Source organism: Felis catus, chromosome E1 (genome assembly GCF_018350175.1).
Source record: "Felis catus isolate Fca126 chromosome E1, F.catus_Fca126_mat1.0, whole genome shotgun sequence".
NCBI classification, from domain to species: domain Eukaryota; kingdom Metazoa; phylum Chordata; class Mammalia; order Carnivora; family Felidae; genus Felis; species Felis catus.
In genome coordinates, this window is record NC_058381.1 from 57103201 (window position 1) to 57225096 (window position 121896).

The 121896-nt window shown below is 53.3% G+C and overlaps 1 protein-coding gene, 2 long non-coding RNA genes and 1 other non-coding gene across 9 annotated transcripts; 2 read left to right on the forward strand and 2 right to left on the reverse strand.

The window, feature by feature from the left end:
• Nucleotides 1–11748: 11748 nt before the first annotated feature.
• Nucleotides 11749–17981, reverse strand: LOC109494127. Its single transcript, XR_002148701.3, has 4 exons — nucleotides 17534–17981; nucleotides 17028–17142; nucleotides 13302–13449; nucleotides 11749–11852 (listed from the first exon to the last, which is right to left on the reverse strand). It is a non-coding gene; the product is annotated as an uncharacterized LOC109494127 (long non-coding RNA).
• A 13491-nt stretch (nucleotides 17982–31472) lies between these two features.
• SEC14L1 (SEC14 like lipid binding 1) lies at nucleotides 31473–120811 on the forward strand. Of its 4 annotated transcripts, none has more exons than XM_045045102.1 (18): nucleotides 31473–31522; nucleotides 31896–32015; nucleotides 69174–69278; nucleotides 70369–70461; nucleotides 101081–101230; nucleotides 101341–101472; nucleotides 103626–103754; nucleotides 104540–104774; nucleotides 105374–105483; nucleotides 107901–108090; nucleotides 109520–109608; nucleotides 110701–110771; nucleotides 111676–111847; nucleotides 112181–112315; nucleotides 114170–114304; nucleotides 116403–116654; nucleotides 117909–118087; nucleotides 118274–120811. In XM_045045102.1, the coding sequence occupies exons 4-18, from the start codon at nucleotides 70399–70401 to the stop codon at nucleotides 118377–118379; spliced, it is 2148 nt and encodes a 715-aa protein (XP_044901037.1). In that variant the 5' UTR covers nucleotides 31473–31522; nucleotides 31896–32015; nucleotides 69174–69278; nucleotides 70369–70398; the 3' UTR covers nucleotides 118380–120811. The 4 variants fall into 4 exon arrangements, with proteins under 4 accessions (XP_044901037.1, XP_044901036.1, XP_023099859.1 ...); XM_045045101.1 differs by lacking the exon at nucleotides 31473–31522 and adding an exon at nucleotides 31543–31756; XM_023244091.2 differs by lacking the exons at nucleotides 31473–31522; nucleotides 31896–32015 and adding an exon at nucleotides 67883–68041.
• Nucleotides 32052–32240, forward strand: LOC111557915. The gene has a single exon (XR_002738324.1).
• On the reverse strand, nucleotides 52554–61415 carry LOC109494471. 3 transcript variants are annotated; one of them, XR_006589845.1, is made up of 5 exons: nucleotides 61268–61415; nucleotides 60131–60272; nucleotides 59079–59813; nucleotides 58885–59003; nucleotides 52554–54970 (listed from the first exon to the last, which is right to left on the reverse strand). It is a non-coding gene; the product is annotated as an uncharacterized LOC109494471 (long non-coding RNA). The 3 variants fall into 3 exon arrangements; XR_002149382.3 differs by having other exon boundaries at nucleotides 59079–59519; nucleotides 59635–59813; nucleotides 60131–61411; XR_002149381.3 differs by having other exon boundaries at nucleotides 60131–61412.
• Nucleotides 120812–121896: the final 1085 nt, after the last annotated feature.

Consider the following 121896-nt stretch of genomic DNA (forward strand, 5'->3'; position numbering starts at 1 on the left):
TCTGTGCTGACAGCTCGGAGCCTGGAGCCTGCTTTGGATTCTATGTCTCCTCCTCTCTCTGTCCCTCCCTGCTTGTGCTCTGTCTCTCTCTCTCTCTCAAGAATAAATAAAACACTAAAAAAAAAAAATTAAAAATGGTGTTTCTAAGCAGAAATTGTTATAACGGGAGCAAAGACATCTACTGTAGTCACTGTGTAGCAAGCCTTGTTCTAAGTCTTTTAGATGCATTAACTCATTTAGTCCACCTAATATTTTCAGTATAGAAAATGTGCAAAATACAAAATAGCAACAAAGGGAAGTAAAGCCCGTTGTGTTGCCATCCATTTGCCTGTAGTTCGTCATCTGCGCGCAGGGATTTTTCATCACATAATGATCGCATCGCATATTAGATGCCGGCTTTCTGCCTGTTCTGCTGAGCATAATCTCGTGACCCAGAGACATCGGTCTTGGAAAATCGTCTTAATGGCTACACTGTATTCCGTATTCTGAATGTGCTATCATTTATCTGACATTCTCAGGGAGGAAATTGTTTTTTGCTCAGTGTGGGAGCCTGTGGGACGCCAGTGCGCAGGGTTCATTTATTCCAGTCCCTAAAATGCTTGTGTAACAACTTGGGGGTGTAAGAGCTGGAACATTCTGATATCTCAGAGTGTGTGTGTGTGTGTGTGTGTGTGTGTGTGTGTGTTGACATGCACGCTCAGGCACGCATGTGAGCACGTGTGTGTGCCCGTATGCTTAGACCTACCCTGTAAGAAGTTCCTGGAAATATGTCCTAAAATAAATAATATAAAACATGTCCCAAGAGCTGAAAACACGTATCGAAACAAATACGTAGAAACGAATGTTCAAGCAGTATTATTCGTCATATCCAAAAGGTGGAAACAACGCAAATGTCCATCAACAGGTGAGTGGATAATCAAAATGTACTGTATCCCAACAGACAAACAAAAACCTCCAAAATGTGGTATATCCATACAATGGAATACTATTCAGCTGTAAAAAGGAGGGAGGTACTGATACATAACCTACAGGTGCACCTTGAAAACCTCATTCTAAGCGAAAGCAGGCCTGACACTGAAGGTCACATATCATATGGTCCCACTTGTATGAAATATCCAGGATAGGTAAACCCACAAGGACAGAAGATCGGAGGTTTCTAGGGTGAGGGAGGGAGGGAGAGCGACGGCTTCATGGGTCTGGAGCGTCCTTTTGGGGGGCCTACAATGTTTCGGAACTTGTTAGAGGTGGTGGTTGCACAACATTGTGAACGTACTAAGTGCCACGGAATCGTTCGCTTTTAAATTGGTTATGTGAAGTTATGTGAGGTTTATCTCAATGTTTAAGCAAAAAAAAGCAAAGTCACACTAACTCCAAATGATGGCTAATGACTTCACGCCTGGCTCTCACGCAAATTACCCCTTTCGGGTCAAATTACTTCCTGTCTCACCACCCAATTCCCAGAGCCCCGCAGCAGAGGCTCCGACCTTGTGCGATCCAGGCGCCCGGCCCCATCATCCTACGCCCCTTCCTTCCCTTGCTTTGTTCCAGGACCTGTATTTGTCAGAGGAAGGGCTTCAGTCGAGATGGGGCATCTGAATGCCCTTTGCTGAGGACTTTGAACCTTACTTCTTATTTTCAGACCATGTCCAAAAGAAACAAAAAGCCTAGCAGCCTCGAGGCAGGGTTTGGGCAGTCGCCAAACGCTTTTGAGATTCTCCCGTCCTGCTCACGAACACCCAGAGGAAAGTTGGATCGGCCGCTGCCCCGGCGAGATGCTAATCCAATAACCGAGGGTTTATTTGTCTCCTTAAGCCAAACCCAGGAGCCCAAATCCCCTTTAATTCTCCTCGAAGACTGCAAAGCAGTCTCCCCACGTGAAATTAGGAAGCAGCCCCACCTCCTAGAAGGGCTTGGAGAGCCCCCTTGGCCACCCCCCGTCCCCTCAAATCTCTCGCTAGCCCAGGGCAGCTATTATAAGACAGACTTAAACCTTTGATCTGATTACTTCCTGCTGCAGGTGCACACAGCACTCCTAACACTGGCTGTCAAGTGGTCCCTGTCGTTGTAACCTTGAAACCGGGGCACAAGGAGGATGGTTAGTGTTCTTTCCCACCTCACAGGCCAGCATCCACCTCCCCACATCAGCAGCAGCTCTGTCCGTGAAAATCTTCCGGAAGCACCTAAGCGAGCTGCGCCGGGTACCGGGCGTATCTCCGTTCTAGCACCTGTCACGCCGTTTGGCAATTGCTTATACGTAGGTCAGCTTAGGTGCTTTTGGTTGCGGTAACAGAGGCCCAGAATCAATTTGGTTTTATTAATGAGGGGCCTTGCTGTCTCCACAGCAAGAGCGGTGGGGGAAGGGCAGGGAGCAGGCTACGGTCAGCTGATCAATGATGTCACAAGAGGCAGGTGCCTGGGGGCGCCTGGGTGGCGCAGTCGGTGAAGCGTCCGACTTCAGCCAGGTCACGATCTCGCGGTCCGTGAGTTCGAGCCCCGCGTCGGGCTCTGGGCTGATGCTCAGAGCCTGGAGCCTGTTTCCGATTCTGTGTCTCCCTCTCTCTCTGCCCCTCCCCCGTTCATGCTCTGTCTCTCTCTGTCCCAAAAATAAATAAACGTTGAAAAAAAAAATTAAAAAAAAAAAAAAAGAGGCAGGTGCCTGGGTGGCTCAGTTGGTTAAACATCCTACTTAAGCTCAGGTCTGATCTCACGGTTCGTGGGTTCGAGCCCCGTGTCGGGCTCTGTGCCGACAGCTCAGAGCCTGGAGCCTGCTTCGGATTCTGGGTCTCCCTCTCTCTCTGCCCCTCCCCCACTCGCATTCTGTCTCTCTCTCTCTGTCTCAAAAATACATAAACATTAAAAACAACAACAATGTCACAAGGATTCAGCCTCTTTCTCTCCCAGCTCTGCCTCCCCCAGGGCACTGGCTGTGGCACCAGGCTGGTCTCCCCAGGGCTACTAGATGGCCGAGGTAGCTCCAGACATCAAGTCCAGAGGACAGCATCCGAAGGAAGAAAAGACTCCTGAAAACCTTTCCCAGAAGTGCCTCAGCAGACTCCCTCAGCGCCCCTTGATCAGGATGGAGTCACATGTTCGCTCATGAGCCAATCACTGGCCACGGAAATAGGAGGCTGTGGCTCAAACTGACCGGTGGTTGTCCGAGTGTGGTACCCAGACCCGCACGATCAGTACCGCTGGAGAACTTGTTAGAAATGCAAGATTATTGGGCCCCATCCCAGAACCACTGAATCAGAATCTCTGGGGGTGGGCCTCAGCAGACTGCCTTTTTTTCAGACTATATTTTATTAGCTATAATATAGTTAATATTATAGATTTTATAAACCATGGTTTAACCGCTGTTCGACCCAAGATGAACTTCTAAATTGCCTACGGGATTTCCTAAATACCAGGTCCTAAGGTTGTGTAGAATGAGAAGCATATGATTTTCTTAAAAAAAAAAACAAAACGAAAAACAAAACAAAACATTTTACCTAGGTTAAACTGAAATGCTACTGATTTTTTGTTTCCAGATGGCATTTTAATGGGTTTTCTGGAACATTCTAACGCGTGGTGAAGTCTGAGAATCCCTGCTCGAGACTCACCATTTGGGATGGAGTGTCGTTACCTATTGTGGAACGAACCACCCCAAAACTTAGCATCTTAAACGACAACTATTTTGTTTGCTTGTGACTCCGGGTCAACAGTTCGGGCTTGGTTCCCCTGGCGGGGTCTTCAGTCTCTCCTCTGATGGGATTGTCAGATTTAGAAATTAAAAATGCATGACTCGGGTCTCCTGGGTGGCTCAGTCAGTTAGGCGTCCGACTTCGGCTCAGGTCGTGATCTCACGGTCCGTGGGTTCGAGCCCCGCATCGGGCTCTGTGATGACAGCTCAGAGCCTGGAGCCTGTTTCAGATTCTCTCTCTCTTTCTCTCTGCCCCTGCCCTGTTCATGCTCTGTCTCTCTGTGTCTCAAAAATAAATAAATGTTAAAAAAAATTCTATTTTAAATGCATGATGCCCCATTAAATTTTCATTTCAAAGAAACAACAAATAATTTTTTTAGTCTGCCTCGGGCAATAATTTATGCTAAAAAACTATTCATTGTTTACATACAATTCAAATTTAGCTGAAAATTCCGTATCTTCTTTGGCAACCTAGCCCAGGGCCACTTTCGTGGCTGCGGTCATCTGACAGCCCGACAGAGCCTGGACAGTCTGATGGCCTCGCTCATCCAGTCTGGCTTCGAGGTGGCCTCTCCCTCCAAGTGCTCTCTCGCCCTTAAGGAGGCCAGCCTGGGCTTTCTCACAAGGTGACAGGAAACTTCCAAGAGGGCACAAGTGGAGACCGCAAAGCCTCTTGAGGTCTAGACTCAGAATAACGTCGCCCGGCGATAGGTCTGTCCTCCGCCCTCGGCTACTGGGAAGTCTGCCAGTGTGACTCATGATGGACTTCCGGACATGTCACATCTCTTGCAACCCCCCGAGGAGCTGGTAACTGAAGGTCAGCGTGTGGCGGGGTGAGGTCAAGCTCCAGGGAGACTCTGGACGGCGAGCCTCAGTGAGACTCCCTCGTTGGCAATGCTCTTGTGGGCCGACACACAGCGTAGCCAGGAGGAGGTTACATGGTCCAGGACCCCACAGGACGAATGACCAGAAGCTTCACGTTTGGACCCCTACCTGCCGTTCACCTGTCCTCTGGCTGGTCCTGATTTGTATCCTTTTGCTCTAATAAAACCGTAATGCTAAATATAACCCCTTCTTGAGCTCTGAGTCATTCTGAGTGAGATGTCCAACTTGAGGGGGCTTGTGGGGACCCCCAAATTCATCGCCAACCCCTGAACTCGTGGCTGGTGTCTGAACTGAGGGCAGTCTTGTGGACGACAAACCATGCGGTTTGCTTCAACGCCATCACACGCCGCTTCCGGAACATTCTGTGGGTCAAAGCCACTCGCAAGGTTAGACCAACTCAAGGGGCTGGCCAGTAGACTCACCTCAGAATGGAAGGGTTGGCAAAGTCACCTTGCAAAGGGACACTCGTGCAAGGACGGAAGGAACTCGTGGACAATTTTTTGCAAACCTACTGCAGGTGCAGTACGTGCTGGGGAATAGACACCAGGACGAGTACCCTTCCCTTGGTGGCCTGGACCCACTGGACTTGCCCCACTGGACTTTCACTCTAAGCTCCCAAAGGCTGGGACAAGGGTGTCTTCACCTATTTCCCCGTCGCCTGGGTCACATGAGAACCACCCAAGGAGTTTTTAGACCACCCATTGTTGGATGCACCCGAGAGCCAATAATTCTGAATCTGGGGGCGGGGGGCACCTAATCCAGACCTCAGAAGTTTTAAAAGCCTCCCCGGTGGTCCCACCGTTCAGCTGAGGTTGAGAATCACTGCCCAAAAGAACGGGACATCCAGGAGCTTAAAACCTGCAACATTCAGACACTGAGATCCACGTAGAGGGCACGGAAACCCAGGCACTGTTAAGTCAGGGCACAAAGATACAAGGTATTAAATGGTGCACCAAGAATGCCTGGGAGGGACTGGAGGGAAAGGTAAGTGTCCGTTTCTTGGCCGGATGCCCAGAGGCCCGTCGTCGAGGGCTTATTCTGTTCCTGTCCCTCCCAGGGGCTCTGCTATCTCAGCGGAGAGCATGGCTAAACCCCCCCAATCTTCAGAAGACTGCTCAAGGGCTTGGCTACTGTCCCCACTCCCGGCTTGGAGCCGCTCTGGCTTTCCTTTCTCTCGGATTTGGTCTAAGCACCGGTGCGGTCCTGGGGCCAACTCCTACTTGCTCGCGAGATCGTGAGGTTTTCAGGACTTCGGCACAGCGGTTGTCAAACACGGCCATTACTAAAAAGAATAAATGATGCAAATGTACAGCGACAGGGATTCTATAAAAAGATAATGAAAACCCAAACGCATCGCTTCCTGATTACTACGTCTTCCTGTTCTCTGTGCTCCTGAGGCCGCTTACGTCCACGTAAGTGTTCACAGGGTGAAAATACCAGATGAACGGTATCGAGTAGCTCTGTGTTCACGCTGATAGATCGAAATCAACCACAGCGGGAGTGTTGACGCCACAGAAAGTGGTAAATACTGTAAATCATGGCTTTTTTTTTTTATACTTTTTGTCCAAAGAGTCAGTCATTAAAATTTACCAATGCACCCCTAGATCTAAAAGTTAAAAAAAGAAAGTGGAATGGGATGCCTGGGAGGCTCAGTGGGTTAAGCGTCCGACTTCGGCTCTGGTCATGATCTCGCGGTCCGGGAGTTCGAGCCCCGCGTCGGGCTCTGTGCTGACAGCTCGGAGCCTGGAGCCCGCTTCGGATTCTCTGTCTCCGTCTGTCTCTGCCCTCTTCTGCCCACCCATCCTTTAGGGTTGATGGTGGGAAGGGTCCTCCCCAGGTCTGCCCCTGGGGTCCAGCGCTCCCCTAGGCATACACCCTGCAGCCTTGACCGAGACCTTCCCAGCAGCCACACACCAAGCTGGTCAAGACCCTCCTCAGCTCTGGCCGGAGCCCAGGTCCCTGCCGCCTTCACCCGGTTAGAATCGGTGCTCAAAGGAGCTGCAGGCGGGGCCACCAGAACTCTGTGCCCCCACATACCCCCTCCCGAGGACACAGCTCCCCCCCAGGCCAGCGGGCATAACCAGGTCTAACTCAACTTTCGGTCTCTGCAGGGGTCACCCAAGACTATAACACCAGTGCTTGAAAGGAAGTGTTTTCTCAACACCAGGGGAACCTTCTGAGGACTAAACACCCTCCTCACAGCCTCTCTTGCACACAAATAGCAGCTGGGGGGGTGGAGGGGTGCCCCTAACCCACCTGACAGGCTCCTCGGGGGGGTCCTGGGCTCCAGCCCTGCTTTGGGCAGCCCTAAACCATGTACCAGAATTTCCCATCCTTTCTCAGCCCATGACACACCGATGAACTTCCCATCCAGTCAGGACCCACGGGGGACAGAGCAGCAGAAACAGACCATCTGTCACTCGCCCTTGGACCCCAGAGCCAGTCCTGCCCATTGAGGTGTGTGTTATTTGCACGTTGGAGAGAAATGTGTTTTCTTTATGTGTAAGCTGAGGCACCTCTCTCTGAATGACAGAGGCTTGTTCACAAGACTCAGCTATTTTTTTCTAAGCCATTATTCTAATTTTTTTTCTAATTTCTAATCCAAGTAGAATTTACATGCATTGAAATGTATGTATCTTAAGTATACAACTGGATAAGTTTTGACAAATACATATCCCAGTGTATTCCACACTATTACCAAAATACAGAATATTTCTCTCACCTAGAAAGTTCCTCATGCTATTTGCCAATCAGTCTCCACCCCTCCTCCCAACACCCCCACCCCCAATAACCGTACCCCCCATACCCCCTCCCAACACCCCAGCCCCAACATCCCCCACCCCCACCCCAACACCTCTGTTCCCAACACCCCCACACCCAATACTCCACCCCCAATATCCCCTCCCAACACCCCACCCCCAACATGCCCAACACCCCCAGCCCAACACCTCTGTCCCCAACACCTCCACCCCCAATACCCCACCCCCAACATCCCCAACACCCCCACCCCCAGTACTCCCACTCCCCAAACCCCCACCCTACCACCCCTACCCCCAATACCCCCCTCCCAACACCCCCACCCCTAATATCCCCACACCCCCACCCTCAACACCCCACTCCCGACACCCCCACCCCGAATACCCCACCTCCAACATCTCCAACACCCACACCCCCAACACCCCACCCCAAGGCAACCACTGTTCTGATTTCTGTCACCAAAGATTAGTTGTGCCTATTCCAGAACCTCACAGAAATGGAATCACACAGAATGAGCTCTTTTGTGTCTGGCTTCTTTAACTCTGCATAAAGCCAGATAATTATATTTAAGCAACTCTAATTCTCTATGCAGTCTGTGCGCTGGAGAAGGCTTCTAGATTTGGAATCTTTGTGTTGGGGTCCAAAATAGCTTTTGTTGGGCCAAGCACATCTTTCCTGCCTCCCCGCCTCTCCCCCAGCCTCTGAAGACCCTATTTTATGCAGAGAACTTCAAAAGGACCTCTGAGCTCTGGTCCTCAGACTTCACCCCTGGAGCCAGGGCAGAGCGTGACAGCCTCTCTCCGGATGGGACATTGCTGCGGGAGGGCCAGAGATCATGCGGTCTGGTTCAGAAAGCAGGAAGGGGAAAGATCCATGTCCGATGAGTGTATTAATTTCCTACCGCTGCCGTGAGAAATTGCCACACAGTTAGTAGCTTAAAACAGCAGAGATCTGTCAGGTCACAGGTGAGATATCCAGGCTCCAACTGGTTTCTCTGCTCCAGGTTCTACAAGGGCAAAATCAAGGTATCAGCCAGCCTGGGCTCTGATCAGGAAGTTCTGGGAAGAATCATTTCCAAGGTCGCCCGGGTAATTGCCAAGTTCAGTTCTGTGAGGTTGGAGGACTGAGGTTCCCCCTTCCTTGCTGGCTGTCAGCGGGGGCCGATCTTTGCTCCTGGAGGATGCTGACATTCCTTCTCTTGTGTCCCTCCAACAATGGCAGGCTGGCTTCCTGTCATCCGTGAAATCTCTCTGCTTCCTCTTCTGACCTCAGCTGGAAAAAAGTTTCTCTGCTCTGAGGGGCTCGTGCTATGAGATGCCCCACCCCTCACCAATAACGCAAACTAACCTCCCTGTTTCAAGATGTCTAACTTTAACTATACCCGCAGAGTCCCGGCGGCCACGTACAGAGTTTGGGAGTCAACAAGACCACCTTCTGGTTTGATAACTCACTAGGAAGGCTCATCGAGCTCAGAAACAAAAAATGCTCATGGTTAGGGTTGATCACAATGAGAGGGCACCGATGAAAATCAGCAATGGGAAGAGGCTCGGGGGACAGGGTCTGGGAGAAGCCAGGCGCAAGCTTCCAGGCAGGGCCGTGCGGATGGCCCTTCATTCTCCCAGCAAAGATGGGTGACCGCACACATGGGGCACTGCCAGCCAGGGCCACTCACCCTGGAAACCCCGGTATCCAGAGTTTTCGGCGGGTCTAAGTCCTGTAACTACAGCTGATTGTTGGCCATGCTGACCTCAGTCCGCAGCCCCCCCGGAGGTCGAGCTGGGACCCTGGGGCCCAAGGCCCCAACCCTAGAACTCATTGTTATCATAGACTGGCTGGCTGGCCCAAGGTCCCCAGAGACACAAAGACACTCTTACCAGACAGGACCTTCCAAGGGCTCAGAGGTAACTTCCCAGGAGCTGAGGACAAAGACCAAATCCCTCTTTGGTCAAGGTCAGTCTCTGAACACCATGACACTAACATTTCCACCGGCTACAGGATCGAGAGCGGCTCCAGGATCGAGAGCACGTCCTTGGGGAGTCATTGTTCTGCTAATCACAGCTTCAGTCTCCCGGAGTCCAAGGGAGCAGCGTTTCCCAAAGTGCGTCCTTTGGAACCCAAACCCCTCCAGCCGTTCCCAGGAAGGGGCTGTGGTCAAACAGCTTTTGCGACCGTCATCCCCCCGTACCCTCCTTTCTCAGAGATCCACTTGGGCTTCAACGGAAGCCCAGGGAAATCCTGCCATAAAGACCCCTACTGCAGTGCACTTAATCCACATTGCCCAAACTGTCTTCTCTGGGGAGCCATCTTGCTCCCTCAGGCCATCTCTTGTAGGGTTCTACCAGAGATACCTGGGGAAGGTGGGACTGTGCCAGAAACCATGTTTGCAACCTGGAGCCTTGCCACCAACCCCTTCCTCAAGACAGTTTGAACGCCTCACCTCTCATCCTGACACATTTTTGCACACATGGTGAGCGCCTTTCTTGTACAGAGCGGGTTCAACAGAGCCCAGGCTTGCTTTGAACTCCGGCTCCAGGGCTTTCTGACTCGTGACACTGCCTCGTAGGTCTCTGAGCCTCTCTGAACCTCAGTTTCTTCATCAGAGTTATTGTTTTGCTCCCTCTCTGAGAGGGTCATTGTGAATTAAATTAGGCGGCATACACAAAGTGCTTAGCTCATCGTATACTCCTGACAGATGCTAGCTTTTATGCTATTTATTTATTTACTTTTAAATGTTATTTATTTATTTTTGAGAGAGAGACAGAGACCGAGGGGGGGGGGGCAGAAAAAGAGGGAGAGAGAGGATCCCAAGCAGGTCCCGCACTGTCAGCACAGAGCCCGATGTGGGGCTCGAACTCCCAAACCATGAGATCATGACCTGAGTCGGAACCAAGAGTCGGGCGCTTAACCAACTGAGCCATCCAGGCACCCCAGTATTTATTTATTTTAAATGTTTACTTATTTGCTTTGAGGGAGGCAGCACAAGTTGGGGAGGGGCAGAGAGAGAGGGAGAGAGAATCCCAAGCAGGCTCCACGCTGTCAGCACAAAGCCTGACGCGGGGCTCAATCTTACAAATTGTCAGATCAATGACCTGACCCAAAATCAAGAGTCAGACACTTAACCGACGGAGCCACCCAGGGGTCCCTATAATATTTATTTTCTAAGAATAAAATGTCTTGGGGCGTCTGGGTGGCTCCGTGGGTTAAGTGTCCAACTTCGGCTCAGGTCATGATCTCACAGCTCATGAGTTCAAGTCCCGTGTTGGGCTCTGTGCTGACAGCTCAGAGCCTGGAGCCTGCTTCGGATTCTGTGTCTCCCTCTCTCTTTCTCTCTGCCCCTCCCCTGCTCTCTCTCTCTTTCTCAAAAGAAGTAAACATTAAACAAAAAGAAAAGAAAAGAACTAACCTCCCCTGCTGCCTTGTCATCACTGCCAACACCAGGTCCAAAGACCCCAGGAAGCATCTTGTAGGATGGTCCTGATTTTGGCCCAGGGGAACCGAACGTGGCCAGGCATTCTGGCAAACGTAAGTGGTACTTCTCTCGAGGATCCCAAGGATCTGACGAGCTAACTAACCCAGAAGGATCCTATCTAACGAGTGTGTGGTGAATGAAGGGCACCCCGTTCAAGGTGACCAGGAGGCCTCACGCTCTTACTTGCTGGCACTTTGTCAGTATTTATTGAAAGCGATCGCTCTGTGTGGAGCTGCTCCTGGAAGGGACACACGGGCCTCTGACCTAACCCCCAAGCCTCCCCCATGTCCAGAACCAAGCAATACTCTCCCTTAGGCCCGCACGCCGCTGCTCGGCCTTGTCAATCAGCCATCCAAACAAGCTGCAGAATGACCGTCAAGGCCGCCACACGGCCCGTGTTTTCTCTTTGGGGTCTGTCCCCAAAGCTGGGTGGCCCTCCGGGTTCCAAGTCCTCCTAGACCTTCTGCCCGGCCTCATCTTTTCCCACACGGTGGCTCCCACTCTCAACCCAGCCCTGAGGCCGATGTCCGGCTTGGGGATTGTTCTCTTGGCTTTGACCTTGGGGCCCCTTCAGGACACAACTCCTGTATCACTTTCCATCATCACAGATAAAGGCAGGTGGAGCCCCCCGCCTGATGCCCCCGCACGTTGGGCCCTCCTTGACTTTCAGGGAGGGAGCCTGCGTACATCTACGGGCAAAGCTGAGCCCTCCATGGGAAGGGACAACTTGGAAAGCATCTTGGAAGAGGCCGGGTGGATCGCACTACAATCCAAAGCTGGGCATCCTGCGTTCAGAGTGTGCAGCGAAACAGAGTCAGATTTGGTTTGCTTTGCTTTTTTTTTTTTTTCACATCTGACTCATCTTCTTTATTTATTTTTATTATTTTATTACTTTCATTTCAAGAGAGAGTGGGGGGGGGCAAAGGGAGAGAGAGAGAGAGAATCTTTTTTTTTTTTCTTTTTTGAACGGTGGTGGTATTTATTCGGGCAGCCCTTGTCTTCTGTGTCCCATTAGCCCTGGGTCCTGGCATCTTGTGTCTTCAGGATTCAGCATATTGAGCCCTGAAAGGGGAATGTTAGAGGGTCAGAATAGGTAGGTCGTGCTCAAGGAAATGAAGCTGGAGATATTTGTAGAACCATTTTTCTTCTCTTTTTATTATTATTTATTTATTTACTATAATTCATTGTCCAGTTAGCTAACCTACAGTGTATACAGTGTGCCGTTGGCTTCGGGAGTAGATTCCCATGATTCATCACTTACATACAACACCCAGGGCTCATCCCAACAAGCTCCCTCCTCTTCAATGCATCACCCATTTTCCCCAAGAGAGAGAACCTTAATTTTTGAAAAATGTCTTATTTATAGTTGAGACAGAGAGAGACACGGCATGAGCGGGGGAGGAGCAGAGAGAGAGGGAGACACAGAATCCGAAGCAGGCTCCAGGCTCCGAGCCGTCAGCACAGAGCCCGACGCGGGGCTCGAACTCACAGACCGCGGGATCATGCCCTGAGCCGAAGTTGGATGTTTAACCACCTGAGCCGCCCAGACACCCCTCCCCAAGAGAGAGAATCTTGATCAGCTTCCATGCTCAGCGTGGAGCCCGACCCAGGGGCTTGATCCCGCGACCCTGGGACCATGACCTGAGCCGAAATCAAGAGTCAGATGCCCAACAAGGTACCCCTACACCTGACTCCTCTTCTAAGATAACCCTATGCTATCAAGAATAACATGGGGGCACCTGGGTGGCTCAGTCAGGGGCTCATCTCTGGGGTCGTGAGTTCGAGCCCCACGTTGGGTGAAGAGATTACTAAAAATAAATAAACAACAACTTAAAAAAAAACCCCAGAAGAACAAGCATGATGGAATTGGTGATTCTGCTAACAGCACGGGCTCGGGGCTGAATTGGGTACCCGGTCCTGTGCGTCTTTTCCTTCCACTCTCTCATGTAACCCCGCCATGGTTACCCCATTGCCTGTCATCACCCCAATTTACAGGTGAGGAAGGGGTAAGTCACCTGTTTGGGGTCACTAGCTGGTAGGCTTGTCCTCCAGGCCCACGTGCCTCAGTACCCCTAGCTCTGCCTTGCTGTGGCCACCCCCCCCCCACTGCCGCCATCTCCCTGGGTCTCCTTGGCCTGACACACAGATGTGCACCATCTGGCGAGCAGCCTTGGGCCCTGTGATCCCTGAGAAAAATGCCTGGGGCTTTGGAAAGTCACCTGTTTCAAAATGAAGGAACCAGGTGGACTCTCCGACCGACTTCCTTCCAAGAGGCTCCTGTGCGTCCAATCGTCAGGCTCCCAGCCCAGCCTCACTGCACGTTGATCCTTCCGTCCCCTTTCCTGGGTCCCTCACGGACAGCGGTGGCTCGAGTGCCCTCGAGTGCCCTCTCTTTTCCCGCAATGGGTTTTCTGGGTCTCCCCCCCTCCCACCCCCTGCCTGGTCCAGCCCCTGGCCGTGACACTGGTCCAGCCTCGGTCTTTACTGCCATCTAGTGGCTCCCGGACTTACCGCAAGGAGGAGTGTTCCAAAACAGAGACCAGAAATTCCAGGCGCCTTTGAAATGCTGTAGTTGAGCTTGTTTCGTCTCCACGTCTCCACGGGGCAAACCCAGGCCCGGCCCTCTGACAGCAACAGGCTTGGTGTGGCCCTGGGGGACCTGCTTGAGGGGGAACGGATGCAGCTGTTCATCCTGCGGAGGACCCCACCCGTGGGCGCTTGCCCCCTGTCTGCGGGAGGGTTTCCAACTTCAGATGGAGAGCTCAGCTTCCCCCTGGCATCCAGGCCTCCACGTCTCTGCCCACCGGAGGCCAGGGGGTGTGGAGGGCAGGGTGGCCAAAGTCCAAGAGGGATGCAGAAAGCAGAAGTTGGCCCCGTGTGCAGGGGCGGGTGGGGGGGGGGGGGCGAGGGCAGAAGCCTTCCAGAGGCAGAGACGCGGGAGTGGGTTTGTGTCCGGGCAGGAGACGAGAGGCGCAGAGCTATCTCTGCCCCGGGCTGGCCCTCTGAGGAATCAGGTGGCCAGGGTTCCCATCCTGACCCTGCCGCTCACTCGGAACATCTTGGAAAAGGAGTCACCGTCCACCTCTGGGCTGTTGTCAGAATCCGACGGAGAGGGATATGAAGCCTCGGCCCACAGCAGGCCCTCGTGTGAGTTTCCTGCCGCTCTCCCGTCACAAATGGCCACAAGGGGGTCACTTAAAGCATCAGGAAGTACTCTCTCCTAGTTCTGGAGGCCACACGTCCAAAACCGAGGAGTCCGCGGGCTTGGTTCCTTCTGGCGGCCCTAACACAGACTGGTCCATGCCTGCTCGCTCCTGGCTTCTGGGAGCTGTGGGCAATCCGCACGGCCTCGTCCCTGTGGGCATGTGTGTGTGTGCGTGTGCGTGTGTGTGCGTGTGTGTGTGTGTCTTCTCTTCTTGTAAGGACACCAGTCATACTGGATTAGAGCCCCAACCCACACTAATCAAGTATACCTTCAACTTGGCTCGATTCCATCTGCAATGACCCTGTTTCCAAATAAGGTCACGTTCACAGGAGGTTAGGGCTTGAGTACGTCTTTTGAGGAGGGGACACTATTGTCCACGGCAACCCTCAGACGGATCATGCATCATCGGGCTCCCATCTTCCCTCGGGGTCAAGAGCAAAGTCCACTTGTGTCTGATGTCCCGTGGGCCCTCCACGCCGGGTTTGCCCGCTCTGACCTCAAAATGTCCGTCACATCTGGCTCGCTCACCTCCCACACTCAGCTCCATTACTCCCCTGTCTTTAAAAGGCTACAGAGATGTCCCTACCCCCGGGAGTGGCCCCAGATCAGTCCCCAGGCCCCACCCTGTCTCACCGTCCCCCAAGGCCCTCACGGGTGTCAGGCACCTGCTGCATTTATGGGGGCGGCTGTATGGAGCATGTTTTAGGGTCAACACCACCAAGCAGACGCCCCTCAGCGGAGCAGAAACCCCTCAAAATCGGCAGAACTCAGAAGATGCCCTCACTGCCCGATTCATCCCGGCAGGCCTCTGAAGGACAGGGGTCCAAACAATTGTTCTGAGTGTAAAGGAATGTTCTAGAAAGGCAGGCTTTTGTGGGTCAAGTGGTCCGCTTTTTAGTATGTTAAAGAAATATTTTGCCCAAGAGCCTGGGGGGTGGGGGGGGAGATAAAAGCCTGGCGGCCAGGGATGTACTGACCGGGGAAAGATGTTTGAGACGCCCAGCCCCCGTCAGACGGCCTGGAGGGGCAGGCGTGGAGCCAGCCGAGCGGGCCAGCAGACCGCCCTCACCCCTACCCAGTCTCCTGGACCCGCGGCCTCACTCCCTGTGCAATCATACAAGGCCCTAACGAGACGCTGGTCTAAAAGGGCCTGATCTGCAGGAATGTTCGAGGCAAATGAAACACACAGCATCCGAGAAGCCAAGTGGCTTAGGAAAACGCATTCACGGCACAACAAAAGACAGAACAGTTGGACGAGCAAGCGAGACACAGCCCTAATCGGCGGCCACATTTTGTTTGCGCCCCACAGTCGCCTACTGTAGAGAAAAAAAAAATTGTAAAGAAGAAGAAGAAAAAAAAAGAAGGCGTTGAAGCCTTGAAATTAAACACTTAAAAAAAAAATAGGCCAATGTTCTCAGAGACCGTGTTTCAAAAGACAGCTTTTGTTCCACACTCTGGGCTCTCTCAGTCGGCAGCAAATGCCGTCTCCACCTGACGGGCACCGCAGAGATAAGCCGGAAGCACCGTCTTAAACAGCGCGGGGGCAATTTTCGCCTCTACCTTATCACCACCTTCAAGACGCGTTATTTTCATCTGAAGTGCAGTCCCGGTTTTGCAGGGGGGAGGGGGTGGGGGAAGGGGGAGAAAAAAGCTTTTCATCTCTCCCATCCTCGTGTGTTTCCTCTCTCTCTCCCGAGGGAAGCTTGGGGGAAGAACATTCGTCTGCTTGCCATGGTTTGGGAATCCCATAAAACACTCGGGAGGGTGGAGTGTTTCACACTGATAAATAAACGCCCCTCCCGGCCCAGCAGGTGGCTCCCGGACACGAAGTCTCGGCCACCGCGCAGACCTGGTGCTGGGGACCGACGTGGTCGGGCAAAGGGACGGCCACCCTGTCCCCACGCCTCCCACCTCTGAAAGCGGGGGTGGGGGGGAGGGGGGGATGTTGGAAGGCCCCAAGTGCCCTTTATCTATGCTCCCCCCTGCGTTTACCCCACTCCCTCTCAGGCACCACGGGCTTTCTCCAGGCCAAGGGCGGCTTTTGCGTGTTCATTTACCCATAACCAACGCAATTGCAAGCCAGCCTCCCAGTGGGCTGGAGAAGTGACTTTTCCCTTAAACCTGTTAAGCAAACCAAGGGCCTGGAGGCTAAATCTTCCCTGTCCTTTGTCATCTCTGCCACCGAAAAACAAAATAAAGGAGAGTTCCACAACAACTGGACGAGCGATGAGGAGGCAGGCAGCCTCAGGACGGTCTGAGCCCTGGGGACCTCAGAGACCACCCAGGCCATTCGGGCAGAGGGAGGCAAAGGACCCAAACAGGGCCGCGGTCCGTGGAGATGTGGCTCTCAGACCCCGGCACCTTGCCTTCGGGAGCGTCCACTGTCCTCCTTGCTCATTCCTTTCTTCGGCCATTCCCGAAATATCCCCGGTACCACTCTGTGCCCTGCTCTAATTACTGAGGACATAATAATTTCACAAAAACCTTCCCCGCATTCACGGAACCCAAGCTCTATGGTGAGGACAGACAGCAGACAAAAAAGATTTACGCTGATGACGCTTGGTGACCCATTAGCAAGGCATCGCCGGTGGATCAGAAGCGTGCCCGGTCGCTGCCGAGTCATGGCAGCACGAGCCATCTCTGGGGACGACGTCTGGCTCCCTCTGACTCCAGCTAGGTCATACCTCCCTCCAACCGTGTCCCACGACTGTCCAGCATCTCTGCTCTAGGGACCCTCGGTTAGAGCCAGAATACCAGCGCAACAAAGGCTGACAGCCCCCCGGAGGGCTTGCCATAGCCTACCCTGGAAAGGACCCCCATGCACCTCCTTAACACCCCCGGCGCTGGGCACTTATGCGGAGAGAGCCCCTGTGCGCAGAGGGACATCCGTCTGATGAACACACGTCTGTCCCGCAGGGGCATCCCCAGCAGGTAGGAGAGAGATATGGCAGGCGCCAGGGCGTGGGTCTAAACACTCTGCTCCCCTTCTACCATGACCGAAGGACCGCGAGCGGCAGGAACCCGGTCCCTACACATGGGTGGCATGTGACCGTCCTCAGGCTGTGGCTGCAGGACTACGGAGCACTGTGTTTGCACGTGAGCGCTGACATCTGCTGACATCCGTAGCGGCTTCAGCGACGAGCACCCCTAGAGGGACAAAAATTGGGCTTCATTTTATCATCTTGAGCGTCCTTCCTTAGGGCACGTGCGCACCCTCCCCCCTCCCCCTTCATCGGTCATCTCTCTCTTCCTCCCTCCCTCTCTGTTTCTCTAAATTTTTTTTTTCAACGTTTATTTATTTTGGGGACAGAGAGAGACAGAGCATGAACAGGGGAGGGGCAGAGAGAGAGGGAGACACAGAATCGGAAACAGGCTCCAGGCTCTGAGCCATCAGCCCAGAGCCTGACGCGGGGCTCGAACTCACCGACCGCGAGATCGTGACCTGGCTGAAGTCGGACGCTCAACCGACTGCGCCACCCAGGCGCCCCCCTCTCTGTTTCTCTCTAACGCAACCAGAAAACATGGAAGGAGAGGGCACCTTATGTCCGTGTCGCATTCCAAGATGATTCCAAGACCTGACTCTCAGACAGACACCAATGGGCTATTTGTGTCTCCGCTCAGTGATTCATCCTTTCCTGCGAGCGCCCCCCTCTGGAGAGCTGGAGAGGTGCTCCCGCAACCTTTACAAATGGGCTTTGCCCGTTCGTCTATTTTACACCCAGGAGATGGGTCCACGTGGGAATTGTTTTGCTCCAAGCAGCTGGTGCCAGATTGGCTTCCTAAGTCCCCACGGTCCTGGGGGCAGAGCTTCGGACCCCATGATCCTTCCCTCGATGCAGACAGACACCCACAGGCTACAGGTACCCCGGGGAAGGGCCGTGCAGGTGCTGCTGGGGCTCCGTTCCCCTCCAGGGTGGGTGCCATAGAGAAACCCTGCTTTCTAACACCCACACCCAACAATCTTGCCGAACATCTCTGGCCCCAAGAGCAACCCACCCAGAATGCCTTGCAACCTTTTTACCCGAAGAAACAATGTATCCTTGGCTTCCCAGCCTTAGCTTCCCTCCGGTGAAATGCAAAGGAAAAGGGAGGGAAGAGAAATGAACTAACATATTAGGCTCTCCCCGCACAGGGCACCGTCCAGGGAGCTTACTGAATGTTCAGCTAATCCTCAGCAACCCCAGGGTCGAGCATTGTTTCTAGTTTACAAAGCAGGAAATGAAGGCTTTTGCAGAAAGGTAGTTAGGTTTCTCAGCTAGACTAAGCCCGAGGCAGGATGTCAGACCCCCAAAGCCCACCCCTTGCTGTCCCGGAAATGCCCATCCCAGCTGCAGCAGAAACAGCTCCAGCCAGGCTGCCCGGCACTCGGGCAGACTCTGCCGTTACACTAACCTTCTCAATTCTCCCCACTGCTCTCCAATTGGGCTGTCCCCTTGAGGGCTCTCCTTCCTGTTTCTGCTTCCTAGGTCTGGCAGTGTCTCCAGGTTCAGGGCTTTACACCTGCTTTTCTCTGTCTGCTACTCGCCTCGGAGAACGCCGCTGTCCTGCCCGACTCCGCCGTCTCTGTGCTTGGCCTGCACCTGCTTGGCCCTTGCACGGGCTCCCAGGGGCGTCCCAGCCGTGCGAACGGTACCTGTCAGGTGTGACGCAAGAGCTGCCGCGTTACGTGACTCCGGGGAGCACAGATTTGTCTCGACATCTTGCCTCTTGCCTCTATCCTTATACCCAACTTAATTCCAGCTGGCTTCTAGATATCGATGTGGAAAAAAAGGAATCATCGAAGTACTAGAAGAAAATCTACACGGATGTTTTGAGGTTCTGGAAGCTGGGAAAGCCTTCCAAGTGTGGTGGGCATAAGACCAAGTCAACGAATTTAGGAATACGAGAACATGTTTTTTAATCTGGGGACTGAATTTGCCCATCAAGCAGGTTGGGGAAGCCTCATGTTCTTAGCTAGGAGTTGTGCCTCCATGCCTCGGTCTGAAACCACTCGGGGAGAAGAGGTAGTTAAAACTGGGTCTTGGATATGCATGGGAATTTTTTTTTAAGTTTATGTATTTATTGAGAGAAAGAGAGAGAGAGAGAGAGAGGAAGCAGGGGAGGGGCAGAGAAAGAGAAGGAGACACAGAATCGGAAGCAGGCTCCAGGCTCCGAGCTGTCAGCATAGAACCCAATGCGGGGCTCGAACTCACAAACCGGGAGATCATGACCTGAGCCGAAGTTGGATGCTTAATCCACTGAGCCACCCAGGCGCCCCATGCATGGGAAGTTTTAAGGGGAAGAGCAGGGAAGGGACCCAGAAAGAAAGCATGCGTTTGGTTCATTTGAGCTCAGTAGCATAAACTGTCCTTTTAGCTGTGTTTCCATGTTTTTATAACCCATGTAGGTCATAGCCTAACAGACAGTGTCTGTCTCTCTCCCTCTCCCTTTCCTTCCCTCCTCCAGCAAGAGGCTGAAACATTTCCCCACTGGCGGGGAGCGGGGAGATGGGGTGCAGGGAAACCATGAGGATTATAATCGAATGTTTACCTGGCTTCCGGAGCGGCCTCAGGCTCGAGGGTATAAACATAAGAACATAAGATGCTTTTATGTGTTGTCTAATCAATGCCATCAGCCACACTCTGTCATCTCCTGCTGACATCTGAGGCAGGTCCCACCGCCTTCTGGTCACTCTCTGTGATTAGAATTCATTCCCTGGGGCGCCTGGGTAGCTCAGCCGGTTAAATGGTCAACCATCTGACTTCGGCTCAGGTCACGATCTCGTGGTGCGTGAGTTCGAGCCACGCGTCGGGCTCTGTGCTGACAGCTCGGAGCCTGGAGCCTGCTTTGGATTCTGTGTCTCCCTCTCTCTCTCTGCCCCTCCCCTGCTCACACTATCTCTCTCTGTCTCTCTCAAAAATAAAAAAAAAAATAAAGAAAGAATCAATTCCCTCTAGTTTCCTCTCAGTCCAGCTCTGAGCCCTCGGGTCTCTGTCCCTGCCGCAGCCTGAGACAGGTGTGGGCAGGGCTCCCGCCCCATCTGTCTCTGACTTGGTCTCGTTCCATTGGTCCAGGGGAGTTGCTGCCCTCCAGGTGGTCTCCATGGAGATGGCAGTTCCCTCCCCCTCCGAGTTTCTTGGGATGATGTTCAGACTCTGGGCATCTCCATGGCTGAGGACGCCCTCTGAAAAGACGCCCATGTCCGCCCAGGCCGTGCCAATGGTCTGGGCCCTTAGCCCTCTGTGGAGTGTCTCCGGGCAGTTCACGACTGCTGCCTATCCTCGATGTCATGGTCATGTGCACGGAACCCCAGGAATCAGTGAGGCGCTCTCCAATGACTCCTAAGAACTAGGAAGAAATGGGTAGGAGACCCCCTGTCCTCTCTTCCCGGTACCTGCACCCCAGAATGTTCCAGGTGGCAAGGGTTTGTCAGTTCCTATGTCTGCATGCGCACCATACCCAGAGGCCCAAGCCTGGCTCTCCCAGGGATGCCTTCTCCACTCCTGAGAGCAGGACAGGGAAAACTGGAGCCCCGGAGGCACCCAGCTGGGGGCCGGCCCCCCCACGGCCTCGCCCCACAGACCCTGTCAATGGCTGAGAGTTATCCCCTGGAGCCCCACTGTGGGGAGGGAAACACTGCCTCACTTGGCACCCTCCCCCTGCCCTCACCGGAACATAAAATAAAATCACAACAGATTACACACTCATAATCCAAGCAATTTGTATGCACTATTTCATTTACCCTGAGAGGAATATTCTAGTTTTGCCTCCAAAAAGTTGAGGTTTAGAGACGGTGTTTTGTCCAAGATTGCATGATCAGAACAGTGGATTCATCTGTCTTACTGTGTAACAAAGAAGTGTTACCAATGTCAGTGACTTACCAGGGCGGGGGGAGGGGGCCAACGATAACCAGGGAGCCAAGTCTAGCCCAACACCTGTTAACCTAAGGCTCACAGGCGAAGGGTGGTTTTTCCCTTTTTTTTTTTTTAACATTAATTTATTTTTGAGAGACAGAGAGACACAGAGCATGCATGGGGGAGGAAGAGAGAGAGAAGGAGACACGCATCTGAAGCAGGCTCCAAGCTCTGAGCTGTCAGCAGAGAGCCCGGACGGGGACTCGAACCCACGAACCACGAGATCACGCCCTGAGCCGGAGTTGGACCCGCTTAGCCGACTGAGCCACCCAGGCGCCCCTGCTTTTTCCATTTTTAAATGGTCAGAAAGAAAAACAATCTGAAAGAGGACTATTCTGTGACAGGAGAGATTTATGTATGATTCAAATGTCAATGTCCATAAATACAATGTTATTGGACCCGGCCGCACTCATTTGTTTATGAACCGTCTGTGGCTGCCTAGCCCTACACGGCTGGAGTTAAGGAGTTGCGACAGAGACCATCTGGCCTTCACAGTCTAAAATAATTAGTAGCCGGTCTTGTGAAGAAAAAGTTAGCCAAATCCTGCTGACATTTCTTTTTCTCCCCCACCCCAGTCGTCTGGACCGGCTAGGACGGCTCCCGGGCTGCAGGGTGGGATCAGGCAGGCTCCATCTGTATTCGTCGGGGGCCAGCAGTCACGGGGACACGGTCCTTCTCATGGTGGATAGAGGACATACGGCAGAAATGCCCTGGGGCCACACGGTCCCTTCCGCCCCCACAGCCACAGGCCCTGCCCGATGGCAGGAGGGACTCGAGACTCACACCCAGACGCACACGCCAAAGGGCAGCAGTGTCTCGTTCTGACCCAGGTGGGGAGTGGAGAGTTGGGAGCAAAGGTCTCATCGACCACAGGCGGGGCCCCAGGATTTGAACTCGGGGCCGTCTGACCCAAGAGTCTGTGCGCATTCCCCTGCCTCACGGGTTTGCATCCCGGGCAAACCGTCACAGATGCCATAAAGCAAAAAGAATGGGAAAACCTGGGGGGAAAAGAACGAACAAAGGTTTTTCCCATCGCCCTCCACCCATTCCTGGGCACCGCTGGGCACCATCCGGCACCCCCGCCTCTCGAGTGGCCGAGGAAGCAGCGAGTGTGGACAAAATCAGGCCAGAGCTGGCAAGAGCACTCTATTCTGCAGGAATGCCATTGTGGGTAACTGAATAGCGCGCTGACAGGGCAAACAGAAAAATTCCAAAGACCATCCTTCAATTACCCAGCAGGCATCCTCAGAACAAGCCTCTTTCAGAGTCAGAATATAAATAAGTCTTGTGTGTCTGGAAGCCCTCACAGACGAGAGGGAAAAGAAAGGAGAAGGGACTTTACGATCCACACCCCCCCCCACCTGCCAGTTTTTCACCGGAGCAGGAAGGAGCAGACCCTCTGCAGAGCCTGCTGGTTGTCAAATATGAAGCCCGGTGGCGGAAGTCGGGAGCCATCGAGTGTCTGATGTGCTGAACATCGGGGCCGGCAGCCGCGCGGGAGAGGGTGACGAGTGGGCGCCCAGGCTTTCCGGCGGCTCGGCGAGCACCCCCCCGCGGCCCGCAGTTGATTCTCCGTGTCATAATGGGATCGGACGCTTGCCAAGCAATCGACAGGAGAGAGAAAGGATTTATAAAACACGTACAAGCTCCTCACTCTGGTAGCTGCCGCTTTGAAAGAAAGACGGCGGGGAGAAAGGAAATGTAGCAGATAATAGAGCGACACTGACACGTTGTGGGACGCGGGGAGATGGAGGAGATTTTCTTGTCAAGCTCCGCAGAAAATCAAAGGGGCTGAGAAGCAGTGGACGTACAGGATAACCACGAATAACCACATGTCAGAAATATTGTACTTGACGGGCTGTCTCCTGGGCTCCAATCCCGACAGATAGTGTCCTCCTGAATCGTGGCCCGGATGAAATCAACTACTCTGGGGCAAGTGCTTTACCTACGTAGGTAGAGGAATAAAAACGGCCCCTTATTGAGCACTTACGTGTGCCAGGCACAACACGTTTTGCAGACACGGTGCCGGTTAACCTTTCCTGTGGGGGGAGGCGTAACGATGCCCACACTGCACGCGAGGAAACGCACTGAAGCAAAGTTTCGGCGACTTGCCTGACACTTCACCTCCAAGTGGACGCGATTGAGACGATTCGCGTCGCTGCGACATCGTTTGGCGAGATTCGAAGCCTGTCCTCTCGGTCATGAGCTCCGCGCAGCCCTGACTCACCTGCTCGTCACACCCTCAAGATGAGAAGCAGCCAAATCAATCCCCAGTCTGTCCTGCTCCGTGGATCACTATTGTCCGGAAGAATGCTTACGTCCAGATTATTTCAAGTCCCCCCACGCCCTCGAGGCGTCAAGAACCCCCTTTCCCTCTTTTGGTGGCGCATGTGACTCTCGATCTCAGGGTTGTGGGTTCGAGCCCCACATTGGGTGCAGAGATTACTTTTATTTTTTTAATTTTTTTTAAGTTTATTTATTTTTGAGACAGAGAGAGACAGAGCATGAACGGGGGAGGGTCAGAGAGAGAGGGAGACACAGAATCTGAAACAGGCTCCAGGCTCTGAGCCATCAGCTCAGAGCCCGACGCGGGGCTTGAACTCACAGACCGCGAGATCATGACCTGAGCTGAAGTCGGACGCTTAACCAACTGAGCCACCCAGGCGCCCCCAGAGATTACTTTAAAAAAAAAATAAAATAAATAAAAGGATATTGCTGTCACGGTGCGCCCCGAAATAATTGAGCATGGCTTTCGTTCACTAGAGCTATACATTTATTTGCATTTTTTTTTCTTTTGGGGCAAAGTAAAGCACAAAGAAATGTCCAGATCTTCAGCGTATATCTGCCGAGTTTTGACAGATTCCTATACTGGGTGTCGCAAACCTCTATCACTATACCCGGCATCGCTATCATCCCAGAAAGTTCCCTCCCGTCCCAATCAGTTCCCACTCCTAAGTCCCAGAGGCAGAGGAGATGTGATAATGTGCACTTGACCGTGAGATCCATTGACCTTACCATGTAAATAGTCCATCATCTGGAAACATCTGGACTGAGAGAACAGTAGAATGGCTCACTAAAGGCTCGTCAAAGGCACCTGACCAGGGTAACGTCCTGCCGTGTAGCCGAACCATCCTCTAGGATAGAGTGGATGTGCTAGATGGATGGCCAACAGGTGATGCTATGTCTCCAAGTGCTAGAACACAATAGGACTACACAGGGCTGAGAATCCCAGGAGCAAGCGTCCCTGGGGGCCACCTTGGAGCTGCCTATGAACCTCTGAACAACCCAGAAGCACCAGTGAGTTAATGCCTGGGAAGTCAACTGGGACCCATGAGGGACAGGAGTCAATGGAAAAGTCCTTCCCCTCTGCCCTCTCAGGCAGATGGTTCTGAGATGCGTTTCATAAGGCTCCCGAGAAGGTCCCGGTGAAGTCAAGCACCAGTCACCGGTGGCGGTATATTAATGACACATTCTGGTTGATATTGGTGTTCCCTCCTCCCCTGTCTTGTCCCCCAGCTCCTCACTCCTTGAACAGGATTATTTCCTAAATAAACAAGCCTTAGTCGCTGGCTCTGGTCTTTGGGTGTGTGTGTGTGTGTGTGTGTGTGTGTGTGTGTGTGTGTATTACGGGGAGGGGTGCTAAGACCCAGATAGGCGCGTGGTATTTGTGGTTGTTGGTTACTTACCGAGATACAATTCTATACAGTAAGATGCACAGCTGTTAAGTGCACACTTTGATGGGTTTTGACAAATGCACATACGCCTATGTGACCAACACCCTCACACAACACGTAGAATCTTGCCAGGACCCCAGACAATTCCCCTGTGCTGTTTTCAGTCTATCCCCACCCCCAGACGCAACCACCATTCGGATACTTATTCTGCAGATGCGTCGGGTCTGTTTCTGCACTTGATGGAAGTCGAATAGACGTGCAGTATTTTCGTGGTGGACGCGAGGTGGCTGAGTTGGCCACACGACAGGATCTGGCTTGGGTCGACACAGGGCTGTTGGAAGCGATGCTGTGATTTCCAAGGCTGTGACGGAAGACGTCTACGACCTCCGCGTTCCCGACTTGGACGCTGGGTCTGGGCCCAGGACGAGCAGTCGTGACCGCAGTGGCCGCAGCGGGAGGAGGAGCACGGCCCCGAGACTCCGCCGGAGGGCAGGAGAGTTGTCCCACTTGTCCTGGTCCTGTGTGATACTAAAACACATGAGATACAGCTAACCTGCTGTTTAGAGGTCAGTGAAACCCCTGAGTGTGCGTATCAAAAATAAGAAAGACTAGGGGAACTGGGTGGCTCGGTCAGTTAAGCATCCGGCTCTTGATTTCAGCTCGGGTCATGATCTCGCGGTCCGTGAGTTCGAGCCCCACGTCAGGCTCTGTGCTGACAGCTCGGGGCCTGGAGCCTGCTTCGGATTCTGCGTCTCCCTCTTTCTGCCCCTGCCCCACTCACGCTGTCTCTCTCTGCCTCTCAAAAAATGAACGAACGTTAAAATTTTTTTTTTAATTTAAAAAAGTGAATACGTATAAATAATTTTTCCAACCTGCTAATTAATGAGGAAACTGACAAGATGACCGGTTGAAAAGAGAATGTGCAAATCAGCCATGAATCCGGGCAATCAGGAATGCCAGAATGGGGTTTGCTGATCGATGCCACTCTCTCGTGTCCCCGGGAGACAAAAGCCATTTGTGATGTTATAGACAAAAGTTATTTCAGTTTTAATGACTTAACTTCTCTTTCCTCCTTCCCCGCCCCGCCAAGAGGTGTAAAATTGCCCAGTCAATAGACGCCTCCAAAACCAGGCGAGCTCTGGGGTGGGCGCTGCGGCCGCGCCCCGTCGAAAGCGCTCATATCTTTTTCTCCATTTTCAGGTGGACAATCTCTCTGGACAGGGGACTAACTCAGTCCTCTCACACCTGCAAGACTGTCTTAGAGCACCTCAATCCAGCTCAGTAGAATGGGCCGGAAGCCTTGAAACATCCTGATTCCCAGGCCACACCCCAGACCCATAAAATCAGTATTTCAGGGCGGGTGGGGGTGATGCCTGGCCTCAGGGTCTTTAAAGCTCCTAGATGATTCTGAGGTGCCACCCAAGTTGAGAAGCACTGCTCTGTCTTTTTTTTTTTTTATGTTTTTATTTATTTTTTTTTAATTTTTTTTGCAACATTTTTATTTATTTTTGGGACAGAGAGAGACAGAGCATGAACGGGAGAGGGGCAGAGAGAGAGGGAGACACAGAATCGGAAACAGGCTCCAGGCTCCGAGCATCAGCCCAGAGCCTGACGCGGGGCTCGAACTCACGGACCGCGAGATCGTGACCTGGCTGAAGTCGGACGCTTAACCGACTGCGCCACCCAGGCGCCCCTGTTTTTATTTATTTTTGAGAGAGAGACAGACAGACAGACGGGGGGTGGGGAGGGGTGGAGAGAGAGAGAGGGAGACACAGAATCTGAAGCAGGCTCCAAGCTGTCAGCACAGATGCGGTGCTCGAACCCAAGAACCGTGAGATCATGACCTGAGCCAAAGTCGGACGCTCCACGGACTGAGCCACCCAGGCGCCCCAGAGAAGCACTGCTATGAAGACATCCAAGCAGGAGCTCTCCTCCCCTCCCCTCCCCTCCCTACCCTCCTCCCCCCACCCTCCCTCCTCTTCCTCTCCCCTGCCCCACCTGCCTCCCCTTGTGCCTCTCAGGTCCTGAAATGTGCCTACTTTTGTGCAGAAGGCACCAAGCTGGGGCAGCCCAGGACAAGCCCCCTCCAACTCCCAGCCTGGCGGGGAGAGGGTCGTTCCCGAAGATGGCATCTTTCGAAAATATTTTCCTTCCGGGACTCAGAAGGAGCCCACAGCTTGAGAGCAGCAAATGAGAAGAGATCTAGGAAATCGGTTCTGGCAGTCCCGCAGAGTGACAGTAACCCGAAGTCCTTTGAGCACCCGGCTAAATAAATGGGTTTAAAACGAATGCACCAACTGCTGCAGGAAAGTGCGTGACCACAAGATGGGTGGGCTGCAGGGCAAGGGCATAAATCCAGACACATGGTGGGGGCCCCAGCTCCCCCCCCCCCGGCTCCTTTCACAGAAGGCAGAACGGAGCATGTCTGCTCTCAGCCTCCAGAACTCGTTTTTAGTCGAGGGAGAGCTGTCGTGTTTGGCTTCCCAGGCCCCCCGCGCTACCCTGGAGGGCGGCCTGGGGAGGTGGTCTGGGAGGACGGGGCAGCCAAAACCCTGAGCCAGCTGACCAGCCTGGCTGGTCATCACAGATTCCGGCAGATCATGGGGGCGGTCAGCTGTTGGGAGTTGGCGACCAGGGAATTTTGAGTGACCTCAGGCAAGTCGGAGCCTCCAAAACAATAACAATAATCCAGGGGCGCCTCGGTGGCGCAGTCGGTTAAGCGTCCGACTTCAGCCAGGTCACGATCTCGCGGTCCGGGAGTTCGAGCCCCGCGTCCGGCTCTGGGCTGATGGCTCAGAGCCTGGAGCCTGTTTCCGATTCTGTGTCTCCCTCTCTCTCTGCCCCTCCCCCGTTCATGCTCTGTCTCTCTCTGTCCCAAAAATAAAAAAAAAATAAAAAACGTTGAAAAAAAAATTAAAAAAAAAATAACAATAATCCCTAGTTCCTAAGCTTTCTCTGAAGGTGAAATCACACTGTGTACAGAAAAGCAATTACCACAAAGCCACGCACCCAGGCAGCCATGGGGGTGGGGTTACCTTCCCTCCCTCCTCGTCTATCCCGAAGCATCCGGGCTTGGCCAGCCTCCAGGTGCTAGCACTTTCCAGGCCACCACAAGCCCCACGTGACTCCTGGGCACTTGAAACAGGGCTTGTGCAAACCCCAATGAGCCGTGAGTTTAAAATACACACCAGATTTCAAAGACTAGGTTAAAAAAATAAAAAGCAAAATCCCTCATTAATAAATTCTGGGGGTGCCTGGGTGGCTCAGTCAGAGTTAGGCCTCTGACTTCGGCTCAGGTCACGATCTCACGGTTTGTGGGTTCAAGCCCCGCGTCGGGCTCTGTGCTGATAGCTCGGAGACTGGAGCCTGCTTTGGATTCTGTGTCTCCCTTTCTCTCCCCCTTCCCCGCTCATGCTCTGTCTCTCAAAGATGAATAAACGTTAAAAAAAAAAAAAAAAAACAACAGGCCCCTGGGTGGCTCAATCAGTTGAGCGTCCAACTTCAGCTCAGGTCATGATCTCACAGTCCGTGAGTTCGAGCCCCACGTTGGGCTCTGTGCTAACAGCAGGGAGCCTGGAGCCCGCTTCGGATTCTGTGTCTCCCTCTCTGTCTCTGCCCCTCCTCCGCTCATGCTCTGTCTCTGTCTCTGTTTCTCTCTCAAAAATAAACATAAAAAAAATTTTTTTCCCCATTAAAAAAAATTATGTGTTGTTTATCTGAAATTCGTACTTAATTGTGCAACCTGTTTGTTTTGCTTTGCTAAATCCAGCAGCCCTGCTTGGAATACTTTGTGGGGGGGACTTCAGATTTGGGGCGTAGTGTAGGGTTGAGAGCACCCACTCTGGGTTCAAATTCTGCCTCCATCACCTGGCAGCTCTGTGTCCCTAACCCCCGGGTCTCAGTTTTTCTCCTCCTCACAATACCTGCTTCGTGTGACTGTCGTGGGGATAAGGCAGTGCACTTAAAACCCCTGGCACGTTGGAAGGGCTCCCCGACACTGATGAGAAAGAGGGGAAGGAAGGCCGGGGGGACAGGGGGCCAGTTCTGCAAAGCCAGGGCAGGACACCCACCGCCCCAGAAAGGGGGTGTGCCGGATGTCAGGTTCAAAGGCGCACAATATCCTGGCATTTGAACCCCAGGACTTGCTGGCCCCCAACAGGAAGTCTCCTAAGGTGGGTCCAGAACACAGCCCCTGTCTGCTGAATCGTGGCTTGCCCCAGCCCCCTGGCTTCTGGGCGAGGACACCCAGAGTCACTCGGAGAGGTGACAGGGCTTAGCCGGGTCCTCCTGGGCCTCTCCGAGCCACTAGACTGAAGGGGATAAAGAGTCCTCATTAAGCTGAGCCGGCAACACTCCGCTCACCACTGGGCATCACTCCAAACCTGGGCATTAGTTCCTCCTCTCCACTGTGACTCTTGTATGATGAAGAGGTTGTTACGCCAAAGTAACGGGTCCGCAAATCACTTAATCACTGCCCATCCGGAGAGTTCCTGTTACAGGTATAAATGCGCTCGGCGTTCAGAGGAGACATTTTTGAAAACAAAGACACAGAGCCGCACATCAGCCGCTTCCGAGCACCAGCTGTCGCCTGGCCCTTTCACTGCTGGGCCTCCAAACACCCTGCAGGGCCCTGGAAGAGACCAGAGTCACCCCCCAATAGCCCCTGTCCCTCCGGCAGCAGGAGTACCCAGTTAAAAGGCTATACTTTCTAAACTCCCTGGTGGCCAAATGTGATAAATCAAGCTGACTGCGATGTGGGAAACAAAGGCAGAAGGAAATGGCAGATGAAATTAAATTTCCTTAGAACCGGCAGCCCGCTGGCAAATCCTTGAGGCCGGCAGAGCAAAACGTTTCCCCAGGAACCCCCCACTTGTTACCGCTGGTGCTTTGCTAAAGGGAAAGACAACCTTAGCCTGACGATAGCTAGGCCTCCAGGATCCTGTGAGTCTAATTTAGCATATGAAAATCTCATTGGAAACTTCCCCTGGACTTGACCTCCCCCAAACTCCCAAGTACATAACCAGTCTCTCCCCATGGTCCTGGGGCAGCTAGCTCTTCCTGCCCACGGGTCCTGTCCCTATGCTTTAATAAAATCACACTTATGCACCAAAGACGTCTCAAGAATTATTTCTTGGCCGTCGGCTCCGGACTCCACGAAGCCCCCCCGCCCCCCCCCCCCCATCGCCCCCCAAAACCTCATCATCTGCAGGGCTGGTTCTTTCTGGAGGCTCCAGGGGAGAAGCCTTTCCTTGCTTCTTTCCAGCTTCTAGTGGCTGCTGCATTCCAAGTTCATGGCCCCCTCCCCCCACCCTCAAGTGCAGCAGCTTCTGTTGTCACATCTCCGGACTCTCCTGCTTCCCACTCGGGGAGGCCCCTTGTGATGACATTGGGCCCACCTGGAGCACTCAGGACCATCTCCCACCCCGGGCCTCCTAACCTCATCACACCTGCAAAGTCCCTTCTGCACTGTGAGGTGACATGCACAGGGTCCAGGGACCGGGGCACGAACAGCAACTTTGCCTCCCAGACCCGCTATACCGCTGTCCCTCCGGCCTCACATGTTCCGGAGCTGTCCACTCTGGGCCCCGCCTCACCCTCACCCTCCCTCCACCACCTGGAGAGGAGAGGAGGGAGGGCAGCCAGAGGTCCAGAGGCCTGACCGCATCCCGTGACGGGGTTCTTGAACTTCTGCAGCTCCTCCCCCCACCCCCGCCCCCGGACACATCAGTTCCACCCACGAGTAAGTCTGCTTTCTAATATAAGTTGAGTTGGCTTTCTGTCACATGACTCAGTCTCATGACTGACGTTTTATTAAATGGCAATAAATGCTATTTTTCTAGCAACAGCTAGCCCCTCAAGGTCCTGGAAACCTTGCTTCCAAAATTCCTTACAGACTTACTCTACCCCTGACCCTGTCCCAACCTGAGGGTATACAGTGAGTGACCCATCAGGACCCCAGTGCAGCTCTTCCTGCCCATGGGTCCTGTCCCCATGCTTTCTGCACCAAAGACGTCTTCAAGAATTCCTTTTTGGCCGTCGGCTCTGAACCCCATGGACACACACACCCCCGTCACCCCAAAACTTCATCAGTGGGAACCCAGAGGGGAGAGAACAGGCGGGGGGGGGGGAATCCTGGAGCCTGGAGCTTCCCCCTGTGTGTGGCACGGTTCAGGGCGAGCCGCCCACAGCCCTTGGGCAGTCAGAGGTGGCTCTGCGTTAAGAAGGCCACCACTAAGCACTGAGGACCTGAGGACAGAGCAGCCTGGGGTGGGGGGTTGGGGGTGAGGCCACAGCTCTGCCCAGGAGATTCAGGGGACATACAGTCCCTGTGCTGGCTGCTCGGCCCATCTCCGCTGGAGAGGCCAGAAAGAAAGCAGAGGACAGGCAGTGTGAGCCTTTGTGTCCTCTCGAGCAAGTCACCATTGGCCCCACGTGGGGCATTTGGCACCTCCACGCTCCTCTTGATGTGGGCATAACCTTCAAAGTCCTGCCTATTGGGGCGCCTGGGTGACTCAGTGGGTTCGGGTCATGATCTCTCCGTTTGTAAGTTCTAGCCCCGCATTGGGCTCACTGCTGTCGGTACCGAGCCTGCTTCAGATCCTCTGTCCCCCTGTCTGCCCCTCTCCTGCGGCTCAAAAAGAAACATAAAAAAAAAAAAAAAAATTCTTGCCTATTAGAGTGGAACGTCATTTGGCCATAAACAAGAATAAAGCACTCATACATGCTATAGCTTGGATGAGCCTCGACAACACGGGTCCCTTCCGCTTCCCTGGCGCTAGGGCTCTCCCACCACCTGCCGCGGCGCACATCCCCCTGGAACCCGCATCCCCGGCTTCGGCCCCTTTAAGACGGCCATGGAGGACCCAGTTTCAAAGCCCAGGGAGACCCTCTGGCTGCCGCCTCTATGGTGAGACGTCACTTCCGGCCGGAAGTCGGTGCGTCCCGCGGCTTTGGCGCGAGGTGGGGGTGGGCAGCGAGGGCGGAAGCGTGCTTCCTAGTGTTGGGAGGAAAGGACCCCCCCCCCCCCCACTTTTGTCCCCCGCACTTGGCTTCGGGCTGATCGCGGGGGCGGTGATGACGACTCACGGCGGGGCGCGGGCCTCGGGAGCGCTCCCCCCAGGCCCCGGACGGGGAGGCAGAGGGGGCTTGGGCCGAACGCGGGCTCCGAAGCCGGGGCGGGGCGGGCAGTAGTAGGTGCGGCTGCTGGCCGATGAGTCTTGGAGGCCCCGCCGGGGCTGGGCGGGGTGGGGGGGGGGTCAAGGCGGCTTCTGGGGAGCGTGTAGATAGCGGATGAGACACCCTCCTAGAGCACGTTGTGTTACTCTTTCCCCAGGGTCTCCTCGGAAAACGAGAACTTTCCCGTCCCCAGGCGATTAGATACAGGCAGGCACCGATTGGCCGCTTTGTCCTCGTCGGTCACAGCACCCAGAGCACCCTCCCTATGGGGATCCAGGTATGCCAGTCACGGGGACGGAGAGTCTTGAGGCCGATGGTCTGGGGAGAGGCTCCTGTGTTGCTGAACCTGCCGGCTTGCGGGTGCAGCCTTGTAACCAGACAGCCCGACCCTGACCTAAAGTAAATTCCCGGGAGCAAGTTTTTCCTGGGGTTTGAATTTGCAGTAACAGGTGTGAACATTCTAGCAGCAGTTTGATGATCATGTATGATACTGCAAACAGGACCTACGCTGAAAGAAGGAAAAAACCCTTACAGTTAGTATCCGAGAACGGTGGTTCCCAAACATTTGTAAACAGAGCGTGGAGACTTTTAATAAATATTGATAATTTTGGCCAGGCACCGTGCTAAACGTTAAGGGTACAGAGATGAACAAGACAGCCCAGGCCCTGGTTCTCAGGGAGCTACAGCCCCCGTCGGGGGAGAAGAGATTAAATGATTGCACTAAAGAGGGTGTAATTCAGAGCCCAGCCTTGTTAGCAGGCGAATTACAGAGTGATGGAGGCTTTCCTAAGGATGGGATCCTTGAGCTGGACTCTGGAGGATATGTGGGGGTTCCATGGAAGGCCACGGGGCAGCACGTGCAAAGGCCCGGTGGCCTAGCAAATTGTGGCTAGTGGAGGAGCCGAAAGAAGGCCATTATAACCCAAAAAGCAAGAGAATGGGGTGGAATGAAGCTGAAAAGGTGGGGAAGGGCCAGACCACACAGGGCCTGTGGCTCACGTGAGCATTTTGATCTTTCCTAAGAATGTGGGGCATCGTGGGTTTTAAGTAAGAGGATGAGGTGCTAACATCTAATTTCAAGAGAACGCTGTGTACAGAACTGTGCTGTCCGATAGAACATGCCGCGGTGACGAAGTGGTCTACACCTGCCTTGTCCAGTTGAGCAGCCACAAGCCACAGGTGGCAGTGAGCACTTGGCAGCGTGGCTGGTGCTCCTGGGGAACAAGATTTGTCATGTTAATTTCAGCATAAACAGTCACACGTAGCTGGTGGCTGCCACATCGGGCACGCGTGTAGCGCGTTTTGAAGGGCACGGGAGCACCTTTTTTGGGATCAGGCCACACGCACCCTCTCGTGTCTCCTGCACCGCATCCCGTCCCGGGTCAAGGCTGAGAGGGATCCTGCTTTTTGAGAACCCTCCCACTGTCTCCCGAGGAGCTCGCACACCGCAGTGCCTCCTGGTGGAACTTGGGACTTTGGGCTCTTGGCCAGAGGTCCTCCTGCCCCTCCTGCTTCCTCGGCCTGGTGGGCTGTCCCCATGCAGAGGGAGCAGTGCCTGCAGGGGTCACCGCGTCACGTCTGTGCCTCGGAGGGGATGTGAGGAAAAGTGGTCCTGGGTGTTGAGGGGCTTAGCATCCGGAGAGGTGAACGTCATATGCTATGGAGCCACAGGAAGGGACATTTCCAATAGGACTTCTTGGAATGGGACCCCTGTGAGGACATAACGGCTGTTTCCAGCTGCTGAAGTGTGGCAAAAAGCAGGAAGCCTGAAAATGCTGGGGGATGTGAGCAGCTCACACGTTGGGGCCAGACTGGGGAACTAAATGGCCGGAATCGGGATCGGGCAGGATGGGAGGAAGGCGTGGGTGAGCGTGGGGTGTAGAGGCTCGGTCAGAGTTCAGGTTTGCCGTGGCTCCTGTGCAGGCAGGTTTCTGAGGAAGGCCCCAGGCGGTATGCGGATTACAGCCCAGGGGGAGGTGGGTTGGGAAATCACTGTGGGTGCCTTGAGGTGGAAGGTGATGAGCCCTCGGCGGGAGCCCGCAGGCTTGGGAGGGAGGAGGGGCTGGTGGACGCAGGGTCACTGCCTCCCACCTTGTGTCCCGGGGCCGCTTGCTCGATTCTGGAGGGTGTCTTACGGTGCTAACAGACTTGCCCAGGTAGAATAAAAACTGACGTGCACTTTCTCTGCAGGTGAGTTGATGGGAAGATCTGTGTGCAGGCTGAACGTGTGCCAGTTCCTTTTCTGCCTGGTTCCGTGTGCCTGAAATAGAATTGTTGGGGCCTGGAACTTTCCAGATTCCTTTGGTTTCATTCCCTCAACCATGTCACTTTGGAACGCGGGCCCTGTTCGTGCTTAAGACCCTGTTTTGTACGGACCTAAATAAAAGGGGACAGTCCCCAAGGAGCATTTCACGCACTTTGTGGTTTTCGTTCCCGGCGACCTTGTGCGTGACGGGTCGCTTCTGCTTCTGAGAAACATCGATGGCAGCAGTGTTCCCAGCTGGGGAGTGACTTAGGGAGCCAGCCACGGGTCTCTAGGAAGTGTGAGCGCTGGGGACGCGTGGAGGGAAGTGACTGTTGTCTCCGTGACCTGAGGGGGCAGGGGGAAGGCTGGTGTAGCTCAAGGTGGCGGTCACCTTGTTGAGACGTCACTTGGGGTAGAATTTCCAAAGACGGCTGTGACCTTGGCACTGATCGCTGCCAGGCACTGCCCATCCCTGCTCCCTCCCCGATGTCTCCAGCCCCGTCTCTCCCAGGCCTTCCTGTCTTCTGACTGTTCACCACCTACTGATGTGAGAAAAGGAAAACCCAGCCCGCCTGTGTTTGTAGCTGTCGCGTTAGTGACGGTTGTACCCGTAGGGCGAACCTCGGACTGTTTTCGTGCTCTCTTCTTGTTACGGTTGGGGTATAACGTCCTTTTTTTTTTTAAGTTTGTTTATTTTGAGAGAGAACGTGAGAAGGGGAGAGGCAGAGGGAGACAATCCCTCTGTGCTGTCACCATCAACGCCGGACATGGGGCTTGAACCCACGAACCTGTGAGATCATGACATGAACGGAAGTGAAGAGTCGGATGCTTAACTGAGCTACCCAGGCGCCCCCATACTGGATGGGTGTCTTGGCATCCTCTCCCCCGCCCCTCCTCTTGTCCAGCTCAAGTGCCGGGAGGGTCGGGCCCACGGGTGCCTGCGAGGCCGAGAATGTAACTTCAAACCTGCAAGGCGAACTGTCAGCGGGCTTTATAACGGACCGACAGTCCGAGACTACAGATGTGGGGGTGGGGGACGTGGCCCCCAAGGGAAATGTCCATTCAGAGGCCCCAGAAAGCGCTTCCGCACCGAAGGGCAGGCGTTCCCACGTTCCGCACAACCTGGACAGTTAGCGCGGGGTCTCCCATCCCAGCTGCGCCCTGGCCTGCACTGCGACCTCAGGCCCCTTCCCTGTTTCTTAGTAAAATGGGGGACTCTGATGACAGGGACGCCCACGGGCGGGTGCCTGGGAGGAGTCTGTGAGCGAGTCAGGAGCACTTGAGATCAGCCTTGGCTGATGGACATTCTCGGACTTTCGGAGCCTTTCACGGTGCTTCTGGCTGTGAGCCTCTCTAGGCTGTTGCTGCGCAGGCGGGCCCCGGGAGGGCGACAGGAAGGTCCTCCTTGCTGCCAAGCGTGGGAGCTGAGGCGGGTTTGCTACAGGCTCCTGGCTTTCTGAGCCCGTTGGTGTCCACGTTTGGGGCGCTCACACCAGCACGTGACTCTCGGTGTGGTCACCCGCCCTCTACACGCTCGTCTTCGGCGGAAGTATCAGTTGCCCAGACTGACCTTGTGTTAAGACGTGTGTACTGGGGAACACAGCGTGTGTTGTTGGCATTTCTGGAATAATAAGCAGTTTCGACGCCCGCTTCCTGCTTTGCTCTCCTGCGGTGTTTCTCTTGAGGGCAAACGGCCACTGTGGCCGTGGGCAGGGCCCGGTCTGGCCTCAGTGGCGTCCAGCGGAGCAGCCGTGGGCTCTGTCTGCAGACTGGCGCAGTGAGTTACCGCAGCCTCTGCTTTGGTAGGTTCACCGGGGGCCTCAGATCGTTCTGGGCCCCCCTGAGCAGGAACATGGTGTTTCCGGGGCGTGAAAGGCAAAACCGGATGTGCTTCTGCTGGGCAGTCATCTGTGATGTGCCCGTGCCGTCTTCCGTTCCCGTTTGACATCGATGTTGGCGGGGGCGGGTGCTTGAGTGTCGTCCCCGGTGGGTCTGCGTGGCTTGGTCTGAGACCTGGGGCAGAAGAGCCTGCCCGGGACAGGGGAAGGGATGCTCTGATGCGGGGTGGTGTGGGCTGAGACCACGCGGTCCTCCTTGGCAGTCCCGCGGCCCTCAGGATGCCTGCTTGTCTTCTCAGTCTGCTGGAGCGCTCCCCTGATGGGGCTGCTTGACTCTGAACCTGCCCCCCGCCTTTGCGACTGCACCTCGGTGCACGAACGCGGTGTGCTGGGCGCTGTCGGCCAGGGGAGGGCAGCCCCGAACCCACGGGAGGGGACTCGGGAGGACGTTTCGTGTGGCTGATGCCAGCGGTCTCCCGCTCCTTCGGTCGCAGCTCCTTCAATGCCTGCCTGGGCGCGGCGACGGTGTTTTCCCCAAAGAACACGTAATTTGGAATAGGCTGCGGTAGGACGTCCTTGGGCTTCAGCATCTCTGGCTTTTGTTCCTCTGGATTGTGTGAGAGAGGGTTGAAGTAGGGGCAGGAGCCCAGGCTGCCAAAGACTTTTCAGCGTAGCAGTAGATCACAAAACGCGTGGTCCGCGAGAAGTGATTTTTAATGTCAGCAACAGCCGTGGAACACAAAAGGCCTGTAGCAGGAAAGGGATGAAAACAACCGCAGAAGAGTTACAGCGAGTCATGGTTTTGAAGCTCCCTCTCTGGCCACTAGGGGATGCTATCCCACACCACCCTGCTCTCTCTGGCAGCTTGGCCCAGTTCTAGGTTTTTAATGCGGCCGAGCCCTTATTTCACCAGAAAGTTATGCGGAAGGTTAATCTGCAGGGCTGGGCTCTTTGTTAGGAATCTGCCAGGGTGTCCCAGTTGCACACGGTGTCTGGGAGGTGTTGATCATGTCGTGGACGAGCTGAACCAAACCCCGGGCACGGGACACTGGCGCTTGGGGAGAAGAGGGTGTCCTGATGCGACGTTCCATCCGGATTCACTCCGGATTCCCCACCCGACAACAGGTGGCTTTACTCCGTGTGAGCAGATTTTCTTTGGTAAGGACCCCAGTGCAATACACAAACCGGTATTTGAGGTGCCAGACCGTGTGTGAAGGGTTTAGAGGCATCTCTCGAGAGAACGCTGCTCATAGTTGTGGTTGAAAGGTACAGACCAAAGCTGAACAAGATCTATGCCGAGCTGGTGAGGTCTGGATTGCTGGTTGTCGTCCACTTGGAAAGTGCTGCTGAATCGGGGGAACGAGTTGCGATCCCGAAGCCTAATTTTAGGCAGAGTACTAAATGTTCTCTGGTTTGTGACCCTGGTTGACTGCTTTCTGATGAATTGAACAAACGGTAGGTTGGGCGCCTCCTGCTGGCCACAGGAGGCCGGGACGGGAGCCAGTCATAGGAAACTCCCTGCCCCCGGAGCGCTTCCATTCTGGAGCAGGGGGGACCAGAACCCAGTCCTTGAAGAAGTGGAGAAGCAGGCTGTGTGCTCTGCCGGAAAGGAAAACGGGGCCAGAGTGGAGGGGTGGGTGGATGGGGGGGGGGGGTCAGTTTCAGATGGGGTCGTCAGGAAAGGGCCCAAATCCTAAGGGAGGAGAAGAAGTCACGTGACAATCTGGAAGCGCGGGGGCGGGGCAGAGGGAAAAGCCAGTGCAAAGGCAGCCGGTCCAGCCCCGCACGATGGTGAGTGAACAGGGCTTTTCTGAGCCGGGTTGGAGCGGCCGGGGGCGTGGGGTCTTGCGGGGCCTTGTAGGAAAGTCTGGCCTTTACTCCCCAAGTGGGTGTCACTAGCTCACATGTCTTCTCTCATCTTTTAGAGACCATCCCCCCCCCCAACAGAGTAGTTTGCATTCGAAGCATTTCCTGTTCCTGTGTCAGCAGGTTTGCCCCCTGAGAGGATCCAAGATCTGCACAGTGTGTCCCTCCCCTTGGCAGCTGTGGGAGGCTCCCACTCGGCCCTGCTGAGCCGTGACTGTGGTGTCCCCAGGATGACTGACCCGGGAAGAGACATTTGGGTGTAAGCTCCTGGGACAGCCGACCTGGTGCCTTTCACCTCGCGGATGAAGCCGGAGTCGGGCCACACGTCTCGTCTCAGAGCAGCAGGGCCCCGGGCACGCGGGACTCCGTCCTAGGACTCACCCGCTGTTTTTTTTTTTTTTCTCGCCTGTTGCCCCCTCGCAGGAGCCGTGTCCCTCCTTGCTTTCTCCACGAACAGTAGATGTGTTTTCATTTAAATTACCGCCAAGAAGGCTACAGAAAGCGCATTCTCCTCGAACCTTTACGAGGCCGAGGCTTGTCCCGGTTTCACGTGGCCATCCATAACAAATGTGGCTAAAACAGCTATTCGTTCTGGTATTTGTGCAGATCAGTAATGCAGCCACAGCAGAAAACTCGTTCTTTTATTGCAGACTTAGTTAAATACGGAGCCGAGTGAGTCATTGGAAGGTCACATGTGTCCGGGCCGGCAGCCGTGGGGTTGTGGGATGGTCACCCAGCACCGCTCCAGAATGCAGCGGCCGTCAGCACAGCGCCCAGATTACCGGGTGGAATTAGAATAAGACTTGGCCTTTCTTCGGATGACAAATTCTTTGTGAAAACCAGACTTGGGTTTTTACCCTGACCTCCACTAGAGGCTCTGTGAGCCGTGTGTGTTCCGTCTTTGTGGTGGTGCTCCCCCCCCCCCACCGCCCTCTCCCTCCCTCCGCCCGTGGGATACGGTTCTTAAAGCCCAACTTCTGACATACGTGCCCCTTTGGGAATTTTCCTCGGTTGTCCTCTAGCGGGGTGAGCTCTGGGCGGAGTCCCCTTCACCCACGTGCCTTCTTTGTTCCAGATCGCTGCACCCCTTTGAAAGTCAACGGAGGAGATAGGAGAGAGGAAGGAGTCGAAGTAAAAGAAAGGTGTTCCTTCTCCGGTCATTGTAGATACGTGGGAGCCCTGCTGGGTGTTTGCCTTTAGTTTTTTCCCCCCACAGTAACGACGCACAAGTTGCAAAGCGCAGAGGATTAAAAGGCTGGCGCTGAACAGCAGCTCCCGGCGCCCGGCTTCCCGGGGGCCTGGCCTCGGCGCCCGCTTCGTGCGGCTCTGTCTTCCAAGCGTGCGGGTCTCCTGTTTCTGAGTAACATCCGTGCGCTGCACCTTTTGACCCATCTTCTTGAGCCTTGCCCGCTGACTTCCTTTCTGGCGGATTCAGGCTGAGCACTCACGGACCCCCTCTGCTTCCCCTTCCCCGTCCTCCAGTACAGTCATCCTGCGCGATTTCTGTTCAGCTAGCGTTCACGGTTGTCGTGCGGACACAACAGTCGCCCGCCTCTTGGACTCGTCTGGCCAGACCCTCTGCGTCTCCTTCCTGTTCCCCGCCTAGTTGTTGTCTCGCGGTTTCCGTGGCCGAACTTTCCTTGGTGGCCAACTCTCATTCCTGCAGGGCCCGGAGCCTCTCTGCCTAACTTTGCACAAGGTCAACCACATCTCCTGATCTGTCCGTTCGGTCTGTTGCTTAGATGTGTGAAAGACTTTGCAGACAATTCAGCTGTGGTGGGAACGTTATTACGGTTTTGTTACAATCTTGGGTGCAAGGGGAGAGGCCCCAGGAGGCCAGTCCCCAAGCTGATCTCAGTTAGGAATTTTGTATTTTGCAGGGAAGTTTGGATTCTTTTGCAGGGGAGGTTGGATTATTGTTAGAGTAAATACAAAAAGAGTCCCAGCTAAAGGTCATCTGGGTGGGTAGGTTTCCTAGGAAATTCCTTGCAAATTATATCAGGGAGGCCAATCTTCCCAGAAGGAGGCTATGAATTTTATCATCTGTCAAAAATCAGAGCCGGATTAAAGTGGTAGGAACAGATTTTTTTCAAAAAAAGGCTCCGTCCCAAGCCAGGTTTAGACTAATTTGGGGGGGGGGGGGTAAGATTTTATTTTTAAGTAATCTCTACCCCCGAGTGAGGCTCAAACTCACGACCCCAAGACCAAGAGTTGCGTGCTCCGACTGAGCCCCTAGACCAATCTTCATACCCTCTTTTTGACCTAGACCTCGCCCCTGACTTGCTCAGGAACGCATCTTGCTGCATTTCGGTTCTAAGAACATGAACGAAAAGTGTTGCCCGGGTCAGCACTTCCCAAACAACCTGTGCACAACCACCGTCCCCCACCAGGGGTCTGTCAAATGCAGATTCTGGCGCAGCAGGGCTGCGGTGGGGCCTGGAACTCTGCATTTCTCATGAGCTCCCGAGGGATGCTGGTCTGGGGGGCCACCCTTTGAGGAGTGACGGAGGGCATTTTTGGGTGCTAGGTACGTCTCCCATTGATGATAGGCTTGGGTGTGGGTTTCGTTTGTGTGGCACATACCCAGTTGTAGTTACCAGCAGGATCTACACACACACACACACACACACACACACACGAGCCAGTTTCCTATATTAGGGAAGGCCTTACCTGCGCAGCATGGAGTGGTAATTTCTTACAGTCTGTGCACCTGGGCCTAGAATCTGACCCTGAACTCCCTCCTTATATACACTGGGTTCTGTGAGGCCTCTTCTACAGCTAGCTACAGCAAGAGGCAATGATAAACATCTCCTTACCGTTTGCCTCATAAAACCAAGGTCACATGAAATATAATATAAAAAAAAAAAAACCACAAAAAACCTCCCAGCTGTCAAAAATCAGCGCCTGGATTAAAGTGGTAAAAACAGGTTTTATCCAGAAAGATTGCAATAAAGGAAAAGAGACATCAGTATAGGACGGGGTTCAATTCCAAATGTAGCGGGACAGGTGGGGGTTTACGGTGAGGGAGCAGGAGGAGGGCAGCGGGTGGAAAATCGCTACGAGGACAATACATCACGGGGCTTCTGGCTGATCCGACCCAGCAGGATTCTGGCCGGAGGCAGGCCGGGGGGTCAGGCGTCACCCAGGGGCCGGTGGAGGATGGGGAACCCAGTCAGGTATCTGGGAAGCGGAGGGTGGTTCTGTGAAACTGACTCAGCAGGGTTCTTGCTAAAACTGGATTTGACAAGGAAGTTCGCGGATGGGGCTTCCAGAAGGTTCAGGAGCCTGACAAAGAATCTTTGTCCCAACCTCCCCCTCATTAATCCTTTTGAGGTTGATTTGAACGCTTTCCAGAATTGGAGAGAAAAGGAAATATTCTATAATGGAGACAGAACGGGAAGCAAAATTTCTTACGGGTCTGGTAGGTTCCCAGTAATTTGCAAATGTTCCCTCCTCAAACTTCTTGTCTCCTGTGGGGGGAGGAGGCTCAGCAAGGACAGGTGACTGCTGGGGTCAGAGGCCAGTGTCCACTTGCTCATTCACAAATGTGGGTGACACACGCAGAGACTGTGCTAGGCCCCGGGGATACAGGGGGAACGAGCGTCACCACGGCTGGGGAAAGGTCCCTGCTCTGCTCTTGGGTGCCGCTGGGGCTCCCGCTTGGCTTGGAGGAGAGGGAAGTCCTCCCTGCTGGTGTCTGCACGGAAAGCTGAATCACAGGAAGCCATGGGCCAGGAATGAAGAGGGAAGGGCATTCCAGGTGGCAGGAACAGCATGTGCAAAGGCCGCACAACAGGTCACCACTAGCGGGGTGGCCCTGGGACCTGAACCCTGTGCTTCCCGACCCCAAAGTGCACGGTCTCCCCACCAAGGCCTCTGCTGTTGTGCTGCCCCGTGTCAAAAAACAAATCCCGACTTAGGAAACAGAGACTGTCTTGTTAAGGATGATTGTGGCGGTGATTCTCTCCCACCAGGGAAAATGCTCTGACCAGGGATCTGCCACGGAAGAGTTCAGCAAAAAGGACACTGCCTTTGTGGGAGGAGTGGGGTGGGGGAGGGGGAGCAGGTGTGGGGGAGGGATGAGGTCACCCCGTGAGGCTGCAGGGGTGGAAGAAGTTTCCTTCTGCCCTTTACTGTTCTTTGGCTGGGCTGATAATTAAATTGACACGAGGTAGATTACCAGGAGAAAAACAAAAGTTTAGGGGCGCCTGGGTGGCCCAGTCGGTTAAGCATCCGACTTCGGCTCAGGTCACGATCTCACGGTCCGTGAGTTCGAGCCCCGCGTCGGGCTCTGTGCTGACGGCTCAGAGCCCGGAGCCTGCTTCGGATTCTGTGTCTCCCTCTCTCCCTGCCCCTCCCCTGTTCATGCTCCGTCTCTCTCTGTCTCAAAAATAAATAAATGTTAAAAAAAAAATTAAAAAAAAAAAAGAAAAACAAAAGTTTAATCAAATGCATACCTCCTGTGAACATGGCAGAAAAAAACGGAGTCACTCCCCCAAATGGCCAAAGCCATCACCTTAAATACCACCTCCGCTAAAGACCTAGGAGATGTCGGGGTGGGGGATCAGTTGTGGGAGGGGGCCAGGAAAAGCACCACCAACAAGGCGAGGGTGTGGTGTGCATATAAGTCTACACCGCCTCCGCTGATGAGTTTCTAGAGATCTCCGGAGACCCCCGCATCCGTGGAGATTTCTCTTAGAATGAAATGTCTCTCTCTTACCAAAGGGTATGTCTCCCCTACGTTCAGAGCTTTTGTGCCTACATTTCTTAAAAATAACCAATTTAAGATAATATGCCAAAGAGGCATATCGAGGGGGTCTGTTCTCCCCTTCAGTCAACATGTTCTCGGAGCAGAGGCTGGGCCCACGGGACCGTGCCTGCGGACTGGAGTTTCCTTCCGGGGGAAATGCTTAAAGTTGTGGCTCAGGCAGCAAACACAGCCTGATGCTTTCCCGAGCGCCCCACGCCCCTCGGTCGGCTCGGTAAGGGCAGGAGGTAGATGCAGAGCCCAGCAGACTCTCCAGGTCAGCAGCTTGTTCAAGGCCTCCCACCTGGTTCTGGGAGCAAACCCCCAAGATTTGACCTTTGTGCATAAGTTTGCGGAGTCCGTCACAGTCTGCTAGAAATTTAACGTATGTAGACGGGCCTGGTCCACAACCTGTTCCTGGCAGCGATCGGGCCGTGCCGCGATGCCTTGGAAAGTCCTTTCCCAGCTAAGGAACTACGTGCATAGCATCAGTGACTTGTCCTCCTTCCTACCAGGAAATGATTGGATGTGTCTAATCCAGCGCTGACGCCAGAACTGTCACATTGAGGAACTCTACTTCCCACGGGAAAGCACGGGCCCGGTGTGGAAGCCTAACAAGTAGTTCCGGCATTTCTGGGAGGTCAGGCACACCGCTGTCGAGGTCTGGGGACCTCGGGAAAAGAGGGGCGGCCCCACGCCCAGCCGGTGTTGGTGGCCCTTGTTCCCTGGTCTCTGAGAACACGGGGATTTAAAAGCAGTTGGGAAGGGCGCCTGGGTGGCTCCGTCGGTTAAGCGTCCGACTTCAGCTCAGGTCATGATCTCTCGGTCCGGGAGTTCGAGCCCCGCGTCGGGCTCTGTGCTGACCGCTCAGATTCTGTGTCTCCTTCTCTCTCTGCTCTTCTCCCGCTCATGCTGTCTTACTGTCTCCTTCAAAATTAAATAAACATTAAAAAAAATTTTTTTTTTTTGAAGGATCTGAAACCCTGTAAAAATAAGGCATTGTTGAAAAGTAAAGGAACAAAGAAAAAATTAATTAAAAAAAAAAAAAAAGGAAGGCAGAGGAACAAGGGAAGAGCCTCCCCCACCCCTACTCCCTATATTCCCAGCCTCTCTCTCTCTCTGCCCTGCTAATCTGTTTGTGGCTGAATCAGTCTCAGGCGGCTCCCAACTCAGGAATGTCTTCCCTGGGCCCAGAGAGCCTTCTCTTTGAGATGTGAGGAGGCTAATGCCCTCTGTGTCCCGGGAGGGGACGGCCAGACTCCACCGGCCCCACATTAATTGCAAACCTACGTGAGGACTGAACGCAAAGAGCACGTTTTCTCTGTGTTTGTGGTCCCTTCAGTGGGTGGCCTGGGGGTGGTCCTCACGTTGTGGTTTAACGCTTATTATGTGGTTTAACGCTTATAGCACTGTTCTCTTCTACCTTGGTGGAGAGGTCTGTTATCCAGGGCTCTTGGACCAAACTTCAGTCAGGCGCCTGGACCTTCTCGTCGGCCCATCCATGCACTTCCTCGCCAAATGCAGCGTTAGCAAGAGTCGAACCCCATCTCTCTCCCCCACGGTACGTCCCCGCCGTCCCATCTCCATCTCGAAGGTCCTGAATGGAGTCGACCTCACCTCACCGTCCTTAACAAGTGTCACTGCACGCGTTTTCCTTACCGGTAGTAGTAACGAGATGTGAACCCTTCTACCCTCCCACGTTCTTTGGAGGCCTGCAGGTGAAACGGACAAAGACAGTTTAGCAAGAGAAAGGCCGATTTGTATTCATGCTGGCAGCGGGAGTTTGCAGAAAAAGGTCTCTGGAGGCTAGAAGTGAGGGCTCCTGGGGAGAGGAGGGGAGGACACTTGCAGGAAAGCAAGACTTCTAGAAAAGATAATGAGCCTTTTGAATAGGTGACAGGCGTGATGGTTTCGCACAGTGCCGCCGATGAAGTTTTGGGGTGATGGTGGGGTTCATGGAGTCCGGAGCCGACAGCCGAAAAAGAATTCTTGAGACGTCTTGGGTGCCAAAAGGCGATTTTGTTAAAGCACGGGGACAGGGGGATGGGACCCGTGGGCAGGAAGCACTGCGCTGGGGTCGTGATGGGTGACGGGTTGTATCCCCTCAGGTGGGGAGGGGGGCAGGGACAGCGTAAGTCTCTAAGGAATCTTGGACGCAAGGTTTCCGGGACCTTGAGGGGCTAGCTGTTGCTGGGAAAACTCAATTTATTACCATTTAATAAAACCTCCGTCCTGAGACCCTTCAGATGTGTATCGGGGGCCATGAGCTTGGAGTGGGATTGCCAGCATATAGCTTGGGGCCGTCGAGATGAAGGAAGTGGACTTACAGGGTCCCCGAGGTTGGGATCACGTTAAGCCGAGATTCCCTTGTGCCCCCCGCAAAGTGTCACCATTGAGGCAGCCGAGCTCCTAGAGGAAGGTCATCCTGCTGGTTTCCAGGACTCGTCAGCGGGCTGTAGGCAGTAAGGGAATTTAGTTTCTCCTCTGCCTTAGTTTCCCACGGCACCACGGCAAGGACTTTGACCCCATTCCTTATCCTACCTGGGGCGGGGGGGGGGGGGGGGGGGGGGGGAGTGCTAGCTTATGCTCTGCCCCTCAGCCTGAGAAGGGCACTTGCGACCCTTGGATCCTCTCCGGAGGCTCTGCGTTCGGGCAGATAAAGAGAGCTCGGAAAATCAAACAGCTCCAAAAACCCCTCTCGCTCTGGACCCGTTCACTGGCTTCCTTCTTATCTGACTTTGCTGGGAGTCCAGGACATCCTGTACTTCCCTCCTCCCAAGTAAGGGGAAGTTGAAATCACTCAGGCCCTTTCCAGAGTCAGGCAAGAAGCAGGCTGGGGCCTCCAGGCCCCGGCATCCACCCCCCCACCACCTCCCGCCGTGACCTGGCCTCACCCCACAGCTGACTTCCCTTGAGTCCTGCCCGCACAGCCCACCGGGCCCCACGAGCAGGGCCTGGCGTGTCCACCTACAAGCCCTCGTTTACCCCCGCGGGGCTGTGATTTGCTGGGAAGGAGTCGCTTCTGTCCTGCAGAAAGCCAGAGGCTCACCGCGCAGCCCCCGTGACCTGAGATTCCGGAGTAGCAATGAAGGGTCTCATTCATTCGGCCGCCCGCGCCGTCCACCCACAGGGGGAGGGCGCGGGCGGAGAACTGCTTTTCCACCCAAGGACCCCTCACCGCCCTGGGTGCCGGGCCTGGCTCACTGCCTTCATCTCGTCCACTGCTCCTCCGGACAGATTTCTGAGGCCCCATTGTCCCCCACCCTGCAGATGAGGGCGTGGGGGCCGGAGGGACAGCCGCTGCCAGGGCCCCGCAGCCAGCGAGCGTCGGGGTTTGGACGCGGGCCGTGCCTGACCCACCCAGCGACAGGCAGTGACAAGAGTCTCGTTCGTCTGCGTCGAAGCTCACAAAACGTAAACGAGTCAAAGTAGTGCAAATACAAAATGTCTCGGACGGGTTTCCGTTCTCTGTCGGAGGCAGTTCACGAAGACGTCGAAAGGGGGCGCGGTGAGAGGCGCTTCTCTTGACTTTCTTGCCCGCAACGGCACACGGGCTCATTTGACAGAGGTTCTAGAAGTTCTTTTTTTTTTTTTTAAATGTTTTTTATTTTTTTTATTTATTTTTGAGACAGAGAGAGACAGAGCATGAGCAGGGGAGGGGCAGAGAGAGGGGGAGACACAGAATCCGAAGCAGGCTCCGGGCTCCGAGCTGGCAGCACAGAGCCCAACGCGGGACTCGAACTCACGGACTGTGAGATCATGACCTGAGTCGAAGTCAGATGCTTAACCGACTGAGCCACCCAGGCGCCCCAGGTTCTAGAAGTTCTAAAGGTCCCACACGAGCGGACAGTTGAGTGCTTTTGGAGCTTTCTTGTGCTAGAGCGTCAGCAGCCCCCAAAGGTCCCTGTGACGAAGGGCCTTTGCCGATGGGTACCATTCCGCAGTCTGCGAAGGGGACACTTTGGGGCTGGGATTTGTGTCCTTGTTTTCAGCCCCGCCAGCCTGTCGGGTAAGCACACACCACGTGTTCGGTAGCATCTGATGGTGGTGCCGCCAGGCCCGGCCCGGCTCTTCCCGCACCTTCATCCCGCGTCCCCAGGTGCTGAGTTGACCTGTCATCCCAACCCGAGGCCTGCAGCCTGCGGCCCTGGTGTGTGTCGGGGACAGGCGCAGAGGGTGGCCTGGCTCCGGGAGGGCTCTCGCTCTTTCCCACGGGACCTGAGGCGGGGCCAGAGGGAGGGGACCCCAGTGTTACAAGTTATCGTGGGCGCGCGCAGCGTCTCCCACCCCAAATGTGCCTTCATCTCAGGTCCGTGAGAACTGTGGCCGTCCCAAGACAAAAGTCCCGTGACACAGTAGCAAAGCGTGTTTCATCAGGCGTTTTAAGTGCTTCTCTCTGAAGGAGGAATGGCTGAAACTAGGTGTTCAAAGCTGTGCTTTCTATGTGCTTTCGGCAGTGTTTACATTATACGTCTGGGGGCGCCTGGGCGGCTCGGTCGGTTGAGCGTCCGACTTCAGCTCAGGTCACGACCTCGCAGTCCGTGAGTTCGAGCCCCGCGTTGGACCCTGTGCTGACAGCTCGGAGCCTGGAGCCTGCTTCAGATTCTGTGTCTCCCTCTCCCTTTGCACCTCCCTCACTCGCACTTTGTGTGTCTCTCTCTCTCTCTCTCTCTCTCTCAAAAATAAATAAAAAAAAAAAAGCTAACACCCTACTATGCACATTTTTTGAAAGTGAGGTCATATCTTATCATCATTTGTCAGCTTGCAAACATTTTCCTTGGAATACGCCGGGCTCCCCTGTGCTTCCGAATCCTGCACTTTTGGGGCAAACACAATAGTTGGGACCAACCACAGGCCAACGGCACTGGTGTCAACCCCGGTCACATTCCCCAGAAGGGAGGCGTGGGCGCGTTTACTTGGTTTGCGTTGAGGAACTTTCTTTGTCTTCCAAAGAATACATGAGAAAAGTTCCTGTCTTGGAACACGAAGCTCTCGGCCGTGACTTGCCGGCCGGGGTAATCAGACGCCGGTTGACAGAGCTCAGAGAGGAAATACCCTCTTGGTTGCCAGGTCGCGAGGAGAGGCAGCGGCCTGGACCCTGGGACTGTCAGGAAACCACTGTTTCTGAGCGTGGGGGGTGGACAGTCTCCTTTCCATCAGTTCCGGACGTGGCTGGAACCAAGCGTGAGGACCAGGCCGCGGATCTGTACCCCTGGCCTCTGTGAGCCGGAGAAGCCTGGGGTGTCTCAGATGTTTTATTCTCAACATCAACCGAACACCGGAAGCAGCCCGAGACAGAAAGGGGCAGTCGAGCGAACGAGGCAGGGCACGGCCGCGCGGTGGGAAGGGCTCATGGCATGTCGACGGGCGAGGACGAAGGTCTCCGCACCCTGTAGGGTGCCGTTTACACAGAGTCCCAAATCGGACACAAGTCATTCTGTGGTGGCAGAGGTCAGAAAACTAGTTATTTGGGGAGGACGGGGGACCGGCCAGCAGTGGGGAGGGAGCTTTGGGGACCTGGTCCTGAGACTCACCTTATCGGGGCAGCTAATCCGTGTCTGCGAATGTGAAGACACGCCTAGATTTTGTGCTCTTTGCTGTGTGTGAATTACGGCTCCGTGAAAAGGCCAGCCCGCCGTGTACCGACGGTGTGACTTTGTCTGGGAAGGTCACGGACAGGAGCACTAGGCCGTGGTGTCGAAGAATTATAGTGGGCTCACTCCCTCTGGGGAGTGGGTGACCGGGAGTAGGGTGAGGGGTTTCTGGGGGAGGGGAGCCGGTCAAGGAAGAGATCTTGACCTGGGGCTGTGGTCACACAGGTGTGCCTCTCCCTGATCTCCACCTGTTTGCTGAGGATCTGGGATTTTGTTTGAACGCTGTGCCTCAATAAAACGTCATTAAAGGGGCGCCTGGGGGGCTCAGTCGGCTGAGCGTCCCAACTTCGGTTCAGGTCACGATCTCGCGGTTTGTGGGTCCGAGCCCCGCGTGGGGCTCTGTGCTGATGGCTCAGAGCCTGGCGCCTGCTTCCGATTCTGTGTCTTCCTCTCTTTCTGCCCCTCCCCGGCTCGCGCTCTGTCTCTCTCTCTCTTAAAAATAAATAAACATTAAAAAAAAAAGATCATTAAAAAATAGCATGTACAGCATGGTCCCTTTTTTTGGTGGAAAATATATATGCAAAGAAGACCTTGGCGGGGGGGGGGGCATCGTGTTTCTTTCCTGCAGCTGCTGTAACAAATTCCCACAAACTCAGTGGCCTGAAACAACACAAATGTGTTTTCGTTATAGTTCTGGGAGTCTGAAGGTCTCAGCGGCTCAGGTCTCACTGAGCTGAAATCAAGGACCCTACAGAAAGACCGTTGTGATTCCGTTGGGCTACCTGGAGAATCCCGGCTGATCTCTCTGTTTTGTTTGGATTTATTTATTTTTTGAAGAGTTTATTACTTTTTATTTAAAAAAATTTGCTTAGCGTTAATTTATTTTTTTAATAATTTTTTTTAACGTTTATTTATTTTTGAGACAGAGAGAGACAGAGCATGAACAGGGGAGGGGCAGAGAGAGAGAGGGAGACACAGAATGGGAAGCAGGCTCCAGGCTCTGAGCCATCAGCCCAGAGCCCGACGCGGGGCTCGAACTCACGGACCGCAAGATCGTGACCTGAGCTGAAGCTGGACGCTTAACCGACTGAGCCACCCAGGCGCCCCTAGCGTTGATTTATTTTTGAGAGAGAGAGAGAGAGAGAGAGAGACAGAGCATGAGCAGGGGAGGGGCAGAGAGAGAGGGAGACACAGAATCCGAAACGGGCCCTGGGCTCTGAGCTGTCAGCGCAGAGCCCGACTTGGGGCTCCAATTTGGGAATGGCGAGATCACGACCTAGACCAAAGTCAGACGCTTGACCGACTGAGCCACCCAGGCGCCCCATTGAAGATTTTACTTTCAAGTGATCTCTGCCCCCGACATGGGGCCCTAACTCACAACCCCGAGTTCAAGAGTCACGTGCACTACCCAGTGAGCCGGCCAGGCGCCCCTGATCTCCATATTTTAAGGTCAGCTGATTAGCACCCTTAATTCCATCGGCTTCATCGTGTGGCCCCTTATCCCCTGTGTGACCTAACATATCACAGGTTCCAGGCTTCGGATGTGGACACTGGGCGACATCCTTCTGCCGACCACGGGCATACCCGAAAAAGTTGAGAAGGCTGGTCTTCCGCCCACGCCCCGCCCCTTTTTTCCCTCGTCTGTATTTTCAGAAGTTTTCCTGGGAACGCATGTCCCGCTTTTGCAGTGAGGCAATTTCAATCTCACGGCTCTCGCCGAGGCGAGAGCATCCCAGTGTGGTGCTGAGCACCTGATCGCGTGCCTGAGCCTCTGACGTTCAGAGAGATGAACCCAAAGCGCTGAAGCCTCGAGCAGACCGCCACGCGTTGTCACCGCCCTTGGAGCCTCGCGTGCTCCTGGACAGGCGAGAGCCATCTTCTTAGCCAGAAGAACCGCTCTTCTGCTTAAAACTCCGATCAGGCTTTCAGGTTTAACTTTTGAAACAAAAGGGTGCTCCACACGGGAGTTTTTTGTAAACAGGTGAAACAAACACATGACGATACTCCGATGTTCCTTGTCCCCCGCAAGGTCGCCCGCTCACCTCCCCCCCGTGTCCCAGACGGGGCAGTGCTACCTCTGACCACGGGAGCGTCCGCACGGTTGCTTCCCGGCCAGCCCCACCCCCCACTCTTGGGCACCTTCTGGATCACGGGCCAAATGCACCCGAAAATGTAGCTGCGGCCACACAGCAGGTGAAGGACCAGCTAAGAACAGATGCCAGCCTGGGGGAATCTCTGTCGGCGCGTCCTTCCCGGAAACACTGCCGGGCCGAGCGGACCACTGTCTTTGGGACAAACAGCAGTTCAAAAGTGAAGATCTCCGAGGCCTCCGTGCTTCCCGCGAGTGCGACACAGTTAAACACGAACTATCCCTTCTTTTTGTTTCCACATTAGGCCATAGTTGCTCCTGATGTGCTGTAAACACAACCTCTTATCCTAACTCATAGACCTAAAATACTCCCCAGGGTGGGAAGGAGAGGCCACTATCTGTGCTATCCCTGCTTAAGTGAGACCTTTGTATTTATTATTTTATTTTATTTTATTTTATTTTATTTTATTTTATTTTATTTTATTTTATTTTATTTTTTATTTATGATTGTTATTTTTAAAAACTTTTAATGTTTATTGATATTTGAGAGAGAGACAGAGACAGTGCATGAACAGGGGAGGGGCAGAGAGAGATGGAGACAGAATCCCACAAGGGTCAGAGAGAGAGAAGTGGAGCTCACCCAAAGCAAAGTGGGACTCAGACTCACCAACTATAAGATCGTGACCTGGGCCAAGGTCAGATGCTTAACCGACTGAGCCACCCAGGTGCCCTAAGTGAGACCTTTCGAACAATACCGTGTGGACCCCCTGGAGATCTGTGATAAATGCCATTAGCGTAGAGGTCCTAGGAGCCTCTCCTTTCCCTCCACCCCACCTCCTGATGCAGGAGTCAGGCACAAACGTCAAACCATTAAGTCCCCGTGGGCTCGCATTTTCTGGAGGCCCACCGCCATGAGCTGCTGGAACAAAGGTCCCCTCAGGTCCTACTTTCAGATCTGTTTTCTTGTTTTGCCTTGAATCATTCACTCCAGAAAACTTCCCCCTTCCAGCTCTTTCCTGGGTCTGACGTCCACCGGTTACAGATAGACCGCAGAATGCAAATGTGGGTTTTTCTCCCGGGGACTGTCAGGCAGAGAGTTTCTGTGGTTGTATCATCTGCTCAATGCTCCAGGCCCTTGGCCTTTGGCAGCTAAGTTTGGTCGTGGGAGAGGTTTTCCAAGTACCTGGGAGTACTTGGCAGAATAAAGCAGGAACACTTACATTTAAAAGCCTCTCTGTCAAGCCCCGTTTTGAAGTCCGTTCATTGTGCCGTAAAGAAAATTGAAAGGAAGAAATAAAAGAGCTTTGACTCGTATGTCTTTGTAAACCCTACAAAAATTCACAAGGCTGTGAAGATGCGAACGAGCCCATTTTGGGGTGTTCTCGCTCCTGGAGGGAGTTGGTGTGTCTGTGGAGTGGCTAAATCAGGCAGAATCTTTTATTTTGTTAATGTTTTCATTTGTTTTTTAGAATGGGAGAGCACGAACCGGGGGAGGGGCAGAGAGAGAGGGAGACACAGAATCCCAAGCAGGCTCCAGGCTCTGAGCTGTCAGCACAGAGCCCGACGCGGGGCTCGAACTCACGGACCGCGAGATCGTGACCTGAGCTGAAGTCGGACGCTCAGCCGACGGAGCCACCCAGGCGCCCCATTATGAGAGCATTAATGACAGTGTGAGCAAAACCCCCGACCCTGAGTCCAGAGGAAAGAGGAATTAATTCTGACCTTAGCATCTGGGTGTTACACGGACGAACGGAACCGTGAGGGGTGGAGTGGGATTTCTTAGAGCAGATACTGGGACAAAAGCCCTCCTAGGTGGGAGAGGCTCAAAGTTCCAGAAAGGGAGAGAGGCGTGTGCTTCCCGGAACCGCAAGCCCTTGAGCCCCAGCACGATGGACTTGGCTCTTGGGGCAAAGTTGAATTCAAGTCAACTATTCTGGGGACGCCTGGGAGGCTCAGCCTGTTGAGTGTCTGATTCTCGATTTCGGCTCAGGTCATGATCTCAGGGTTCGTGGGATCCAGCCCCACGTCGGGCTCCACACCATCAGCGTGGAGCCTGCTTGGGATTCTCTCTCTCCCTCTCTCTCTGCCCCTCCCCCTCCAAAATAAATGAACATAAAAAAAAAAAAGAAAGAAACCCAGTATTTTTAAAAAAAATTTTTTTTTTCAACGTTTTTTATTTATTTTTGGGACAGAGAGAGACAGAGCATGAACGGGGGAGGGGCAGAGAGAGAGGGAGACACAGAATCGGAAACAGGCTCCAGGCTCTGAGCCATCAGCCCAGAGCCTGACGCGGGGCTCAAACTCCCGGACCGCGAGATCGTGACCTGGCTGAAGTCGGACGCTTAACCGACTGCGCCACCCAGGCGCCCCAAAACCCAGTATTTTTATTGCTGTTTTTGTATTGTCTTTACAAGTCTGAGCACTAACACAAACACACAAGGTCAGGATTTTTGATTTGAAATTCAGAGAGGCACTTTTGCCAGCGACAGCGTGTTCGAACAACCGTGGAGGTCCACAGACTTTTCCGCAACCTCTGCCCATTCCTCCAAGAAGCTACCAGGCAAGATACTCGCCCACCGACTGTAGAATTGACCCTTCTTCGTGGACTGTGGATGAGAGTGGGGGCCAGGCCTCGGGCTGGGGGAGATATTGGACCGTGACTTACAGGCCAACACCCCATGTTTACAAAATTAAACGTTCAGCATCCTTTTGATGCCATAGGTGTTGCTCTCTGGGTCCGCTGAGCCCCCACGGTCTCCAGCCTCTCTCTCTCCTTCGCAGGAAACGCTAGCGAACTACCTGTGTGCAGAGGCACTTTCTGGGTGCACGCAGAGACGCAGAGACCCGACCAACATCTTCGCAAACGACTGGTATTTTTAAAAACTCTAATAAGCTATTCTTGCCGGCTGAGTGGATGTTTTGACAGCCTAATGGTGATCGATGTGTTCCACAGCTTCTAGACGGAGCTGATGAATTATAGAGTAACTTCACGGATCAAGCCCTAGAGGAGAATTTGCTCCACGGAGTTGGTCTGTCCCTAGCGATGGCTCAGGAAAACCCATCCCCCTGTTGGCCTTGGCCGTCTCCTGCAGGAAGAAACATTCTCAGGGCTGAGGGATTAGGTGTGCCTTCGTTACCGCGGAGCTGGAGGCAAAAGGTTAAGTTTGGGGGGGGGTGTCAGATCTTTGAGGCTCCCTGAAGACCCCTGCCCGGCCCTCCCTCGTATTCCCGTCTCTCTAGCTGCGGATCTATGTTGATGGCAGAATGGGCCGTGATGGGACCCGGCATGGTCAGAAGACCCTAAAAACAAGAGCTCCTGCGCCAGCCTGGCACCCATGTGCCCTTGAACCTGCGACCGGAAGGCCTGAGACTTGGGGGCCCAGCAGCAAGACTGGCCTTTCGTCTTGGGCGGCTGCCGGGTCAGCTGGCTGGCAGGAATAGCGTGATTTTCTGATCACACCCAGAAGGCCAACAGGTCCACCTGGCTTAGCTTGGTCACCCCAGTGGCTCACGAGCTGGGGGGGGGGTGTGGCTGCTCAGAGCCACGAAGGGTGGGCATCGCAGAGGGCTCTTTGGAAGGGCTTGGAAAAAGTGCTGCTTTCTTCAACCTAACGTCTCTTATCCAGGCAGGCTCTCAAGGGGGTCCGTCTCCACAGAGAGGCCTTGTCTCCCTCTTCTCGACCACTACAAACCGACGATCTTAAAATGTGTCGTCCAACCAGGTCACTTCTGAGAGCGACAGGAGGGCATTGTGAATAATTAGTCTGAGTCCACAGGCATACCCGGAGACTGCCTTGGGCCAACCGGGACACCTGTCACCCTAAATAGAAAGGACAAAGTAGGGAAGGAATGCGAATGAGGCCCCTTTGTCCCCTCCACCCGTGTCAGACTGTCCTTTGAGCCCTACACTTTCCAAGTGGCAACGGACACTTTTCTCTTCTGTAACGCAATCTCGGGCGCCACTGAGTCCAAAGGTAACAAAGGACAGAGTATTTCCAGCTGCCGGTCCAGGAATGGCATTTAACCCAGGGAGAGCCCTGGCCGTGGCCAGAGAAGGTCATCTTTCCTGAGTCAAGGTTACATTTCCGCAGCACGGGAGCCTCTGTCACGTAACTGTTCTCACACGCGTGCGGGTAGGACACAGACCCGCTGGCGTCTCTGGTAACATCAGCGTCACCTCTGTAAGCGCGTTCCTGTCTTTTTACGCAGGGAGCGCAGGCTTTGGCTGGCAAGGTGATCCCAGGGGGTCCGGAACAGGAAAGAAGGAACTAGCACCTTCCAGTAGCCTCGCCGCCCTCTTCGACGGGATGGAGGCAGCGGCTGGCTTGGCTGTCTTCCCGAGCAGGGTCCCAAGAGCTAGATTAACAGCCAGGAAAATGGGCCTCCGCGCGCAGCGATGGGGGAAGGAAAAGAAGTCTTCAGCAGATCACTTGGCCACCCACCCTCCTTAGGGGTTGTGGGTCATTTCCAGGCCCCCAGCCACGCAAGAAACACCCGACTCTCTCAGGAGTTGAGACACCGAGGCTCAAATCACCGTAGTCGCTGGAGGAAAGGCTCACAAACGGCCCGTACCCGGTGGGAGAGGAGACCGGGTTGTCGTGAAGGCATCCAGCTCTCTGGCAGGACAGGAAGCAGGGTTTCTTTTAGCCGCCTGCAGGACGGGGGGTGTATGTGATGAACATCACTTAGGCTGAGTGAGTGCAAACTAGCACGTCCGAGGGCACGTAATGAGTAGTATCTTCATCCCTGAGGAGAGGGCCAGTCTGGCCGAGAGATCGTCAACTGGGGGCAAAAGCGGACAAGCACAGGGAGGAAGAATGTTTCCTGGACTTTCGTAAGGTCCCCGGCGAGGTCTGAAAATTAAACCGACAACGACGTTAGCGGAGAAAAACACCCAACGGTTATGGAGTAGAAGTTGTTTGTGACACCGGGAGTTGTCACGAGGAAATGAACATGTGGGGAAACGGTTAAACCTGAGTATTTTTGTGCTGGGTTTGAGGCCGAGTGGAGGGTCGTGGAGGAATGTGACAGGTCAAAAATTAGAGGTAAGGGTGGTGAGCGGGGGCACGCTCGGAAGGGCCGTTTGTTGGGATTCTTCCTGGCGTCCCCCTGGCGTCGGAGATGCCCCCTTTGCCCTGGGTGGAGGGAGGGCACCTCTCACATCAGGATTTTTTTTTTTTTTTAATGTTTATTTATCTCTGAGAAAGAGAGAGAGAGAGAGAGACAGAGCACAAACAGGGGAGGCGTAGAGAGAGAGACACACACAGAATCCGAAGCAGGCTCCAGGCTCTGAGCTGTCAGCACAGAGCCCGTCGTGAGGCTCGAACCCACGAACCGTGAGATCATGACCTGAGCTGAAGTTGGACGCTTAACCAACTGAGCCACTCAGGTGCCCCAGGATCGATTTCTTCCTTCCTTCCTTCCTTCCTTCCTTCCTTCCTTCCTTCCTTCCTTCCGTCTTTCTTTTCTTTTCCTTCCTTCCTTCCTTCCTCCCTCCCTCTTTCTTCCTTCCCTTCTTTTCCCTTCCCCTTCATTTCTTTCTTTCTTTCTTTCTCTTTCTTTCTTTCTTTCTTTCTTTCTTTCTCCCTCCCTTCCTTCCTTCCTTCCTTCCTTTCCTCTCTCTCTTTTCTTTCTCTCTCTCCCTTTCTTCCTTCCTCCCTCCTTCCCTTCTTCCTTCCTCTCTTTCCCTTTCTTTCTTTCTTTTCTTTCTTTCTTTCTTTCTTTCTTTCTTTCTTTCTTTACTTCCTTCTTTCCTCCCTCCCTCCCTGCCTTCTTCCTTCCTTCCTTCCTCCCTTCCTCTCTCGCTCTCTTCCTTCCTTTTTCTTTCTTCTCTCTCTCTCTCTCTCTCTCTTTTCTTTCCTTTCTAAGCTTCACGCCCAGCATGGAGCCCAATGTGGGGCCTGAACTCACGACCTTGAGATCAACACCTGAGCTGAGATCAAGAGTCAGACGCTCAACCAGCTGAGCCCCCCAGGTGCCTCTCATGTCAGGATTTTATGACCTATGTCAGGGAAAAGTGGAGGAAGGTCCGCCTGAACTTCCTGCTTCTGTTGTCTTCTCAGATTCCTTTAGCTTGCAATATTTAACGTGCCAAGATGCCAAATTTGGGGGTACCATGTCCTGAACCCCACCCAAGCATGTTCTTAAAAGTACAAAATGTGCAGGACCCATCAACCATGTACCCTCAGAAATGGCCTGTTCGGTCTCCTGGCCTCGCCTCTCACGTCTGAGCTCAGCTGGGGTCACGCCGGAGCCCGTCACCGAGTCTCCTCCGATGGACGGGGAAGCAGGTGCGTGACTCCCAAGCATGTGTCCTTGATCTTCTCCCCACCACGGTCTGAGGCTGCCCCAGAGGTTTTGTACCTCTCTCTACACGTGGATTGTGCTCAGATTTCCAGATTGGAGGTGTCCCCTTTCCAACGCGGAAACGTAAGACCCGCTGGCGCTCAGATGTGCGATTTAGATTCAACTAATCGCCTGCTCCGCGGGAGACTTGACTCAGCACTCACGCCGCAGGCAGGGGTAGGGGACAGGGCACGGTGTTGGTGGCATCTACTGTGGCAGAGCCAGCCCGGTTCTGGAGACGGGAGCCAAGGTAGCAACATCCTGACTTGGCAGCTTCCCGATCCGGGTGCAGCCCCGTCGGTGAGCCGGTTCTCCGGTTGTTCCTGGAAGCCTGCCCGGTGGCGGCATCTCTAACCCCGTGAGCTCCCTGCCCCCCCACCCCCCTTCAGAAACCCCTTTGGCTTGAACCAGCCACAGCGGACTCCGTTGTCCGCGACCAAGAACCCCGCGGTGGACACAGATAGAGCGAGGACAGCAGAGAGCAGGGAAAAGGGGGTTCAGGATACGGCAGAAGAGTCTAGAAAAAGATACGGGAAACTGACAAGGATTTTGAACAGTGGCCCCGCCGCGTGCGTTCGCTCCAACCCTTACAACAGCTCTAGGCGTGGTTCTTCCCGTGTTACAGACGAGCAACTCGTCCCAGAACGGTGAAGGGTCCTGCCCAAGGCCACACCGCCTGCCACTGTGACCCGGGGATGGGAGCCCGGGATCTCTCCACCTTATCACTCCGCCCAGGCCAGCCCCGCTTACGGAAGGGAGTAGGAGCGCCCCTCCCGTTGCGTCTCCCTTCTCTGACCCCGATCTTGAAAGTGCAGTTTAGGGGCGCCTGGGTGGCTCGGTCGGTTAAGCGTCCGACTTCGGCTCAGGTCATGATCTCACGGTCCGTGAGTTCGAGCCCCGCATCAGGCTCTGTGCTGACAGCTCAGAGCTTGGAGCCTGTTTCAGATTCTGTGTCTCCCTCTCTTTCTGCTCCTCCCCTGTTCATGCTCTGTCTCTCTCTCTGTGTCTCAAAAATAAATAAACATTAAAAAAAAAATTTAAAAAAAAAGTGCAGTTTACCCGCGGGCTCAACAGACCATGTGGGTCTTCATGAGTCAGGGACAGGCAGCTTAGGCCTCGGAAAACACCGCAGAGGGTCCGCCACCGAGAGGGAGGGGTCACGGCAGCTCGGCGCTTTCTGCATTCGGCCACCGCTCCGTTGGCATTTTTTCTCCAGGCAGCGAGCGTCGCCCTTAGGCAACGACGCGTCGAAATGGGCACCACCAAAGGGCGACGGGAAGTCACCAAAACCTACGTGGTGGTTATGACGGCCCGGTGGCGTTGCAGGTGATTTTTCTTTTCTTCTGTATGTGCGTCCGCCTTTAAACACGTTTCTAAGTTGAGCCTGCGCTCGGGTGGCTTTTCGCTACGAGGAACGGAACACGCGGCGTGAAACTGGGCCCCCGGTGAGGACGCCGATGGGTTCACGGGACTGGATGTCTGGCAGAAGGAGGGCCCCACGCGTGGCAAGGACACATCACCAGAGACTCCCTCTGCTTCTTCCACCTCCTCCCCGAGGCCCCAGCATCCTCCCCACCAAACGTGGCTCCTCTTATGCACATGGCCCAACGGTAGCAGCCTCAGGGACCCGAGCGGGCACAACAGGGCCAGGCACAGACATAGGGGACTTCTGTTTCCGTGTCTCCCTTTTCAGAGTGCGGGAACCCTTCCGGCACCCCCTGGCAGACTTCCCTGCAGGTCTCATTGGCCACAACTGGGTGACACGCTCACTCCCAAATCTGTCCGTGGGAGGGGCGCCCGGGGGGCTCAGTCGGTTGAGCCTCCGACTTCGGCTCAGGTCACGCTCCCGCGGTTCACAAGTTCGAGCCCCGCGTCGGGCTCTGTGCCGATGGCTCGGAGCCTGGAGCCTGCTTCAGATTCTGCGTCTCCCCCTCTCTCTGCCCCTCCCCCACTCTCACTTTGTCTCTCAAAAAAAAATAAATAAATGTAAAAATAAAATTAAAAAAAAATCTGTCTGTGGGAGAAGGGATGCCTTAGACTCACCTGGTCCACCTGCCGGAGGTGGCCCTGGGGCCCGGTAACGTGGACGGGGGCAAATGCCTGAACAAAGTCGGGGCGTTGAGGAGTGAAGACGTGGGATGGGTGCCTTGTAGACAGTCTACTATGGCAGATGGTATTTTTTAACTTAAACAATGGCAGGGGCACCTGGGTGGCTCGGTCGGTCGAGCGTCCGCCTCTTGACATCGGCTGGGGTCAGGGCCCCGCGTCGGGCTCTGCTCTGGGCGTGGAGCCTGCTTAAGACCCTCTCTCCCTTTTTCTCTCTCTCCCTCCCCCGCTCACACATGCGCGCACGCGCTCTCTAAAATGAAACATAATAAAATAAATAAATAATTGCGCTAGTTTTTTAAAAGCTTAAAATTACCGTCGTGTGGTCGGCCCGGCCATGGAGGGCTTTGGCGGAAGTGTGTTGCTGGGTCCGCTCGCGTGCCGCTCTTGATCTCGGGGTTGTGAGTTCGAGCCCCACGCCGGGGGCAGAGATTACTACCAAAAAAAAAAAAAAAAAGTAAAGAAAGGGAAAGAAAATTCTTCCTATTATTCTCGCCGAGTGCAGGGTACCTTTAACTCCGCTGAGCCTGCTGAAACTTGAACTTCCTCCCTGGCTGGCAAAGCTGTGGAGCGTTTCTTCCCTCCGTTACGTCATGTGCTCGGCACTCAGGAGCGCCGCGATTCTAGATCCCCGAACCACAGACGCTTGGAAGAATAAATGGAACATTAAAAAGTCGTGCAGGTTATTGCCACTTGTTAGTTAAAGGATTTGTAAGTCGGGGCAGTTCAGACTGCTACTCAGGGCCCATATGGAAATGGCTTAAGGCCAGAGAGACGTTCTTGGCTCAGCCGCGCTCGGCAGAATGTCTGAGGACGCACGGGCACCTCCGTCCATCGGGCGCTCACGCACCGCCAGGTGGACGCCGCCTGGCATTTCACATGCCTTCTGTGCTGATGGGTGATGGGCTTTCCACCACGACACCTGGGCACACAAATCTGGAAGCTGGTGAGCTGGAAGAAAGAACAAAATGCAAAACAGGGAGAAGCTGATGCAACGTGAAAACCCCCCTCCGTGAGCGTTGGAGTCGGTGTTGGGCTCAGAGTCTCTGCCCTGGAAGTCGCTTACCCTGTGTGTGCCTTGGTGCCCCCATCTGTAAAATGGGCCTCTCCCGAGGATCAGTGAGGATGGGTGTGAAATGCCTAGCACCGGCCCAATGCGGTTGGTAGGTGGCCGAGGGAGCTGTTTTGGTCTCAGCTGGAGCTCTTAATTCAACTAAATTAAAGAGGGCGCCGTCTTCGGATGGCCTATGGGAAGAGAGGCATGGTCAGCCGGCTCCCGAGTTCTGAATTCTCTGCAGGGTTTAAATTTTTTTTTTTTTTTTTAGCATTTATTTATTTTTGAGACAGAGAGAGACAGAGCATGAACGGGGGAGGGGCAGAGAGAGAGGGAGACACAGAATCCGAAACAGGCTCCAGGCTCTGAGCCGTCAGCCCAGAGCCCGACGCGGGGCTCGAACTCACGGACCGCGAGATCGTGACCTGAGCCGAAGTCGGCCGCTCGACCGACTGAGCCACCCAGGCGCCCCTCTCTGCGGGGTTTAAACAACCAGGCCTCCCCGTACCTTGGTTTCCTGGAGTGTGGGATGAACTCAGGTCGTCAGCACGGGAGAAAGACTCTCTGCGCCGCTAAGAAGCCGGTCCCCAGAGAAGTCCTTCGCGTCCCTGCCTGTGATGCCAGCTCTTCTCCAGGTGCGCGTCCTGAACCTTTCAACAAGGCCAGCCCGGACACAGAGGTCAGCCTTGGTCACCAAGGACAGAGATGTCTTTGTCCTCTGGCTTTGGGTGCTTCCTCAGCCTGCTGGTGGTAAAAAGTCTCCTTTCCCTGGTGTGTGAAGTTCAAAGGTGTACCTCTTGTCCCCGGGGGGGGGTGGAGGAAGGTCGCCTTAGCACTTCAGAGCGGAATGAGCTCTCCGAACATGGAGGGTGACCGGTGACTGGGGCTGCCGTGCCCAGCTCAGCAAGGTGACCGCCTCTGCCTGCATTTCCCCGACACCTTCAAGTCCTATCTAGCTTATAATTATCGAAAGCGCTTTACCAAGAAAGCGGGCAGGTCTGTGTCTCCAGCCGTTCAGGCAAAGACTGGTCTTTTGATCAGCACTCTGTGTTTGTTATTTTTGGGTTTGGGGGGAGATTTCAGATGGAGAAGGGCTTATCTAAATAAACAGAGGATGGTTCTAGCGACCAACCAGAGGCGTAGGCAGGGTCATAATAATCCCTGGTTACAGAACGTTCCCGAGGCAGAGCTATAAGATGTCTGGCTGGGGGAAGCCTTTGCATACAGCCTCACCGCTTACAAAGGGTTTTCGCAAACGTTTTCTTATCTAAGCTTGAAAACCCTGTGAGAAACGTTTTCTGACACCAAATCCCATCAACATCCAATTAAACAAAAAAATTTCTTTTCCCCCCCTTTGGAAGAGCACGGCCTCCGAAGCTGCTCTGGGCTACAGCCATGGTTCCATCAGGCGCTGCCATGGTAGGAAGGGCTGAGAGGTGGGATTTTCAGCGAGGTGTGAAATGAACAGATGCGTGGTTCTCCGCGGGAGGCCACAGAACATTCTGGAGGCAGAGCTGTCGGACGGCTGGCTGTGGGCGGCGCCCCACATAAGGAATTGAGCGGAAATACTCCCCCCCCCCCCACCATGTTCAAAAGCCTTTGGGGAGACAGGAGATTTTGGGGTCTGAGGCAGGCCCTCTTTTACCTGTGTCACAGAGAAAGCGGGGGACCTCTGGGCCACAGACTGAAAGGGCTGCCGTCCACAGTTAGCCTTGGGATAGATGCTTCATTGATCAGATTTAGAGGGCTCAAGCTTCTTCTTCTTTTTTTTTTTATGTCTATTTATTTTTGAGAGAGAGAGAGAGAGACAGAGTGTGAGCAGGGGAGGGGAAGAGAGAGAGGGAGACACAGAATCCGAAGCAGGCTCCAGGCTTCAGGCTCCGAGCTGTCGGCACAGAGCCCGACGCGGGGCTCGAACCCATGAACCGCGCGATCACGACCTGAACTGAAGTCTGACGCTCAACTGACTGAGCCACCCGGGCGCCCCGAGGGATCGGCTTCTCATTCCTCGCTCAGGGTCCCCTTGTTGTGTGACCTTTGGTCGGTCCCTTGTTAGCACTCCGTGGGTCCTGCCAGGCCAACCCCACCCCCAGCTTGTGTCACCAGCAGAGCAGCCTGGGGACCCACTGCTGGCTTGCTAACCTAAGTCCCCCCCTCTAGCCTACAAGAAAAGTGCCACACAGCTGCATGGGGCGGAGAAGCCAGGACTATATTTTGCGAAACAAACAAACAAACCAAAAAGAAGTATGATTGGGTTGGCTATTTTTATTTCTCTGAGCCGGAAGCTGAAAGGCCTCAGGCCATCCTTTGTTGTCCCAAATCTCACTGGAGGAGTGCTGTGCTTCTCAGGGCACAGGCAACAATTTGCCTCCTAAGCCAGGCTGCTTCCCCAGGCTCTAGATGTCCTAGCCTGGTGACACAGAGGACAGACCGGGGTGGGGAGACCACCGCCCTCAAGGATGCTTCAGCTCAGTCCATGGGATGGAGAGATGTGTTTAATGCACTCAGAATAAAGGCTAGGGGGTGGGGGGTGGGGGGTGGGGGGGGTGTGCCCGGGTGGCTCATTCGGTTGGTCGGCCGACCTTGGCTCAGGTCATGATCTCACGGTTCACGGGTTCGAGCCCTGCATCGGGCTCTGTTGCTACAACCCAGAGCCTGGAACCTGCTTGGGATTCTGTGTCTCCCTCTCTCTCTGCCCCTGCCCTGCTGCCTCTCTGTCTCTGGCTCTCTGGCTCTCTGTCTCTCTGTCTCTCAAAAATACATTAAACGTTCAAAACATTTAAAAAAGAAAAGAATAAAGGCCGAATGTAAGGCTCATGACTTCAACCCAACCAATATGTAATAGGGCTCTGGAAAAACGCCAGGTGCCGTGATAGGTGGGAGAAAGTGAGCGCGTATGGTCCTAGGACCCAAGCAACTTCCAATTTGATGGGACACAGACCTGGTTCTTCTGTTCAAGTTTATTTTAAGAGAGGGAGAGAGAGAGAGAGAGAGCACGTGAGCGGGGAGGGGAGGGGCGGAGAGAGAAGGAGAGAGAGAATCCCAAGCAGGCTCCACGCTGTCAGCACAGAGCCCGACGCCAAGGGGCTCGAAGCCGCGAACCGGTACGATCGTGACCTGAGTCGAGGTCAAGAGTCGGATGCTTAACCGACCGAGCCACCCAGGCGCCCCGACCCGATTCTTTTATAATCTCGCTGAAGACGGCTTGCCTTCAACGAAGTGCCAAGCACAGAAGCGTCTAGAGAGAGAGCCGGTGACAAGGAAGGCTTCGGGGAGGGCTGTGGAACTCAGCAGCCGCATCTTCGCCGTTTCCACGTCTGTCCTGTGCCGTAGGCTGAGCACCTGGAGGGAAAATCTGCTTCTATATAGTGTATCTTGCCACACTCCCGCGCTCGATATGGTGTCTGAATAAATTAAGGAGCCGGATAAGTGTTCGCCTAGTTAACAAAGGCACGGATCAGGGAACAGACAGCGGGGGGATGGAAAGAAAATCATTCTGGACAGAAGAAAGCCGGGGACCAGATTTATGGAAGACCTCGGATGGCAGGCTTTGATGCTTACATTGATTTCTGTCGTCAGTGCAGGTGTCGAGTGAAGGGGTGAGTTTGCGTTGGTGGTTTCGAGAGAGAATATTCTGCCGGCAGCCTTAAGGGTGCCCTGGAAGAGGGAAGACTTCGGCGGCCAAGCCAATTAAGAAAGCGGGAGCTCTGCCCTCTCCGGATTGAAGGGAAATGTTTCAGAGATGGGTAAGGTCGGATGGTAACTTTTGCAAATCTGGCTTCCTGGCCTCAAGTTTTCCCAGGTTGGAAACGGGGCAATGGTATTCGCTCAAGGCCACTGGCTGACCGCCAGAGCGCAATTAGGAAGTTGTGCCTGTGGGGGAATCTACCTCCCCCAACCCCCAGACTTCTCCAGGCTGGAAACTTCGCCAGATGGCCCGCGTCAGGAGAATCTGTCATGTTTTGCAAGGCTGTCTTTTGCCACCAAAGGAGAAAGTAATCTCTTCCAGACGTGGAAGAGGGCTGACATGTCCCTGTGACTGACCAATGTGTAAAGGACCAACGCGGGGGTGGGGGGGGAGGGCCACCGGCCTATAAGTGCCATTGGGCCTGTCACACAGCCTGGATACTTAATTGACCCTGACTCTCAGTCACATTCAAAGGGATCATTCAGACCTTATTTCCCGTTTCTTTGGCTGCTGTGGGGAAGAGGTTGGGCTCCAGAGGCTGGAATTTGAGCTGAGACTGTCACCTGGCTCCCAGCGTCTCCCCCGAATGACCCTCCCCTTAAAACATATCCCCAAACCTCTCGGTGTCACCACCTTCCCATGCTTCCCTCGGAATGACTCCTGAAAGGGCACCAAGAGCGATGGAGAAGATGTGGCTGCAGGGACAGTGACAGTGTCCCCAGCTCAGGTTACTTCTATTGGGGAAGACGCTAACAGCCACAGGGTCTGTGCCCAGGCCCAGGTGTGAGCGGCCCAGGGATCCACATCCATCCACGTCCTGACACATCAGCCACACGGAGGTGGCCACACGGAACAGGAGCTTTAGATTCGGGCTCCTAGTGGACACTCAGCTGAGACCCGAAGGAACCAGAGGGTCTCTTTATGGATGCCAGAACTTGGGACTCTTCGGTTTCCGTCCCAGGGTCCCCATCAAGGCTTCCGTCTACCCAACGAGAGGTGACAGCAGGTGAGCAACTTATTAGGAAGAAGGCTCATGGAGCTGGGTGATCACTCCAGGTGTCTCAGAATTCTCTCGTAGTACAACTTGCGAGTCTGAGGAAGAGAGCCAGGGGTGCTGCGGCAGATGAGCGGGGCCACGTCACGTCACCTCCACCGGTGCTCCGCCGTCCCACCGGCCGTCCTGCCCTTTGCCTTGTCACGCACGAACTACTGTGCGCGCACACGCGTCACATCCACAAAGCGCCGTCGAGGAGGGGTTAGATCCTCACCTTCACTCTCCTCCTCCTTGCTGGCTGGGGGTGCAGGAAACATTGAGATAAGACAAGGCAGCAAGACAGAAGGACCCCATGGCCCCGCCGATGAGAGGCGAGACCGCCCGCGTCCACACAGCCTGACTATCGGGACTCCGGTGTCAACACGACTCGCTGTGTGTCTGGAAGATTCCTGGCCGGGGAAGATAAGACCATAAACCAATGAACGGCTTCACCGTTTGCTTCGGGAAACTCATGAAAAAATAATGCCTTCTAACGAAAGATGGCTCATCTTGGCAAACAGCTTGCTTATCGGACGGCCGTGTACTCGTCGAGGGCTCAAATCTTCAAGACTCGCTCCTTGCTGTACCCGTCAGGTCTAAACAACTACGTCACCGAACGGACCTAGTCCTTCTTGGTCCCGGTTTTGAGACAGCTGCCTCGAACGCTTAAGCCCAGACTCACATCCCCTGAAATGTGCCCCCGACCTCCCCCCGCTGACCCACCAAGAGTGTCTCCAGGCTGACTCTGGTTAAGGTGGAGCTCTCCCCTGCTGGACTTGACTTAATCACCGTAGCCTTGGGTCATCAGGGTGGTCCTTTGGGGGAATCGGCAATTGATAGCGATGATGAGACACCATACCAGCCTTGGACGCCATTCACGTGTGAGGGACATAAACTTCTGTTCCGTCATGACACTTTTGCTTGGGGGTCCTGGTCGCCGGCAGCCAGACCTGACCCCCGCACTTCTCCGTTTCCCCTTCCACACGGTACTCATCTTTTTAATATGTTTTTTTAATGTTTACTTATTTTTGAGAGAGACAGAAACAGAATGTGAGTGGCTTAGGGGCAGAGAGAGAGAGGGAGACACAGAATTGGAAGCAGGCTCCAGGCTCCGAGCTGTCAGCCCAGAGCCCAAAGCGGGGCTCGAACTCACGAGCTGTGAGATCATGACCTGAGCTGAAGTCGGACGCTCAACGGACTGAGCCACCCAGGCGTCCCTTATGGCTTATTTTATAAATTGTATATATATATATTTTTTTAAATGTTTATTTATTTTTGAGACAGAGACAGAGCGTGAACAGGGGAGGGGCAGAGACAGAGGGAGACACAGGATCCGAAACAGGCTCCAGGCTCTGAGCTGTCAGCACAGAGCCCGATGTGGGGCTCGAACCCATGAACTGTGAGATCATGACCTGAGCCGAAGTCAGCATTGGTCATTTCCAAGTGTACAAATGACATTGGTCATTTCCAAGTGTACAAAAGCAGACAGAATCATACAATGAACAATTATCAACCTAGGACCAATCTTATTTCGTCTTAGCCGTTACTCCTCCCTCTCCCCACCTAGATTATTTTGAAAGTAATTTCCAACACCGCATCATTTCACTGCAAAATATTTCCGGGTACATCCTTATAAGATAGGGCTTCTTTGAAAAATGTTAGCTATAATACCATTATCTCACCTAAAAAAATTAATTTTTTTAGTATCGTAACATGTTCAAAGTGTTTAAACTCCCCGGTTTCATAACAATGTATTTCACTGGTGAGAATCAAGACAGAAATAAGGTTCATGGTCAATGTCTTAGTTCTGTTTTTTTTTTCCTCTGAAAAGTTTTTTTTTTTTAAAGGGTTGAGAGAGAGCGTGTGGGCATGCGTGTGAGTGAGGGAGGGGCAGAGAAAGAGAGAGAGAAAGAAAGAGAGAGAGAGAGAGAGACTGAATTTCAATTCTGTGCTGGCAGCAGGAGTCTGACTTGGGGCTCGATCCCACGAACCGTGAGATCATGACCTGAGCCGAAATCAAGCGTTGGTCCCTTAACTGACCGACAGAGCCACCCAGGTGCCCCTTTTGGAAAAGTTCTAACTGAAGTATACTATATATACACAAAAGCCTACAAACCATAAATGTATGGCTCAATGATCTCCCAATCTCTTTTAGGTCCTCCCCCCCCCCTTTTTCCTTTAGAATTGATTCGATAAATAATATGTTTGTCATGCAGTGTTTCCCACAGTTGAAACGTGGGCGATTCTTTTCCCCTGAAATCATTTGGCACGTTTCTCTGTTCTCTATTTCCAGTAAATTGGTGGTTACACCTAGAGCTTATCAGATCAGGTCAATTTTTGACAAGACCATTTCATGGGTGCCGCTGTTTACTCCTACCGGGAGGTTCATCATTCCCGGGATGTTTCTTTCCGAAAGCATCTTTTGAAGGTGGATGCAATTTTTACAAACTGGCCGAAGCCCGTCGGAGCTGAGTCTAGTGAGCAGTGTGGCTGCTCAAGTTGGAAAATGAGGGTCAGAGAAAAATAGGGTGTGATCAAGTTATAAATGGTGCTCTTGGGTGCCTGCTAAACTGACCCTGAAGGAAATTCCAAAGCAGTTCCGGAAATGTTCTGTGCAGGGGCAGCATCTGAAGTGCAGCCACCCAGGGTGACTAATGCAAAGGGCGCAGCAGTGACACGGCCGGAGAAATTGTGTGTTGGCGGTAAGGCCAGCCTTGTGGTGTGTGGGGGGAGGGAGGTGTGTGGGGGGACGTGCGCCGTGCCCCCCTCCAGCCCTCGCTCCCCGTAAGGCGCCGGGTCTCAAGGTGCATCACCCTCGCGCTCTGACGCTACAGCTGGAAGTGCGGCCGTCCCGCTGGAATGCAGCCCTCCTGGTCCCCAGGGGCTGACCTGGCCCCGCGTTCCTTCCATCGCGCGGCCTGGACGTGTTGACAAGACGATGCTCGGTTCCACCCAGCCCCTCCCAAGCCCTGGCACTCGCCTCCGCTGCATTACTCGGCGAGAATGCGGTCAGGGCGCTGCAGGGGGAGGCCTGCCGCCCCCGAGCAGTCCATAAAAAATGAGGAGGCACCGGACCTCCGGCGCCGGCCAGGCCTCGCAGCAGCGGCCTGGCCCCGGCCCCGAGCTGACTCTGACCTGGCAGGAACCGGCTGGCTCCAACTCCGCGCAACTCCAGGCCCAGCTTGCCCGCCCTCCGGTGTCTCGCCCCGCCTCCCGCCACCCCCACCGCGGCCCGCGAGCCCCGCCCCTCAGCCTAGCCACGCCCTGCGACGAAAACAGGGCGGGGCCAGCGGCCTCTTGCGAGACCAGCCTTGCGTCAGGGCCGGCGCCAGCTCCGAGCTCCTCCCACGCCCGCCGGCCGCCGAGATGGCGCTTGCGCAGCGCGGCTCGGCCCGGGTCGTCCCCCTCCTCCCCTTCCCCTAGCAACGGTCGTAGCGCCCGCCTCCGTCCTTCGGCCGCGCTCGCGCACGCGCGCCCCTTCCGGCCGCCCGGCCCCGCCCTCCCCGTCACCCGTAACAACCACTGGAGCCTCGCCGCGCCCCTCCCTTGCCCGCCCCCCTTCCCCCCCTCCGGTCCACTCCCCGGAACCGGCGGCGGAGCTGCGATCGCAGGCAGTGGAACGGCGACGGCACCCCGGAGCCGCCGGCATGAGCTCCCCCCGCCGCCCCGCGTTCCGGGCCCGGCCTTTCTGACAAGAGGTAGGCGCGCGTCGCCGCGGCGGGCTCCGAGCGCGCCCCCGGCCCGGCCCGGCCCGGCCCCTCCTGGCGTCGCGGGGCCCTTCGCGGCCCCCCGGCTTCCTCCGCCCCGGCGGGAGCGCCCCCCCACCCCGCTCCCGCACTCCCCCCTCCCCCCTCCGCTTTCCCACTCCTGGACCCCTCCCTGCGGGAGACAGAATTTGGGGTCTGATCCCGTCCCCGGCTCCCCTCCCCCGGGCCGGTCGGGGCTGGGGGCCCGCGGGGGCCGCCGCGCTGGAGCCCCCGTACCGGCCCGAGGGCCCGGCTGCCCTCAGCCTGCGGGCGGTGGACTCCCTGGGTCTGGCCATTGGCTGATTTTTAAGCACCAATTGTCATGCAATAGAGGCTGCCCGGGTCCGGGGTGCCACTTGGCCGTCGTAACTCCGGATTCCCACGGAGGAGGTTTCTCTGGACCCGAGCATCCGAAGCTGGGAACTGGCAGGAGTTCAGAAGTTCGTGAATTAGCAGGTTCCCCAGCGTGGTCACTTTGGGTTCTGCCGGGCAGTGGAATCGTGAATGGATGTTAGAGTATCTCAGCCGAGCACTGCTTTTTGAGTCTCCCAGCCCCCCCGCATCCCTTTGTATACCCCGTAATCGCCCTCCCCTTCTCTGGGAGATCCTCGGAAATCCGTTTTCCCAGTTTTCAAATTGTGCTCCAGCATCGCCAGGGTTGCAAAACGGAATAGATCGTGGTCCCAGCGCATCAGGACCTGCCAGTCCCAGAGTGAGGATTAATGCGGGGCTTCCAGGGGAGGTGGAGAGTTCCGGAGTTGGGGCTCTGCGTGTCATGATTTTAGAGCTGGAAGTCTTTCAAGGTTATCGCACTCCAAACCTCGTTGTACAGAGGTGAAACTGAGTCCACGGGAAGTCAAGGGACGTGCTTGAGGTCACCGAGAGTAATTGTGTGGCAGTTTTCAGACTGTCAGCGCTGTTTTCCAACGTAACCTGTTCCTTCAGAGAGATAAGCTACACAAACATGCCGGAGAGAGTTCCAGACCTGTTTAAATGTAATAACGTAGATAGGAATCTTCTGAAATAAAATATATTTCCGTAATCCTTTTCTTTTCTTTTTTCTTTTTTTTTTTTTTTTTTACAGCTAGACTTTGGACTTCTTGAGTATTTTCCATTTTGTACTTTGGAATAGCCCCTCACCGTATCCAGCATGAAGTAACCTTCTTAATGATTATCCTCAGCAGGACAGGTAGGTTCTTTGGATTTCTTTTTCTTCCTCATTTTTATTTTTTTATTTTATTATTTTTTCTTTTAATTTTTTTTCTTCAACGTTTATTTATTTTTGGGACAGAGGGAGACAGAGCATGAACGGGGGAGGGGCAGAGAGAGAGGGAGACACAGAATCGGAAACAGGCTCCAGGCTCTGAGCCATCAGCCCAGAGCCCGACGTGGGGCTCGAACTCACGGACCGTGAGATCGTGACCTGGCTGAAGCTGGACGCTTAACCGACTGCGCCACCCAGGCGCCCCACTCTTCCTCATTTTTAAATAGGGAAGTAGGGTCTCGCGGAGGACTCCCCCCCCCCCCAAAAAGAGTGTGTTTTTTCACGACAGTGCACGGCGGCTGGCACCACCGGGGCAGGAATACGTACCTCGGGGAAGGTGCCAGGGGGTACCTCGGGGAAGTAGGCTCCAGCACTTGAACTGATTGCCGACAGATACCACAGCTATTTGAGGCTTGGAAGTTTCAGGGGAGCCTCTAGCCAGAGTGCTTGGTGTTGCTGCCCCGTGAACACAAGTCTCTGAAATTGTGGTCACCGCAGTTAGAAAACAGGGATGGACCGTTAGACTTCGAAGCTCGCTTTTGAGGAGTTTTCTATCATTTGAGATACGGTAGTATTTTCTTCCACTTTTGTGCCTGTGTGTCTCCAGACTTCGTATCCCGAAGTACCATCATTTTGGCTTGGCTTGTTGTAAAAGTTGTGGAAGAGAAAATGATTCGGGAACTAATCCTCGGATCGTAACATCTCCGTGCCGGAAAGGACTGGGATCTTGTATCCCCGTACATCCCCTGGAGAGGCCCCGGGAGGCCGACCAGAGGGGATTCCCTCATTACACTTGAACTTCCATCACCGACTCTTAAAACTGTCTCATTACCTTCTCCTTCCTCGTGTAATCAAAGTAGCATCTTTTGATTTTTGCGTGTAGAGAATGATGCGACCTATTGAGGTCCCTTTCTACACTCGGGCTGTGGTTTGCTGAGTAAACACGGATTTAAATTTTCCCCGTATCACGGGTTTTTTTTTTTTTTTTTAATCGCAATGCATTTGTGTCTTGCAGGTGTGAGAGGTTTGGTGTCGTGTTACAATCATGGTGCAGAAATACCAGTCACCAGTGAGGGTGTACAAACACCCCTTTGAGTTAATTATGGCTGTAAGTACTTTATATTTTGATTTACTCTTTGGCCTGTTTTAAGTATTCAGATATGACCGTAGCTGGATGTATTCAGATTTGATCTGTAGCCGGATGTTTATCATTTGTCTCCATTCTCCCATTTTTACTTGTTCTGTTTTTATGCTGACGAGCCACGGCTAGAGTTTGTGAAGTGTCTTCAAACCGTCAGTCTCTGAAAATCAAAACCTGCCTGTTTGTTTTTTGAAAACTGCACCTCAGGTTGCTACACGGATTTGAGTTGAGGCGCCTGGGTGGCTCAGTTGATTAAGTGTCCATTTCTTGATTTCAGCTCAGGTCGTGATCTCAGGGTCGTGGGATCGAGTCCCGCGCCGGGACCTGCACTGAGCTTGGAGCCTGCCTAAGATTTCTCTCTCTCTCCCTCCCCCTTTGCCCCTCAGAAGCAGGAATCTGATGAAATACTTTTTCCTCTGGATTTTGTTCTTTTTGTTTGTTAAAGTAGAAGAGGGGTGTGGAGAGGGGTTTTTTTTTTCCCCCGAGTCCCACTCCCCACCTCCCTCCCACCTCAAAGTTGGCCGCCGCTCTCACTTTGAACACCATTGATGAGTGTTGGCTGTTTCGTTTCTGTATTTAACTAGAAACTCAGGTGTTTTTGCATCTGGTTGTTTCTGCTCAGCCTTGGTTGTGAGATTTATCCAGGTCAATGTAGTTTTGAAAAATAGCCCCCAAAACTGAAGTCCTCTCAAGGAAACAATTTAGATTTAGGGAGTTTGTTTTTGTAAATTGAGGTATAATTTACATACAGTGAAATGGTCACATACTCAGTGTCCGTTTTGATCGGTTTTGAAGGAAGAGTGACCAACACGTCACTTGTAGAGCCTTTCCCATTACCTCAGAAAGTTGCCTTGTGCCTCTCCTCAGTCAGTGTGAGGTTTTGGGGGTTTTGCTTTTGGCGTGGGGGTGGTGTTTCTAGTTCTGTGTTTCCTTTTTTTTTTTCTTTTTCAAGATTTTATTTTAAGTCCTTTTTACCCCCAACGTGGGGCTCAAACTCACAACCCCAAGATCAAGAGTGTTGTGCTCTACTGATGGAGCCAGCCAGGCGCCCCTGTATTTCCCTTAAATACTGGGACTGTTGAGTATGTTTTGTGAATGGTTTATCAAGAAAGGCTTGTTTCCTGTTTGCATGTTATACGTGCTGTTTTGGCTTTTGGTTGTGTGCAGCACAGACCCACTCCAGAGAGCTTGAGAAGGGGCATTGTTCGCGGGAGCACATGTGGGGTGATGTGAATTGCACAGAAATGCAGGAATGCAAGCTGGATGGGCTGAGCTCCAAGGACCTGGCATTGGAGGGTGGTTCCTGGCAGCTCTGGGGAACGTCTGTCCGCAGCAGTTGTCCCTGGAACTTTACCCCGTGGGACTCTGCCTTGCTCCGTACGCGGGAGCCCCCCTCTCCTACCAGCTGGCTGCTTTGCTCGCTCCTGGTCTTCCCTCCCTTGTGGCTTCAGCTCACGTGCTCTTTGAGCTATTCAAAATCCTGCAGGCCCCAGTTTGTGGCATTTCTTGTCATATTCTTTCAGTTTCTAAGTGACCGATTCTGGTCTTGTTTCCTAGTTCAGATTCTGGAGAGACTTGATCCGGTCATCTCTCCCCTGGAGCTAGGATGTAGGTTATTGGCCAGCCTGTGGATTATCTGCCCAGGGTTGGCAGCCTGACCCTTTTCAGTTGGTAGAGGCTGGTGGAACTGGGGGAGAGGGGTGAGGGAGCAACAGAGCCCAGGGGCACCGTGTGGGGCAGAGGACTGCCCCGAGGACTGGGCCAGGCCTGGTGGGGCAGGGGGACAGGAGCCATTCTGTTTTCTGAAACATGAAGTACTATCTTAAAAGCTCCGTGCAACCCTGATTCTGTGTGGCAAAGGTATTTTGGTCTCTTCTGCAGACACTAGCTTAATAAAGAGGAGTTTTGACTGTGTAGTGATCAACTTCCCTATTTTCCTTACTTTGTTATTTTCAAAATGGTAAAGTTTGTCCTGCCCATTTTTATGCATGGATTTACAGGAGACTGAAATTCAAATTCTGAACCACCTCCCAGTCTTTTAAAATTAATGCATTTTTAAGTTGCTTTTATTTTGAAGCAAGAAATCATTTCCTTTTGAGTTGTGAGAAAATATATATTTTCTAAGTTTATTTATTTTGAGAGAAAGAGAGAGAGAGTGTGCTTGCACGCGCACGAGCAGGGAAGGGGCAGAGAGGGAGAGAGAGAATCCCAACCGGTCTCCTCCTCCCTGTCAGCACAGAGCCCGATGCAGGGCTCGATCCCACTGGGAGATCATGACCTGAGCTGAAGTCGGATGCTCAACCGACTGAGCCACCCAAGGTGCCCCGAAGATATTTTTTAATGTGAAAACGAAATGTGTTTTCCTTCGGGAATTAGAAGCTAGACCGTTTTAAGTCTTTAGTGATTTTTTGGTGTAGTGTCTTTTGCCACTTTTTCAAGCTGAAGTTGTACATCATAAAATCCTCATTTACCTTGCCCTATCACCGTTTTTTTTCCTTGAGCTTAAGCAGGAGTATAACAGACTTCCTGTAGAAATAGTCTTTGCGGCTCATTCAGAGTGAGGAGAGAGATGGCCAGTTAAAGCGAGAACGGAACTATGGCTTCAAGGGAAACGTTTTTGAGAGCGAGCCTCAGAAAGTGTGTGGCGCTAGTCACAGCACGTGGCGGTGACAGCGGCGTTGGGCAGGTGGTCGGCCTGTGGGATCTGGGGGTGGATCCAAGCCCTGCTTTACGGGGGTCCCGTGGGGAGGAGACTGTCGGGGAAGATGCCACTCCGTGAACGTGAACGGATGCCCTTGTCTGTTACTGTAACTTAGTATGGCCTGAAAATGGCTTAGGGGAACAGCGACTAGTGTAAGTTGCTCGTAAGTTGCTGGGGGTGGGGTGGGGGGGTGGGGGGGTGTATCAAGTATGTTAATTGCATTTGATCGATTCAGTGTAGCGTTTGTTTTGGGATCAGTGTACCCGTAGCCTTAGGAGATCATGTGAGCGTTCTCACTAACCCATTTGAATTAAATGGCACACCAGCAAAACAGAGGTGGAGTTTCTGCAGAAACCAGCAAAACGGTTGTGGCGTTTTAAGGGCCCGCTCTCATGCCATCTTTGCCCAGAAACGGAACGGGAGAGCCTCAGTGAGTTGAGAAATCACCCGAGACCACCTGAGGCACCTCGGAGGGTGAGGACCCTGAGACACACCTCGTGGCAGAGGTCTGCTGCCCGCGTTCGGTTCTCTTTATCCTGCCGGGCCTCCGGCGCCCCGCGTGTGCCCGCTGTGTTTTCCGAAGGTTCTTGTTCGCGAGGGCACCTTGGGCTTGTCCAGTCTCAGCCGAGCACGTTTCCCGGGGCTCCCCTGCCTGGGTCGTGGGGAGGGGGACTGAAGGGGCTCTGGATGGGCAGGAAGGTTCTGGCATGCTGGCTCGAGAGGGCTGCGCCTGGAAATTTCTGAGCCAAAACATAATTTTAAAACTTAGACGTGTTCAGTGACAGCTTTCCCCCCGCTGACCGTTAAGGGCCCCTTCCTACGTGACCCAGAGGTAGGGCGAAGTTGCTGGAGAGCAAATGGAGGGACACGCGGGAGGCCAGGGCCCCGAGGGGGAGGAAAGCCCGCCGCCCAGACGGCTCTCTGCCAGCATTCGCCGGCGAGGCGCCCCCTTGCCAATGATCCCTTTTCACCTGAGGACAGCCGTCGTTTTGACCAGTTGGAGCGCGTGATGGGAGAGGCTCTGCCACGTGCCCTGCCACCCCGCGGACCGCCACCTTGTCCGGCCATCAGCGCCAGCCACGTGGTGCCCTCCCCTCCTGCCCTGCTCTGGCCAGCTTCCCTCCTTTCAGAAGCCCCGTCCTTCTTCCAGAGCGCCCCCCTGTCTGCGTCCCAGCACACCTGTCCTCTGGTCGTGCCTTCGGGTCACGCGCTTCCTGTCCCCTTCTCTCCCTGCACCACCTGAGTTATTTGTTCTGTCCTTACGTCTTTTACGCGGACAGGTCGCCCTGCGTTCGGCTGCCATACGCTGTGTCTGCCCGGCAGTCGCCTGTTTGACCTCTTACCTGTCCCACCGCTCTAAACTCCTTTGCTCTCTCGCAAGGCCCTTCCTGTCCTCCCCTCTCTGTTTCACCTTACTTCACGAACATGGACGTTTCAGTCTGCTCTGTGCTGTCCTGGCTTGCCACACAGTGTTTTTCCGGCCCTCACACCCCTTTGACCCTTCCTTCCTTCCCTTCGCTGCTTGCTTCTCCCGTCCGTCCTCTGAATCTCCGTCCCGCTGACCCAGCTGACTTTCCCAGGCCTCCGAGCACCGCTGCTAGGGTCTGTCTCCCCTTCCTCGATCCCTTATCAGGGTCATCCGTGGTAGCTACTCCCCCTTGTAATTAGCGTTTCTTTCATTCTCAGGGTTCCATGCAGCTATTTCGAATGTTCCTCGGGGGGCAGTGACCTCATGTATTATTTTCCTTGTTCCCTCGAGTGTCAGCGCTAAATGCATAGTAGTCTCTCAGATTGCACTTGATCAGCCGACACGTGTGCACTTGAGCTTTGAGTACGAGGCCTCGGGAGGTGGGTTTGACGGAAACTCAGCTCTGAAATGTCGCCCTGTGGTCCGTTTTCGGACACGAGATCTACGTGTTCCCCACGGAACACTTTGATCCTTCAGTGAGCTAATACCTCCCTTAGGAGCAGAGCCCTTTTGGTGGGGAATGTGGCGAATTCTTTTTTTGTTTTTACATCTTCCTAAATCCTACAAAGTCCTGTTGACAAACCCCTTATTAGGAGTTTGGACGATGTATTTCTGTAGGTTGAATAAACAGAGAAGCTATTTGCCGGGGTGCCGCTGTTGATTAAATGGCCCACGACCACAAGACTGACTTTTTGTTCTTCTCTCTCGCGTGTCATTTTTGTTTGTTTCATCCCATTTTTTTGGTTTTTGTTTGTTTTTGTTTCTAGTCCCTTTTTCCTTAGGTGCCTCCTGGCTTCCTGCTAAGACCAGATGACGAGGGCAGGAGGGAGAGATTGGCTGTGGGCTCGGTCCCCACCGGCCCTGCCGCAAACCCGCTCGGGGACGGGTCAGTTTCCTAGTGTCAGGCTGTGGTGAGGAGGTGCTGGAATTAGCCCGCAGAGAGGAGGGTGGGGGAGGGCAGGGCCTAGCGAGACCCACACATCCTCCCCTCTTCCTTGCTCGAAGCCAGCCCTGTGCCTGTCTCCACGTACGAAGTGAAGTGCATCAGTAAGTTAATGACGTCTCTGAACGTGTGTGTTTTCTTTTCTTTTTTGTCTTTTATGTCTTTTGCATTAAGCGGGCATTTGTATTTTTATTTAGGCTTTATTGCATCCATTCGGATTTCCTTTGTCAAAACAGCTAGGGAGACCTGCGGGGGCCCCAGGCGCCTTGCATGTGTGACCGCAGTGTGAGGAGAGCCCCGAGCCTGGTCTTCTGGGGGGGCGAGCGCGAGGTGTGCAGAAATCTGGCAGGTGGAGCGCTTCCTGAGGAGGTGGCCTGGCGCACAAGCCAACCCCGCGGGCAGCCGCTTCCAGGTTGTTCTTTGGGTTGGCTGGGATAGAGGGGCATGGGTCCTGCTGGAGCGCATTCCTGTTTTGTCCTTTCTCGCTCCGTGTGGCAGCCGGCCGCCTCCCGAAGCCCCGTCCGCTCTCCCGAAGACATTTTGAGCCACCTGTCCCGTTTCCTCTGGCTTTTTCCTCTGACCCGAGTGCCGTGCACGTTGGGTTTTGAGCAGGATTTTAGTCTGAGGTGTTGTCGTGCCATCTGTCGTCCTTCTTCTCGAAGCACGGCTTCTTCCTCTCACCCTAGATTTCAGCCCTGGGCCTTTTCGCGTCCCCGACTCCGGTTTCCCAGTTTCTCGAGGTGACACTGAGATGCCTCCTTTTCGTTAACGGAAGTGTTGTGAGGTCTGCCAGCGGCCTGGTGGGCGGGAGCGGTTGTTCTGCTCAGAGGTGAACAAGCCGTGCTCGTGTGTCTCGGGGGCTGCCTTTCAACAGTTTTACTCCTTCTGGGAGTGGAGGGAAAGGACCCAGTCCCTCTGATGGTATATTAGGATCCTGGTCAGTTTTCCAGTGCGGGGAGATGGTAGACTTCTTATTTATAAGGTTCTCGAGTGCCAGGGTGTGAATCCTACCGCATTTAATACAAATCGGGGTGTAATTAGTCAGACTTACTTGGTTTTGGAAACAGACAGTTATAGTACCTTCTCAGTACGCGCTACTCTGTATAGAACTAGGCATCTTCCCTTCTCTTACACCCACTCTCCAACACATCATGCATCCTGAATTATTTTTAATGTGCTAGGGTGGAGACAGTTGTGGTTCTGAAGGAAAAATAAAGCAGGATCTGACTCAGCTCTTTGCCTCTTTGGTTTACCTGTTTTTGCAAAAACACGCAAAAAAACCAAGACAAAACCCCCCCGAACACTGATAACGGACATTTTTCAGGCCTCTCCAAGTTGAGAGAATGAAGGGTCCAGGCAGTGCCAGGGGCCCGTCACCCTCCTCTGGCGGCGGGGGCAGTGCTTTGCCGCTATTGTTACATCTATTTTCCCCATTTTTTTCCCCCTGGCGTATTTAAAGTTGTTTGTTTGTTTTTTTTTTTTTTACATTTATTTATTTTTGAGAGACAGAGACAGAGCACAAGTCGGGGAGGGGCAGAGAGAGGAGACACAGAATCCGAAGCAGGTTCCAGGCTCCGAGCTGTCAGCACAGAGCCCGCCGCGGGGCTGGAACTCACGAACTGTGAGATCGTGACCTGAGCCGAAGTCGGACGCTTCACCGTCTGAGCCGCCCAGGCGCCCCTCCCCTGGTGTATTTAAAGCAGGTTTTGGGCATCCTGTGAGCTCACCCATAACTACTTCAGCAGGGTCTGTAGCCAGTAAGGACCTTTTATTCTTTCAACATAATCGCCATGTACGTCATTGTCATACTTAACAAAAATACTGGGTTCACGTGCAGACTTTCTCGATCGCCTAAAACAGTGTCTTTGGTTCCCCCTCCAGATCAGCTGTCGCTCGTGGTGCTTGTCTTCAGTCTCCCTGCTTCTCCCACCTCCTCCCTTCCCTTCGTTTCCTTTCGTGCCCTCGCTTTGTGAGAGAAACTGCCACCGTCCTCTCCTGTCACCCTAACCCTCAGCCGCCGTCACTGTTCCGGGGAGCCTATGGGAGCACATGCGGCCTCGATCGGTTCGGCCTCCCCATCCGTCCCTGTGGCCGTCCTCCGGAAAGCCGAAGCACAAATAAGAGGCAGAATATTCTTTTCCCAAATTAAACCGGGTCTTTCTATGACGGGTCCCTGTGGTTCCTACAGAAAGCAGGGAAGGAGTGCATCTGATGGCAGGGCCGACCGGGAGGGTTTCGGGGTAGCGTGAGCAGTGGGGTGCCTGGGGGAATCTGGTGGAGGGGGGGTCGGGGTGGCGGTGCCGCTTGGAGAAGTGCCCGCAGGCAGGTTCACTGAAGAGAGGACTTTGGTCGCCGTTGTCATTACTGATTCTTCTTTCTTTTTTAACCTGCACGAGAGGGAACCAGCTTTGTGTATTTCTAGGGGAGTGACTTCCCGTGTTGAAACGGAGCATAGACTGCATTCTGATTCCCTGGCGAGGCACGGTTTGAGGTTAGGAGAACGAGTCTTTTTGTCGAACGAACAAAAGCTTTATGCTTTGTGTGTCTTGATGTGTACCGGGTCCCTTCTCCATTCAGAAATTTGCCGTGTGTTCCCTGGCTCCCCTGCACGTTTTCGCACTAGAGTATTCAGCGTGCACTTTGAGTTATTGATGAGCAGCCAGTGTGTGAGTGTCCTGCATATTTGATCGAGGCTGCATATGGAAGTCTCTGGCCTGCCCCTCTGACCGATCTTGCCTCTCTCTCCCACCTCCGTGCCTTCTCGGGGACAGATGGACCCCTCCTCTGATGACACTTGGTTTGCCGTTTTGGGACCGCCGGTTGTATATATCGTGTTTTCTGGCCATCGTAAACATCGTGCTGTTTTAATTGGTAGTTCGTGCTGTTTTAGAAGAATCCGGTTCTCTCTCACCTGACATCTCTTCCTGGGCAGCCTCTGAAACCCATGGCTTCAGCTGTCACTTTATAAACAGAAGATCCCAGAGTTTATCTTCAGCCTAGACTCCCACTCAGGAACTTCCAGATTCCTAGCCAGCTGCCTGCTAGGACGTCTCCATTTGACGCTGTACAAATTTAGCGTTTCTGAAACAGAATCCACTGCCTCCTCCTGCCCGCACAAAGAACACAGCCCAGCAGAACACACACACGCACACGCACACACACACACCCAATAAAATGCCCCTCAGGAGCTCTGCCTTTTCCTGTGAACTCCTGCTCCTGACGAGTGCCATCACCACGTGCCCTGTTCCCAGACCGGAAGCCTCTGCGTTCCTGGCCGCCTTCCCTCCCCACCCCTCAGGCTCTGTGATGACCAGAACCTTCCCTGATGTCTCCCGGACCGTGTCTGAATCTGCCCGTCTCTGATCGTGTTGGCTCCTCTCCGATGACAGCGCCTGATGTCCCGTTTGGGCCCCTGGATGCCGCCTCCCCGCTGCCCCTCACCCACCTGCCCTCGCTCGGGGCTGCCGCCGGGGGCTCCGACTGAAACTCTGAACACGCTTCGTGTTGAGAGTTCTTTAAGTGGCCGCCCCACACCTTCAAGGTGAGGCTCAACTTCTTCGGCCTGGTACCCAGAGCCAGTGAGAATTTTGACAAAAGGGCACGTTGGAGCGTCTTCTTTCGGTCGGAGGTATTTGCTCCTTAGACTTAAATTGTGGCTCTTTAAAAACTTTTTTTGGTATTTTTAAACAAATTTAAATCTAAGTTAGTTAACGTATAGTGTGACGATAACTTCAGGAGTAGAATTTAGCGATTCATCACTTACGTGTAACACCCAGTGCTCATCCCAAAAGTGTCCTCCTTGATTCCCCTTACCCCTTCGACTCATGTTTTGAAGGAATCTGACTCACACCATGTTCTGTGGGTAGAATAGTGTTTATAGTCCGTGAACTGAAGCTTATAATCCGTGTAGTTGAGTAAAAAACGTGTCCTGCTTTATGGATTATTTGGTGTTTGGAGTGGCTTTTCTCCCGTAGTGACGAATACCAAGTGTAAGAGAATGTCATTTCTGGGGTTCTCCTATAGAACATAAAATTCATTTAAAAATTATTGATTCAGATAGTATGGTAGTCTGATTTTTTTTTTTTTTAAAGATTTCTTCAGGTTTAAACCTGAAGGGTTGGTTATTATATGTCTCTTTTTTTCTTAATGAATGTTATCCTGTAACATGAGGTAGGTCTAATTTTAAGGGATATGTTTCTCTTGTTTTTTCTAGCCTAATCCCCGTGTCTGTCTTAAAAATCAAGTCCAGAGCTAAAAGCTGCAAGGTACAGGTTTTAAGAAGAAATTCATCTAAGAGATCATTGATTATATTGCAGGATTTATACTATTAATATTTAGAAAACTTTTCTCCAAACACCTCTTATCTTTGTTTTACTTTTAACACAGAGTTGGCTTAGGATGAGAATTCTGACAATAATAAGTTCTGACTCTCTACCGAATCGGGAATTCTGAGCGTGGGTTCAGCAGCCCGGTGTCCCAGCCCCGCAGGCGGTTCGGATACCTGCTCGGGTTTGAGAAACACTGGTTTAGGTCTCCTCAAGTTGAATTTATAGCACATGGAACGGGAGGAAGGGAAGCTGGTTTCAGTTATAACTTTTTAATTTAAAATTTTTGAAAGGAATAGACTCTCTAACAGGCTGTGGCCTGTTCTCACATCATATTTTCTTTCGAAGGATTTAACATGCCAACGGGGAGACTACTGGCTTTATATGCTTCTCCAGACTGTTCCTGTGTTTACTTAGTGATACAGAGTTATAACGTGTGCTTCTTTGAACTTGTCTTAGTTATTTGTATGACTCTGCAAATTTTCAGGTGGAGAAGATCTGTGCGGTGTTTTATTGTGGTAAATACACAATGCTATACAATCTGCCGTTGTGAGCATTTTTAGCGGACAAGTCAGTGTGTTGGGCGTATTCGCCTTGTTGTGCCTCCATCCCCCAGCACTTCTGTTTTTCGCCTTCCCAAATAGAACCGTTGTCCCCGTTAAACCCCAGCTCCCCATCCCCCGGCTCCGGCAAACCCTCTGCCCCTTTTTCTACCTTCTGTTTTGAGTGGCGCTATGACTGTTCCTACTAGAAGTGGAATCAGGCAGTGTTTGTACTTTAGTGATTTGCTTGTTTGACTCAGCGACCTGTCTTCACAGGCCATCCACATCGTAGCACGTGTCAGAGCTTCTTTCGTCATTTATTTATTTATTTAGAGCGAGAGCGTGCATATGAGCGGGGGGTGGGGGGGCACAGATAGAGGGAGAGAGAATCCCAAGTAGGCTCTGTGCCGTCTACGTGGAGCCTGATGCGGGGCTCAATCCCACCAACCGTGAGATCATGACCTGAGCCGAAATCAAGAGTCGGACACTTAACCAACTGAGCCACCCAGGCACCCCAGAACTTGTTTTCTTCTAAAAGGCTGAATATTTTTTTAAAAACATTTTTAATGTTTTATTTAATTTTGAGAGAGAGACAGAGCATGTGGGGGGGAGGGGCAGAGAGAGAGAGAGAGAGAGAGAGAGAGAGAGAGAGAGAAAGACATAGCATCTGAAACAGGCTCCACGCTCCGAGCTGTCAGCACAGAGCCCGACGCGGGGCTCGGACTCGGGAACAAGATCATGACCTAGGCTGAAGTCGGACGCTTAACCAACTCAGCCACCCAGGCGCCCCAAGGCTGAACATTTTTAAGATCTAGTTTTTGATGCTAATATCAACCAAAAAATTGCATATCTAAGTTCATTTCTTTTTTGTCTTTTATATTAATAGATTCTAGATCCAAAAGGCAAGTTCCTTGAAGAATTCTACCACTGTATTTTGTTCCATATATTTAAAGTATATATATATTTTTTAAGCAAGTTTTTTTTTTTAAGTTTGTTTATTTTGAGAGAGAGAGCCCGAGCGAGCCTGCTTGTGCGAGTGGGGGAGGGGCAGAGAGAGAGAGAAGGAGAGAGAGAATCCCAAGCAGGCTCCATGCTGTCAGCCACAGAGCCCAACCTGGGGCTTGATCTCACAAACTGTGAGATCATGACCTGGGCCGAAATCAAGAGAGGGACACTCAACCCAGCAAGCCACCTAGGCGCCCCTCAGAGTATATCTTTATAATGTGCATTTTGTGGTTGCTGGTGTTCCTGGTTTCTTAAGAAGGAAGCAGGGGTAGGGCCACCGAAGTAAAACGCTGGGCTCCTGCCATAAGGGAAGAGAAGTCGAAGAGACAATAGAGACTCAGACGCTTCGGGTGTGTGAGGTGCGACGGGTCTGATAGGCCTTTAATAAATAGTACGTGATAGCTATTTTCCTGGTGGATTAAAACAGCTCCTAGTTTCAGTCCGCTAATGACGGAGTTTTTATTCTGGTTCATGAAACCGGATAATATTTCCATAGCTCATTACGTTCTTTTATGTGGGCAAACACATGGCATCTTTCAAAGTTGACAGCTGCAATTCCCCAGAACACCAAATGCTTTTTCTCAAGTCCTTGGGTTTATTTTTTTACACTCTGGAAAGTAAAGCCGTACTCTGCCAAATCCAACTTGATTCGAGCAGGAATATGCAGAACCGCTATTTTCGTTGTCACCCACACTCTGTTTGCTCTTTATTAGACAAAAAAAATGTACGGACTAGGAGTGGTTTTGGTAAATCACGGGGTGTCTTGGATCCCACTGGATCACGCATGGGTCCGTCACGTGACTGCACGCGAAAACCCCCGAGAGACCTGTCACGGCGCTCCAGGCGTTCGTGTTTGCCTGGGGCCTGAATAATTGTCACCTGTGAGACCTTTGACCTTCAAAATGTATTGACGTATAGCTTACGTATAAAGATCTACCTAAAAGATGTGTATACCTCCGTTTTTTCCAACTGTAGTTGGCCTTGAACACAGATTAGCGTCACAGACACCCCCCCAGCCCCGCATGCGGTCAAAAATCTGCATATATAACCTTTGATTCTCCAGCAACTTCGCTAATAGCCCACTGTTGACCGAAGCCTTCCCGATCGCACAAGCAGTCGATCAGCACGTATCTGGCACGTGCCTTATGTCCCGTATTCCTCCAACCAAATAAGGTAAAGAAAAAAATGTTAAAATCATAAGGATACATTTCAACTCTTGTCACCTGACAATGGAAAGGTCGAGGCGGGAAGTCTTTACGTTTGTGATTCTTACAGTCATGTATCTTTTTCACGAGAGGAATTTTAGAGTGTTTTGCACATGGTCCTCAAGTACAACTATATCATGTTTTCAACTTTACAAGTGTAAAACTCGGGGCGCCTGGGTGGCTCGGTCGGTTAAGCGTCCGACTTCAGCTCAGGTCACGATCTCGCGGTCCGTGGGTTCGAGCCCCGCGTCGAGCTCTGGGCTGACGGCTCAGAGCCTGGAGCCTGCTTCCGATTCTGTGTCTCCCTCTCTCTCTCTGCCCCTCCCCCGTTCATGCTCTGTCTCTCTCTGTCCCAAAAATAAATAAACGTTCAAAAAAAAAAAGCGTAAAACTCTTGGGGCACCTGGCTGGGCCAGTGGAGTGTGTGACTCTTGATCTCAGGGTTTTGAGTTGGAGCCCCGTCTTGGGTACAGAGATTACATAACTAACTAATTAAAAAAAGAAAGTTTAAGACCTTCAAAGCAGTTTAGTTTGAGAATGGTAGTCATGTGCCCAGGAGGTTACAGTAGGGCTGGATGCCACAGGGAGATGGGAAGGGGTTCTAACAGGTCCTGCCTTCAGAGGCCGGTCTCCTGGAGGAGGTTGACAGGGGATCAGCTAGGCCTTGAGCCTGTAGAGCGACCGAGCCATCTTCTTGGGCTCTGCTCTCAGCGAGCTTATAGTCCAATGAGAAGACTCAGTTGTCCGGGCCCTGGGGGCAAACAGGGACCCTCCTGCTGAATTTGAACCAACGTTTCTCCCTTTAAGTGTTTGAGAAATACTTAAAGAACATATAAAAGGTCTAAGGATAATGGTGAGCATTTATGGGGTACGTAAGTATTTTGTCATTCGTGTGACGAAACGTTAGGGGCGCATGGCTGGCTCAGTTAGTGGAGCACATGACTCTGCATCTCAGGGTTGTAAGTTCAAGCCCCACAGTGGGTGTAAGAGATTACCTAAAGATAAAATCTTTAAAAGAGATGTACACGCTGTGTTAATTTCCACAGATCTAAATCAGACCCGGAAGAAGTTGAGGACCCTACCAGTAGTATCTTTTTGATTGCTTACACTTACTTTGTAGGTAGGGCCCCACCAGCTTTATTTGGATATAATCGACATTTAACATTGTATTAGTTTAAGGTGTATACCGATGTTTTGAGATACGTACAAATTTGTGAAACGACCATCACAGTAAGTTTATTTAACATCTGTCGCCTCACATAGTTACATATTTTTTTCCTCGTGATGATAATTTTTAAGATACCCTCTTTTAGGGGCGCCCGGGTGGCTCTGTTGGCTAAGCATCTGACTTCAGCTCAGGTCACGATCTTGTGGTTTGTGAGTTTGAGCCCCACGTCGGGCTCTGTGCTGACAGCTCGGAGCCTGGAGCCTGCTTCGGATTCTGTGTCTCCCTCTCTACTCCTCACCCACTCATACTCCGTCTCTCTCTCTCTCTCTCTCTCTCTCTCTCTCTCTCTCTCTCTCAAAAATAAGCAAATGTTAAAAAGAAATGTCCTTTTTAGCAGCTTTCAAACATGCAGTGCAGTATTAATTATAATCACTGTGCCGTGCATTACATCACCAGGACTTTTTTTTTTTTTTTTTAAGTAAGCTCCACACCCAACGTGGAGCTTGAACTCATGACCCTGAGATCAGGAGTCACACGTTCTGTCGACTGAGTCCGCCGGGCGCCCCTGGACTTAACCTGTCTTCCAACTGGGAGTGTGTACTCTGGAGTAGGTCTGTGGGCTTTGCTTTAAAATTCCTCTCCCTTTCTCCTCCTCGTTCTCCCTCTGATCTGCCTGTGCCCGACTGGGTTGCCTGCCGGACGATAACACTTTTCCCCTTCGTGCCCTGTCTTTGGTGGCTCACAGCTGTCTTCTTCATCGAAGGCTGTTGCTTACGGCTGGTACCCGTGGCATTCAAATCAAGGCCCGTCGACACCAGAGCCCAAGCTGTCCATTGGCCCTGTCGTGCGGCTCCATGGTTTGTGTCTCAGGCCCAAGGTGACAGTGCTACAGGAGCAGAGGGAAAGGACACTGGTGACTAGCCGAGTCACACAGCTGGTAACTGGGGGGGTGGATAGGAAGTTGCCAGCACCCTGCGCTCCAAGGAGTCCGTTGGAGGCCGTGAGGGCTGGTGCGGCATCACATCTCCGGTCAAGATCCGGTGGGAGATCCGGAGAAGGCTTTGTCCTTGGAGCAGGAGAGGACTCTCCCAGGACTGTGGGGAACAGCAGTCTAATGTTTACATTTATTCAGGCCGCGATGGGAGCCTAGCGATTAGTTTCCTGACGTGAGTTCTTTCCCTTCCAGGGTATTGTGTTTCCTCATTCTGTGGAAAATGTTAACACCAGTAGCCTGAGGCCTGATTCGGGGCTCCCTGGAACGGAAACCTTTTCAGAGAACGTCCTCTCGTTCAGCACCCTCCTTCCACCCCCTGCATTTTGTGAAAGGTCTCTTTCCAGCCCTGGTCGTGTTTATCTTCAGGGCCCTGTCTTCTGATTCCCACAACTGAGTATATTATATTTAGCTAATAATCAGTTTTTTAGCTAAATCTATTTCTTGTATTTATTTCATCTTTCAGAGGGAATATTTTATCCATAATACCTACACCGAAGTAAAGATGATTTCTGTCTGTATCTTCGGTTTGCCTTTTCTCTATAGGAAGAAGGAGACCTACGTGATACTATTTACACTCAGTATTTGTTTTTGTTTTTGTTTTAACTTGGCTGTTTAGAAGCTTCACATAGTGGGTTTTCACCAAAGCCTCATGAGATTTGCATCGTGTGTTTTTAGGGCCGTCGGGAATATGATTACCATTTTAGTCTGGTGAACAGAGGGGTTTTTGGGGGGTGAGTTTTCAAAGCATGGTAGAAAAGATAAACGTCAAGAAAGATTTTAGTTTTTAAAGCCGATTGCGTTGGAAAGGCTTCCTTCCCCATTTTGAGCCTAGACAATTTGGTTCCTTGGAACCGTTGGGCTGCCGCGTCTTTACTTAATGCGCACTCACTTTCTTCCTCTTTGGGAAGTTCAGCACAGGACAGGAGCCACATTTTTTGACTGTTGTACTTATTCTGTGTCAGGGCCCGCTAACCAGTTCCTTTTTGAATCTTCCACGATTCTGTACGTTCAAGAAAATGCAGAAGCTGGGACTCTGCAAAATTCGGGAATCTCCCGGGGCTCTCTGCCGACTGCTGTTCGGAGCTGAGATTTGAAGGCGGGGCTTTTATCCCAAGGTCTGTACGAGGGGGCGCGGACCCGGGTTCAAATCCCCGGGACATTGGCTTCTCTCGGCCTCTATTTCCTCATTTCTAAGTAGAGAGAAACTCATTTCATAGAAAGATTCTGCCTAGTAAGTGCATTAGTCTTTGTGAAGCCAATTACGGTGCATACGCAGCGGTCAGTAAGTAGGCGATGCTTGGGGTAGAGTGTTGTCAGCCTCATTTCCCGTGCTGACAAGGTCCTTGTCCTGTGTCCCTGCCTCCTCAGCGCCCGCCGTGGGGAAGGGAGTGAATGTTTGTTGAGTAATTTCTCCAGGTTCTTCTGAAAAGAAGTTTGTCTTTTGTTTTCTTATAGCACACTTGATAGATTTTTGTTCTTTTATCATATTTCATAGGTCTTACTTTCTAGAATAGTTTGTTTAGGTTTGCAGAAGATTGAGGAGACCACACAGAGGGTTTCCAGATACCCCTGTCGTTAAAGCCTGTGTGCTGTGTTTGTTTCAGCTGATAAGCCAGTATTAATACATGATCTTTTTTTTTTTTTTTTTAATGTTTTATTTACTTTTGGGAGCGAGAGAGACAGGGTGTGAGCAGGGGAGGGGCAGAAGGAGAGGGAGACACAGAATCCGAAGCAGGCTCCAGGCTCTGAGCTGTCAGCACAGAGCCCCACGCGGGGCTCGAACTCACAAAAACCGTGAGATCATGACCTGAGCCGATGTCTAATGCTTAACCGACTGAGCCACCCAGGTGCCCCAATACGTGATTATTCATTAGCATCCCCCATTAGGATTCACTCTTGGTGTTGGACATCCTGTGGGCTTGGACAGATGCAGAACATCACGTGTCCACGTTAAGGTATCACACGGAGCAGTTTCGTGGCCCAGGAAACCCTCTGTGCTCCGCCTGTCTGTCCCACCCCCCTCTCCTCCAGTACCTGGGAGCCGCTCATCTTTCGGCTGGTTCTGTCACTTTCCGTTCCCAGAATGCCATGTGGCGGGCATCCTGTGACATGTGGCCTTTTCACACAGGCTTCTTTCGTTAAACAGTAGTCATCGAAGTTTCTCCCATGTATTTTTGGGGGTTGATGGCTGATTGCTCTTTGTTGCTGGGTAATGCTCCACCGTATGGACGTGCCCCAGTCTACCAATCCATCCCTCTTTCGGAGGACACCTTGGTTGCTTCCGGTCTTGGACAGTGAGGGACAGAGCCTTTCACCCTGCGTCCCTTTTCACATACCCTTGCCGCTTCCCTGCTCTGGTGGATCAAGTTCCTTTGTCAGTCAGACTGGTCACTGCTGCAGATGTTAGGAATTCCTGACTTGGCTGCCAGTTGAAACTCGATGAATTTGTTGCTGTTGTTGTTGTTTGGCTTTACTGAGGTATAAATGAGGAATAATAAACCGTACATACATTTATTTATTTATTTATCTATTTATCTATTTATTTATTTATTTATTTATTTAAAATCTACGTCCAAATTAGCTAGCATACAGCGCAACAATGATTTCAGTAGATTCCTTAGTGCCCCTCCCCCATTTAGCCCATCCCCCTCCCACCACCCCCTCCAGTAACCCTCTGTTTGTTCTCCATATTTAAGAGTCTCTTAGGAAGAAACTGTACATTTTAAAGCTACGTAGTCGGGTAAGTTTTGCCATGTGTTCTTACCTTTGAAACCGTCGCTGTGATTAAGATCATTAACGTAGGCATCGCCCCAAAAGTTCTTTATGTCCCGTTGTAATTTCTCCTTTTTTCCTAACGCCAGGGAGCCGCTGATTTGCTTTCGGTTACTGTAAATTAGTTTGTACTTCCTAGAATTTTACAGAACCACACGTACTTTTTTTTTTTTTTTGCCTGTTTTCTTTGATTCAGCGTAATTACTTTGATTCATTCATGTATGCACGGATGAATCGTTCATCACATTGTATTGCTGAAGAGGGTCTCCTTGGGTGGGTTTATTTATATATACTGCAGCAGAAGACATTGGGGTTTAAAAAAAATAACACTTAAGCATTTTTTTTAACTTTCTTAAAATTTATTTTTTAGAGAGAAAGAGAGCGTGTGGGTATACGAGTGGGGAAGGGGCAGAGAGAGGGGGAGGGAGAGAATCCCAAGCAGGCATCTTGCAGAGTCCGCGAATCGTGAGATCGTGACCTGGGCTGAAATCAAGAGTTGGATGCTTCACCGACTGAGCCACCCAGGCGCCCCGAAAAGAGAACGCTTTCTGATTTCGTAGCACCTTTCTAAGATTTTGGGTCTGTTAGAATCAAGATGGAAACCTGTGATTTATTGTTATTATTTTTTATTGCTCCTGTAATTTATTTTCAAATCTGGATTAATACTTGCAGGCTGGAAAACAGAGGGCTACTTTTCAGGCTGTCAGCAAAAAGGAAGATGAAAAGTAGTTGCTAAAGTTCTATTCTAGGCAGAAAAGGCAACTGGATCTGGGACTCAGACCACGAGAGGCGTGGGGAGGGTGGAGCAGGAAGGTGGGGGCGCCGAGAGGAGGGGGGCCTCCTCAGTCCTGGAAGGAATGAACTGTTTGTTGTTCACCCGAAGTCACCTTTGTGATTGGTGTGTGCGGTCAGAAGCTGCCTGTTCTCTAAAAAATTGCCTCCAATGCCAGAAATTTAAAAAAAAAAAAATTTTTTTTTAATGTTTATTTATTTTTGAGAGAGAGAGGGAGAGAGACCGAGTGCCAGCGAGGGAGGGACAGAGAGAGAGGGGGGAGACACAGAATCCGAAGCAGGCTCTAGGCTCCGAGCTGTCAGCACAGAGCCCGACGCGGGGCTCGAACCCACGGACCGCGAGATCGTGACCTGAGCTGAAGTCAGACGCTCAACCGACTGAGCCACCCAGGCGCCCCCAGAAATTTTTAAATAGGTGATTTGGCCTCCTATTCTGCATCTGGACAAAAGGCTTTAAATAACAAGACCCAGTTAATAAAACAGATTTGAAACTCAGACTAGTATAATTAGCTTATCAAGAAGTACGAATGACTCTCTGGGTCTCGAGGAGAGAAGACATTTATCGTTAGACTTATTATTTAGGGCTCACCGCAGTCCCCACAGACGTTCTAGGGACACGAACTAGGACAAAGGTGTGTAGTTGTCAGGTCAAAATGTTCCTTGTCAATCAGCCAAGAATATCAGCAACTTCTTGAACTTGAAATGTGGCCAGTGAGGCTGAGGAACTCAATTTTAAAGTTACTTACCTTTTAACTAGCCACATGTGGTTAGTGGCTGCTGGTTTCGATGACAGAGTTCCAGAGTCGTCTGTTCATTGCGTGGAATGGTGGGTGTTTTCCTAATCCTTCAAATGCATTCTCTCCTTTCCCCTCCTCCCCACTCCTTTTTTGGGTGAAATGTACATAGTCAGATTTGCGGATGTCAGTTAGATGTGTATTTGTTGGAATCCTGCCTTCTCATGGAGGACGGTTCAGGTAAATAAACATAAAACGTATGAAGTGACCATCCATGGCTTCACAGTTCTTTCTATTTTGGGTAAAGTTTTTTTGTCCACAGTTTTGACTGATTGGCATTTTCTTTTTTTTTTTTTTCAATATGTGAAGTTTATTGTCAAATTGGTTTCCATACAACCCCCAGTGCTCATCCCAAAAGGTGCCCTCCTCAATACCCATCACCCACCCTCTGATTGGCATTTTCAAGAACTCTGGAATTTTTGTGAGAAAATAATTAAATGGAACCTGTTAGAGTTCATCTCTTAGATCAGGGGTGGGCAGACTGTGCCCTGTTGCCTGTCTTTGCAAACAGCTCTTAGTTTTTATATATAGATCATATAGATGATATATAAAAATATGTATAAATTATATATATGTATATATATATTTAGTTTTTATATATATATTTTTTAACGTTTATTTATTTTTGAGACAGAGAGAGAGCATGAATGGGGGAGGGTCAGAGAAAGGGAGACACAGAATCTGAAGCAGGCTTCAGGCTCTGAGCTGTCAGCCCAGAGCCCGACGCGGGGCTCGAACTCACGGACCGCGAGATCGTGACCTGAGCCGAAGTCGGCCGCTTAACCGACTGAGCCACCCAGGCGCCCCATGGTTTTTATATTTTTTAATGGTTAGGAAAAATTCCAAAGAATAATATTTCATGACATGTGAAAAGTATATGAAGTTCAGTTTTTGGTGTCTGTAAATACAGTTTTAAGGGAACACGGCCGCACTCATCTGTTCGCGTATTACCTGTGGCTGTTTTTGTCCTATAAAAGCAGAGTTGGGTATTTGCGACAGAGACTACCTGGCCCGTGAAGCTGAAAGTCTTTGTTTTTTGGCCCTTCACTTACTACAGAAGCTTTGCTCACCCATCTCTTTGCTTTTCCAGGATCTCTGTGCAGAATTTGGAAACTTACCAGAACACTGGACCCTTTGTTTTTGATAGAAAGTTTGATGGTAGAGAATGATCCATTGTATTGAAGCTCATTTGTTCGGGTTTTGAATACTGCCTCTCTATGCAGGCAGAACTTATGAACAAATGAGTAACATTTAAAGCACTTGCTTGGCGGCGCCTGGGTGGCTCAGTCGGTTGAACGTCCGACTTCGGCTCAGGTCACGATCTCGCGGTCTGTGAGTTCGAGCCCCGCTTCGGGCTCTGTGCTGACAGCTCGGAGCCTGGAGCCCGCTTCCGATTCTGTGTCTCCCTCTCTCTCTGCCCCTCCCCTTGGGCTCTGTCTGTGTCTCTCAAAAAATAAACAAACATGTAAAAAAAATAAAGCACCTGCAGCCGCAGTTCCCGCACTGTGCCGAGGCACCCCAGGGCACCACAGTGCTGTCGGGTGTTTTTTACATTTTGAGAAAACACGCTTGGTAGTCAGCATTTCTTGGACGTCGTGCAAACTCCTAAGATGTCAAGGGTGCTGTGAAGGGGCATTTAGAATCCTCTGACGTAGGGCACCATGTGGTGGTGCCCGAGGACAAACGTTCCCAGAGAAGCCAGTCAGAAATGTCCTCATCGCTTATCTGCAAGACTGTAAACAAACTGAAGTCACCCCCAGGCTAGTGTCTGAGCTGTCGATCTCCAGCTCTTCCGGAAACATAATACCGTGGAACACGTGAGGGCCTTAGCTTTCTACTCTAGGCTAAAAAGCAGAAGGTCTGGTTTGTCGAGCATCCTAGACGGTTCTTGGAATTTCATTTGAAAGCTCAAGAACTCTGTGTCGGTCTATTAAATTGTGTTCACAGAAGTTTCCACGTAGTCTTGCCCGGAAATTCTCGAGAAGGAATACATGACAAGTACCGTAAGGTAGAGTATTCTAGAAGACCTTACTGAATCAGGAGTGTAGCCGTACAGCTGCTTGCACACGCAAGGAGAGAAGGAATGGTTTCACGTTTGTCTTTAACCAGAAACAACTAGAAGCTATTGTGCCTGGTAGCTTTGCTGGAGCCAGATAAGCTCTGTGCCCGGCGTGGGACTTGAACTCACGTCCTTGAGGTCGAGAGTCGCTTGGTCTACCCACTGAGCCTCCCAGGCGCTGCCGCCCCTCCCCGAACATATGCGAATTTTGAAATAGATTCGGATGATTGATTATTTTTCTTCTAAGGACAGTTCTGTGTTTTCTTGCTCGTTTGGTTCTTACAGCAGCGGTTCAAACATTGAGGAGTCCCGGGACTCTGCTGGCCCTTGTCAGATAGCGACTTCGCGATTCTCTGCCGGGAGCCGGGAGCAGTGTGCTCGGGCCACGTGCTGCCGTGGGTGCAGGTTGACGTCCTGCTGTCGTGGTTGTGGGGGTGGGGGGGGAGGGGGCAGCACTGGCAGGGGCACGGTCACGGGCGCCATCACATTCTGCTGCGGTCCGCCCGCTGCACCTGCACCTGCTCCTTGGCTCAGTGTTCTGTTGTTGTCAAGGACTCGCGGTTACTTGGGCTGGGACCCTCACGGTCGAAACGTTTGTGGTAGGACATCCTAAACTAGATAGAAGTTCATGGAGGGCCAGTTCCCGCTACTCTCGCGGAGAGACCTTTGCCAGGCATCTGGGTTTGGGGGGCTCCCGTCCCACCTCGCGCTCAGGGGTGTGGGACCCTGCCCTTTGGAGCGGAGTCAGGCACGGTTTGGGTCTCACTCACCCGAGTTGTCGAAGAGGCCGGCAAAAACCCTCCTGCTGTGTGATTTGGGGCCCTCTTTACAAATATCGTAGTATGGATAAGGAAGGGTAGCGACCTCGCTGGAACTGAAACTCCTCGCACGTGAAGTCCTTTGATCTTGTGGGTAATTTCCAGCAGGCTCTTTCTGCTTGTGCCGCTGTCGGCACTGCTGGTCGTCTGCAGGCCGGTGACAGGGCAGGGGACACAGGTGGCCGCCGTGCACGGTCCCCTCTGCTTGAGGGAGGCCCGCCGCCCCCAGTGGCACCATGTCCCGCGTCCGTGTGCTGTGGTCCCACCGAAAATAGGTGGATTGGGGAAGAAACTGCGAAGTTTTTCCGTCCTTTAACACAGCCGTTCCGTGTTGAGAACCGTCCAGAGCAGGGGCACAGGTGTGTGAACGAGGGACACGGGGCCTGACCTGCTCTCTTCCCAGTGCCTCCCGGTACCCGCCTGTCTCCCCCGGGGGTGTGGGGGAGCGCACCGAGCCGGCTCCTTGGTCGCCAGGAAACACGGCCGGTGTCTCCCGCGGTGTGGTGGCTGTGAGGGCGGCCGTGGGACCGAGGGACGGTCAGAAGAATGTGCGTGCAGTCGGGACACTGTGGCGCAAGGTGTGGGAGCCGCACGTCCGCCATCTGCGCTTCGGCTGCGCTCCTGTCTTCGCTCATCGTGGCCCTGCTCCACGGAGAAGGTCCTAGAAGAGGGTCCAGCCTCTTGTACTGGATCCCGTTGGCGTCGGTCATGATGCCCTGTCCTTAGAGCTCCCGGCCCCGTGGGCCCGACTCACGCCCTCTCCACACTAAATGTCACCCAGAGAGAGTGTGTCCTCAGAACCCTGGAATTGAGGTTGTCTGAGACGAAATCCCTCATTTACACTTCAGATGTGTTTGATCCCAGAGGGAGACGGCTTGGCACCTGTCAGATGTTTGCGAATTTTTTTTTAGCTGCCGTAGAATCTTTGTGTGTTCTTGTGTGACCTTCCCAGGGCTAGTCCAGTCTGTTGTGACTTGATTTGTGGGTCCCACTGAAGGCCGGTGACTGAGGATGGGGACTTTGGTGTTAACTCAGTTGTCTGTACCCTGTTACCCCAGTTAGTCCGCTCATGGTCTTGAACTCGTTTGAAAATCGCTAATCTGACTGGGTTGGTCATGAAGACTTTGGATGAATGGAAGTGTATCACAACTGATTGGATTATAACTTTTCTTGGAAAGGACTCAAATTTTCAAAAATTTAAGTTTTTATAAGTACTTTGTTTTATATTTATAAAAATATATTTTTATATATATATAAAAAATATGTATATATATAGCGACACCTGAGTGGGCCTGAGCGGCTCAGTCGGTTGAGCGTCTGTCTGACTCTTGGTTTTGGCTCACTCAGTTTCGTGGGTTCGAGCCCCGCGTTGGGTTCCACGCTGATGGTGCAGAGCCTGCCTGGGATTCTCTCTCTCTCTCTCTCTCTCTCTCTCTCTCTCTCTCTCTCTCTCTCTCCCCCCCCCCCGTCTGCCCCTCCCCCACCCTCTCCCTCTCTCTCTCTCTCTCTCTCTCTCTCTCTCTCTCAAAAATCAATAAACTTAAAAAAAGTAAAAAAAGAATGAACACATTTATTCACAAGTAAGCACGTGATTTGGAACCTCGCCTTACTAGTGGACTAAATAGAAGTCCGCCTGTCTTGTAATAGCGGAGGCGGAATTCAAGAGCCCATCAAGGACTTGAGTTGCGACCACATGCAGTGTCGGGGGGGGGGGGGGGGGGCCAGGTTCCTCGGGCTGTTGACACTCTTCACGCCTTCACTTAGCCGAGCTGTTTGTGTGCTTTGGAGTCTCAGCAACAGACCAGGTGCCCGAAGCTCTTCCCAGCACGACTCCTGTGCCTGAGCCGCTTCTGAGGCAGGTGACGCGGTGTCCGCGGGTCTGAACGGCTGCTCCGGAGCGTGTCCACGGAGTGTTTCCTCCCTTGGGCTGTCGCTCCCGTGGCCCCCATCGGGAACGTTCCCTTCCGCACACACGCTCTCGCCACCCATCCTGGAGCCATGTCCCCCCCCCCCCCCCCCCCCACTGTCTGAAGCAGTTTTTTATTGTCAGCACGGTGCATTGCTGTCCGTGACCTCCTCCCTGTCTTTTCTTCGCTGTGGACGGTACGTGTGTCTGTGTCTTGCTTCTGAAGAAGCCCCGTCCCTGTGTCTTCCACAGTCACGTTGTCTAGATCTCAACGCGGTGGCTCGTACGGCAGGCCCTCTGTATGTGGCTGTCATGTCTGCCAAGTCGGCGACTTACGGAGAGCCGACTCTGAGGGGCTTCGGTCGGTTTCCCACGTCTCCCCGATGCGTTTTATATTTGCCTCTTCGAGCACTGGCAACTCCTGAGAGACTCCCGCCGTATTTAGGGTTTTTCCACTTCTGGAGTCTTTCCGGGGTAAAACCAGCTCTGCGTCTAAGTGCGTTTGAGGGTCACGTCCAGTGCCGTAGGATCTCCAAGTCGTACGGGAAGCGGCTGGCTTAGTTCGCTGGCTAAGTTGTGTATGAACCTAGTTCAATCTGAAGGTAGATTCTTTAACTGGAATTTCTTTTAAATGGGTGCTCCTGGCAGAATGCGCTGTTAAGCTCCTTACTTCTCAAGTTGCAATGTCTTCACTAAAATATGGTTTTATTTAGCACAGTACAAGCTTTTAATGTCTCAAAATTACATTCAAAGTTTGGTTAAAGACTGAAAGTGCTGTTGCCAAGCTCCCGAATTACAGGCTCAGAGATCCCTTTTGAAAGAGGAAGAGCGGGCGTAGGAAGGTGGGAGGAAGCCGAGTTACCCAGCAGGCAGCTTCCCTCCCTGGGGCAAATGGGTTAAGGCCCTGCTTTTGTTTTTATCAGTGAAACAATGGCTGTGTGAAACGAAACGAGTGAGCCAATGATTATGATAGTCAACGTCTCTTGGTCTCTGGAGAAAGAAGCTTTTCCTTTTAAGAGAGGACATCGAAGAACATTTCTCTCGCGCTGGAAAAATGCCTTCTGGGAAATTTAATTCTGTTCAGGCCTTTCTTGATTTTTGTGGTGGATACATGCCGAGTGTGATTAGGAAGTGACATAATAATACTGCGGATAGTTCCTGAAAACTAAGACGGAGGGAAATTCCTGTGGCTCTCCCGAGGCGGTGATTTGAACCCGGAGAGAACTGAAGCCTGGGTTCCTGCCCAGTTCTGGAGAGAGAGGTGCAGGGAGGAGACTCGAAGGCCTGCGGACGTGGGCCCGTGGGCACGAACTAAGCCTTCAGAATGGGGAAGCGGCACACAGAAATCCAGACTGCTGCCTTCTCGTGAAGAGCCGGCAGCTGGAGCTCTCTGGGCCCGCGTCCCCTCAGAGCCACGGTGGCCGGGCCGGGCCGGAGGCCCCCGTGCCGAGGCGCAGGGCCCCGGGGGACCTCTCACCTGGCCTTCCACCTCGGGCTGGAGCTGGGCCAAACCTCACGCTGGGTAAGATGTGACAAGGTCGTACTCAGTTCCGTGCAAAAGCACTGTTGGTCTCCATATTGCCCTTCCCCCCCGAAGTGACCTTCCCCTGTTGCTAGTGTCCCCAGTTTTTTACTTTGAGAAATTTCCATTATTAAAGAAGTTGATGAAGTGTATCAAATACACGTCTAATACATTCTCTTTATCTCTTACACACACACACACACGCGCGCGCGCGCATGCACACACTCACAGCCTGAGTCTTGCAGAACCGTTTGAAAGAAGCTGTATCATTACACTTGCCCTAAGTACTAAAGCATTATTGCCTCAGAATAGAAACACTGCTTAACGGTCATCGTTATCACACCGGCGAAATTTCACACGGACAGAATGGTAGTATTTAGTGTGTGATGCATGGGCACATGTCCTTAAATGTTCTCTAGAGCTATTTTTATTCCAAAGAGCCAATGCAGCATAGCCTTTGGTAGTCCTGTCTCTTTAATTGCCTTCATGCTAGATAGTTCTTGGCTTTTTCTGTGCATCTTTCAAGACAGTGGCCTTTCTCATTTTTTAAGGGTCCAGGCCGGTGCTTTTGTGCAGTGCCCCGTAACTTGGACTTGTCTTGATTATTTCCTCCCTTTCTGTTGTGAGGTCTGCAGAGGTCGTGCGTGCTTCCGTTGTGTCACAGCAGCTCGGCACGTTGTCCCGTGCTTGGTCCTGAGTTAAATCCTTGGCCGGAGCTGGCATCTGCTAGATAGATCTTTCCATTACAAAGGGACAGCTTTCCATCATCTGTCCCTTTGTAACTGACAACCTGCAGGGTGATCTTGGAGACCGTGCTGTCTCTTCCAGCCTTTCAGCAGGTGCCCTGTGTCGATCCTTGCCCGAACCAGTTATAAATCGGTGGTTGCAGAATTGTGGTTTTCTGATTGTGTTGTTTGCTCCTGTGGTTATTAGGTGGCATTTGTCTGTAAGATTTCCTCCCCCGCCCATTTCTCTTGAGTATCACTATCTTTTCTCTTTCTGGTGCTCAAGTGATCTCAGAACAGGGGGGAGTGGAACCCCTTCAGGCTGGTTCCTGTGTCCTTTTGACATGCCCCCGCTCCGTCACTGAGCACATCCTTATTTCTGGTAAGTACTTCAGATTCACCTTGACCTTTCCCTTCAGACCTGTAATCAGTCATTTCTTGACAGTGCATGCCTTCTTCTCTAGTCCTGAGTGGTATTTAGAAACCGAGCTCTAGATGCCAAGTTTCTTGTTGCTGCTGAGGTGTCATTGCTTCTAGGCCCTTCCTGTGGGCAAAACTAGAATGTGCATAAATGTTTCTAATAAGATTGGAATGCTTCTGTTTTTCAGAGGCTGCAGCAAGTTTGTAGATTGTAGTTTGTGCTGAAAAACTGGGGTCTGGTGTCCGTAAGCAGTTTCAGAGACTAAAGTTTTGTCACCGTTTTGTGATCTTCCTTTTCTATAACCCTCTAGAAAGTTAGGCTTTTCTGTGCCAATGGTACGCAGAATTCCTGAGCCTTATATATCTCTGAAAGATTGGCCCAGGTAAGTGAGCACAGAGACAAAGAGCTGGGTTTGTTGCTTTATCTAGTAAGGTTTTTTTTTTTTTTTTTTAATGTTTATTTTTGAGAGAGAGAGAGCCCGAGCACACACGAACAGGGGAGGGGCCGAGAGAGAGAGGGAGACGGAGGATCTGAAATCAGCTCTGCACAGAGCCCGACGCGGGGCTTGAACTCACGAAACCTGAGATCATGACCTGTGCCGAGTCGGACACGTGGACCGACTGAGCCACCCAGGCGCCCCTATCTAGCAAGGTTTTATTCCATAATTCAAAAAATGTTTATTGAACACTGACTTTGTTTTAGGCGATGCGAAGACACATGGACTGGCCCCTGCCCAGTGGCTGAGTGGTGCGCCTGGGGACAGGGGGCAGGTGGTGACCGGGGCGCGCAGGGAAGCAGGGAGAAGCTTGCTAGGAACCTTCCGCACAGACAGCTTTGCAGAGTGTACCGATTCCCCGGGTGGGTCGTGCATTAGCACTGTCACGCCTAAGGCCATCTGGCCAAAGTAAAAGCGAGTCTCAGTGAAAACAGGCGTCTACACGGATGGGTGATTTTACAGGGAATGGAGAGTTTGTATTGTGTCTTAAATTGAAGACTGGGCTGTGTGGGTAGTGCCCTGTGCTGACCACTCTGTTGCAAGAATTTAGAGGATGTTGTGGGCATTTTGAAAATGATCTAATAGGTCCTTTGATAGGAGAGATCCCGGCTTCGGGTATTTCTTGGCGAGTGCCTACTCTACCCCGTATGTAACTTAAAAAGAATCTTTTTGTTTGAATCCTTGTATTTCAATTTTTTGATATGTCATAGCGCTGGAGTATACAAAGCCAGGGTGTTTTTTTTTTTTTGTAATGTATTAAAATTTAAAACTCAGTTTAGATGGTTTTCAGTGTCTGTAAAACAAATGATAGCAAATTTTTTTTTCTAGAGTTGTTCCCGTGTGCAATATTCAATACAGGCATATTTTAGGGCCTCCCAGAGACTTCGGTGTGGTATGGTCTGAGCAGTTCGATAAACTCCTTCCATGTTGTTGATTTCAAATGCATTAAGAGACGAATGCTGTGTGATTTGTCAAGATTATAGCAGTTAATGGGATGCAGAATATATTTGAGAGGAGGGGGGGGGAGTAGGTAAATAGGAAGGATATGTTTTCAACCCCCAAAGTAAAGACTTTTAAAAAGCAGTTATAACTGGCCACCATGTAAGTTTTGCCTCCCTTCCAGACCGCCCTGTGCATGACTGTCCTTGATTTTCTGAAAGGGCGACTCTGGTCACAAGGTAGACTTCCCTCCTTCTCCATCGCCCCGTGAGGTAGGTCAACTCCAGGAGAGCCAGGCCTTCCGTTGGGTTTGGTGTGGCCACGTGGGCTGTGCTCAGCAGGGACAGGCCTTGTCACAAGTGTCACTGCAGGCCACCGTTCCCTCCTCCACTGGCTTTCGGTCCCCGCTCGCCCTGCGGCATTCCCTTGAGGCCACGCTCCTGGGTTCTCTTTCCTAGAAATCTCTCCCCTCCTCGATGACTATAAACAGTCGTGTGCCTTGAGGCCCAGTGTAAATGCCCCCTCTTCCACGAAGCCTTCCTACACCACCCCTCTCTCCAGAGCTCAGGGTGCTCTCTTTCTCCTGACACCTCTGTGGCACTTGCTTATTCTTAGGACACACTCGTGTATGACCCTGACTCCCTTTCCTGAACTGTCTGCTTCATTTTCCACTGCCTCCCCTATTGCCTCGCGTGGTATCTTACATAGACAGCAGGAGCACAGCCGGAAATTTGCAGACTGGTGTAGCCCTGTAATGTTACGGAGAGGAGAGGAGATATGTACCAGGTTATTGAGGATGCTTAGAGCGAGATTAGTGAAACCGGGTGGAGGGATCAATAGGTCGCTCTGGTAGGGGCGTCCCGACTTCGGTTCAGGTCATGGGTCTCAGGGGCCGTGAGTTCAGGCCCCGCATCGGGCTCGCTGATGTCAGCACAGGGTCCGCTTCGGATCCTCTGTCCCCCTCTCTCTCTGCTCCTCCCTCCCTCTCTCTCTAAAAAACAAATACAAAAAAATTGTAAATACAAAAAATAAGAAATAGGTTGCTCTGGTGCTTTATGGGGGGGTTCAGTGCAGCTGCTGCGACCTGAGTATTACTTCTGTTCAGACGTCAGGTCTGTCCACGGGCAGCTTCAGGAAACTGCTCCCCGGAAGGCAGCGTGTTAGTCTGGCCGTGCGCCGGAACGCCTCGCCCCTTGTCGGAGGTCACATCGCAGCGGTCGCTGCCACTTTGAGGTTGTCATTCATCTTGTCAACAGCATACATTTCTCCTCAAATCTGTGTGTGGTTGTGATTAACTTAAGGCGGGAAGTCAGCCCCCCCCCCCATTTTTAGGACAGCTGGCGGAGGGGCATTTGTCACTTTAATAGGAACATCACGTCACCGAGGTGCTGGGCCCAGCCCCGGGCTGCTTTTTCATGCTTCTTCTTAGAGCCCAGACACTTGTCATCCGGCCGCCTCGGTTTCCTGTTCCTGCAGCCCCGCGAGCCGCCGGGTGGCTTCAGTTTTAGCGTAAATTCAATAGGTCGTCAGCGAAGCTGTCTTCACAGATCACCACACACTCGCTACGCCGTAAACTAAATCGGGCGCCTGAGTGCATTGTCGAAAAGTTTGGATGAATTATACAGGGAGTGAAGCTTTTTTTCATGCTTTAAGTTTCGTAGTTTGCGATAATTGAAGAGTCACGATATGTTAATACCGCTATTCACCAGGAATGACACCGGGGGTTCCCCTGTGTTCCTTACCCGTTCCTCCCCGCCCCCCGTAACATTTAGGGAGACTGTGGTCCGTCGTCACAACCGGAATATCGCCGTGGATGCAGCGAAGCTACTGAACATTCTCCGAGTGCCTTGACGGCTGCACCCACTCCCCCCCCACCGCCCCTGGCAACCGCCAATCCGTTCTGCGTTTCTGCAGTTGTCATTTCAAGCAGGTTACAAACACGTTTGAGTCCATGGTCCGTTTTGAGCTAATTTGTACATACGGTGTGGGGTTGAGGTTGAGGTCCTTTTTTTTAGTTCCTTCCTGTTGGTGTGCAAGGCCTCCAGTCAGATTTGCTGGACAGAAAGGCCGTCCTTCTTCCGTTGAATTGCTCCTGCCCCTCTGTCGAAAATCACTTGGGCGTATTTGTGTGGGTCGATGTACGGCTGTCTGCCCTGTGACTTCTGTGTCCCTTCCACCGCCAGCCGCGCAGGCCTGGGTCACCGTGGCTGCGCAGTAGGCACCGATCCCACACCACTTGGAGTTATTCCTCCCAGTTTAGTCTTTTTTTGTTGAGAATTGTTTTAGCCGGTTTAGTTCTCCTGCCTTTCCGTATAAACTTTTATTTTTTTTTTAGTTTATTTATTTTGAGAGTGCAAGCTGGGGAGGGGCAGGGTGAGAGGGAGAGAGAGACTCTCGAGCAGGCTCCGCACTGTCAGCAGAGAGCCGGACGCAGGGCTCTAACTCATGAACCGTGAGATCGTGACCTGAGCCGCGATCGAGTTGGATGCTCGACCGACTGAGCCGCCCAGGCGCCCCTCCATATAAATTTTAAAATAATCTTGTCTGTAGCTTAGACAAAGATGAGCCCTGCCGGGATTTCGATAGGAGTTGTGTTAAACCTCTGTAGCCACGTGGGAAGGATTGACGTCTTTACTGCCCTGAGTCTCCCAGTCCATGAACACAGAATGTCTTTTTCTTTTTTAACAAAAGCTTATGATGTAAAGACAAAGGCAGCTCTGTGGTGACGCGTGGACGTGTATCAGGAGATGCCGTGTTTGTTTTTTTTTTTTTTTGAAGTAAGCTTTGCACCCAGAGCGGAGCCCGATGCGGGGCTTGAACTCCCTACCCTGTGATCGAGACCTGAGCTGAGATCAAGAGTTAGTTGGCCGCTTCACCGACCGAGCCACCCAGGCGCCCTGGGAGATGCTTTTATTCCTGGGAGAATCTCAGTGACGGGCTGTCGGGTCGCATCTCTGTTCAATTCCTTTTTTTAAAACAATTTATCCCCAGGCCTACGAAAGGAGGTTCCCTACGTGTCCTTTGATCCCGATGTTTGTGGACAGTGACACCGTGAACGAGTTCAAGAGCGAAGACGGGGCCGTTCACATTATAGAACGGCGCTGCAAGCTGGACATAGACGCACCAAGGCTGCTGAAAAAGGTACCCACGGGGACATTGAGGCCGTCCCCCTGCCAGACGAACTTAACGCTCGCGGCTTCTGTTGCACTCGGTGTCATTAATAAGTCCGTTTTCTCCTTTTTGTTTTAAAGATTGCAGGAGTCGATTATGTTTATTTTGTCCAAAAAAACTCACTGAATTCTCGGGAACGTACTTTGCACATCGAGGCCCATAACGAAACGTTCTCCAACCGGGTCATCATCCACGAACATTGCTGCTACACTGTGAGTAACCGCGCTCGCGGGGGTGGGGCGGGGAGGGCAGAGGACGCAGGCTGGGGCCGGCCTGTGCTTCTGGGACCCGCGTGGCCGTCGCGCTAAACGGCACACCGCCTTGTGTTCTTCAGATACCGTCCCTCGCTTCTGACGCGTGGGGTCAGCGGGTGGCAGCTGCGGTTTACTGCAGAATGGGTCGCGTGGTTGTAGCAGTCAAGGTCGCCTTGTGACCTTCCCATGTCCCTTCCTTTCCGGCGCCACTCTAACACTTCAGAAGTACACGGGAAGGACCCGAGAGAACAGTTTTCCTCCGCTCTCTGAAAGTAGAGTGTTCCCATGAAGCCTTTTGTACGCTGAACACGGGCAAAGCAAAGCAGGAGTTACGAGTGTATATGGGAAGATTTTTTAGCATTCCCGTATGCAAAGCAAAACATAGCTTGTTTAGGGGCTTCTGGTGCCCCAGGACCCGTCTTGCTAACAGGCGCACAGAATAAACGGAGATAAAGCCCAGAGGCCCACAGACGCTGTTCTAAGCTCTGGAGTCTCGAGGCTTCTGGAGGAGGGGTGGGGGGCGTGGTGCCATCCTCGCCGCTTGGGGTACGAGCTGCCTCCGTAACGGCTTTTGCAAAACAAACGGTGAATGCTGTTTTCACGTTCACCCATTTTCCTAAATGAGGAAATCCTCTTTAGGTTTCTTTTTTTTTTAATTTTTTTTTTTCAACGTTTATTTATTTTTGGGACAGAGAGAGACAGAGCATGAACGGGAGAGGGGCAGAGAGAGAGGGAGACACAGAATCGGAAACAGGCTCCGGGCTCTGAGCCGTCAGCCCAGAGCCCGACGCGGGGCTCGAACTCACGGACCGCGAGATCGTGACCTGGCTGAAGTCGGCCGCTTCACCGACTGAGCCACCCAGGTGCCCCTAGATTTCTTTTGGTTAGCCAAAATAGGCACGAATGTCAGTCTTTCGTAGAAGCGATGGGGCGGAATGCAGACTTCGGGAAAGTGGGCTTGCCTGTGATGGGTACCTCTGTGTCAGGCTGATCTGCTGTTCTTCATCACTAACTTGCCACCAGATTATCAGAATAATCTAATAGGGTCTCTCTGCTTCCTCCTCACCCTTCTACAACGTATCCTTAGCGCGGAATCCCAAGTGGTCCATTTAAAGTATGTCAGATCAGGGGCGCCTGGGTGGCTCCGTCCGTGAAGCATCCGACTTCGGTTCAGGTCACGGATCTCACGGTCCGTGGGTTTGAGCCCGCGTCGGGCTCTGTGCTGACAGCTCGGAGCCTGGAGCCTGCTTCGGATCCTGTGTCTCCCTCTCTCTCTGCCCCTGCCCTGCTCTTTCTCTCTCTCAAAAATAAATAAACATTAAACACTTTAAATAAATAAATAAAGCATGTCAGATCGTATCATACTTTCTGCAGCCTTCCTGCATTTCACACAGAAAAGCCCAGAGGCCTCCCAGTGGCTTACAGGGCCCCTCGTTTTCTCGTCCTCACACATCTGCTGTCCTGCTGTCTTTGTGCACAAGCCTACGCACCTGCTGTTCCCTGATGGCGTAGGCTGCTTCCTCTAAGGACCTCTGCTCCAAGTGCGCCCTCTGCCGGGGGCGCTGTGCCCCCGGATCTCTGCTGGACTCCCGCCCTCGCCTCCGGTCTGTGCTCACATCTGCCCTTCTGGATGAAGCCAGCCTGAACACCCTGTTCAGTTCTGCTGCCCGCCCCCCAGTTCATTCACCTGCTCCAGCTTTTTCTTTTTCCCTTAGCGCTTGTCTTCAGTTTCTTACCTCTTTATGTTCATGGCTAATTGGCTGTCTCCCCCCCCAGACCGTAAGCTGCATCAGGCAGGGACCTTCGTTTGGTCTACACTGGAGAACCCTGCTCAGGAAATACGGTGAATGAATGAATCACCAATGAAAGCGGAGCTCTCCTTTTAACAGGCGTTTTTCGATTTTTTTTTTTCTAGAATATTTTACAAATATTTAGGTCTTTTTATGATTTTGAGCCTCCCTGTGTAAATTTTCCATCTGCTGCCTTTCATGACCGTAACGTTACTGGTAGAGTAAGTGTTTTCTTTTGGTTACCAGTTGATGGAGAAGCCGACAGATGATACCGTCACTCATCAGCATAGTTAATGGGAACGATTTCTCATTTGTCTGCAGGTTCACCCTGAAAACGAAGATTGGACCTGTTTTGAACAGTCTGCAAGTTTAGATATTAAATCTTTCTTTGGTTTCGAAAGCACAGTGGAAAAAATTGCAATGAAACAATACACCAGCAACATAAAAAAAGTGAGTCCAGCTTGGGATTTTATGGAAAAGGGGAGGCAGGAGCCTCTGAGGTGCTCGAGGCTGGCAGTGTTTTCAGAAGGCCGGAAACGGGCCAGTCGGCGGTCCCGGCCGTTCCACGACGCGGAAATGATTTGACTCTCCCCGAGTCTTGTGTTGTAGGAAGGGGGAGGGCTGGGTGGGAGTTCAGATATTGCTGTTGCCGGTGACGTAGAAGGAAGGTGCGGCCACTGGCCGCTGTGCCCTCTGCCCAGAATTGTTGGCGGATTGGGGTGGGCGGGCGAGGCGGGAGGGGGCCTGTCTGTGGGCAGGGGGAGCGCTTGTCGGGGATCCCCGGGGACCCCCGGGCCTCGGGTTCTTAGGTTCATCTTGCGTGGGAAACTTTCCTTCTCGTTCTTGTGCCGTCGCTCAGCGCTGCTGTGGGATTTTGGTTTTGAGAGTGTCCGTGTGAGATCACGAGTGTTATGTGAAGGCTTGCTTTATTTTCAGGGTGTTAGAAAGAACTTGGGTCGAGACACAAAGCGCAGATTGAGTACAAGGGTGATACATGGGTGCTTTTAGTCAGTCGTTAGAAAAACCCCGTCTCTTTAGAAATTACTCCCTGGACCTTTGGAGAAGAGGAAGTAAAATAATTCTGAAAAACCCAGACACAGAGGCATTTGGCTGTTGCTTTTATAGATTTCTTCTGCGGCTATTCGGTTTCTGTTAGTGTCTTAAAAATCTGGGGGAGGGGCGAATAATTTGCATGTGGATCACATACTAACCGTCACATCGGTTTTATTTTCAAGGGGAAAGAAATCATTGAATACTATCTTCGTCAGCTGAAAGAAGAAGGCATCACGTTCGTGCCCCGTTGGACTCCGCCTCCCATAGCTTCCTCTTCGGAGACGTCCTCGTCCTGCAAGAAACAGGCTGCGTCCTCGGCCGCTGTCGTCTCGGATGCTGCCCAGGCGGAGGGGCTGGGCGGCGAGGCCCTCAGCAGCCCCAGCGGCCCGCCCGAGCCGGCGGCGGGGACCCCTGAAGGTAGGAAAGAGGCGGTGTCCCACGAGCAGGACTGGGGGTCGTATGGGGTCCTTTCCCTCCGGTTCCTCGGCCCGTTCTTGGTCTCCTTGGGACCTTTCGGTATCATTTTGTCGCTGTCCCTTTTCCCCTGGCTTAGGTAACCCATTGTAGTTTTCTCTTAGGACGAAGAAAAGTTTCATTTTTTTTTTTTTTTTTTTTTTTTTAATGGGCAGGAAGAGTTCTATCAAGTTGTTCTTTTATTGAAACCGGGAGATGCTTTTCAGTTACTTTAATTGAAGGCGTACTTAGCAAACGAAAGGTAGCAACTAAGCCTTTTACTGCAATCGTAGCGTCGTCAGATACTCTATGCTTCCCGTGTGCTAGGCCCTAAAGGTAATTGAGTCAGTAGGTTGAGCTGTGGCTAGGCCAGGGATTTGGTCTTACAGACGATCCCTGAGGGTCTCTAAGGGGGGGGGGGGGGGCGGCTTGACCCTGCTGTCCCCGTGGCATCCTTCAGTTCTGTGGCCGGAGGACCGCACTTTCTTGAGCAGGACGACTTTGGACGCCTTCAAGTTCCAGCGTTCTTTGTTGTAAACGCTGTCATGTAATTTCTGTTCCAGACAAACTAGACGCAGACTACATCAAGAGATACCTGGGGGACTTGACCCCGCTGCAGGAGAGTTGCCTGATCCGGCTTCGCCAATGGCTCCAGGAAACCCACAAGGGCAAAGTGAGAACCGGCCCCCCCGTGTGTGGCGGTGCTGTCCGTGGAACTGTTCATGGTTCCGGGTCCTGTTCACGGTTCTGTTTGTGGTTCCTCGGAGTAAATGTTCCCGATTACCGTAGCTGGGGAAGCCCCTCCCAGTCCCAGGGTCACAGGGTCTGTGTTTCTCTGTGTGGCGTCCGAGTCCTTGACGGCAAATTGTGATGCCCTTCTATTTAGAATTAGTTTATTTTTCTAGGTTTACCAGAGAAGGGTCTCACTTAAAAACAGCTACAGGTCAGGACACCTGGCTGGCTCAGTCAGTGGAGTGTGTGGCTCATGATCTCAGGGTTGTGGGTTTGAGCCCCACGTTAGGCGTAGAGATCACTTAAGAATAAAATCTTCAGGGGCGCCTGGGTGGCTCAGTCGGTTAAGCGTCCGACTTCGGCTCAGGTCGTGATGTCGTGGTTCATGCGTTCAAGCCCCGCGTCGGGCTCTGTGCTGACAGCTCAGAGCCTGGAGCCCGTTTCGGATTCTGTGTCTCTCTCTGTCTCTGCCCCTCCCCCTCTCATGCTCTGTCTCTGTCTCTCTCTCTCTCTCTCTCTCTCTCTGTCTCTGAAAAATAAATAATAACATTAAAAAAAATTCGGCGGGGTGCCTGGGTGACTCAGTCGGTTAAGCGGCCGACTTCGGCTCAGGTCATGATCTCTTGGTCCGTGAGTTCGAGCCCCGCGTTGGGCTCTGTGCTGACAGCTCAGAGCCTGGAGCCTGTTTCAGATTCTGTGTCTCTCTCTGTCTGACTCTCCCCTGTTCATGCTCTGTCTCTCCTTGTCTCAAAAATAAATAAAACGTTAAAAAAAAAATAAAAAAAAATCGGCAATAAAAAGAATAAAAGGCTTTCAAAAATTACATGTCAAATTATAAAGTGATATCATGTTCCAAGTATTCTGACATTTTAATTTTCAGAAGCTTTGGAAGGAATTCACGGATTGTTCTAAGACTAGAAGCGTTTGAGTTTCGATTTTGAGGTTTTTGGTAAAATTTTAGCCTTATAAGGAGTTGGGTTTTTCTTTTCTTTTTTTTTTTTTTTTTAATTTTTTTTTAACATTTATTTATTTTTGAGACAGAGAGAGACAGAGCATGAACAGGGGAGGGGCAGAGAGAGAGGGAGACACAGAATCGGAAGCAGGTTCCAGGCTCTGAGCCATCAGCCCAGAGCCCGACACGGGGCTCGAACTCACAGACTGCGAGATCGTGACCTGAGCTGAAGTCGGACGCTTAACCGACTGAGCCACCCAGGCGCCCCAAGGAGTCTGGTTTTTCTAACCCGCCTCATGCTGACAGGGGACTAGAAGTGAACACAGGCACGTTGCTATGTCCTGCTAGTTACTGGCATCGCTTAGTAAAGGGAAGCTGGGCATTGCATGGAGCCCACCCACGCGCTGGTTTCTGCCGGCCTTGGTTACTAGCACCTCCGTGCCTGACGACTGTTGGTAGCACTTACCGGGAGCACAGCCGCTGTAATGATGGCTGTCTTTTGTCGTGAGCTTGCCACGGGCTAGACACTCTCACGACCTTTATGAGATCTTCCCAGCGTCCCTCTGAGACGGTGACGTATTTTCCACCCCTGTTGTACATACGAGGAAACTGAGGCACAGGGCAGTGAAGTAACTTGCCCGAGGTCTTCCCCCGAGGGAGTGCTGGCGTGAGGGTTTGAATCCAGGCCCTCTGGTCCCAGAACCCTCGTTCTTTACCACGTCTGTGGGATGCTGGTCCTTCCTGAGTCACAGCGATGCCATCTCCGTGCCTAGAGTTACTCTCCCAGCAGTGGGGGAGTCCTCCCACCCGCCGTGGACCGGCGGTGTGCACCAGCGAGCGTGTGGCCGTGGAGGAAGACGGCCGGGCCAGATAAGACTCGGACACAGTCTTGGCCTGGTCCTTCCCTCAGAGGAGCCGACTCGTCCGATAGCAGACTCTCCAGAGAAGGTCGCTGTGTGTTAGCGACACCGCCACCGCCACCAAAACCAACAACACTTTTGCATCCTGACTTTTGTTCGGGTGCAATACACATGTGCAGAAGTGCACGCAGATCACAATCACGGATCGGTCCGGCAGGCCGGAGCATTTGACGTTTAACAGATTATTTCTGCCTTCACTCTGCTTTGCTGACACTAAAATAGAATTCTGGAAAGATTACTCAGATTAGCGGTAGTGATTTTCTAAAGCCTTGAGGGGGGTTTTTTAGTAACGGCCGATTTAAAAAGAAAATTGTTTTTTGAATGTTTCTTTTTGAGCGACAAGTAGCGGCTGATTTTAAATAGTGCAATAATGCAGCTCGCTCTAGACGAGAAGTGAGTTTTAGAGTTTCATTCCCCTTTAGTCACTTGGTTTTCTTCCCTTAGCAGCTTTTACCGTTGCTTAGAAACATCTTATTCTCTTCACAGATTCCAAAGGATGAGCACATTCTTCGGTTCTTACGCGCCCGGGACTTCAACATCGACAAAGCCAGGGAGATCATGTGTCAGTCTTTGACTTGGCGGAAGCAGCACCAGGTGGACTACATCCTCGATACCTGGAGGCCCCCCCAGGTCCTCCAGGACTACTACGCCGGAGGCTGGCACCATCACGACAAAGGTGCGCTGGGCATCCCGGGCGCGCTTAGAGGCCGCCTCGCGCGGAGTCCAGAGGGCCTGTGGGTGGTCGCCCCCCGTCTCTCCCTCCGCCTGGGCAAAGGGGCGCCCGTTCATCGCGGCCAGCCCCACACCCCCCCCACCTGCTTGGGAGCTCCCCCCGCCCTGCGTCCCTGTGGAGCGCAGGCACGGGCTGTCCCTTCCTTCCCTCCGCTCTCGCCCCGCCTCGGCCGCCAAGTTTCTTCGCGTTGCGGGAAGGCCGGCGTTGCCAGGGGCGTGCCCGCTGCATCCTGGTTCGGAGCCGGGCAGCGGACAGGACGGGATCGCAGATGTGGAGAGGGCACGGGGCGGCCCTGGCGCGCCCTCCCCCTCAAAGCAGGCCCTTCCCAAGCGGAAAAGCTCTGATGTGTCTGCTTTCCAGACGTCCTCTTTTGTGCTTTTCCATATGAATTGTAGCTTTATTAGTTTTTACTGGGAACGTCTCTTTATTCTGTTTCCCGACCCGTCGAAGACTGAAGCGTGGTAGTAAAACATTAATGTATTTTATAAACGCTGGGAGACACTTTTTATAAACCTTCCCTTCAACAGGATTTGGGAGCGCAAAGACCTTTTTGTTTTTAGTAGAACAGGTCTAGAGCCAGTGGGAGGTGAATGAAATTCACCGGGTGATAAACACAAGGAAGAGTTGGGCCCCGTCTGTCAGAGGAGCGGGCTGGCCCCCCGTGGACGGCACAAGACGGGTCTCAGGTGCTTGTCCGGAGCAGATTCCTTCCCTATCCTTTCCCCTGCTCCCCTGAGACAGCAAGTGTCAGGGGTCTAGAATCTAGAGAATCTGTTGATTCCGGGACCCACTGTGGCCACTGAGGTCTTTACGCCGTCCACGTAGCTGTCGTGTGATGACAGCGCATCTGTATAGCGAATGAGGTTCCTCTCAGGCTCCATGTTAGGCCTCTAGACTATTAACACGTAGAGCCACCCTGTGCTGGTTGGTATGAAAGTAAAGAGTTCCTGAAAGTCCTCAATTATCTTGATCCTCTAGGTGGGAATCAAGGGTAAGCGGACTTTTAGAAAATCTAGACGTTAACTTTTTGGTAACCCATGAAATGAACACGTTTTCTTCCCTAAAAAAAAATCAAAGATTTAAAATACTCCCTGCTCACGGAAGAAGCGTGGATACTCTGAGGTCCCCCCCCTCCGCTGTTGAAAGCGGGCTCTGTTCAACCCCCTGGTTGTTCTTGAGGAGTCTGAGCCCCGGTCGGCACCGGCGGTTAGAGGAGGGCCGGACGGAGGCTGAGCTCCGCTGGGTGCCCCGGGTCCCGGGCAGAGGGGCGGCTGCTGGGGGGCCTCTGAGCGGGGAAGCACGCTCCTTGTCAAGGCTCCGGTCAGCTGCTCGCCAGGAACGGTGCCGATCATGGATTTCCTTCCCTCCGTAGACGGCCGGCCGCTCTACGTGCTCAGGCTGGGGCAGATGGACACCAAGGGTTTGGTGCGAGCGCTCGGGGAGGAGGCTTTGCTGCGATACGTAAGTGCTTCCCGGGGAGGCCGCCGCCCCCTTCCGACCCTCACAACTGTCCCCTTAGAGCGAGCGTGGAGTGCGTTTGCAATCAGGAAAGGAACTCTCTCAGTACGTTTTTAGAATTTCAGAAGAGGGCCCAGGAGCTCTAGAGATATTTTTCACAGGAAAGCGTGAACGAAAAATCACCATGGCCACTCAGGATGGCTTCTTGGGGCCGATTTTGAGCCCTCTTTTTCCATCGAATTGCTCCCTCCCCCCTCCTCCTTTTGAGATGTGTCTCACTCAGGTCAGACCTCTTCATGGTATTCTTTCCCCAGCACGGCCTCACCAGGGGGTGGGAGGGGGGTTAGCATCTCCCATCTGAGCCATTAGAAATGCTTCCTTCCCGCCCCTGGACCCCGGGCTCCCCCCTGCCCCTTCAGCCTCCACAGTGCGGGCAGTTAGGAGAAGAGTGTTGTCCTTAAACTAAAAAAACAAACGAAAACTTTAAAAGACACCTCGGTGGTCCCATTGTCTTCGAATATCTGTCGTTGGCATCTCGTCGCGTATTCTGTCGGCCCCGCCACCGTGTGAGCGTTTACACGTGCACACGCGCGTGGCCGCATCTACGCACTCGTGCACATAAAGATGCGGATAGACTGTGTCTCCAGGGGAAGTGAATCCAGATCAGAGAGTCCCCTCAGCCGTGCTGCCAGTCCGCTCTCACACTGCCCTTCCTCGTGGATTTGCGTGTGGCTGAAAGTTCCCCTGCTCGCAGCTACCCGCCCCCCCCCCCATACCCCAGAGGCGCCGATTCCAGAGACAGGTCAGCGGGGCACGCCCTCCCCACCCATCCGGTGACACCTAGCTCCGATCTCACGGGATGTAGCTGTCACCTTCGCCAAGAGGACAGTGCTCACCCCCTGTGGGGAGAGAGAGAGATTCTCTGTCAGCCACAGGTTGTGTGTGTATGAACGTGTCATAAAATCTAAACCGATGACTCTGTCGGTTGACTCGCTTGCCTAAAACGGGCTTTGTTATTGTCCCTTTGGTTCCTAGCTTGACACGGTGGTGTTGCTTAGACTAATTGTGGGTTTTTTGTGGCCCTTTTTCACATAGGTTCTCTCCATAAACGAAGAAGGGCTGAGACGGTGTGAGGAAAACACAAAAGTCTTTGGTCGACCTATCAGGTAGATGTTGATTTTGTTTTCCCTTCCAGCTTATTGAGAGTACGAGTTAAATATTTCTGGTTGACTTGTAGGACCCAAGTCTGGTTTGATCGTTACGCTTTTAGGGTTTTAGAACCCAATCTAAATAGTAGCCTGTTTTCTACAGCGTACTCAAAGGCGGAAGAAGGATAACCGTGTAATACGGTTAGTTGGGAGGGACAGGTGCTGGGTTTTGGTATTTTTAACCCCGAGGCATTGCTGTCACCTCGCTCTGAGTGGGTCGGCCTGTCTGGTTAGTCTGCATGGTCCTTGTGGGGGGAGCCCCCGGGGGTGCAAAAAACTTATACTGCATTTCTAAACCATACTTGTAGTTCTGGTAGACCATTCTGAGAATGTGCAGCGGTTCAGAGGCTGACACCAGAAGGGGACGGCAGGTTAACTGGAACGGAAGTTCCGCCATGACAGGAAGGAGTTTCGAGGGTTTTCTGTTCCCTGCCGTAGTCTCGGCTCCTGAGGCCGCGCTGGACTCAGATCCTTGCGGAACAATAGCTTATTGTGCTTCGCCACAGCGCGCATTAGAAAGCCAGGCCCGTGCCCCGTTGGGTCAGCAGAGGCCGCGCAGCGGGTCAAGCACGGCACGTCACCTCGTTTTGCTGGGTCACGTGTGTGCCCGGGTGAGGTTGCGATGGTCGATGAGCCGCTGATGCTTTGCCGTCTCGGGGATTGGTCCCACCCCACCGATCCCGCGTGCTTGCCGCGAGTAAATAGAAACACGGTGCGCGACACTGGTTTTTCGAGACTGGTGGACTTGTGTTAATGTGTGTAAAGGGCTGTTGCCCAGTATCGAAACGAGAAAACAGTAGCAGTCGCTTGGGACGCGGTTGGCGCCATCTGACGAGTGACACACGTCTGCACGCCCTTACAGTTCGTGGACCTGCCTGGTGGACCTGGAGGGTCTGAACATGCGCCACCTGTGGAGACCCGGCGTCAAGGCCTTGCTGCGCATCATAGAGGTGGTCGAGGCCAACTACCCCGAGACGCTCGGCCGCCTCCTCATTCTTCGCGCCCCCAGGGTGTTTCCCGTCCTCTGGACGCTGGTAGGTCTGGACGCCGCCTTGCAGAAACAATGAGCCACTTGGAAGGCGGACGTGCGTGCATCCGCGTGCGTGTGTCCCCGACCCTTAGCCTTAGCTGGCTAGGAAATAACAAAATAAACGTGGAAAGATACGCAGTCTCTCAAACCGGCGAAGGGAAGAGAGAATTCCTGAGCGTCCTTCTGTCACGTGGACAGACTTTCCGTGTATCAGACTCCCTTCCCTGGCCCCCTCTCCCCCCCCACCCCCAATCATACTGTCTCGTTGTCATTTTAATCTTTGGAAATCGGACGGCCAAGCAAAGATGACCGCATGGTCTTCTCTCGTTACCTACAGGTTAGTCCATTCATCGATGACAACACCAGAAGGAAATTCCTGATTTACGCAGGAAATGACTACCAGGGTCCTGGCGGCCTGCTGGATTACATCGATAAAGAGATTATTCCAGATTTCCTGAGCGGGGAGTGCATGGTATGTATTTAGGCAAGTAGTTACACGTTTGGCCGCTTTACAAGGATAGGGAGGGTGGGCGTTGGTTGGTACAGATGATTTTCAGAACCTTTAGTTGGGAGTATTGTCTTTCTTTTGGCTGACATTTCTCTGACCCAGAGTTAAACTAAATAGAACCATGTAAGTGATGGTCGATAACATGCCCATTTCTTCGTCGTTAAATACCAACGAGGATTCGTTTTAGACTCTAATATCATTACGGCTTGCTTTATTCACTCAGCTTCGTGTGGATCGGATTTCTTTTACCTGTCGGGGGGAAGCTGTGCGTTTTATAAAAACACTTAACTCCAGATGATTCTCCAAGATTTCCCCCCGGACCGTAAATCAGGATAACATTTCAAAGGGGATACGTTAAGAGAACCACTTCTTTTCTGTAATCGGGGTTTTAATACATTGAGTTGCTAGCATCTCGGGCAGACACCTCCACTTGTGTGCCCTGAACTGTGATGAGGGGTCCTTGAGGACCTTACAGCCCCAGGGCATGACACAAGGGTGAAAGAGACCGGCGGAGGCGCAGGTGGCTTCCCGAAGTGACAGCCGAAGCCAGAGGGGGGTCAGGCTCTCGTTAGAGGAAGGATCTCTGTCATCCTCACGGTAAATAAAGTTACCCGCTTCGGGTACGTAGACACTGGATCTGACGCGTGCGTTTATGAGCTAACGAACTGGGCTTTCGGGGGAATCTTTCGGGATGGGTGGAGGAGGTTGAACAGCATTCGGATCCAGCTTTCAGGTCGCGGGTCCTGCGCTCAGGAATTGCAGGCAGCGTCGTGGTGCGAGGGGTAAGCGAACTACAGGGCCCCCCTCACCAGGCGCCGTGACGTTGAATCGGGAGGTCAGGTGTGTAGCATCCTACAGACGGCTCGCGTTACATGAGAACGGTCCCGAGTGGCCGGTCCTTCCGTTGTGAGCTGGAGGGAGGCCTGGCTCACGGCGGATCGGACCACGTTTGTCAGGCACCGACCACCGTGATGCGATTACCGGGCTGAGAGTCCTCTTCTGTCCACGTGTCCGGGCTCCGGCGCCTGAGGCTCTCCCGGCTGTCATGTGTCCCTGCACACTGTGCTTCTCGCATTCGGCGCTCCGACGTCCCCTAACAGGACGTCATGCCGGGATAGGTCTCCAGGCTGGCCGCGCTGCCGGCCGGACACCGTCGTGTGGGTTCCCTGTGTCCTCGCCTCCCGGGGCCGATGGTGCGAGAGCTGCTAAGATGCTGTGAACTTGAGTGCTGGGTCACTCTGTCAAGGTCAACGAGGAAGTTTATGAAATACACAGATTCTAGTTCAACTTAGCCTGTTTGCAGCGGCTTCAGAAGAAGCTCTCCTTTGTTATTTTTTTGTCTGGCATTGTGGACGGATCCTCTGACCCGGGTCAGACATAAAGCTCTCATCGCTGGTTACGTACGTATTGATGGTAATTGCACGTAATAAAGAGATGCCTGTAGTTGCCGAGAATCCAGCTTTTCTGAACGTGACGTTTCCTCTTCACGGGGCCGTGTGAATGCTTGCGATTCTTACATAAACGAGCTTTAGTAATCGAGTCCGGTACCTCGTAAACACTCGTGTGAATTCTGTGCTAAATCAGCTTCAACTTGTTCTCGTTTAAAGTATGACACGCGTATTTAAGAGGTTCTTAAAAATCCTTTTGCTAAGTCGCACGGAACGTTTTTCGACCTCGCCAGTGTTTTCCGTTTCCCGAGCGGCCCGGAGGAGTCGAGCACGCTGGGACGTGGCCCTCGCCGGAGTGTTTGGTGTTCGGGGGGGGTGGGGGGGTCCCCGTGTGCGGGCACAGCTCTTATTGCCGCGTTTCTGTTTCCAGTGTGAGGTGCCCGAGGGCGGACTGGTTCCCAAATCTCTGTACAGGACCGCGGAGGAACTGGAGAACGAAGATCTCAAGCTGTGCACCGAGACCATCTACCAGTCTGCCAGCGTCTTCAAGGGAGCCCCGCACGAGGTGCGCCCTCCGCGGTGACGGCCCAGGGCGGTGGGGGCCCCTCTCCCCAGGGAGAAATTCTTCCGGCGGCCTTCCGAATAGGATTTAGTTCAGGAAAATCAGATGCTTTCTCTGGTTGTTGTCTTTAGATTGTTGTCGATTTTTTTTGTTTGTTTGTTTTTTTAAACCTGTAGTTGAGGCACATGTCGACACTGAAGGGCAGGCGTCTCTCAAGGCATCTGTGCTCGGAAGGAGATCAGGCCTCCTCACCTCTGTTTTACTGGATAACCTCTTAGCGCAGGGATGAGAGGGGCACGTGGAAAGTCTTTCCTGTGGAAGATGTTTGATAGGGCCGGTTTCATTTCTCTTTTTTCCTGACCGGGCCTCGGTGGTTTAGATTTTAAGGAATTTGCCCGTTTTTATAAGTCAAGCAGAGTGAGGAGAAAGCACATTTCTCTTCCCTTCTTGCTGTCCCCTCTGGTGCGGAAGCAAGAGTGCGCCTGTGTTTTGTATCCGCGGTGTGTCCTCTGACGACAATTGTGAGCGGCCTGAGCCGTGAGGGCTCCCAGCCGAGCCCCCCTCCTGAGTTCCGGGCAGCTTTCCGCCTCGAGGGTTGTTGCCGAGGACGGCGGCCCTGGGCTCCCAGCGAGGGGTCAGCGAGGAGGGGCTGCGGGCTCGGGCCGCAGCCGATGGCCGGGAGCTGACCCCTTACCGCCACCCACCATCTGTCCTCGCTGGTGTGTGTCCTGGAATGGCCGGCCTGTCACTTGCGGGGCGGACAGGGACCGTCACTGTGCTCGAACAAGCGGAGGCACATTAGGTGTGCCTCATTCCTAGATTCCGTAGGGAGATCTCGAATTCTCAGGGCTTTGCCTTCAGGATTATTTATACTGATCTCCTGCACGGAGACCAGGCTCGAGGAGGCGGAGTTCTCGTTTCTCCGGTGACCCCGTCTTGTCTGTGCCACAGAATTCGGTGACACATGACGTTTCTTGAGAGTCACGGGGTCTCTGTGGAAGTGGGAACGTCTTCTGTGTCACAGCACCAGAACTTGCTTTGGGGATGAAGTAAAACACAAATCGAGGGTGGTGACGCCCCTGAAACGAAGGCTGAGTTCAGTGTCCCCCTCATGAGCGCGGGAAGGAGGAGCCCGTGGGCAGACGGGGTGCCTCTCGGGAGAGCTGTGCCCCTGGGGAGCCGCCTCGCTGCAGGAAGGGAACCGCGGTTCCCACAAAGGGCTCCGGTGCTCCTGGAATCTGCTCTTTCGGGAAATTCCGGAGTGGTATTTCTGTGGTGAGGAGGGAAGAGTCTGCCTGACGACGAGCAGAAGGCTCTTCCCGGGAAGAGGGGGCCCCGGCCCCGGCTGAGGTTTCCGAGCGAACACAGAGCCTCGTACAGCTGGCTTCAATTCTCACGTCCCTCCCGTAGTCATGTTCTGAACGATGTAACTTTGATCATCCCCTACTGGGAAACTTTATACGGGCGCGCAGTTAGGAAGCTCGGGTTTTAGGTTGGCGCTCGGTCCCCGGGGCGCCTCCCCTGCCCCGTGCCACGTGGCTCTTTTCTCCCCCGACTGCGCTGGCTGCCACCGTGCCTTGCGAGCCTCTGTCCCCTCCGCTTGCCTGGAACGTTTCCTTCTGTTCCTCCACGTGCCCTCTGTTCCGCTTGCGCCTTCTCCGGCACCTTCCTTGTGCTGGCCAGCCTAGAGCGACCCACGGAACCACTTCTGTACCGTGTTGAGTTCCTTCTGTTCTGTGTGGCTAAGGCATTTTGACAGCCAGGGCCCGGTGTTTCGAGCGCTGAGGCTCGTGCAGTGGGAAGTCTTGGGCCGTGGGGGCAGCCAGCGAAGAGCACAGAGCTTGACCTGGAGCGGGGGCCATTGGTCGAAAGAAGGGAGAGCTGGAAGGCTGGGTGGCCGGAAGGAGGATGTGGGTGAAGAGACGGCCGACGTGACACGTCTCCCTTCCTCCCACGACCCCCCCCCCCCCGCCCCACACTGCTGGGCCAGAAAGCCCCTCCGGAGACGAAGCCACCACAGTGGCAGTGGCAGCACAGGGCGGGGGCGGAGGGGGGCGGCCTCGTGCTTCCCTTGGTCGCCTCATGCAACCTCTTCTTCCAGATCCTCATTCAGATTGTGGATGCCTCTTCGGTGATCACTTGGGATTTTGACGTGTGCAAAGGGGACATCGTCTTCAACATCTACCACTCCAAGAGGTCGCCCCAGCCTCCCAAAAAGGACTCCCTGGGGGCGCACAGCATCACTTCCCCGGGAGGGAACAACGTGCAGCTGATAGACCGGGTCTGGCAGCCGGGCCGTGACTACAGCATGGTCGAGTCCCCTCTGATCTGCAAAGAAGGGGAGAGCGTGCAGGTAGGCCCGTCCGGCATTCCCTGCGGCTTGTGTATTTCATCTCGCAAAGGAGGGCTCTCGGGCTTCACCGATGCCCCGCGTGGCTGGCGCGGTGTGTCCGCGGGCGAGCCCGTAGCTGTGTCCGGCTTCCGTTCCGGTCAGGACGACTCTCAGGAAGCCAAGTGAGACCCCGAAGAAAACTCAGACCTGAGTGGTGGTTCTGGACTGAATCCATGACTTGGATCTAAAGTGCATGAGGTTTTTTTAGAAGTTCTTTTCATGAAAGTGACGTGGAGGGAAGGGAGAGGCATTCTGTGCACCTGTACAGCTGGATGCAGGCTTCCGCCGAGAGGAAAAGTGCCCTAAATCAGCAGGGGGAGAGGCACGTGCTTCGGGAGCTATCCGCTGTCGCTACTGAGCATTCTAATTCGTTTAAAAATGCCCTGTCGGTTCATTTGTTAAGTCGTGGCCGGTTATTTTCAGTGCTTGTACTAAGAACGGTGGTCCTTGGGCGCTTCTAGCCTGCATAATAGATGTGTGATTTTGCTGCCTTTACAGTTTTCAGGGATAAGCCTGTCAGTGTTTGGTCTGAGAAGTAGAGTAAAAGAGAGGCTTTTACTCCGTTTTAAAAGTAACGGACAGTTGAAGGTGAGGCTCCGGTCATTTTCCCACGTTGACATTGAGTTCTACTTTAGATGGACACCCTTTATAAGGTTTTTCTTCGTGAGAGAGAGAGAAAGACCGAGCACGAGCGGGGGAGGGGCAGGGAGAGAGGGAGACACAGAATCCGAAACGGGCTCCAGGCTCCGAGCCGTCAGCACAGAGTCCGACGCGGGGCTCGAACTCACAAGCCGTGAGATCATGACCTAAGCTGAGTCAGACGCTTAACTGAGCCCTCCAGGCGCCCCTAGGTTGACATCCTTTTAACCAGAATGCTCTAGGTAGATGATTGCAAGCAGGTCCAGGAGAGCATCGCTTGGTCAGATGACCTTTTCTGAGCCCCTTAGGGCTGAGCGAAGGGTGGCCTGAGCTCACCCAGCCCCCCAGGCGCCTGCCCCTGTTGTGGCCGTCCTCCCCGTGAGGCCACAGGTCCTCCTCGGCGCCCAGCGGGGCCCTCACCCCGGGGCCGGCGGGCGGGCCACCCACCGAGATGGCCGGCGGTCACTGCGGAGCGCGATGACCGGGGCCAGCCTCCGGGTGGCGTCTGCCGGGGGGTGGGCGTGGGGGAGGGGCTCCGAAGTGAGCTCTCAGGGGGCACCGCCCGACTTGTTCCAGGGCTCGCACGTGACGCGGTGGCCAGGCTTCTACATCCTGCAGTGGAAGTTCCACAGCATGCCGGCGTGTGCCGCCACCAACCTGCCCCGGGTGGACGACGTGCTGGCCTCGCTGCAGGTGTCGTCCCACAAGTGCAAAGTGATGTACTACACCGAGGTGATCGGGTCCGAGGACTTCCGGTACGGGCTCCCCTTCCACCGGGGCCGCCGGGTCTCGCGTACGGGTGGCCGTGGCCTCGGGGGCCGAGCGGGGTGGCCGGTGCGCGACGTGCTCCGTGTGCGGGGGGCGGTGGGGGCGGGGCGGCCGAGAGCGGGGCGGCCCGCCGCGGGGTCCTGATGCCTCGTCCCTCCCTGTGCCGCTCGCAGGGGCTCCATGACCAGCCTGGAGTCCAGCCACAGCGGGTTCTCGCAGCTGAGCGCCGCCACCACGTCCTCCAGCCAGTCTCACTGCGGCTCCATGGTTTCCAGGTAGTGCCGCGAAGCCCGTGCCCGGTGCGCGGAGGGGACAGCGCGCCTCCTCGGACGGCCCGCCGCGCTCCGCCCCCTGCCGGCGGCCGCGTCGTGCCGACCCGTCCCCTTGTAGGCAGCGGATAGCTCTCCAGACGGCAGACGTAGTCCTCCGCCCCAGACCCTCTCGGCAGGTAGTTTTAACTCTAACTCGATAGCCATAGATTTTGTACACAGTGGGCACAAAATCAAACCAGAGCACAAGGGCTCCCTCGAAAGGCAAGCGGCTCGTGTACACTTAAGACGTTGACTTTGTCTCCGAAGCTGATGCAAAAAACGTTTCCGACAACCTCCACACGCTGCCCGTTAGCGGGTGGGTCCCCACACCGTCCTTCAGAGACGAGCCACCCCCCTCCACGGAGCGGAAGCTGCCAGCCGGTCCCCACCCCGCGTCGCACAGCCGACCCGGCCCGCAGGTTGAGTGGCCGCCTCCTCCCCCCCCCCCCACCCCGACCCCCGTTCCCCAGGGCAGACCTGCTACTCCGGGAGGCCTCGGGGGCAGCCGGTGGGAGCCCGAGCTCTGCTCCTGCGGGCAGGTGCGTCCGTGGTCCAGGGACCCTCGGGGACTCCCCCGCGACGCCAGGAAACCACCGCCGTCATTAAACACTTCCTCTTGCCTCCTTTTCACACCTTTTTGATACTTTCAGAGCAGGATTTTTCTGTAAGTGAACCCACAGGGAAGGGATTCTTGCCCTCTTCCCGCGGCGTGGCGTCCCCTCTCCCTGTGGACGCTGGTTCAGAACTCCCTCCAGCGTTAATCCCGGTGCCTCCTCAGAGCCTAACAGCATCGGGGCCCCAGTGGTCCTTCTCGTCACTGGAGGGGTATTTTGAAGGCCCAGTCGCTTTGGCCACGTTGAGATCGTCCGGTGTCCACTTCAGCCCACCTTGTTCTCGCCGTGTGGCCGCTCCAGGAGAGCGCACGGCGCACGGGAGCCCCGCTGCTTTGTAGAAGAAAAGTGCGGACTTTGGGGGTGTGTTTGCGGGTGCGGGCATGCGGGTGGGGGGTGGCAGTGGTGCGAGTGGGTGTGACCGTGGGGGTGCCTGTGGCAGCAGTGGGGCGCATGTGCATGTCGACGCGTGTCAACGCGTGCAGGGGTGTGTGTGAGTCAGTACGGGGGGGGGGGTCGTGTGCGTGTGAGACCGAGCATGAGTGGGTGGCATCGAGCAGGGCGGGGGCGGGGTGCGGGGGTGGGGGGCAGCAGTGCGATGCTGGGGAGAAACGGGCAAGTAGAAAGCGAGTCCAAGTTACGAGGGATTCTTCTAGAAGCAAATCAGAACGTGGGCTTGCTTTGCCTTTTACGTTTTCTTTCTGACCCCGGCGACAGAGCATGGTCCGTCTCGTGGTGGCCCGTGGTTTTTTCGGCTTTTTACGGGAAACACGGGTCATTCACCGATCCGACTGCAGGTTGCACCGGGTTCGCGTTTGTGATAAGGACGTGACGTGTCGGGTGGTGTCGGAAGAGGCTGTGTCTTTAAAGATCCGTGCCAAAACCCACGCGGCCGCTCTGGGTGTGCGTGAGGGGCACGCGCGTCCCGGGCCGCGGTGCTCGCGCTCTGCTCTGAGGGCCCAGGTGGGGTGGCCACGCAGCGGAGGAGCGTGTGGAGGGCGCTGTGCTCCCCTGCGAGCACCGAGGCGGGAGGGACGCCCGGTCAGTGCGGCTCCGGGATGGCCTGCATGCTGAGCCCTGGGCCCCTCCGGGACTCCCGGCCTTCCCGGGGCGCAGCCACCGGCTTCCTTTGAAAAGATACATAGGCTCGTCATTGGCACCTAGAGCCTTGTTTCCAGAAAGCACGGGAGGGTTGCTTACACCCGCGCTGCTTCCGATCAGCGCTTCCTCCTTCCTGATGCTAAGGGCCCGAAGGTGGTCCCTTCCTTCTCTTTCTCTCTCTCTCTGTGTCTCAGATGGCGATTTTGCTGCCAGCTATCAGGAAAACACTTCCCTCCACAGCCCGCCTCAGCCCAGGGATGTTTGTAGAACTCTTTGAGTTGCAGCCACCCCCTCCCCCAGTCTGAAGATGTGTTCCTTTTAAGTTGACTCGGAAGTGTCCCTGTCCTGTCCCCAGGGAGTTGAGTGCCTCCGAGAGTTCGGAGCACGTTTGTAGGGCTGGCTCACGGCCACGGCACCTGCTTCTCCCGGGAGGGGCCGCGGGCACACGGGTCTGGACCGAGCCCCGACTGTCAGTGCCCCGCACTTCTCCCCCGCACTAAGGGTTCTTTTGGTTTCCCTTCTTTTACTAATGTCTTAACTCCTTTTTCTCCCTAGGTTCCTTATTTGCATATCAAATTCTGTAAATGTTTTGTAAACATATTACCTCACTCTTGGTAATACAATACTGATAGTCTTTAAAAGATTTTTTTACTGTTCTCGATAATAAACGTGAACCGTTTAAAGAAAAGGATGTCTCTTTCTTACTGTGAAATGCAGAGCGGCCGTCTCCCTCGAAGAGGCTGACATTCTTAGGAGACTTCAGGGGGCCAAGGCCGACCTGGAGCCAGCGTGCTGGTATTCTAGAAGTTCCCGAGCAGTGCCCAGCTGGTGCAGGAGCCAGATCGCGGCTGTGAGCGGCTGGCGCACAGAGGCGACCCGGGGCTGGTGGCTGCCTCGCTCCCGTCAGAGGACCTGCCGTAGGTTTCTTGGACTCCGTGAAGGCAAACCCGGCCCGGGGGCAGGGTGTCCGATGCGCCCTTTCTTCAGTAATAAAACGGATCCTTTCATCCCGAGGCTTCAGAAGGAAGAAGATGGGCGGGTGTGGACCTTCAGAAACCTGGGCCCCCTTTCCCCCCCCGCGGCTGGTTGCCGGCCGGTGCAGGGTGGCAGGGCCCAGGAGGGCCGAGCGGGCGCCAGACTGTCGCCTCGGTCGGGAGCCGTCACTTGGTTTTCTAGTCAGGGTGGGTGGGAGCTGGCCGAGGGGACCGGCCGGGGATGTGGCGTGGGCAGCAGGCGTGTGAGCGTCTGCGTGTCGCGAGCTCCGTCTGGGTGCTGAGTCTGTCGGCAGAGGAGACGGTGACGGTCTCTGTCCCCTTCTTGGCAACGCGAGGGCCTCGACGCCTTAGCCTGTGGCTGCAGGAAGCACAGGGTTTACACCGTTACTTCGTGCTCTGAGGTCTCTCCCTGTCTTCAGGTCAGGCCTGCTTTTACCAAGCCTTTGGTTTAGCATCGGACTCTGACGGTGGAGGCGTGAGAATTCAGCGAGCACCTGGCCCCTGCTGCCACCAAACCCGCGATACGTGTTTCTCTTCACGCACGTCGCTCCCCTTGATTGCCGAGCACAGCCGTGGGGCGCCCCTCGGCGCTCCGGGCAGGACAGAGGTGTTCTCAGTAAAACGTCATGACGAGCCGACTCGAATCCGCAGGTCGGGGCTTTGGGAAGCAGGGCTTCTGGGAAGAGGGTAGGGGCGTCCCCGTAAGAAAACGGCACCGAGACTGCAAAGCCCCAAACCCGAGGACATCTGAGTCGTGTGCTTAAAAACGGTTACAGTG

Coding starts and splice junctions, on each gene's coding strand:
- SEC14L1 (XM_045045102.1), top strand. CDS start 70,399: ATGGTGCAGAAATACCAGTCACCAGTGAGGGTGTACAAACACCCCTTT. Junction 101,231..101,340: donor CACCAAGGCTGCTGAAAAAG/GTACCCACGGGG, acceptor TTTGTTTTAAAG/ATTGCAGGAGTCGATTATGT. Junction 118,088..118,273: donor ATCGGGTCCGAGGACTTCCG/GTACGGGCTCCC, acceptor TGCCGCTCGCAG/GGGCTCCATGACCAGCCTGG.